Raw genomic sequence first — 135,000 nt, forward strand, 5'->3', positions numbered from 1 at the left:
CTCCAAGAAAAGGTAACATAAAGAATTTTTTTTTAAAAGTGTGGCAGCCATTTATTGACTTTTTAAAAAACAGTCTAAAACAAGGGTAAGTAAGTAAGTCTTTATTTATATAGCGCTTTCACAGACATTTTCTGTCCCCAGAGACGCTTTACAGATCATTATTCAGCATTATTCATTCACTCTACACCTGGTGATGGTAAACTACCATTGTAGCCACAGCTGCCCTGGGGCAGACTGACAGAATCCATTCCACTTGGCACCATCGGTCCCTCCGACCACCACCATCACTCACACACACCACTTTCATACTAGGCAATGTGGACGAAGTGTCTTGCCTAAGGACACAATGATTGAATTGATTGGATTTAACTGCCCTTGACTATCAACTGTTCTTGGACCTGGAGCATGTTTTGGGTTGATGGGGGAAACCGGAGCCCGGAGGAAACCCATCCAGACACGGGGAGAAACATGCAAACTCCACACAGAACTTGTCTTGCAAATAGGAATAAGTCAATTTTTGTTGTAAAATCCTGCACTCGGCTCCACTTTTCTCATGTTGGACATTTTTCTGATGAGGGTGTCACGGTCAACAGTCAAAACGATCGTCCTTTAAGAGCGTTTGGAAAGAGACAAGTCTTCATTTGTGCTGCTCTGGTGGGAGGGGCCACGTACAGAGACGCTGGAGACGCTGCTGCGATAAACACCACAGAAAATTAACAAGATTTTAATAGAAAATATAATTCAAATATTTCAGTATTCAAAACTATCGCTTAGTTGTTGATCTTGAGTTGAGTGCACCGTTGTCGCCTTGCCTTTTTTTTTTTGCCTTTTCTTGCCTTTTCTGTGTCCCGGACTGGATTTACGAACAAACAAACCGTCTTTAGAACCAAGAGTCATTCAGCGAACTGTGAACCGAACTGTCCTAACTCCTGGAAACGTCACTGTCACGATGAACTAATTTACGGAAAATGTATAAATAAACTGCACACTTTTGATACACGTGAATTACGCATCTGTTCATCAACAACGGAACTTTGTGGTTTTTGTATTGACGGGTCCTGGGCCAACTCCCATGTGGTGTTGTTGGTTCATTTTCACTATTAGGTTTTATGTTAATGTAAATGTAAATTATTGGTTCAGACAGTGGTTACTACAAGACATCACGGCGGAAGCACTCGGACATGCCACACGTCGTTATGCCAAATTCAACTCATTTATATGAATATGTGTCTGTATTTCATTTGGACAGTCGTATTCTGCTCAAATAGGCTCCGACTAAAGGATATAAAAGGAATATAAAGATATTTGACTATTATACTTTTTTATAAATGTCAGTTGCTTGTCCTTTTTATTTTGTCTTATCTGGTGGTCTGTCTGTGTTCTGTTGTTCTTATATGTTCTTTTAAATGAAACTATATTGAATAAAGATGATATTTACAAAAAAAAAAAAGATATAAAGGATGAAGGACATAATCGACAGGACATTTTAGCCATCGAATAATGCTCCCAATTACCATTATTCACTCATTTAGATGAATCTGGGCAGAGTTCATTTCCACAGGCCCAGATCTTCTATCAAAAAACACTCCTACTATAGAAGAGAAAGAAATGACTGGAAACACTCAAGTCTTTATATTAAATAGCGCCAAAAAACAGTAATGATAAAATCAAATATTAAATCGAAACTATTCAATCATCTAACAAAGGTTTTTTTAGATGCAAATCTAACACACACACACACACACACACACACACACACACACACACACACACACACACACACACACACACACACACACACACACACACACACACACACACACACACACGTCGCTGCTGAACTGGTCCAAACAGACGATAAAACCAAAACACTTTTAAAATGTCACTTGTTACTCCACTTCTGCCTCGGGAGCTCAAATAGACGGTTAAGCCATTTCGACAGGACACCCGGGTCAAAACCAGGACAGAACCTGGACTAAACCAAGACTAAACCAGGACTAAACCAAGACTAAACCAGACTAAACCAAGAACTAAACCAGACTAAACTAAACCAGACTAAACTAAACCAAGACTAAACCAAGGACTAAACCAGGACTAAACCAGACTAAACCAAGAAACTAAACCAAGACTAAACCAGGACTAAACCAGGACTAAACCAGAACTAAACCAGGACTAAACCAAGAACTAAACCAGAACTAAACTAGGACTAAACCAAGACTAAACCAAGAACTAAACCAGAACTAAACCAGGACTAAACCAAGACTAAACCAGGACTAAACCAAGAACTAAAACAGAACTAAATCTAAACCAGGTGTAAACCAGGACTAAACCGGAACTAAATGAGGACTAAATCGGAACTAAACCAGGACTAAACCAGGACTAAACCAAGACTAAACCGGGGCTAAACCAGGACTAAACCAAGACTAAACCGGGGCTAAACCAGGACTAAACCGGGGCTAAACCAGGACTAAACCAGAACTAAACCAAAACTAAACCAAGAACTAAACCAGGACTAAACCAGAAATAAATGAGGACTAAATCGGAACTAAACCAGGACTAAATAAGAACTAAACCAGGACTAAATGAGGACTAACCCAGAACTAAATAAGGACTAAACCGTAACTAAACCAGCACTAGACCAAGACTAAACCAGGACTAAACCAGAACTAAACCAGGACTAAACCAAGAACTAAACCAGAACTAAATGAGGACTAACCCAGAACTAAACCAGGACTAAACCAGAACTAAACCAGGACTAAACCAAGAACTAAAACAGAAGTAAAACTAAACCAGGTGTAAACCAGGACTAAACCAGAACTAAACCAGGACTAAACCAAGAACTAAACCAGAACTAAATGAGGACTAACCCAGAACTAAACCAGGACTAAACCAGAACTAAACCAGGACTAAACCAAGAACTAAAACAGAAGTAAAACTAAACCAGGTGTAAACCAGGACTAAACCAGAACTAAATGAGGACTAAATCGGAACTAAACCAGGACTAAACCAGGACTAAACCAAGACTAAACCAAGACTAAACCAGGGCTAAACCAGGACTAAACCAAGACTAAACCTCAGTGGTTGGTGGTTTGAACCTGCATACAGCCTTAGGCAAGACACTTCAGCATGAATAACGTTCCTCTGAGTTTATTCAAATGTATTTGTGTGTTAATATTAGTTTTCTTTATGACTGATCAAACTGTCAACTGAGGATGAACAGTTTTCACAGTATGACTCAAAAAGTCTCCTTCTCGGGAATCACCACGACAGTGAGTTCATTTATTGAAGGAGTTTCGATTTGACTGAAGTGAAACTGGCCATCTCCCAAACACCCTCATCCTGAACCCCACCCAGATCAGCACAATGTCAGAGCGTTTACTAAACCACACTTGGTCAGTTCAAAAAAGTTCAAATAAAGCTCTACTCACACAGAAAGTAAGTTCAGTAAAAGTACTCCTTTAAAGTTTTAAGTATCTGTACAGTTTATTTAGTCTTATATGACACAACATTGACTCCAGGAAGCTATAAACCATGTTATAATGCTGTTACCTAACTTTAAAAACATTGTAAAAGTATAATTCCTCGTGATGGTCCAGGGACTGCAGCTGTGTTGATGGGACATTAGATCAGTCTGCTGCTAATAACCAAACAGAAGTGGTTTGCCTTGTCTTGAAAGGAGCTACTGACCCATATACTGACCCATATACTGACTTAATCAACCAACAGTTAGCTGGTGTGATTAATTCATTGATTAATTAACTGATTAATGATTATTTTATTTATGTATTTATTTTCCCCCTTAAAATTCGTATGTTTATTGTTATGTTGTTCTATCCACTTTTCATTATTGTCTATTTAACACCAAAAATATTTAAAAAATAAAGTAAAAAATAATAAGCACTTCCTGTATCACCACATGATGACATCACAAGGTGGAACAGAGTGTTTTCAGTTTGAGAGAAGAACTCAGCCTAAATGTGCAGGTTTGTGTGTTAAAAATGTGTGAGTGAAACAAAACACAACTGCAGGTGCGTTTGTGATGTGGAAACGTTAGAACATAGATCAGAAAATGGCTCCTTAAAAATGAATCTGAAAGCTTCGAGTAGTTTTTTCAACTAAAACATAGTTCATAGTTCCTGGCTGGACATGGGCAGAAGATTGGACATGCATATGGGTAATTCCATAACCGTTACCTAGCAACCACAGTGTTTACAAGCCAAAAGTTCCAGGTCTACTTACTGGAAAAGATGTGGTGTTTACGAGAAGAGAGAGAGGAGAGAAGAGGGATACAGCACGACTAAATAAATGACTATAAATAAATCATTAGCACTAAGTAAACTCAGAGAGTGTGCCGTCTCTGATGGACGCCGCGTTATTTATCTAGGCACTTTTCAGTCAATCGATCAATCAAACTTTATTTATACAACACTTTTCATACAAAACATGCAACACAAAGCACTTTTGCCTGCAGTGTTCCACCACATGGCATTAAACTTATGTATTTGTGGTTATGTTACTTTTAGAATAGTAGTTTGATGATGAAATTTTTAATTGATTTGTGGTCTATTCATCTATTTTTAATCAGTAGTTCTATTCATACCGACCTGCTCAGGGACTGCAGCTGTACATGAATATTATTATTATTATTATTATTATTATTATTAAAGCATTAGTCTTATACCATACCAACTTAATTTATAAAGCACTTTACAAACTTTACAGTTGGCCAAAGTGCTGTACACAAACACAGGACAATGACAATCGCAGTAGAAGAAAATATACAGTACAAACACAATACAGCGACTAAAAACATAGTAAAATCCTCAACAAGAAATGTTCATGTCACTTGTTAAAAGTGAAAAAAGGTTCATTTTTGGGAGTGATTTAAAAACAGGTCCAGACTCGGCCTCATCTAACCTCTAACGGCGACTGGTTCCACAGCCGTGGGGCAGCAACAGAAAACACACGGTCCCCACGAAGTTTACGTTTAGTTTTTGGGACGGCGACTTGGAGCTGATCTGCTGACCTGAGAGTGCGAGAGGAGGCGTGAGGCTGGATCATGTCAGTGAGGCAGGAGGGCGTTAGGCCATGAAAACACTTAAAAGTAAATAAAATTATTTTAAAATCGACTCTAAAAGACACTGTGAGCCAATGGAGAGAAGCTAAAATAGGTGAGACGCTCTCATGTTTCCGAGTTCCAGTTAAAAGTCGAGCCTCTGAGTTTTGGACTCGTTGCAAACAGCAAAGTGCATTTTGGCTGACGACAACATAAAGTGCATTACAATAATCCAATCTCGTCATCACAAATGCATGTATGACAGTTTCGAAGTTTTGTGTTGACAAAATGGGTTTAATTTTGACCAGTTGTCTTAGCTGGAAAAAAACTAGATTTTACAACAGCACTAATTTGTTGATCAAGTTTTAGATCTGGGTCCATTTTGACACCTACTGTTTATAGTAAACACTAACACTTTCCACACGCTCAAAGTCACTTTACAATCCAGTGCCTTCTCCATTCACTCCTCACTCTGTCCACACGCCATTAAAACTCAGCAACACATTCACACTAATCAATGTGGGTGAAGTGTCTTGCCCAGGGACACAACATTTTTTGCCACTACTGCCCCACTGTGACTCCTGGTGTCCCGTCTGCTCTCCATCCAACCCTGTCAAATCTAACAAGTAGACCTTACTTGAAAAAATCTAGGACAGGGTGCCCACACTTTTTCAGTTGTTTCTAAAATGACCAAGTCTAAATGATTTCCCTTCTCCAAAGCCAAACACTTAAACACACTTCACACTCCTTACACCCCTTTTTTTGGACCCTCACCCACAGTTTGAGAACCCCTTCTTTAAGAAAACTTCCACTGGCACTTTACACAAACCAGTGAAGAAAGTGAAGTTAGTGGGTAGGATTTTTAAATTAACTACATTCTCTTACTGGTTTTGTGGTGGGATTTAGTCTCTGCACATTTACCAAACACACGTAATAAAAAATACAGACGCATTTGTGCACTGTCATTAGGCAAACTGCAATCACATGTCGCGGTAGCTCTGATCTGTGCTGTACGTCTGCGCTGTACGTCTGTGCTGTACGTCTGTGCTGTACGTCTGTGCTGTACGTCTGTGCTGTACGTCTGCGCTGTACGGTCTGTGCTGTACGTCTGTGCTGTACGTCTGTGCTGTAGGTCTGTGCTGTACGTCTGTGCTGTACGTCTGTGCTGTAGGTCTGTGCTGTACGTCTGTGCTGTAGGTCTGTGCTTGTACGTCTGTGCTGTACGTCTGTGCTTGTACGTCTGTGCTGTACGTCTGTGCTGTACGTCTGTGCCGTACGTCTGTGCGTCTGTGCCGTACGTCTGTGCCGTAGGTCTGTGCTGTAGGTCTGTGCTGTAGGTCTGTGCTGTGCTGTAGGCCTACTTTGTGCCAACACTGTAACATAAATTTAGATTAGTTTTTGCTTCACATTTCGTCTTGCATTGAGCCGATGTGCGCTGTACGCAGGGAGGAGCGAGAGCGGGAAAAGGTGAGGAGCGGTGCGCTGACGTGAGGCGGACGGACAGGTAGGATGTTTTAAAAAAGTTTAACCTGCCCTGCGATACACGCTCAAGCTGCAGCTAGGGGAGCGTGTGGTGACGTGTCATGCAGTGTCTGTGGGCTCCAGACGAGCGCACAGGCTGCAGAGAGATGCCCCACGCTCCCGCACACCAGGACAAGTTTATTGCTGAAGGCAGCGCTCTTAATGAAATATGAGATGAGTGTCAGACCTTGATTCAAAGACAAGACCAAGTCCAAATGCGGTCGAGTCCAAGATGATTCTAAGACAGTAAAAACAAACAAACAAACAAACAAACAAACAAACAAACAAACAAACAAAAAACAGTCTTGAGGGTGATCTCAAGACCAAGACTTGTTAGCGGGGCTGATGTATTGGGCAACCCTGATCTAGGAAACTGATTGCCTTGAAAAATCTGACTGAATCTAAAGGTTAAGCTTAAGTAATTCCACAGTGCAGTGTTCAGTAAATTCCTCTTTCATCTAACGAGGCTCAGCAAGTGAAGTGAAGTTCAGTTTTGATTCGTAGAACTCATAGAAAAGGAAACCCAACAGTGTGATGGGTGAGTGGTTTTGTTTGTTTGTTCGTTCACGGTGACTCTGGGCTTTGTTCAGTTGTGTGTAGGGAGGGTGCTGTCTGGGACCAGCGGATTGTCGGCGTGTTCGCACTGACTCAGTTCAGTCGTGTCTAGAAGTGGCGCATTGCACACGCTTTTTCGGTTCGTTCCTCTGTTCCGTTCCTCGTCGGCGTGGAGCGATGAATGTGTCTGTGGGTGTTTGTCGCTGTGCGGTCGCTGTCTGCTCTGTGTGTGTTTGTGGCTTTGTAGTTTACTGAAGTCGTGCTGGGACACTCGAGTGGATTCGTGTATAGGGCGCTCTGGATTTTTTGATGGAGTTGGAGGCTTAAGAACGCGTCTAATATCCCGGAAAATACAGTAATCAGTCAGTTCCCCAAATCTGAAATATGTAGTAACCTTTACTTTAAGAGTAAGTTAATCTTCTTGTAAAACATGGAAACTGATCACCTTGAATTGAGTAAGTAAATGTTACTTCTATACACAAGTTAGAGTAAAAACAGGTTCTATTTTACAATAATGTAATTTAAATCTGTGTCTAGTAAGGATATGAATATTTATTAGTCTTTGAAAAAAGCAAACTGCTTGTCTTTAAAAAGAACCTAAGAAGTTAAAGTATATAAGAAGACATAATGAACATCATTGGCCTGCTTTGTTCAGTTTAAGTTCAAACACATCGTAACATGTGTAACAATAAAACTAACAAAACTCAGTCATTCCATGTCAACTCAAACAAGGCCCACGCACTTAGAGCTCAAAAATACTGAAGAAACAAAACAGGAGAACGGGTGGAATTAAACACAGACTGGATGATCAGAGGGAGGATATAGAGTCACTCTGGAAGGATCAGGGAATGAGTAGCGGCTGTAGGAAAAAAAGCAATTGGAGGAGCGGAACAGACTGGGAAATGGAGCTGGACTCTCGGCAAAAACACGTCACTGTTGAAGTTACTCGTCTTATTCAAGTTGATCTTACTAGTTCAGACTGCAGGGTTCAATTCCGATTTTTTTGTGAACTCCGATGTTTTTGCGAGGTCGTTCACATTTCCAATTAAATGTGACTTGTATGTGACTCCAGTGTGAACCTTAAAAACGGCCCAAAAGTGTCCCGCATGTGACACTGGAGACACGACAACGAGGTTTTTGGCCGTGGTGTTTTGTGGGAACGTGTGGATGTGGAGACGGAGCCAAGAGTGGTGAGTGGTGATGTGCTTCACTTCAGTGACACGGAGTTCATTAACAGTTTTCGCCTACTTCAGCGCAGAATAGTGACGTTTGTGTCTTGTTGATAACGTGTAGGTGGATGAATGCGCTTTGACCGTTCACACTGAAGTCACATGTCAAAAGATCAGATATGTATCAGCTTAAGGAGCACATACCCAAGTGGCCTGAGTTGCATTTTAAAAAATCAGATCTGTCATTAAAAGATCAGATACAGGTCACTTAGGGGCCAAAAAATCGGATTCGGGTCACTTCAGGCTGCAGTGTGAACGTAGTCTAATAGTCTTTTTTCACCCTCAAAGCAACTGTTACTTTACCACAATCATTAAGATCCACAAATTCGTAGTTGCGAGTAAAGTAAACGAGCTGAAGGTATATTCAAGTACAGAGGCAATTTCACACCTTCTTATATTTTCAGTTGGGTGTTTGGTGGGACAGTACTTGTGGTGAATATTCAGTTTCAGTTTCACGCGTAAAATACAGAGTGAGAAACTCCAGGAAGCCTACCTCTTCTACAGTGGAGTACGGGCGCATAGCGGATGCAATATAAATCCCAATTGTTTTTTTTTTTTTTTTTTTTTACTCTATTAGTGTTCGTGTCTATTGGTTGATTAAATACGGCAGGGAGAAGTAACTGGACACTTTTTTTGGTCTTGTTCCAGTGATAGGGACGTCTGGGTGATGCCATCGGATATGTGTTAGTATAGGCGAGTTTCAGCTGACGTCATTGTTATTAAAAGCCCGCGTTGCATGCTGGGAAATATTTTGGTCGGAGGCAAGAAACACGGTAGCGTCAAACACAGTGCGTAACCTCGCGTATTTATCCATGATAATGGTAAATTCATGCTGCATTATCGGATGCACAAATAGAAGCACGGAAGAAGGACAATGTCTTTTTCGTATTCTGAGTGAAAAGAACCACTAACGGTGAATTAAACGACTTTCAAACATCCGCAGAGCAAACGTAGAAGATCCTAACAAACCGTGGACTCCAACAAGTTCAACAACACATCGAGACTCTTGGAGGTTTTCATCTTTTCTGCTGTGAATGGCCCAGGAGTTTCTACCAAGTCATTGTGGATATCGCCCAAGTGAATATTTGTCCAGGTAGTTGGTGATTCTGACCAGAAATTTGGTTTGTTCCACCTTTTGTCGGGGTTAAAAAGGGTGATTTGTCGTCCGTCGATGCTTATGACCAATTTCTGGTCAAATGGTCTTGGGTCCTCTGCCGTTAGAGTGGATAAATAACCGGGATCAATACCCTTTACGTGCTTTCTCGCTCCGTCCGTCATGTTGAATTAGTGTTTCTTACCGCCCACCAAAATAATTCCCAGCATGCAACGCGCGCTTTTGTCAACAATGAAACTCGCCTATAATTGAAGTGTTTCCGCTCACATCGCCAACAACTGTCGAACAACGGCGACAGACCGCCTTCGTCTTTTCGACCACCCGCTCACCGTCGCTGTTATAAGTCACAGGGAACCCGAAGTTCTCCCGCACCATTGACTTAAATAATGCAGGTGGGTCTTCTAACTCCTTTGTGCCGCCACTCGCCATTCTCAAAGTTAGCTCACTCGCAACCAGAGAGCCTCAAAACAAGCTACCAAGCAGAGGTTGTACTGGAAGGCGGAGTTCGAAAAAGCTAGACCAGTCAAGGTTTTCAGATGCAAATGGGTAAATGAAGGAACTCTCACGCGACACAACAGTTCCACGTTTGTTTCTGCATCTTTTTTAATCAAACTTTATTTTGTACGTGTGTATTCTACGTGAAAATGCTCGTACTGATATGAATACGCGTACCGTGCCACCCCTACAAAACACACAGCATTTACGCTCAACGAAGGACTTTTTTACCATTTGAATCATAACATAAGTTAAATTATAACCTTCACCAAATGATGAATCTAAAAAGAAAAATCTTAAATATAATGATGTTCAAGAAATCAAACATGCCATGTGACATTCCATGTGTCGTTCTTGAGGAGTGAACGTTTCCTGAAAAGAAGAAACCGGAAACTTGGTCACTACAGCATTTGGTTATCAAATGTCGGCCACAGAGAGCAGAGCGGATCTTTGTTAACCTTTCGCATACTGTTTGTTTCGGTCTGCTTCTGCTGTTTCTTTTCTGCTTTATGTGAATGTGCAGAGTTTCACCAGGCCACAACTCCGGTCCTTTGGCTCGACCTCAAACAGAAGCATGACTGTGCAGATGTGTCATGTTTAGGACACCAACTGTAACTGACTGCTACTACATTTTAGAAGAAGGTGGAGTATGCAGCATGAGGCTGGCTGTGTACGTGAAATGGTCATTTAAATGCATAATCCACTCCACTTTATTTCTATAGCACATTTTATAAATTAAACTCTTTCCAAAGTTCCAAAAATCCAATGAGAATATAACACGAAGCTCTTTGTAACTCCACTAGTCCTGATTAAGACAATAAAACGAGTCACATTAAATAACAACAAAATACAATTAAACAAAAAGGTAAAAAACTAAAGTAAACCAAAGACCCAGAGGAGCACACAACTCACACAGTGTTAAAAGCCAGAGAGTAAAAAACCCTCAGACTGATAATAATCTGGGCATTAAAGACAAATGGGAAAAGGAAAGAGATATTATAATATCAGAGGAAAACTGGGAAGAATCGTTTAAAGATGGACATAGCGTAAGTTTAAACAGAAATCTAAAATGCAATATTTTATTGTTCCAACAAATGTGACAAAATGCAGTGCAGAATCTGATGAGTCCTGGACACAGGAGATTCCACACACACGTCATCAGACACGATGATGTATGTGTAAAGAAAAACTACATTTGGATTTACAGCTGTGTTATTGAGTATTATAGCAAAAATTGTCTCCTAAAATTAGAAAAAAAAATTCTAATATGAAGTACAATAGAAAACAAAATATATAGAACTGTATCCTGGATAAAACCACTACCTCATGGGAAAGAAGAACAAAATAAATAAATAAATAAATAAAAATTGATGTGAAAGTGTTAAGGATGTGACGGAAAATGGAAAGAGTAACATAAGACTGCCAACTGAAAAAGAAGACATTAGAAGAGTTATTATTATTATTATTATTATTATTATTATTATTAGTTAAAGAGTTTTTCAAACTTTGTATAGATGATTCTTTATCTTATTTTATCAAAAGGTCTTCTCATTGACTGTTACCTTCCCCGAGGACAGTCCTCCATACACCTCAGCAGCTGGCACACACACACACACACACACACACACACACACACACACACACACACACACACACACACACACACACACACACACACACACACACACTATACACACACACGCACACACACACACACACACACACACACACACACACACACACACACACACACACACACACACATACACACACACACACACACACACACTATACACACACACACACCGCCCCTTTATTCTTGTAACTTGTGTGATTTAATAAATACATGACGTTGGACGCTGGTTCTTCTTCTTCTTCTTCTTATTATTATTACTTTATTATTTATTTATTTTGATAAGGGGTCACTAATTAATGGGGGGAGGAAATAAAAAAGAGGTAAAATATAAATATCATCTAAAATATAAAAATGTTAATGCTTTAGAACTGAAATGGAAATGTGGGTGTACATGTGCATGTGTGTGTGTGTGTGTGTGTATAGTGTGTGTGTGCGTGTGTGTGTGTGTGTGTGCGTGTGTGTGTGTGTGTGTGTGTGTGTGTGTGTGTGTGTGTGTGTGTGTGTGTGTGTGTGTGTGCGTGTGTGTGTGTGTGTGTGTGTGTGTGTGTGTGTGTGTGTGTGTGTGTGTGTGCCAGCTGCTGAGGTGTATGGAGGACTGTCCTTAGGGAAGATAACAGTTAACGAGAAGACCTTTTGATAAAATAAGACAAAGAATCATCTGTACAAAGTTTGAAAAAACTCTTTTTTGTGTCCACATACATATGCACGGAGGCGTATGTATGTATTTATATGTATATGCACATATATGTATGAGCGTGGACATATGTATATACATGCGTAATATATATATGGTTGGTATACTGATTGTGCATTAGTACTTTAAATACATACTGGTTGTGTATTAGTACTTTAAATACATACTGGTTGTGTATTAGTACTTCAAATACATACTGGTTGTGTATTAGTACTTTAAATACATACTGGTTGTGTATTAGTACTTTAGATCTAGTGGCAATTTTGTCACACAAGGTCTGGTCCCATCCCTAAAATGGGCTCACCTCCAAAATGAACACAATATTTACATTTTCACAATAAAATAACTTCTTGGAGGATTTTATGAGCAAAACAGATGCAGTTTTGAAGATCCACTTGCTGTTATAAAGTTCGATCTGCCTCAACCAATAAATAATACATGTAAATTGAGCGTTCACAGTCAGCTGCTTTGTTCTGCTCACAAGTATTTTGGTCTAAAAACAACATTTCAGACACATTTTTATGTGTTTTGAGTCATTACGAATGGCTTATAAAAAATGAAAGAAAAACTGAAATTTTAGTTTTACTTTTGATATGTTTTCTACAAATATAATGCTGTTTGCTGTTCGACTATTTCAAGTCTAAGGAGGGACAAAAAAGATATAAACAGATGAACATCCCTTAATAGAAAGTGTTTATTTCTGAACTACTATTTGTAAACTGATGTTCCTGATCAGGCTGCTTCAGCTTTTCAAATGTACTAGTTAAATGTAGTCAAAATGTTTCACATTTGCCTTTTAAATGTCTATTCTTTTTTTATTAAAATAAGCTGACCACTGGAACGTAAATTGTTGTTTTGTAGATCGAACCTTAAAGGGATAGTTCAGGATTTTTTACATGAATCTGTATGTCATCCCCGTCATCAGTGTTGTGCATCCACACCGACTTACCCCCGAAAGCGTCCGGTGAGCCGAGATACAGGCCCGTTTTGGTGCTGAGGAAAGTAGTTCGGCAAGTTGTGTGGGGACTGTTTACTAAAGCGTTTTTCTTCTCAAAGCAATATGTGTTCAAAAGAGTGATACATTTGCATCACAAAACCATCGTCGCCTAAAAAGTCAGATCTCATAATCGCTTGGCGCTATTTTCTCTCCGTATGTACCACTGCGTGCGGCCGCCAGGTGACAGCTGCGCACGAATCCATCACTTTCTTCAGTTGTTCGGCAGTGTTTACATGTGCAGACCGCCGCCACGCGAGAGAGCTAACGAGAGAACTAGAGCCAGAAGTATATGAGCTTGTATAAGATACATATGAATATATCTAAAAAATGGTGCAAACTCTTGATTATCCAGGCTGTAACAACAAAAATCTGGCTGAATCTCCACGCACATTTCACCGTTTTCCTGTAACGGACTTTGCGCTGAGGAAACTTTGACTTCTTGCCTTTGGCTTCAATGCAGAAACTAAACCAGGTAAGAACGAAGAAGTGCCGCTATGTTTACAAGAGAACAGGTTCAAGAATCAGCTGTAACTCAGTGTCATGTCACCAGTGAAACTTCTGCAAAACGTAACTTTATAAGTCGACTGTTATTACTATTGTAAATGTCTCGTACACTGTTGGCAGCAGCGACGTGGACGTGTGGATGAAGTCCATGCTTCAGTCACAGTGGAGGCTCTATGTTCACTGTATACAAGTTTATAAATGACGTGATGGTGATTGTCGCTCACTCGGTCTCTCACGGCTCCAGCTTCAACTTGTACCACTTCTCTGTCTCTCTTCTCTCTCTGCTCGTTCTAACTCCATCTGGTGAAATTCGGCATCAGTATATTCGGGTTCATAAAGATCTCCCCTTGGCTTTGTGGTAAAGGCAAAGTCTTTATTGTCGGTGTCATAATCAGACATGTTGTCGCTAACATTCTGAGCAGTAAACACAGTGAACCAGGCTCATATACTTCTGGCTCTAGCTCTCTCGTTAGCTCTCTCGTTAGCTCTCGTTAGCTCTCGTTAGCTCTCTCGTTAGCTCTCTCGCGTGGCGGCGTCTGCGCATGTAAACACTGCCAAACAACTGAAGAAAGTGATGGATCCGTGCACGGCTGTCACCTGGCGGCCGCGCACAGTGGTACGTACGGAGAGAAAATAGCGCCAAGCGATTATGAGATCTGACTTTTTTGGCGACGATGGTTTTGTGATGCAAATGTATCACTCTTTTGAACACATATTGCTTTGAGAAGAAAAACGCTTTAGTAAACAGTCCCCACACAACTTGCCGAACTACTCACCAAAACCGGTCACGATCTCGGCTCACCGGACGCTTTCGGGGGTATGTCGGTGTGGATGCACAACACTGATGACGGGGATGACATACAGATTTATGTCAAAAATCCTGAACTATCCCTTTAATATTCCAAATGATTTGATGCTTTTTCAGAATTAGAAGCTTCTATCTGCAGAAGAGCACTTCCCACAGCGCCCACTTTCACAAATGTCACTTCTGTGATTTTCTCAGTTTATTTATTTATTTAAAAATAGGAACAAAACACATTAATGAACATATACATGATATGTAAATATGTTATCAGATTATAGCCCAAGGCTAATTTCCATCTGCTGCCCCTGGACAGGTTGATGGAATCATAAAACAAATACACACAGTAAAAACAACACACCCAGACAGACAATACAATCATACAAATAGACAAACATAAAGAGCTGGTCAGTCACAAGAGCACAGACACAGGTCAGCTAAAGGACGTTAGATTATTTGATCAGAATTGCACACTGCCCTGTTTAGTTAAGGTGTCAGTGTAGAGGTATTGCACACAGCCCACTGCTAAAATTATTATAATATAAAGTGCTTTTCTAGAATGTATTGCACGTGCCCTCAAAGATAAAATTCTTTAATATATTGCATGTTGCCCGTAAGTAAAATATTTAAATACTTAATAGTTTATTGCACTTTGCCCATTGCACATTGTGAACTATATTAAATGATCACACTCCTGTGTCGACCTGAGCCACGTCTTTAAATGGCCTTTAAAAGTCGTGAAGCTGGGGGAGTCTCTAACTGTGGGCGGTCGACTGTTCCACACAACACTGCTCTTATATGAAAACAGATTTGAACTGAAAGAGGTTTTTCTATCAGGCACCTCACAGTCTCCTCTGGCTGTGGCCCTGGAGGAGTGAGACGTAACAGTTGACCTGTATGTAATATAATCACTTGAGTGGGTTTGGAGCTAAACCATGTAAAGTCTTATACATGAAACAGGCATTTCTACATGTAATACAATTCTGAAAGCTCAATTGATTGTATTTGGAGAGAACATTGCAGCTGTGGTAAGTAAAGGGTTTCTTGTCCAATATTTTCAAAGCTTTTTTGTAGAGGGATTCTGTTGGCTTAAGAGTTGTAACACCTGACAAAGACCAAACTGGTTTTACAATGAGAAAAAATCATCCAGTGTAAAAACATCATTGCAGCTTCATTAGTTAATGACCTGCGTATTTGATTGAAATTGTATAGATTGTATTTTACTCTTCTGGACACCGTTTTAACATGGTTTTTGAATGTTAATATTGAAGTTTAGATCAGACCTGGTCTTGGTCCAGCTCCTGGACCACATATGGATCTTTGGTTAACTCTGAGCGGCTCGTTTAAGCCAAACTGGAATTACAAAATAAACACATTTTATCATTTCACCTCATGCGTGCACTAAAGCTGTAATGCTTTTATTGTAGAGGTGTGTTTTTTAAATGACTTTTTCACTGCTTTGTCAGAACATAAACTCTTCCCAGTCTGAGCAGCTCGTTTAAACATTTGCTATTTATAAAGAAATGCAATTAATATTCAGCAGAACTGAGTTAAGCATTTTGGCCTCCACAATATTTTCTCATGTGGCCTCATGGAAAAAATTCGCCCACCCCTGGTTTAGACTCTCCTGAAGTTGCCGTTTATGCCTATGCATTTAACAAGTGTAAACTCTCTTTTATTTGTGCTGTGTTGTGGCCAACACTTTAAACCTAAATATCTCAGAAGTACATGAGAAAGAACCTTCTCATTCTAAGACTGTCTGCTGTTATTCTTTCAAATATTTTCCATGACCGTTCTTTTTAAAAATGAAAATCTCTGACACACATCATGACTTTACATTTAGTAAACAGTAAATATACTTGTACTTATATACTTGAAATATCCAAAAAGTCAATCCCCAACACACAGAAAGGTCAAAGGTTAAGTCAATGTAAACAAAAAGGCAAAGCAGGTCAGGTCGCAGGCAGTTATTCAGAGTCATGTGAGTGGAAACGCTGCAGCAGGAGGCACCAGGCCAACCACAACACGACCAAACACCACACCAAACATCGCCATGACAACACATCTCCGCCCCCTCACCACCAGACTTCTCAAGAATATTACATATAAGTACTGCACAGCGCTGTCTTCTTATGAGCTCTTGTATAAAGCTGAGGTTTTATATTTTTATTACTTATTTTTCTGTTTTATTTTTGACTTGTACACTTCACATTTGTCTCTTGCTCTTTTTTTTTTTTTTTTTTAGAATTTATTTTATTATTTATTTATTATTTTATTTTATTTATTGTTATTTATATTTTTTACTTTTTTTTTATTTATTTATTTTTTTTTACTTACTTTACTACTTTATTATATTATATTGTGATGTGTGAGCTGCTGTGTCCAAATAATTTCCATTGTGGATCATTAAAATTTGTCTAAATCTAACTCTAAGTCTAAGTGCAAAGTGGTCCAAAAAAAAAAAAAAAAATAATAATAATAATATTAAACTCAGTGTTACTTGAAGGACAAAACATGAAATAAAGCACAAAATCTGGTGTTTTCAAAGGACAAATACAAAAATGAGATCATGTGAGACTGTCATGCAAATCTTTTGTCATTTTACACGCACTCACGGGAGGAAGAGGAACCACAACGTCTACAACTGTTTTCTTTTGTAAGAGAACTGCTGGTTAAATATTAGACAAGATTGAAGATATTATTCAAATAGGAGTAAAAGTTTACGAGATCAGTTCAACAAACACACGTCTTCTGTGATACAAGCACACGGCCGTATTTGGAAATCTCAAGCTTTTTTTGTAATTAAACTAGCGTCCAGTGGGTGTAGTCACATGTCCCGGCAGGTCAGCTCAGATCATCGACTTGTTCTTCTCTGTGAGGAGAAGAGGAGCCCTGATATTTACATCTTCATCCATGTGGAATCAGCTGTGCAGGTACGACACGGATGTTTATTTCTAGGTTCTATATTTTGACTCTTGTGAGCTTCACCACACCTCCTCAAAAACACACGTGGACTTGGGTTTTGTTGTTTCATTCACACGTGCTAGAGTAAAGCTTTATTATTACTCCGACTGCATCTCCAAAGCTCTAAACTCTCTGTTCCACTTTGTGATGTCATGAAGCAGCAGATAAACTGCGTACGACACTATTTTCTGTGTTTTTCACTTCATTTCATTCACACATGTTTAACACACAAACCCTGTGTATTTATTTTTATTTCTCTCAAACAGAAAAACAAACTGTTCCACCTCGTGATGTCATGCTGTAACTGGTGTTTTTCAGATTCTTGAATGTGATGATACACGACGATGAACGATTTTGTTAAAGTTTCTGAACTTGGGAAAATTGTATATGCTGATGATACATTATCAGCTACAACCTCCTTGCCTGACACTGGCTCCACTGCATTGGGGATGGAAAAAGACTGAAGAAAAATGGTGCACAGTTTGGTCAACACTTCCTCCAACTGCTGCATGCTGTCGGGAATTGACCAACTGCTGCATGCAAGAAAAACTGTCAAGGAAGATGCAAGTGCTGTAAGTCGGGGCTTTGTTGTACAACACTTTGCAGTTGTGTATGAGATCAGTGGCAACTCGGTTTAGAGAAAGTGTTTGAGTCAATCACCTTCAGCTCTGTGGAACTACTACTACAACTATTACTAGTACTACTACTACTACAACTACTACTACTGTTACTACTACTACTACTACTACTATTACTACTACTACTACTACTACTACTACTACTACAACTACTACTACTGTTACTACTACTACTACCACTACTACTACTACCACTACTATTACTACTACTACTATTACTACTACTACCACTACTACCACCACTACTACTACTACTACTACTACTGCAACTACTACTATTACCACTACTAGTACTAATACTGCTACTACTACTGCTACTACTACTACTACTACTACTACTACTACTACTACTACTACTACTACTACTACTACTACTACTACTACTACTACTACTACTACTACTACTACTACTACTACTACTACTACTACTACTACTACTACTACTACTACTACTACTACTACCACTACTACTACTACCACTACTATTACTACTACTACTACCACTACTACCACTACTACTACTACTACTACTACTACAAGTACTACTACTGCAACTACTACTATTACCACTACTAGTACTAATACTGCTACTACTACTGCTACTACTACTACTACTACTACTACTACTACTACTACTACTACTACTACTACTACTACTACTACTACTACTACTACTACTACTACTACTACTACTACTACTACTACTACTACTACTACTACTACTACTACTACTACTACTACTACTACTACTACTACTACTACTGCTACTACATTTGTGTTTGTTGGTTTTAATCTACTGTTGAGTTTAAGTTATCGGCTCTACTGCTACTTCTGCTTCTACTCGCACTACTACAGTTTATTTGTACATGTTACAGACACAACAGTAACAAAGGGGCTGCACAGAGACCAGAACAAGAAAGTAACAAAAGAGGATTATTGTTCAAATATGATGGTACAAGTCGTAAAACAATAAAATCAGTGTAAAATCTCATAAAAATAAAAGCACAGACAGAGGATCACACAACTCCGGCGTTTTAGTAGATCTTAAAGCTCCTGTATTACGCAATATGAACTCTTGTGAGCTTTTAAGTCTTGTTCTAATATTACCTCATCAAAAACAAACATGCTGTTGTGTTTTGTTTCATTCACATGTTTGCACAATCCTTTACTATTACTCTGTCTACATCTCTATTCAAGAATATACTTTTCAAGTTTACAGCTCCTTTACCTTTAGTTCAGTAGAGCTCAGCAATATCCACATGATTCTAGTGAAAGTTTGTGCAGTTTAAAAACAGAGAGGAGCACTTAATGTATTATCCCATGACATCACAAGGTGGAACAAAACGTTTATTTATTTATTTATTTTTTTCAGTTTGGGAGAAGAACTCAGCCTAAATCTGCAGGATTTGTGTGTTAAACATGTGAATGAAACAAAACACAACAACAACAACAATAACTACTAGCACTACTATTACTACTACTACTACTAGCACTACTACTACAACAACCACAACAACTACTCCTATTAATACTACTACTATTACTACTACTACTACTACTACTACTAGCACAACTATTACAACAACCACAACAACTACTACTATTAATACTACTACTACTAGCACAACTACTACAACAACCACAACAACTACTACTATTAATACTACTACTATTACTACTACTACTACTAGCACAACTACTACAACAACCACAACAACTACTACTATTAATACTACTACTATTACTACTACTACTACTAGCACTACTACTACAACAACCACAACAACTACTACTATTAATACTACTACTACTACTACTACTACTACTAGCACAACTACTACAACAACCACAACAACTACTACTATTAATACTACTACTACTAGCACTACTACTACAACAACCACAACAACTACTACTACTATTACTACTACTACTACTAGCACTACTACTACAACAACCACAACAACTACTGCAACTACTATTACTACTACTACTACTACTAGCACTACTACTACAACAACCACAACAACTACTACTATTAATACTACTACTATTACTACTACTACTACTAGCACAACTACTACAACAACCACAACAACTACTACTATTAATACTACTACTACTACTACTACTACTACTAGCACAACTATTACAACAACCACAACAAAACTACTACTATAATACTACTACTACTAGCACAACTACTACAACAACCACAACAACTACTACTATTAATACTACTACTATTACTACTACTACTACTAGCACAACTACTACAGCCACCACAACAACTACTACTATTAATACTACTACTATTACTACTACTACTACTAGCACTACTACTACAACAACCACAACAACTACTACTATTAATACTACTACTATTACTACTACTACTAGCACAACTACTACAACAACCACAACAACTACTACTATTAATACTACTACTACTAGCACAACTACTACTATTAATACTACTACTATTACTATTACTACTACTACTACTAGCACAACTACTACAACAACCACAACAACTACTCCTATTAATACTACTACTATACTACTACTACTAAGCACAACTACTTCAACAACAACTACTGCTACTACTATTACTACTACTACTCCTACTAGTACAATTATTACAACAACAACAAGTACTACTACTACTACTACTACTACTACTACTACTACTACTACCACTACTACTACTACATGATACATTTGTGCTTGTTGGTTTGAATCTACTCTTGGTCTTAAGTTATAGGCTCTACTGCTACTTCTGCTACTACTACTACAATTTATACACTATCCCATATTCATCCTGGAGTTGTCCGTTGTGGTACTTACAATAATACTAATACTTATATAAGCATTTTAGTACATGTGGGCGATACAGCGATCCGTCTGATTTGACTAGGTTTGCATGAGTTTAATATCAGTCGATCAGAGGGGAGGGGGCGGGGCTACAGGTGAAGCGGAACGAGACTCAAACATCATGGAAACATGGAACAACAAACAAGTCTATAAAAGCACGAGGCTGGTCCGACCGGTTCACAACAAACAATGATTCTGTCCCAATACACTCTGAATCAAATCAGATAGGCCATGGTCATTAAATATAGGCTCACAATAACGAGGAAGAGGTAGTCTGCCAGCTGCTTGTTTTCGTGGAGATAAGCGTTTGTGTTCGATGTTCCGCAGTGTGACATTCAACTGATATTTTGCCGTGGATGCAAGCGACACGCACCACAAAAGTACCTTGCAATCGTGAAAAGAAGTTTTTTATCATAGTAGTTAGTAATTAGTGCATGATATAAGCGATTCCTGGCTCTCCTCCCGACCTGGATTCTAACCCAGGTGTGACCCGCTGCTCCTGAAACGTGTCAGTAAACCCCACAAGTTACGCGTCCGATCTGTGGAGAGGCCACGTGTTTCTGCTGCTGAAAAAAATACCTTAAAAAACATGGATTCTGACTGAGTGAGCTCGCCCCTCCGCAGATCTGACCTGCAGCTTAGCCTGGGGACATCAACCGGTTGTTTCCATGGAGATAGATAAGTTTAATGCTATACTGTGAGAATACTTTGAATACTTTGTTACAGAATGCTGAATACCTGCATTAAAAGACACACAATTTCTGATCTCTGTTATGATGTAGTTTCTATAATGTAGTAATTATTATTATTATACCACACTTATATAATTATTAGTAGTATTATTGTAAGTACTATAACCGACAAATCCTGGACAAACACTGGATAGTGTATAAATTAGTAGTTTGTAGTAAAATAGTAGTGGTAGTAGTAGCAGAAGTAGTAGTAGAGCCTATAACTTAAGACCAACAGTAGATTCAAACCAACAAGCACAACTTTATCATGTAGTAGTACTAGTAGTACCAGTAGTACTAGTAGTACCAGTAGTACCAGTAGTAGTAGTAGTAGTAGTAGTAGTAGTTGTTGTTGTTGTAGTATTATGTAGTTTTAGTATTTGTATTCGTATTAGCAGTATTAGTGGTAGTAGTAGCAGTAGTTGTAGTACTAGTAGTAGTAGTAGTAGTAGTAGTAGTAGTAGTAGCAGAAGTAGCAGCAGAATTAGCAGTTGTAGTAATGGAAGAAGTACTAGTTATAGTAGTAGTATTAGTGGTAGTAGTAGCAGTAGTTGTAGTACTAGTAGTAGTAGTACTAGTAGAAGTTTTAGCAGTAGTAGTAGTTGTAGTGGTGGTAGTAGTAGTAGTAGTAGTAGTTGTGGTAGTAGTAGTAGTACTAGTATTATTAGTGGTAGTACTAGTACTAGTAGTACTAGTAGTAGTACTAGTAGTAGTAGTACTAGTAGTAGTGCTCCACTGTGTTTTGAAACTCCATTCACCTTCACTAAATCGTCTGGATCATTTCAGTCCTGAAATCGCTGATCTCTACTGAACTGGAAAGGAGCTGATGAAAACTACCACTTCATGACATCATCAGGTGGAACAGAGCATTTTGAGCTTTGGAGATGTAGACAGACTAATAATGCAGAGTTACTCACACACGTGTGAATGAAACAAAACTCAACTCCAGCTCTGTTTCTGAGGAGGAAACAACATTCTTGCAGAGTCAATTTTGCGTAACTTAGACCTTTAACGCTCCACTGTGGGTCATTTGAAACAACACAGTGACATTTCCAAGAAGACAAAATCATCAACATGAAAGTTACATAATGCTCCTTTAGTACTGACTTACATCCCCATATTATGATTATGATATAAGCTGGTGTTTTTGCAGACACTTGTGCTTGTAAACTCTGCAGAATGTCACATGTGCACACACCTTCTCATCTTTCAGCTCAAAATAACAGGCGGTAGTTGCGAGTGTCACCGCGTGGGCCTATTTCATAACTTATGCAACTATAATAAAACTAACCGCTGACTCACGAGCTCCGAGCGGCGCGAACGTGACCGCGCAATCTGTTTGACCTATTTTATTTAATCACGTGATTTACAGGAATCTCCGGAGGCAGCGGAGTGGAGTGCGCCGGTCTGAGCAGCGGGGGGCGCTGTTGGACGGAGACACGGGGTTTACTAGAAACACAGCAGTGACAGGAAACACGGGGAGGGAGGGAAGAAGGATGAAGGATGAATGAAAACAAGCTCATACATGAATAAATAAATACATGATGGTAATAATAATAATAAAATCAAATAAATAGGCCTATGCACATTATAAATAAGAGCTGCATAGACATGTACATGGAGCTTATCTAATTTAATTTAACAACTACAACAACTACAAGTACAAGTACTAATACTACTACTTCAACTACTACTACTACTACTACTACTACTACTACTACTACTACTACTACTACTACTACTACTACTACTACTACTACTACTACTACTACTACTACTACTACTACTACTACTACTACTACTACTACTACTACTACTACTACTACTACTACTACTACTACTACTACTACTACTACTACTACTACTACTACTACTACTACTACTACTACTACTACTACTACTACTACTACTACTACTACTACTACTACTACTACTACTACTACTACTACTACTACTACTACTACTACTACTACTACTACTACTACTACTACTACTACTACTACTACTACTACTACTACTACTACTACTACTACTACTACTACTACTACTACTACTACTACTACTACTACTACTACTACTACTACTACTACTACTACTACTACTACTACTACTACTACTACTACTACTACTACTACTACTACTACTACTACGACTACGTACTACTACTACTACTACTACTACTACTACTACTACTACTACTACTACTACTACTACTACTACTACTACTACTACTACTACTACTACTACTACTCTGTGATACTGTGATACTACAGTACTCTGTGTGGGAAATACTGAGGAGAGGCAAGTTGGATAAATAAATAGAAGTTAATAAATGAGTAAATAAACAAAGGTAATACTAATGAAATCAAATACATAGGCCTATACACTTTATAAATCAGAGTTACGTATACATGTACATGGAGCTTATTTGATCCCGGGCCCATTATCTGTTTTGTTTTTCACAGTATGGCATGAAACTTCTCCATCTCCACGGAGACAAGCAGGTGGAACGATCAGGTGAGATCACGGGTCAGATCTGTAGAGAGGCAAGCCCCGCTCACGGTTACAATTCAACAACAACACAACAAAACAACAAAACAAACAAACAACAGCTGTATTTGAATGACACATGCGATGCCAAGTGTGGAACATTATCTCCACGGAGACTAGCAGGTCACAGATCCTCCACTAGGAAAGTGACCTGGTGTTGCTTTAATGTGACCCAGGATATGGATTTGGAAATATATTAAATACCTTACATTACTGGCCACTCTCTATTATCTTATTATATTATTATGATAAATACCAAGCTCATTCCATGGTACACTACTTCCTCATCTTTTCAAATAATAGCATCAATGTACTAATTATTCTCATTGTGTGTGTGTGGGTGTGTGTGTGTGTGTGTGTGTGTGTGCGTCCACCAAGTATTCAAAGTACTGAGGAAACAGCAGCCGCGTGTTCACAAGTGAGACACTGCAGGTGCACAAGTCTTCACTTTAGAGGTGTTAGTTTGACACTTCTACTGTAGTTTACTCACATAAATGTAAAAGGGAAAAAAAAAAAAAGATTTAAAGTTTTCATGCTGAATCGTGTGACCAGAACAAGAAAACAACAAAAAAGAACTACAAATGTGATGGTACGAGTTCTAAAACAATAAAATGTATGTCAAATCTCATAAAAGTAAAACCACAGACACAGAGGACCACACAACTCAAAGCTCATAGAAATAAAGCATTTTTTGGTGTTTCTAAATAAAAACGTCAAATTTTTTGTTAAAACTTGAATAAACTAAATATCAAAAATATTCTTCAACACGTCCCATATACAGATGTGAGTTGATTAAATTGAATATTAAAACATGTTTCGGTGGAGAAAGGATCATTTTGTTTCACCTTTTGTCTTTACAGCATTTGTTAAGTACTTGAATTATTAACTGGTGTGGTTGCAGTAATTATAGTACTACTAATAAAAGATAAAAATAGTACGGTTTTATTATCGGCTGACTAATATTAACAGTTCCAGTTGTGACTGATTATATAAACCAGTGTGTGTCGAAATATTGGCATTATCTCACTTATTTCACGTTCACAAAATGGACTGTGGGCTTTCAATCAGGTTGGAATATTGTTACCTAATCAAAAACAGATCTAGCAACTCCAGGAATGTTTGTGATGAGGAAACTACATTTATTGTCCTCTCTAAATGTCGTAGTTTAGTCATATTTCCTGTGAGTGGGGGTGAGGTGCTGTGTACAGTGTGTGGGTTGAAAATATGGACATAAGCAGTGCGTGGTCTTCTTCCGGACCCCGACTCCTCCTCAGATCTCAGCCCGGATCACTGCAGATGATCTGAATACCTGAACACGCTCCACCTTAATGTGTGTTTAAAATAAGCCTGTACATGCAGGGAAAGAACAACAGTCAAGCACCAGCCAAAACATGAAAGATTGCATTGACAGCGTTCTTCTTTCATAACAGAATGCTTCATGTTTGTTTGTTTTTCAGTTTTGAATGAGAAAAGCACGAGGAAGTTAAGCTTATGAAAATATGTTGTGCGATTGTGCAGTGTGCAGCGGCGAGTGCAGGCGCAGGTCGCTATAACAAACATGTTTTGTTCAAACCACATCGAAGAGCTCAGGCTCATTCACCGTGGACCTTACATCCTGTTTCAAATATATGTGAAGAACTAGTGATTATGTAAAGCACTGGGTGAGAGGTTGAGAGGTTTGTCAATTCAATTCAAGTTCAAATTCAATTCAACTTCAGCTTCAACTTCAATTTCAACTTCAAATTCAAATTCAATTAAAATTCAAATCAACTTCAATTCAAATTCAACTTCAACTTCAAATTCAATTCACCTTCAATTTAATTTTAACTTAAATTCAAATTCAATTCAACTTCAGTTCAACTTCAATTCAAATTCAATTCAACTTCAGTTCAAATTCAACTTCAACTTCAGTTCAGCTTCAGTTCAACTTCAACTTCAATTCAAATTCAATTCAACTTCTGTTCAAATCAGTTTAATTTAAGGTATTTTTTGCTTTATTTAACTTATCATTTCATTAAATGTATTTTACAGGAATATAGGAGGGTGGGAGCTCATTTGACATACTGGGTCATGGGAGGTCATCTGACCCAATGAACGCCGTCTGACAAACAGCAAAACAAAACATAAATAAGTAAATAAATAAATAAATTAAAATAAATAAATACATAAAAAAAAATAATGGATTAGTCTAAATCTCTTATTTAAACATTGTTATGAATTCATGTGAAGTGTTCCATTAGAGCTCAACATGCATTGCTTGACCTGAAGCGCTCGGGTTAAACGACAGTCTGAGGCAGAGCGACCATGGGGCACTGGAGACATCTAGTGGTCACAACAAAAATTACATGTAAACTGACGCAGCTATTGATCCAGGACTAACTAGAGACAGTGTTGGGAAGGTGACTTTTAAAATGTAATCCCCTACAGATTACAGATTACATACCTCAAAATGTAGTTTGTAACGTAATCCATTAAATTACTTAAAATGAGTAATGTAATCTGAATACTTTGGATTACTTGATTTGCTGTAGAGAAGCAAAGATGAGGAAATCATAACATAAGAAGTTTTGTCTGCTAAAAGAAAATAAAAAGCCCAGACTTTACTTAACCGTATTAAAAATATTATTGATAGAAGACGAGGAGACACGTCCACACAGCATGATTTAGTCCTGGTTTAATCCTGGTTTAGTCCTGGTTTAGACCTGGTTTAGATCTAGTTTAGATCTGGTTTGAGACCTGGTTTAATCCTAGTTTAGATCTAGTTTAGACCTGGTTTAGTTCTGGTTTAGTCCTAGTTTAGACCTGGTTTAGTTCTGGTTTAGTCCTGGTTTAGATCTGGTTTAGATCTAGTTTAGACCTGGTTTAGATCTAGTTTAGACCAGGTTTAGTTCTGGTTTAGACCTGGTTTAGATCTAGTTTAGACCTGGGGATTTAGCCCGAAATGTGAAAACAGGAAAATACCACCATGTAATCCATTCATTTCAACAAAGTAACTGTAATCCAATTACCACTCACTGAAACAGTAACTGTAACTGAATACAGTTACTCATAATTTGTACTCTGATTACGTAACTCCAGTACTGTACATGTAATCTGTTACTCCCCAACACTAACTAAGAGTAAACCAAGAGTAACCAGGACTAAAGCAGGGACAAGTGGTATAAAAAAAATAAAAGATTACATTTTGCCTGCGCCCATTTAAAAAGTATGAGAGGATGGGAGGGCATCTGACACACACACAGAGTAATATATTTTAGTGCCTGGGAATATTTTGATCAATGTGAAACCTTTAACTATTTTAAGCATGTTTTTAGCACTGCTGAAATGTGTTAAAGGACCCATGAGACACTATTTTTTGATCTGTGTTATAATGTAGTTTCCTCATTGCAAAAAGACCTGGAGTTGTGTTTCGTTTCATTCACGTTAAACTCACAAACTCTGCACATTTAGGCTGAGTTCTTCTCTTGGAAAAAAACACTCTGTTCCATCTTGTGATGTCATGTGGCAATAGAGGAAGTTCTCCACCTGTGTTTTTAAACTCCATACACTTTCAATAGAAATATTTGGATCGTTTCAGCTCTTGAATTGCCAAACTCTACTAAACTGAATTTAAAAGGAGCTGTTCACTTTAACACTACGACTTCATGACATCACAAGGTGGAACAGAGCATTTTGAGCTTTGGAGATGTAGACAGACTAATAATAATGAGTTACACAAACACAACTCCAGGTCTGTTTTTGAGGAGGTAACAACTTCATAACATGATTTAAAGCTCACGAGAGTCTATTTTGTGTAATAAAGGACCTTTAAGATACTGTTCTGCTTAAAACATGGCCTGATCTTCAACCATTCCAGTTCCAGTTTTATGGTTTTGAACAATCAATCAGCTCCTCCGTTATAACTCAGCATGTTTAGCTGTCGGACAAACCACGTGACGACATCAAAGTCTGTCTGACACTAAGCGTTCCCCTGTCAACAGAATGTTCATATGAAGCTTTATGGTGACATCTTGTGGCTAAAATCAGTGTTTGGGTTGTTGTTAATTCTAGACTGCAAACAATAAAAAAGTTGTCTTGAATGAAAGAGTCTGGTTTATTCTGCAGTTGTGTGCACATTTACAAAGCTGTCTCTGTTCCCGTCTCGCCCTGACCTAAAGCAGAGTGATACACTGGAAAAAAACTAAACAAAAACAATATCTAGGTAAGTTAAAATGACTTATTAAGATCATTTTTCTGTATTTGAGTTGCTTAAACTTGACAAGTAAAATTGTCTACCAATAGAATAAGTGTCTTTTCCTTATAATAAGAAACAAAATCAACTGTTACTTGAATTAAGTGCAAAAAAAAAGTTGCAGTTTTTCTTATTTTAAGTGAAGCGAGATGTACTTTCATAGTTTTAAGTACAAAAGTCTTATTCCACTGGCAGATCATTTGACTTGTCAAGTGAAATTGACTCATGATGAAACTTAACATTTTAACTTCACTAGATTTTGTTTGTTATTTTACTTTGACGTCTACATTTACGTTTATATAATTATGTCTTATTTCACACGTGTCTCTTGCTCTTTTAGAATTTGTTATTACCATTTATACTTTTTATTCTTTGTTATTATTGTAAATATTATTCTGTGATGTGTGAGCTACTGTGTCCAAATAAATCCCCTTATATCCTAATTACATTTTAGTTAATATGTCTGATTTACTTACACTTGTTCTTTTTGTTTTTTTGAGGACCCTTGGAAGAGACCACCATGACTCAACAACGGGGGGAGCACTATTTAGTTCGTTTTATTAAGTTACTTTGTTTAGTTTGGTTTAAGATCACTTTATTATCACTTATTATTTTCTGTATTATTATTATTATTGGCCTTTTTGTTACTTTGATTAAGTTAGTAGATGAGTTAATTATTTAGTGTAATTCCTCCCTCTTAAGTATTTAAACTCCCCTGTTCCTTTGTCTGGTTGGGTTCGTTTTGTTCTGTTCAGTTTGATTTGAGTTTCCCCAGTTGGGTCCGGCTTTTTTTTTTTTTTTTTTTTGTTAATAATTTGCCTAATTTGAGTCTTTGTTAAATTATATCTTTTTTGACTTTGACTTATTAACTTTGACTTATTTTTATAGCTTGTCTTTGCCTTTCTGTTTGGTCCACTACATGGATCAATAAAGTTTGTCTAAATCTAAGGATGATAAACCTGCAAAAAGGCCTAATCCACCTCGAGTGAAAATAGAAATGAAACTGAGTCAACAATCAGAAATAAACAAGTCGAAACCAGTTTTAGACCGATACAAGTGACACTTGCACCCACAACAAAAACAACTCGAATACAAACTAGTGTGGAACAGGCCATAGACCACAACCCCAAAGATCATGACCGAAAGAGTTTAAGCTGAAGTAAAAGTACTTCTAACGCCAAACCCTGTTAAACAATGACAGAATTCCAAGTGTATGAACAAGTTTACATTTACAATTTCACTTACGATTTACTGTAAATATAAAAGACAAAATATAAATTAAAACAAACTAAATTTAATGCATCATTCATTCATTTCAGAGCTCTAGATCTTTCACAACACTTTATACCCATTTTGTAAAGGCTTCTACAGTGTGAGACTTTCTTTTTAAATCATCACTCAGGTTATTCCACACACTAGTCCCTCAAACACAAATACACTTTTTTCTTAGTCCTTACCTTCATTTTTTTAAAAAGATACCTGTTCCTCTAAACCAGGAGTGTCAAACTCATTTTGTTCCGGGGGTCGTATCCAACCGACTTTGATCCCAAAGGGGCCGGATCAGAAAACTCATGTCATATAAACCCCAAAAATAACAACAAGTTCAAATATTTGTGCAGAGAAACGCAAATCTATTACAGAAATCTTTTTTAATTGATGAACTCTTTCTTTTACAAAATATTATAATATTATGAACAACCTGAAACTTTAAGAAAAATACAATTTTCAACACAATGTTTTAACATGATGTTTGCAAACAGGAGTAAGTAAATTTTTGTTGTAAAATCCTGCACTCGGCTCCACTTTTCTCATGTTGGACATTTTTCTGATGAGGGTGTCACGGTCAACAGTCAAAACGATCGTCCTTTAAGAGCGTTTGGAAAGAGACAAGTCTTCATTTGTGCTGCTATACTCTGATGTAGGTTTATGACAGATTTATAGCGGAAAATGATTTGGGGAATGACAGGAGTGATACATGCTCTGGTGACTTCAAGACCAGAGTGAGCTCCGTAAGATTACACGACAGAAGCGCTATACACATCAAAGTAATTCAGAAGTAAACCAGACACAAAGTTAACAACAAAAAACCATAAGGAGACGCTCTAAACACAAAAACATTAAAGAGCACTGTGGCATTCCAGGCTCGGGGAAAGGTAACGGGGTGAAATAATATCCCTTTTTCTCATTTGTCTAAGTCAAAAAAGGTGATGGAAGATTCAAAACACTTTCACTTTACTAACGCCTTCAGACGGTCTACATGTTTTAGTCATCACAGGGAGAGTATGCAAATCCCACACCAAAAAACCCAAAGACACTGACCACGCTCCAGCACGTACAACACAACGGATCTTTACATTTTACACTGAGAAAAGTTAAATCTTGTTGCATTAAAATGACCTGAATTAAGAAAATGTCGTCTTGATTTGGGTCCAGTGAAACGATCTGCCGACAGAACAAGCCTTTTGGACTTAAAATAGGAAAGTATCTTGTTACTTTAAAGGCAAGGACGACAACAACGCTTTAGAAAATGTATTTACTTACAGAATACAGAATACCCAAATTCAAGTGTTTTTTTTTTTTTTTACTTATTCTGGTGCATGGGCCAATCACAGTCATGTATTCTGAGTACTTTTATACTGAGTTGCATTATATTATAGTGAAAACAACAACAACAACAACAACAACAACAGAAACAACAACAACAACAGAAACAACAACAACAACAGCAACAACAACAACAACAACAACAACAACAACAGCAACAACAACAACAACAACAGCAAACAGAAACAACAACAACAACAACAGAACAACAAACAACAAAACAACAACAACAACAGCAACAACAGCAACAGAAACAACAACAACAGCAACAGAAACAACAACAACAACAACAACAACAGCAACAGCAACAGCAACAACAGCAACAGAAACAACAACAACAACAGCAACAGAAACAACAACAACAGCAACAACAACAACAGAAACAACAACAACAACAGCAACAAAACAACAACAACAACAACAACAACAACAGCAACAACAGCAACAACAACAGCAGCAGCAGCAGCAGCAACAACAGCAGCAACAACAACAACAACAACAACAGCAACAACAACAACAGCAACAGCAGCAACAACAGCAACAACAGCAACAACAACAACAACAACAGCAACAGAAACAACAACAACAACAACAACAACAACAACAAAAACAACAACACAACAACAACAACACAACAGAAACAACAACAACAACAACAAACACAACAACAACAACAACAACAACAACAACAACAACAACAACATATGTAATCAGGCCCGTCAACAGAAATTTGGGGGCCCTGGGCAATAATACTCACATGGGCCCCCTTTAATATAAATTAATAAAAAAAAAAAAAGTCAAATTCTGGGCCCTTAAAACCCCGGGGCCCACGTCTTTTGTCTTCCCCCGTCTGCTGCCCTACATATAATTACAAACCGCTTGATTTTTGTTGTTTTGTATTTATTTATGTCCAACTAGAGACAAACAATCACATCTGCAAGAGCTGTGTTCTCTATTTTTTTCTATTAACCAAAATCACACGATGAAGTACGATCATGTATTCATTTTAAATTACTTTTTAAATACAGGTACTACTTATTTTGGGCTCAGTTACTTCCCAGGATTGTTCATTTTACGTATCAGTCTCTTCGAATCTCTTCAAATCAAGCATTAAGAAAGATGATTAACTTGATTTAAAGAGATTCAAATCAAGTTATTCATCTTTCTTAATGTGTGTAATCTGATCTAACCTAAATATGACTTTTTACAGTGTGTGTATTTACAAACCAAACAAATCATCGTCAGGTTTTCCACCAGAATTGGCCACGTTGGGAAAAATGTAGTAAATTGTTCTCAAATAAGAGTACTGCAACTTGAAACAATATTACGGTACGCAAATAGAAGTACAAAATCCGTGTCTCAAAAGTAAAAATAAAGTACTACTCCTGTAAAAGTAAGTGTAAGAGTAACTGTGTGGAAGTAGCATCTGATTTAGTATAAAACTTTTACTCGCAACTTAAAATACTACACTCAAGTACAGGAAAAACGCATCATTAAATGTCTCACAACTATGTCCTTTCACTTTTGTTACGGTCAAATGTTGTCGTGCACGAGGATCTTCTGACAATACTCCTTATTTAGTCCTGTTTTAGTCCTGGTTTAGTCCTAATTTAGTCCTTTTAAATGTCTTCAGTCTTGTTTGGTTTAGACATTTAAGACATTTAATCCTATACCTGGTTTCATCCTGGTTTCGTCCTAGTTTAGACCTGGTTTAGACCTGGTTTAGACCTGATTTAATCCTGATTTGGAGTTGTAGTTTAAGTCCTGATTTAGTCCTTCAGTTTTGTTCAGTCTTGGTTCAGTTAGTCCTGATAAAAAAACTTTGATCATAGCTGGTTTGGACATAAATCAGTCCTGCTTTAAATCTTTGTCTTGGTTTAGTCCTGATTTAGTCCTGATTTGATTGGTTCAGGCCTGGTTTAGCCTTGGTTGGTTCTGGTTTAGTCCTGGTTAGATTGGTTCAGACCTGGTTTTGTAATTGCTTTAGACGTGTTTACTTTCACTATCGCCAGACTCCATCATCTCTCAGATTTCCTCGTGTGAAAAAAGTCCCAAAAGCAAAAAATCAGTTTACAGAGAGTACACAGAACCAGCCTTACCTTTGTCAAAGAGTTAAAATCCAAATCTTTGTGAGTAATTCTGCTGGAGTTGTAGAGTGTCCATGTTCAGCTGGTGAACTGCTGCTGCTGCTGGAACGACTCAAGCACATGCTGTACTTTCACTTTTACTTACTTTGAAAATAGACCAATGAACGCAGACAAGAAACGAAACGAAAGATGAACCAGGTCTAAACCAGGACTAAACCAGGTCTAAACCAGGACTAAACCAGGACTAAACCAGGTCTAAACCAGGACTAAACCAGGACTAAACCAGGACTAGACACAGACAAAACAAGGTTTGAGCTGACAAGACTAATCAAGACTAAACCAGGACTAAACCAGCACTAGACGCAGATTAAACCAGGAATAAACCAGGACTAAACCCAGAGAAATCCAGGCTTGAGCTGACAGGACTAACCAAGACTAAATCTGGACTAAACTAGGACTAAACCAAGACTAAATCAGGACTAAACCAGGACTAAACCAAGAATAAACTAGGACTAAACCAAGAATAAACTAGGACTAAACCAAGACTAAATCAGGACTAAACCAGGACTAAACCAAGACTAAATCAGGAGTAAACCTAGACAAAATGAGATTTGAGCTGACAAGACTAATCCAGACTAAACCAGAACTAAACCAAGAATAAACTAGGACTAAACCAAGACTAAATCAGGACTAAACCAGGACTAAACCCCAACTAAATCAGGACTAAACCCAAAGAAATCCAGGCTTGATCTGACAGGACTAACCAAGACTAAAGCTGGACTAAACCTTGACTGAACCAAGACTAAATCAGGACTAATCCAGGACTAAACCAAGACTACGTCAGGGCTAAACCCAGACAAAACAAGGCTTGAACTGACAGCACTAACCAAGACTAAACCAGGACTAAACCCAACAGAACCAAACTTCAGCTGGCAGGACTAAACCAAAACTAAACCGAGACTAAGCCAGAACTAAACCAAGACTAACCTGGATTGAACCAGAACTAAACCAGGTCTAGACCAAATCAGAACTTGAGTTCACTTTTCACTCTTTCATTCCTCAGCATAAATAATGACATAATTACACAAGCGCTCTTGTCTGTAAAAATAAATAAATAAATCATCAGTTGATATAGGCCATTACTGATACATAATGCACATAAAATAATAATATAATAATGCACAATATTATGACATCATTTTATTGATAGATAAAAATAACTTACATTAAACACATTAAAAATATGAATATACAGCAGAAGTGATTGTATGATACAAAAACATGTGTAACAGCAGAGCTACAGTTTGGTCTGTTTCTCCTCAGACGCACTCAGGTCATAAGACTCTTTTTCCTCCACACTCTTTTCCTTCTTCACTCGTCTCCTGTTTAAATAAATCAAATATTAATCATACGTAATGACAAAACTCATATTCAGTTCTTAAAAGGTGCACAGAGTCACTTTTCAGGCTTGTCTCCGTGGAGATGTTCCACAGTAAAGCATTAAAAGTGTGCATGACAGGTTTTTATGTTTGACTTGAGATGTAATGTTCAAAATGCAAAGACAATTTATGTGTAAGGATGTTTTTTTTTTTTTTTCCGACACTTTTAACATTTGACAAAATAACAACAAAATAAAGGTGTCGTTTGATGAAGTGCCCATATTAAACTATTCTGATCTGTTTTTGATTCTCATCACACACAGACCTGGAGTTGTGTTTTGTTTCATTTACACATTTTATTTAACCTTTATTTAACTTTATTTAACCAAAATAGTCCTTCTGAGATGAAGAATCTCTTTCAGGGGAGGCCTGGCCTCCCTATTGTACATGTTTTTAGTGGTGGGCATCCAGAAGAAACCTACACAGGCACAGAGAGAAGATGCAAACTCCGCACAGAAAAGCTCCACGCCGCCACAGAATCAAACCCAAAGTTCAAATTTCAAAGTTTCAAAGTGTGGGTGTGGGTGTGGGTGAGTGCGGTTGCAGAGAGGGGAGTGGTGCACCAGTGAGCTTCCTGACTGTGTTCACTCTGTGGAGCTGCAGGGTTCTCCTGTTGTGGTCAGTGCAGCTTCCGTCCCACACAGTAATGCATCTGAAAGAATGCTTTTAGTGTTTCTCTGTAGAATGTGCTGTGGTCTCTCTGAAAGACGACAACAGTCTCCTTAGTCTTGCTGACATTCAGCTGGAGGTTGTTGTCTCTGCACCACGTCGTCAGAAGGTCGACTTCTTTCATGTAGTGGGTCTCGTCGCCCTTGGTGATGAGACTAGAGATGTGTCGTCCACCAACTTCACCCAAGACCTCACCCACCGCTGTTGTGAGCTGAGAGTCTCACCACTTTACCACCGTGCTGCTCTAATACATGTTAACACACAAACCCTACATATTTAGTTTTTCTCTGAAAGTTCTCTGTTCACTGCAGAGCAGTTTGGGCTTTGGGGATGTAGAGGATTACTCCAACATGTGAATGAAACAAAACACTGGGCACATTTTTGAGGAAATAACTACTGACATGACTTAAGTTCACAAAAGTCCATTTTGTGTAATATAACTTTTTGTCTAATTGTACATTGTTGTTTAAGAAATATTAATTATAAAATTTACAAATAAATAAATAAATAAATAAAATTAAATAAATAAATACATAAATAAATATATTTTTTTTTGTAAAACAAATCAGTCCTCTAAACTGTCATATGCACTTTATAACTTAACCATCGTCATGGAGACAAGAAGTGGCTTTCCCCCCACAGTAAAAGTTACACAGTGCACCTTTAAACAGTGAACAGAATATAAATCACCTGCATATTGGCTGCATTTCTTCGATGGTTTCAGGTAAACTCCGGCCAAAAGATTCTGGTAAAATGAGACTCAGCAAAGCTCCGGTGAGAGCGAGACAGCCCATGATGATGTAAGGAAGAGCTTTGTAGAAGCGTCCTGAACACAACACACACAAACAACACACAAACAACACAACACAAACACACACACAACACACACAACAAACACACACACAACACACAACAACACAACACACACACACACAAACAACACACAAACACACACAAACACACAAACAACACACACAACACAACACAAACAACACACACAAACACACACAAACAACACACACAAACAACACACACAACACACACAAACACACACAAACAACACACACAAACAACACACACAAACAACACACACAAACACAACACACACAAACAACACACACAACAACACACACAAACAACACACACAAACAACACACAAACAACACACACAAACAACACACAAACACACACACAAACACAACACAAACACAACACAAACACAACACACACACAACAACACACACAAACAACACACACAAACAACACACAAACAACACACAAACAACACACAACACAAACACACACAAACAACACACACAAACAACACACAAACAACACACACAAACAACACACACAACACACACAACAACACACACAACACACACACACAACACACACAACAACACACACAACACAACACACACACAAACAACACACACAAACAACACACACAAACAACACACACAAACAACACACACAAACAACACACAAACAACACACACAACAACACACAAACACAACACACACAAACAACACACACAAACACAACACACACAAACAACACACACAAACAACACACACAAATAAAACACACAAATAAAACACACAAACACACACAAATAAAACACATTCAGGTCAGTTATATTAGTTATTAATCATTAGTCATAAGTTATATTTCTTCTCAATAAAACTACATAAAAAACAGCCTCATCAGAATGACTGATAATGACAGAAACAGTGTCTCAAATTACATTTGTGTCAACTAAAACTGCTAATAATTTGGTTGAATAATAAAAACACAAATAAAATATACAAAAGGAAAGGAACCCCTGTTCAACCCACATCAGAACTACAATTTATATTTTTAATGTAAGAAAACATATTTAAAATTTGCATTTTATTAAATAAAACTTGACTACAACTAAGATCATTTCAGTCAAAATACTAAAAAAATAAATTACAAATGTGATCCAAAATGAATACTGGTATCAGAGTGATGCAAAATTAGGACCTTTGGCAGATTAACAATTCATCTTCAGTCCTGGAAATGGCATCATGAAACATACATAAACAGCCCAACAGGGTCAAATGGTCAATGGCCACATTTTATACAAGACTTTTCCACTTTCAAGATTTTCAAAGCACTTTGCATCAAGGAACCACCAGTGTACACAGACACAATGACACAATGACAGCATTCATCTGTGGGAGCTGGAATTGCACCACCAACCTGTGGGTCAGTGGATGTGAGCATCTGTTTATGTTGAGAGAAGAACATCACAACAGACCACTTTGCTTTGATATCCACAACTCAAGAGGAGGTCATTTGACTTACTAGTTTATATTTTACACTTTGTACATGTGTTTCCAAACACACTTCTAGTCTCTTTTCCACTGGCACATTCTCTTGGAGCTGGTTTGTTTAGTGCAGAGCTCTGCTTCTTAAGACACTGACGTAACCAAAACATAAATAATATTTACTTTATACTTCAAATATCTTCTAAATGGTATCTGAATCTTTCTCTTGATCATAAGGCTGATTCCAGAGTTGTGTGTCTCTGAGACGAAGTTGATGTAAACATTAAACTACTGCTGGTTTATTCTCATCTTTTTCTGCATTGATTTCACTTCTCAACACCTCTGCACTGTGTTTTTGTGTCTCTTTATGTCATTTGTTGGGTTTAATAGTTTTAGTTACATTATACACTGCAAATGCATCGTTTTTCTTGGTGTTGTGCATGGATACATTTCAGCTCAATATGTAAGTGACATCACTGGAAACACGGAACTACGGCCAAACCCCCTGGAAGGTAATGCCTCCTGCTTTATTTGTTTTTCAGAACAATAACTACAATCACAAAATCACAATATAAACTGTAGTGTCTTGAGTGGCAGCTCAGTGTTTATGTAGATCATGTAGATCTGTGCAGTCAAAGTTTAACTCTGACTTTTATTACCCTTGATCCTGTCAATGATCCACACATGTGAGCGAGGGCACAGGGCTCTGCACTGCTGAACACGCACTAATGCTCAGAGTGCTTATCACAGCGTTTCACATTCTAATTATTACTTGGTTTGGTGGGATAGTGCCTATGCTAGCACAGTTGTACATTATTTAAGCGGTACTTTCTGGAAAAAAAAAAAAAAAGCATTTGAAGAAAAGTATAAAAAGTAGCAGTGACCCTCTGGAGCTGTATGTATTATGCATGTTTGAGTAATCATAATCCTGTATTCAGTACATCATTGCTCTGTTCTAGCAGTTTTTACCACTTGAATAAGTAGGATTTGGCACTGGGCACCTCAGTTTTCTAACACCAACGTAAGGATTCGTGTTTGTTTTATGAAGTTGATTTAGATGAATTTTGTGATACTATAAAGCAGACCCAAGCACAGGATGTGTTCTGTAAAGATGTTTTAGTGAAGTGCGTCGTGTAACCTGCCTCCGCTCTGTCACTCACCCAGGTAGATGATGAAGGGTGAGATGATGGTGCCCACACGTGCTGCCATGGAGCAGCAGCCCATGGCCGTGTTCCGGATTACTGTGGGGAAGAGCTCCGAGGAGACGGCGTACACGATACAGAACGCCGCCGTGATGCCAAACTTCCCCAACATTTCCAGCACCACACCGATGGCAGGGAGGTCTACAGCAGGCACAGATCAGAATGAGAGAGGATCAGGCCATGGTGAACAAGGTGCAGCTGGACAATTAGCCCATAGACCTTTTCACAACGACTGGAAGTGCCTCGCTGTAGGGTAAACATCCAGTTAATGCTTTTCTATGGCAAAATATCTGTAGAAATGTCTGGCATATTTTACACCAGCTTCACAAATCTGCCCCATCACCAAATCTTCAACCAACAAGGTCCACAAAGGATAAACATTCTAAGATGAAGAATTTATCCACAACAATTAAGGTAAGAAAGACGAAACAAACAACTGAACTCGTTATGGTCTTGAATAAAACACAAGTAACTTATTAACTCAGACTGATTCTACAATTAAAATTAAAAATCAATTTCATGATGTAGATATGAACATAGACAAAGAGATTTATGCAGTTTGAATGAGAGACATGTAATCTGTGAACATCTCAAGCATTCAAACTGTACAACTGTACAACTGTTACTTATTACTTCTGTTTTATTCATGGCCATAATATTAGTTTTGTTCAGTGTGTTACTAATATATCATCTTTGTTCTCCTTTAAGCTTTCATCTTTCTTCCCTTGATAGTTGTGGATAAATTCTTCATGTTAGAATGTTTATCCTTTGTGGACCTTGTTGGTTGAAGATTTGGTGATGGGGCAGATTTATGAAGACATTTTTCCATAGGGCCCAGTCAAGCAGAAGTAAACAACAAGGCCAAAAATTCAAGTTAATGCATCTGATATAAAAATGTATTGAACAGATACATATGTACTCTAGTTTATGAAACTGTTGACCTTTTTTCTGTACCATTTTTGGTTCTAAAGTTCCATATGTTTTAAACAGACAGTTTTTTTTCTTTGAGAAAACATGCCTAAAGCTCAGAAGAATTAGTATTATAATAATAACAATTATTATTATTATTATTATATTATTATTATTATTATTTTGGCACAAATTTGGCAATCTTGTGCCGAATTGTCATTTTGTATACACAAAGGCTCACAGCATCAAAACCCTTTGTCCTAGAGATCTGAAATTCTACACAGTTGTTGCCAACAACTTGAACAATGAGTGTAGTGAGTCACAAATGCCTAGTATGAAGTATGACCAAGCTAAGGCCTTTATTTTTTTCTATTTTTTTTTTCGAAGCAAAAAAATAATTTTTTTTTTTTCAATTTTAATTGACTGTACTGTAGGTTAGGCAGCACTCACAGTCTTCATGTACATATCTACAGAAACTAGAAGGCCTAAGCTTTAAAATGGTGCCTCACACAAGCATGTGGGTTCTAAGGTTTTCTTTTAATAAGCTATGGCATTTGGGCATGTCTTACCATTGTGCACACACCAAAATGAGGCGGGTGGCAACAGGTTAAAATGATAAAAATTTGCTTGGAAGGACTGACATATTTTACAGAAATAATTTCCTTTCATTTTGAAGTAATATTAAAGTATTTGGAAGAAAAAAGTGACAAATGATGTAAAATCCTGCACCTTCTACTTGTTTGCACAATTTTCCCTCCGTTACTTTTCCCTCTGTTACCATGACCTTTCTTAATAAAAAATCTCATGAGTCAAAAAGTCAGAGGTTTTTCATCCTAATCTTGTACCATATGGTAGAAAACTATATGAAGCAAATATTCAAACCAGTTTGTTAAGGATATGTAAGTGAGAACCAAGAGTTATCACTGTTTGGATTTATTGCCCAAAAAGTGCTGCATATTTCATTCCCTCTGTTACCGACATGAGTTTTAAAAATTTTTTGTCAACAACTTGAAAGAATATCACAGGTTTAACTTGACCCTGTTGGAGTGTAACTCTTTCCTACATTCTGATACTTTACTTATTTCAATAGTTCCTCTAGTTTCTGAATAAGAGACATTTGAATGTCAAAAATCTGCCCCTGTTTCCCTCCGTTACCACTTGACCAGACACCATAGAAAATCATTAACTGAAAGTCCCGCAAACCTACAGCGAGGCACTTTCGGCCGTTGTGAAAAAGGTCTACTGGACCGGTTTTTCATTGATGGAGGAGACACACTGAGACTCTGTGACCTCACTGTGAGGTGATGTAAACACTGCTCTACTAAGTGGACAGGGCGAAGGGAATGTGCACTTACTAACAAAACAAAAGACTGAAGTGCTTCTCTACACAGAGACTTAAAGGTCCTCTGATGGTGTATCGTGGTTCTGTCTGCTCTCTTATTTCTGTATGTTCAGTGCTGGATGGTGACCGTATGGGCTTATGTAGTGATGTGTTTTCTTTGTGTTCAAGTAAATAATATTACAGATTATTTTCTGATCTCTGTTAAATTGTAGTTTCTCATCAAAAACATATCTGGAGTTGTGTTTTGTTTCATTTACACATGTTTAACAAACAAACCCTGCAGATTTAGATTGAGTTTTTCTCTCAAACTGAAAACACTTCCACCTTGTGATGTCATGTAGTAATACAGGAAGTGTTCTACTGTGTTTTTAAACTCCATACAACTTCACTGGAATCACTTGGATAATTTCAGCTCAGATTTGCTAATCTCTTCTTGAAAATAGCCGCTTCATGACATCACAGGGTGGAGCAGAGCATTTTGAGCTTTGGAGATGTAGACAGACTAATAATAAAGTGTTACTCAAACATGTGTGAATGAAACAAAACCTAACTCCAGGTGGTGTTTTTGAGGAGGGAACAATTATAATACAGTTTAGAGCTCACAAGAGTCAAGTGTATAATAAGGTTTTCATGAGTACAGTACCGTACCGAATGGAATAAGGTGAACACACAGGATCATGACTCCCCCGGTGAGCAGCGTGGACGACTGGCAGAAGCGTCGTGCCACGAACTTAAGCAGGATCAGAGCGATGATGTAAGCCGGTACTTCAGTCACCGCCGAGAGGAAGCAGTTTAGGTACGGGTCGCCATGGAGATTGGACGTGTTCAGGAGCAGAGCGTAGTAACTCAGTGTGATGATGACCCTGGAGAGAGAGGATCCAAATGTCCACGTGTAGGAACTGTGTTGGACTTACTCTGTAGTTCACTCTATAGGCCTAATCAGTGTCTCAAACAAATGGGTTAATCATTATTTACTCTCATTTCAAACCTGCTTTAGCTTCAGTCTAGTCCAGTTATAAAGAGCTTTTTACAACTGTAAGCTTTTCTGCTGTTGTCCTGACTCAACAATTCATTATTAATTCCAGTACTTATTTTGACCCCAAGAGCTACCCCTCTTCCTTCTCAAAATGCATGATATATAGGTCTTTTACAGACGCTATAGGCTACTTCATGTAATAAAATGTATAGCTCTTTTTTTTTTTTTTTTTTTTTTTTTTAATGTATTTTGAAATAGAGGATTAGACTAAAATGAAACTGGGACTCACCATAAAGCGCTGCACAGTAAAGTAGTAAAAAATAAGTTGCAGTCTTGGAAAATAGCGATGATGTTGTATTTCTTGTCTTTTTTAGCCAATGTTTCTTCCACCTGAAATAAAGACAGAGACAGTTTCAGTGTGAGCCCGGTTTGGGCTGTGTCAGGTGTGCACCTGCACAACATCCTGTCACCTCCTGCTGTTGTGTATGTAACAGGTAAACAGGTACAGTGTATAGAATTGCCTGGTGCTTTTCGATGATGTACGTCATAGATGTTCTGTTTCCTACTTTGCCTTGGTGTTCTGTACCAGGCCCATGTCCTTTAGACCAAGTGTGACAGGTTTACTGCTGGATTGTATATCTGTACATATGTCTGTATCACACATAGGGCTGTGCTCTTGCTCTCTGTCACAGGTTCATAAATGGAGGGACATGTTTGTCTCTTGTCCTCCAGTATTTGGGCCTGTCTCTCAGTACAGTTCTGTTTATGTGTGAAACTTCAGTAAAACAAACACTAACAGAGAGTGTCAGCTGAAAGCATCATAGTGACAACATTTAAAGCTGCAGTGAGTGTGAGTGTGAGTGTGTGTGTGTGTGTGTGTGTGTGTGTGTGTGTGTGTGTGGGGGGGGGGGGGGGGGGGGTGTGGGTTTGTGTGATCTGACCTCAACTTTGGTGAACAGGGGCGATGGAACTTCCACATTATTGCATTTTGCTGCTTCTCTCAGAATGGCCTCTGCCTCCTCCACTCTGCCCTGAGACAGCAGCCAGCGAGGAGACTCAGGGAGCAGCCTGCACACACACACACCAGCACACGCATCATACATGTGTTCATACACACACACCACACACCAGCACACACACATTGTGATATATACATGTGTTTATACACTGTTTAAACAAGGTATTTTGCTATTATGTCAGTGTGCAGCTTTGTTGTAATGATGTTTGCAGACCGTGTATGGAGCTATTTCAGATAAAAATTGCCATTTCAAATGTCCAGACTATAACATATGGATCCAATAAAAAAGGATCCAAGGAGAGAATTCCATTGTGCACTCCTCCTCCAGCTCCTCTCCACCGCAGCAGCAGAACCATCAGTCTCCTCAGCCTCTTCATTTCCTCCTCATATAGTGGAAACCTTTTATCATGGAGCAGGAACCTGGGAAAATGCTGTGTGACTTTTTTAAACAGCACAAAAGGTGATTTTAAACCATGAAAGTTTCTAAATGATACACTTGAACACAATGAAGTAGGTCACAGATAATAACTGCTCTTATCAGCAAATCTCAAAGGCTGCAAGTTTTCAAGTACCGTCATTTCCTCCACAACAAAATCTCCTGTCTTCTTCAGCATAAAAACTGATAACCCTGACAGGACGACCGTAAGGGAACCTGACATAATGACATCTGAGAATGGAAGGGCATCTGACACACAGGGAGGATGCTCTTACCACCACAGCGGGACATAGATGATTGAGCTGGCTGCCATTGAGATGAGTAAAGTCCTCCAGTCCCTGAGGAAGTACGCCACAGCGGGCATGGCCATGTACCCTATGGCCGAGGGCATGAAGACGCCCAGAGAACAGAACGTCACACGGGCCTTTGGGCTCAGAGTCTCTGTACCTGAGAACAGAGGGAATAAATGCATTTAAATCATTATACTTCCAAATCAGTATTTTAAAGACCCACTGTGTAACCTATTAGCTAAAAATAGACTATTTTCTTCATTCCTCATGTTGGATATTTTATTGTTTTATTATCAGAACTATAGACTCTATACTGTATATTAGGGTGAGCAGACATCCCTATTTACCCAGGACAGTCCCAGTTTTGAGCCCTGTGTCTCCTGTCCCAACAGATTTATCCAAAACCAGTGATTTGTCCCAGTTTTATACAAGAAATCTCCCAGGTGTCCCTATTTTTGACCAATCTGATCCCTGCCATCAGTAAATAGAGGCATACCTTGTGATTTCTTTAGGTAAAATACAGAAAAGCATCTTAAAAATGACCAAAACACAAAGAAAATGTGACTATACTGACTCTCATGTCATGAATGATCTTTGCAGATCAATTTTCCTTAATTACGCACTCGTTCCACAATTTGATACCAACTAGAGTCCTGCACCCGTGGTCCTGACACAAAACAGTGTGGCGTGGGTCACATTTTGAAATTTCATTGCGGGACCGGGCGGAAGCAGCACTGCACAATGTGGGAGCAGGCTGGTGGGATGATAAACTGCAGTCTCGTAAACTAAGTATGAGTGTAAAGTAAAATATACAAATGATGAATGTATGCCTATCATACATTATTTCTGCTGGATGTTTGATTTGGCATTAATAAAGCAGCCGAAACATGTACAAGGTAAATACACTTTACTGTACTATCGTTAAAAAGAAGCCAAGAAGTTAAAGCACATAAGAAGACAAAATGAACATCTGTGGTTTAGCCTCGCTCCTGATTGGCTCTTTGGTGACTATGACAATAGAGCTCAGAATTCCAAATAAGGAACTTGGCTCTAAATTTACCCCTGTCTGCCAGCTTCAACGAGCTTCATGTGAATGAGTGACGTCACACTCCCTTAGTCTACTTCTTTACACAGTCTATTGAATAATAAAGACTCAGTCAAGTAAAAACTATGAAAATGCTCAAATCAGCCACAATGTGAATCTAATTACTCTACTTTAGTGCCCCGGACATTCCTGCTACATTCACAGTTACAAACACACACAAAAAGGAAATAGTACCTAACACAAATGCAATGATGTAGTTGGAGAATCCTCCGCCTCCAGCGAAGAAGAAGATGAAGGTGAAGATCTCCCAGTTTGGAGAGAAGATCTGAGCGGCCACAGACACAGTCTGAAGGACCATCATGAGGAACAGCGCCGGCTTCCTCCCCCACCTGCAACAGCCACTGGCTTACATCTGGTCTTTCTAAAGTGTGATTTGATTCACCCTAAACTATGTTAGCAATCATGGCTAGTGGGACGTCCAGCTTGGATCATGGTTGTTTTAAATAGTACAGAGTATTTTTTCACCAAATGCTTTTGTGTCACCTGTCTGAGATCTGGCCCGAGAGGAAGGCCCCCACCAGGACGCCTACATAGTGGATGGAGGTGGTGAGGGGCATTTTGTAGGCTTTGTCACACACCAGGTCCCACTGCAAAAGCAAACACAAGTGTGGAGTTTACAAAATGAAAACATGTCGAACGTGAAGCTAGTTCACCTAACCAGTGACGTGAGTGACTTTCACACAAGGAGCCTTGAGCTTGATATTCATAGACACACATCGGTCGTGTCATACCCACCAGTGTCAGTTCCTCGCACTGTGTGGTGTGTTTTATAAAACAAAAGAAATAAAATCCTTCAGTGGGCCTCAGACTTTAGGCTCACAAAAAAATGTTCATGTTCTTGGTTTGCCTGAATTATTCCACACTGCAGCATCAAACATCTGATCTGATCTATACCCACATGAGCAGGTGTTAAAGAAGCAGGCTGTCTATTCTCAAATGGGCTGCTCATGTTTTGATGCAGCTAAAAAAAAGCTCAGAGGGTGGAGGGGGCTGGTGGGGTGTATCAGTTTATAGTTTGCAGATACCCGACTGCTCTGTCCTTGTATAGCTCCAGAAATAACAGTATTTAAAGGTGCACTGTGTAACTTTTCTGGTGCAGGGGCAGTAATCCGCTGGTCTCTATAGAGATGTTATTGCTCCACCTTAAATATTCAAGTGCCGTGACAAAAAATCTCTCCATGAAAACCAGCAGGTGTTGCAACCACATACGAGAAGATAAAGTTTATTGTCCCAAAAACACAGTTACACTCATCACACTGCAGTCAGACAAGAGTCAGACTCATCACAAGATACACGTGTGTCCATTATGAATGTCCACTGTCCACTTGTCCACTGTCCACTAAGTGTCCAAGTTATTGCACCAGCCCTATTGCACAACTAATGATTGCACTGTTGAATATAATTACACAGTACAAGTGACATCTGTGGAGAGGTGAGCTGCTCACAGTAACAGGCTAATTCCACTGTACACAGCTCCTCTGTGCCTCACCATCCTTCAGCTAGATTACAGATCAGGTCTGTGTTCTCCTCCTCTGGGGTCCGGTCAGATCAAGCTCCACATCAGAACACCCCACACAAGAAGGAAACAGCATCCAGACTCCACACAGACTTTATTTCTCCTCATACACCTGTTTCATTTATGACTCTACAAGTAGATGTTTCGATGAACAGACTGAGTACTTCATGTCACTGAAACAGCACCATGTGAAATCTTTTATTGAACCTCCTCAGATAACAGTTTATTCCTTTATCACCTTCAGGGTGACAAAATATAAACTGCTGTGATATGAGCTGATACAGTAGTTATGCTTTAGAGTAAATCATTATTTTGGTCTTAAATGAGGACTCTCATTTGACAGGTGCATGCTCCTGTCGAGGAGCTCCTCAAGAGGAAACGGAAACATCCCACGAGCCAGAGGGCGCTCTAGAGCAACGGGCATGAAATGGAATAGGCCTGCAAGAATGCATGTTTTACAATGTATTTATTTCTTTAACCTTAAAGTGCTTGACTCCTCAAAGCACCAGCAGAGGTGGAGTCTTTGAGCCCTCTGTTGGCCAGTGTGGTGCTTTGCATCCCGAGAAATCAAGAGTGAGTACATTTTTTTTGGTGATTTCCTGATTAGCCCGTTTGTAACTATAACACATGGGTTCTAACTACAGCAGGATATAGTTCTTGAAAGGTGCTGAGATGATCATTCTTTTATGGGAGTTAAATGTGTGAGTGTTTTTAAAATAGAAATAGGCTTAATATAGGCTGTTCTATTTAATAGATTCATATTGGCAGTGTTACCTCTGTTACTATGGTGGACTGGTAGATCTCTCTGCTGTAGCTCCATCCATCCTGACAGTTCTCCAGTGGCACTACACTCACGTTCACGTCCACGTCCGGCTGCAGGTTCCTCTCAGAGTAACTCTGAACCATCGTCAGGTTTAGTCTGGAGCACGAGCTGCGCTGGGTGACTCCATTCACACTTTCCATTGGCACAGTTACGTTCCTCCAGGCTTCACTGATATTATAAGAGTCTGGGACATAGCACTGATGAGGCGGCGTGTCTCCCACAAATACGATGTAAATCCCAATGAATCCATTTGGGAGGATGCTAGCTGCAAGAGCCAGAAACACTCTGCGCTGGAACGGCCCCCAGGAGCCAAGAAAAGATGTGATAGTGTCGTAATCCCGCACCGTGGAGCTCTCCATGTTTGAAACGTATATTAAAAACACAGCTCGGGGTGAGTGAGTTGTTTTGGTCTGTCATGATAAGATGAACTTTCCACCACTGTGTGTCTTTATAACCTCCACAGTGCACCTCCTCCAGCCTCGTTCACTCACCCGTCATTGGCTGATTTTATACAAGGATTACGTAAATGAAACATTCACTATGGAATTTTGTCATTTTGAAAGAGTAAAAAATGGTCATGTCATCTTTATTTCATTATAACACCAGAAAAGAGATCAACCACAAGTGCAAAGTGCAAATTGAACGACAGATGAAGTTAATTATTTTCTCTACTTGAGAGAAAGAGTGACAAAGTTCAATTTGGTGTAAGTAATATTCTCAGAAGCCATAATACAGTTATATAATCTAGCATAAAAACAAGGAACCCTTCACTGTAGGGTTCCACGTAACGAAAATATGGAATATTATCACATCGTCAAGCTGTTCATGGAAAAAGGAACATTTTCTCAAACCTCAATCAGTTATGAAATAAAAGATAAAGTTCTTTGTGCAAATCTGCTTCACATTTCAAGTCTGAATCAAAGCCCTGTACATTTTTGTGACGCTTGTCTCCCTTCAGTGGGCACTCAAAGCTCTTAACTCACCACTCACATGCTTTCATACACCGGTGTAGTGATTGTGGGTCTGGGATTCGAACCACCAACTTTTGGATCAGTTGCCTGGGATTCAGAGTACACACTACTTCAATACTTTCTTAATATGTGAGTCTGGTCACTGGTGAATCTTCCACAGTTCAGATGGGTGTGAGTGACAGGTGGATTAGCCAGTGAGGGAAACAAATATGACTGTTTATGAGGAAAGAAAAAAAAAAAAAAAAAGCACAAAAAAATCGAGGATTTCTGTAGAATCAATGATTGAACCATCATTAAGTGAAGTACCACTGCTGGTGTGTGCCACCCATGACATTACTTGTATCTGTCATTTGTTACCATTGTTAGTGTGCTTATGTTGTACTACTGAGCTGTAACAGTTACTCATTGTCTGCACTTGTAAATAGTTCTAATGTAAAATGTCTTTGTTGAAAACAAAAAAAAAAAACAAAAAAAAATTGTGTTAGATTAGAAGTGTGGGGATGGGATTAAATACGTTTTATTCTTCCCACTCCTTTTTGGGCAAGTTTTTTGTAGTTTTTATTTCTTATTATATATATCTTCACTAATGTTATATGTTCCATTGTATAAGAATGTAAATCTTTACTTGTCCAAAATAAATACATAAATAATTTAAATAAAAGTGAAGCTCTATATTGTTCATCTGAGATGAGAGAAATGTCATTTTGTTTGTAAATGATGATGACCAATATGCTTCTTTGTTTCACATGTGTCACTAAAATAAACTCATCTGATTGGATGGTCATGTTTGGTTCTGGCTCAACGTGTGACGGAGCGAGTGGACCAGAGTTATATATATATATATCTGTATAAACAGTGCAGACAGACAAAGCAATCAGATCAGACAAACACTCTGAACTGAGACACTACAGCTCACTATTGGGCTGACATGTCTAATTTTAGATCACGTTTGGCTCTTATTTAGGCCTATGCAGTGTGGGGTGAAATCTGGTGCTATACTAGAACGCCAACTATCTTAGATGGGAAACAACTTGGCGGGAAACATCTGAGAGGCACTGAATATGTTTCCAAAGCCCTCTCAGGCCTGGTCAGAGCAATAACATGTACAGTCACGCTAAAGACAGACGTGACAGCAGAGAGAGTGAGGCCACTTCACACAAGAACACACATAGTGTCTTTCACACCGTAGGCCTGTTGTGTTCAGATAAACACACTTCTGGATGGAAATGAAACATTTTCCATGTGTAAAGAAAAGCCCCTCAGACCCTGGTCAAAACAACACCACTGCCACTATAGTGATGCTAATGAGGCTGTGGCTGTGACGCAGAAGCACCACGGGGCTGGAGTAAAGCCCTGTGCCCCAACAACACACAGCACAAGTATACAGCCAGGGAAAATCTGATCACTCATTAATCAGAACAGATTTTTGGTGTGTGTTTAAATGCACCAAAGAAATCTGAGCATCAAAAACACTGGTGACGTGTTAATCACACAGACAATAACCTACAATGAATTGAAAAACATTTTACATCATTAGCATTTCTCATTCATTTTGGTCTTTACCACATTAGTTTGCTTTTTTTTTTTGCATTTGTCGAAACCTGTGCAGGTGTAAACATAAGTATATATATAAATAACTCCTGACTATAGAGGGACAGATAATACTCCCTACAACTGTACAACAACTTACCCTTATGTAACAGATAATACTCCCTACAACTGTACAACAACTCACACTTATATAACAGATAATACTCCCTACAACTGTACAACAACTCACCCTTATGGAACAGATAATACTCCCTACAACTGTACAACAACTCACACTTATCATATCATTGTTTTTTTCCTGTGAACTCTTGTATAAAGCTGTTATTTTATTACTTATCTATTTTATTTTGACTTATACATTTATTTATTTATTTAATATACTTATATCTTATTTGACACGTGTCTCTTTCTCTCTTTTGCTACTTATTTAGAATGTATTATTACCATTTATATTTTTACTCTTTGTTATTATATTATATTGTTATGTGTGAGTTCCTGTGTCCAAATGATTTCTCTTGTGGATCAATAAAGTTTGTCTAAGTGAAAGAAGCTCGGGTCCTTACTGAAACTAGGAAGTACGAGCACATAAGTCCTGGTCTCAGGTCTCTGCACTGACTCCTGTGGCTCAGAGACTTTAAAGTGTCTCTGTTTGTACAAGTCTCTCCATGGGCCGAGCACCAAAGTCCATCTGTGACATGTTAGTGTCATATGAACATCTCACACTCTGAGGAGCTCAGGGACCACCTCCTGCTGGTGCCCAGAGTCACGACTAAACAAGGGGAGTCAGAGTTTCAGGTTCATGCAGCTAAAACCTGGAACAGTCTGAACATGTGAGACAGACTCTTCTGTGACGCTGTTTAAATCCAGACTCTAAACATTTCTGTTTAACTGTGCAAATAACTGAAAGGTTTTCATTCCGCACTCTTCTCTCCAATTTATGTCTCTCTTTTTTAATTTTAATCTTCATGATTATTTATGTTTTGATTTGTTTTTATTATGATTTTAATGTATTTCTTATTCTGTAAAGCATTTTGAATTACTTTGTGTGGGAATTGTGCTGTACAAATAAACTTGCCTTGCCTTGCCTAAGTCCAGATATAGATATACTCCAAATATACTCCAAATATACTCCAGATATACTCCAAATATACTCCAGATATAATCCAAATTTGCTGCTTTAACTGCTAGCCTCATGAAATTAATTTGACTGGAGCCACATGTGGTGGATGACCTCACACTCCCTCAGTTCAGTTCTTTAATCTATGGGTGTGAACAATCATAACAAATTTGATTACTCACATCAGCTGTGAGTGTTTACATTTCAATAATCTGATTACTCCTGAAATCAGATCAATATTAGATTTCGGTGAGTTTCTCCATTATCCTTTACCCCACATTTCTTCTTCAAATACCATGCAGTAACTGAATAAAACAAACTAAAAACAGTCAAAATTATGAACAGGTATTTTCTAACTACACAAATTGCAACATTAGTTATTTTTGTGAAGTACAGAAGGTACTAGTACTGTACAGTTTGTTATTACTATTGTAGAGTCTTCATCATGAAATCAAGTAACTGTAACCTACTACTTGTCAATATGTACTTGTCAGAATAATTCTATTATCCCATATTTGCTAAATACTTGTGTGATATTCTTTGCCTATGAGTTAACCATTTATGTACTACAATTCTTTGATTTATAATGTACCAATCACTTGTATGAAAATGAATAACCTCTGTGTGTTTGACAACTGTGTGCAGTGTCCTATCGCTCTAGTGAACCTCCAGATGATTCCTCACATGAAGCCAACTCCCACTGTCACACATGAAGAGTTATGATGGTGTCTGACCTAAGGCACCTCCTGTTTGTTAATCATGTTTTATGTGTTTGGACTATGCATAGCTTCATCAGTTTCTTATTATGTCTTTGCTGGTTTCCCCTTCCCCTTGAGAATTATCATTCTGTAACTAGGGCCTCCTAATGAAATAAAAAGAGGAGAGCGGCCTTGAGTCATCAGAACGTGTGGAGACTGTTGGTTTTGATGCCCACTCTCTGCCCGTTCTCCTCATGAGTAAAACTGAATTAATCTCTTGTCTTTCTTCTTGTTTTTAATGTTTAGATAAACCTAACAGTACTGTATCTCTCTAAATGATGAAAAATTAGATCTGCTGATATGATATTTAAGAATTTTAAACTATTCTCTTCTTAGAATGACGAAACGTTCTCAAGTGATTGGAGATAACAGGTAGCTGAATCCTGTGGTGAAAGAAAAAAGACTCTTTTATTTGAGTGATGCTACTGTGCACGCTCCCTGTTTAGTTTCACCTAAAAATTCCTTCCTTATGTTTTCAGACAGACTTTGGATGTACGTTATCAACCTTATTCTCATCATCGTCGACCTTTAAAGCGTGTACATCTGAAGTTGTACAGCCAGAGTTGTGATTTGCAGTGTAAAATACATAACATTTACTGGGGTCATTTCCCAGTTTTTCTTCATAAAGATATCACATCTAACGTGAGTGCCTTATCTGACTGTAAAAGAGATAGGACACAACACAAGGCTGAGTTTCTTGTGTGTCCCTGAGTCAGTTTAATCAGTGAAAACAAACATACAGAGCAATAATCTTCAACTTTTTGTGTCCAGTGAGCTGCTTTACACAATGAAAATGCCAGAGAGCTACTCATTTTAGCAGTGGCAAGAAACTGAGTCAGAATAAGAGTCAAGCCTTAGATATTGTACAGTTAGATGCTTCTAAAACCTAAAATAATTATCCATTTATTAGAGCACAAAGCTCAAAATAAAACATTCACAAGTGTGATTACCATATTTTTCGGACTATAAGTCGCACTTTTTTCATGGTTTGGGTGTTTGCTGCGACATAGTGACGTATACTCCGGTGCAACTTATGTATAAAAAAATTCACACTTGACAGTCATGAGAGGCTCTAGTCTTGTGTGTGAGGATCTGCTGCTGCTGTTCCTCCTGCACCACTGTCACTTCACTCTACTGCACATGTCTCCTGCAGAAAGAGCCTCTGTTCTGTCTGTATCATGTCAGTCGATCGCACCGTTACTTCTGCACCACTGAACAATTTAACCTTTAAACAAACTTATAAAGACGACTGAGAAGACTGAACACAAATGCCCCCAAAAACAAAATCAGATTTTGCAGATTACAAACTGCAAGTCGTGAAATCTGCAGCAGAAAACGATAATCGAGCAGCAGAAAGAAAGTTTGGAGTGAGAGAGAAACTTGTGACACCGGGAGGATGCACCATGAAACTTTCCTGAAGTCACTGGATGGATGGACAAAGTCTGGACTTCAGTGACACCGAAACCATCCTGTCGGGATTCAGAAAGACCCGAATAATTCTAACTGGAACTGATACTGAGTCTGACGACAGCGACACAGAAGAGGAAGCGGCGCTCTGTTTACCTCCGGAGGTCGAGGCCGAGTTGTTCAGAAGTGACACCGAGGATGAAGAATTGAATGGATTTAGTGATTTGGAGTGAGATGGAGAGTTTGTTAAACTTGTTCTGTTCTGTTGTTTATGTTATAGTTTATCTGAAGAACTGTTCATATGTGACGTTAACAGTCTGTTGTTCTCTCTTCTATTGTTATTACTACAACTTCACTTTCAACATGAAATGACTGTTCCTGGTTTCTGATTTTATATAAAAAAAAAAAAATCCACAAAAAGTGTGATTTATAGTCCAGTGTTACCTATGTTTTTTCATCTTCATTACACATTTTTTGGCCTTTGAAAATTATACTCCAGAGTGACTTATTGTAGACTTATAACTGGTGAGCTACTGGTAACTCCTGAGCTGCAGGTGGGAGGCCCCTGGTGTGGAGAAATAACAAGGACAGTGATGTCTCTTGTTGGCATTTGAGATTTTTCTAAATAGAATCAGAGGAGTGATTGAACTAGATTCAAGTTTTAAGTGCGGGAAGGTTTATAAGGTTGTGTCTCAGTGTGAAGACCATATGAACACCATAACACAAGACTGAGCCTTACATTTATTGTAACCACAATGTAAAGAAATATTATGTAAATGATAATAAAGTTTATCTAAATAAAGTTTGTCACAGAAAAAAACAAAACAAACAAACAAACAAACAAAACAAAAAAACTCTTAAAAGAATATTAAAGATGCTTTATGTCATTTATCTTTTCTGGTCCTCCACCTGCTTGTCTCCATGGATATGTTATTGTGTAGAATGTTACACACTATTAAGACAACTTGTTTATCTCCATGGAGACGAGCATGTGACACAACCAGACCAAACTGCAAGAATGCACATTTTTGTTCTTTCTGAATGAACAGGTTGACTCCTGTAGGTACAAAACAAGTGACCATGGACCTGTCAATCACCTGTCCACTGAAGAAAAACTCCTTCTTTGTTGGACAGGCTGTAAAAAGAGCTTCTCTCATTTTCTCCATACATAATCTGTAGTAAATCTATCTATATCCTAATACAAAATGCAGGATTTGGCTCAGTGCAGAGATACACTTCCATTTGTGCCATTTTCGACACACTTTCCTTTCTTTGGTCGACTGCAAAAACTGAAAAACAACAAAACAAAAACACAACATATTAAAGACAGAAACATCCCATAAGATGAGTGGTTCAATAGGTTGTGTACAGAACTGATGTATATTGAATAATGGAGCTGGAGGACAGGCCAGAATTCAGTGATAAAATTGACTTTTCCAATCGTCCAGATGTTTTGATCTGCTTTTTTGTTTAAAGGTGCATTGTGTAACTTTTCTGGTGGAGGCTCCATCAAATGCTTTTCTCCATGGAAATGTTATTGCTTTGTCTGGAATGTTTCACAGTATGGCATTAAACCTTTCTATCTTCATGGAGACCAAACCAAGCCAAGTTACAGGTCAGATCTGTGAAGAGGCGACCCTATGGGGTTATTTGTACATGTGTTTTGACATCCACAAATCCAAATTTAATATTTGTAAGTTGTATTTTGGTCTTTACAAATAGATATGTATTTGTAAATATATAATTTTTCAATTGGGGAAAAAAAAAATGTATTTGTGGACTTATTTTTAAGACACTCCACAATCCACAAACACAGAGAGATGCACAAATAGTTGATTCACATGCACAGGTCACAGAGGAAATCTGTGGATTTGTGTAATTGGTGATCCACAAATGCAAATCACATTTTACAAACTGAATTTTCAATTGTACAAGTTTTTTTTTTTTTTTTGCAAATGGACCCGGTCAAGCAGAAGTAAACAACAAGGCCAAAAATTCAAGTTAATGCATCTGATATAAAAATGTATTGAACAGATACATATGTACTCTAGTTTATGAAACTGTTGACCTTTTTTCTGTACCATTTTTGGTTCTAAAGTTCCATACGTTTTAAACAGACCATGTATGAAACATGGAACAAAAATTATTTCCCAAATTTCAAAGACCTGCAAATCATGTAAATAAATGGATGTATTTCATCATATCTTGTGTTATTCCATCTTTGAACTGTTGATGAAGGGACATGATTTAAAAAAAAAAAAAAGTATTTTAAATAAATATTAAAAATTAGCTTGGAAGGACTGACATATTTTATAGAAATAGTTTCCTTTCATTTTGAAGTAATATTAAAGTATTGGGAAGAAAAAAGCGACAAATGATGTAAAATCCTGCACCTTCTACTTGTTTGTACAATTTTCCCTCCGTTACTTTTCCCTCCGTTACCATGAACTTTCTTAATAAAAAATCTCATGAGTCAAAAAGTAAGAGGTTTTTCAACCTAATCTTGTTCCATATGGTAGAAAACTATATGAAGCAAATATTCAAACCAGTTTGTTAAGGATATGTAAGTGAGAACCAAGAGTTATCACTGTTTGGATTTATTGCCCAAAAAGTGCTGCATATTTCATTCCCTCTGTTACCGACATGAGTTTTTAAATTTTTTTCAACAACTTGAAAGAATATCACAGGTTTAACTTGACCCTGTTGGAGTGTAACTCTTTCCTACATTCTGATACTTTACTTATTTCAATAGTTCCTCTAGTTTCTGAATAAGAGACATTTGAATGTAAAAAATCTGCTCCTGTTTCCCTCCGTTACCACTTGACCGGACCCAGATGAAAAAAGATATATGTACAAATACACATCTATTGGTAAAGACCAACAATAACAGACCACAATTTGGATTTGTGGATCAAAACACATGTACAAACCAATGACTATTTGTAGATCATCCTCTGTGCATTTCTGAATATTCATGAGACAAAAGTGACCCCATCCAACCCACAACTCACAGTCAGAATGTCTATTTTTCTTGGAGTTTTTGAGCTACAAAACCACCAATAATTGAATACATGTAAAGTAGAGCTAGTTAATGTCACACTGTGGAACACACCAGACAGAGCAGTGACATCTCGAGCAGGTGGCAAATCTTCCACCATTAAAGTTGTACAGTCCACCTTTAATATCTCTTTACTGGGCCTACTGGTGTTTTTTTCACTATAATCTCACAAAATTGGATCTTATTCCTCCAAAGAAATGTGAATTCAAACACAATGAATCGCGACAGAGGAGCCTACCCTTTACACTGCTGCATTTGGTCGATGGTTTCAGGCAGATCTTTGTTCAGAGTCTCTGGGAGGAAGAAGTTGACCACACAGGAGGTCATGGTCAGACTGCCCATCACGACGTAGGGCAGGACCTTATTGTAAGATCCTGGAAAGTGAAAAGAATATATGGAATTTCATTTTTCATTTGAGGTCAAGGGCAGGACACCTCATCCATCACATGTCTATTGGAGTCGATCAGTGATTCCAAACCTGTGGACCAGACTGGGACAATAAACAGTATAGAGAAGTGGACTAAATGAACGTGACGCCACCTGTAGAGTTCAGCTCCAGCCAAATGAAGCTAATCGAGACGAGTTCAGATGTTTCAGAGGGTGTGACTGACAAGTGGATTAACTGCTCACAGAGACACTGTGGCTCATTTGTATCAAAAACAGACATGGCTGAAGATGGCTTGCAGTTAGCAGCCGAAACATGTCAACAAGGTAAATACACTTTACTGCATTGTCTTTAAAAAGAACCTAAGAAGTTAACAGACATGGCTGTTTACACATTAAAAAGAAGAAAAATGTACATAGAAGACTCAGAAACACGTGCTACAAATGAACATCAACAACCTCAATGAATCATCGACAATTCAGACAGAGGTTTTTCACGCTCAATCGTCTGATTGAAGACCCTTCTGGATTCTAAGAGAATGTGTTGCTCAGTTAAACCATGTACAGCAGCTCTGTTTAAAATGTGGTTGTGGGCGTTGTGAGCTGTTTAGTCCCACTCTAAAGTTACGGACAGTGTGGTTGGACTGTGCTACAGACCGAGGTAGATGACGTATGGCGCGGTGATGCTGCCCACTCTGGCGGCGGAGGAGCACAGGCCCATGCCCACGTTCCGGATCACTGTGGGGTAAAGCTCGGCTGTGTAAATGTAAACGATCCCAAACGCCATGGTGAAGCCAAACTTCCCCGTCATCTCCAGCGCCAGGGCCACAGACTGCAGCGCTGAGGAGGACAAACAACATCACTTGTGCACATGTGGAACTGCACATGACAGCTTTCAATGTTTTATTAATACTTCATTTGGTAGCACCTGTGGCAAATATTTATCACAATTTAACATGACTCATGCAGCAATTTCCTTTTTTTTTGTGTGTGTGATGAATTCTCAAAAGGAAACCCTTTATGTCATCATTACACAACATTCTGTCCAAAATGCAGGCACAGATAGGCTCTGTGCACAACAGCACACAGCTACATCAGGTCAGAGAGACGATTAGTGGCACCTTTTCCCCTGTAATGGAATGTAGTGACAGACAGCTGCTGGTGGACATCACCAACACCAAGTGAAATACTTTACAAATCAGGAGAGAAATTCACTGAATAACACGTGTTTGCAAAGGTAGGCTAGGTCTTTGTGTCTCAATGCTAATGCTAACTTTAATTTACGATGACCAGACGTCCCTGTTTACCCGAGACAGTCCCAGTTTTGAGCCCTATGTCCACTATTTCAGCTGATTTATACAAAATAACACAGGGCTCACAATTGGGACTGTCCCAGTTAAATAAGGAGGTCAGGTCACCCTAGTATTCATGCACCCTCAGCTCCCTGTCACTGCCTCACCTGTCATGGCCTTCCTTTACAGAGGGAACTGTGTTATGAAATTGTTACAATTTATTTGAATTTGTCAAATATTTTTTGCTGTTTAAATTAGATGAATGAATTAGTTTGGCCCTTGGTAGTATATATACTCTATGTTATGTATGTATATTATATATGTTACAGTTAGGGAACATCTGCGACCATGTGAGTGACTGAATTCCATGAAAAGTGTCATTAATTTCTATACTGAGTAACTGCTCGAGGTCAGGGCCTGTATTGTGGTTATGCATTAAAACCAGTTTGAGTCAGGACGCTCCACATGTGAGTTTATCACTTTACACAAGTTAAGCTGAGGACGCACACAATTATTGGCCTGATTTTCCCCTGAGCCAATGAAAAGTACTCCAAATATGAAACACTATCACTGTATAAGGAGGTAAAACAATGTAAGCACCACACAGGGGGTGTGTAGGGGGTCATGGGAAATAGGGACTTTGGAGCAGTGTTTTCTTGAATGCAGGAGAATAAAGATTACTCAAGCATGCAGGAATGATTCTAAATAGAACCCTGAGTGGGTACATGGGGAGGAGAAACAATAACATGGTGATTTTGTCTCCTATAACGTCTCTCCACACTCACTCTCTGGTATGACCTGGATGAGCAGCAGGACTCCGCCTCCGATGAGCAGGAACACGGACAGGAGGGGGCGCCGTGGGCACTTTTTCAGCAGCCATGTTGAAACAACGTATGCAGGAAGTTCAGACGTGGCCGACAGGAAGCAGTTCATGAAGGGGTCACCGCTCAGGTTTGATGTGTTTAGGGACAAGCCAAAGTATCCGATGTTTATGGCCATCCTGAGAAGACAATGACAAGATTAGATCACAATTCACTGATAGAATCTGCTGCTTAAATGTTTAAATACACATGTTTTGAGCATGCATAGACTGCTGCCCCCAACCCGGCCCCGGACAAGTGGAAGAAAATGGATGGATGGATGTTTTGACCTGGAGAATATAATACAAATGTAAAAATGTCTTGTATTTGTATTGGGCCTCTGTAACTGTCACCACTCACTCACTGCACTGGCAAGTGCAGTGAGTGAGTGGCAGGCAAAGAGTGATAGACAGAGAAACAGAGAGAGAAACAGAGAGACCCTCTGTTTGCCTGATGAAGGCCTAGTGCTAAAATGTATGTCCTAATAAATCTTACATTTTGCAAGTAAGACGATGAGATGTGTGGGATTTTTCTCTGTGTTCTTGGGCTGCTTCCTCTCTTACAGTGCACCCGTCTCAAGTAACTGATGTGTGAAGTTCTCATTATTTTACTTCTACGATAAAATTGCAAAAAAAAAAGTATATTTTTTGAAAACTTGCTTTAGAGACATGGAGGTGATAGGCAAGTGAAGATATTGGCCATTCCAGCTTGTCAAAAGCCTGATCTGGTCAGATCTCTGAAGCTCAGAGGCCGGGCCTGGTCAGGACTTGGATGGGTGACCACTGGAAACATCAGGTGCAAAAACTGTTGTTGTGTCCTTAGGCAAGACACTTCATCTACATTGCCCTGTGAAATTGGTGTGTGTGTGTGTGTGAGTGTGTGTGTGTGTGAGTGGTGGTCTGAGGGGCTGATAGCGCAGATTGGCAGCCTCACTTCCGTCAGTCTGCCCGAGGGCAGCTGTGGCTGCAGTACTTCACCACCACAGAGTGTGGAGTGAATGAATAATGCTCTGTGAAGCATGAAAAGCGCTGTATAAAACTGATCCATCATGTCCATCAATATATATATATATATATATATATATATATATATATATATATATATATATATATATATATATATATATATATATATATACATAGGGAAGTGATTTCAGTCTCAGTCTGCAGGGTTTGTGTGTTAAACATGTGTGAAAGAACAAAACACAACTCCAGGTCTGTTTGTGACGAGGAAATCATTAAAACAGAGATTAGAAAATAATGTAATATGGGCCCTTTTAAATAGACAGTTAACAGGGTCAAAAAAGTAGTCTGATACACTGGCCTAAAATAACTCCATTGATTTCATTCATGATGTGGATCTTCGTAAAGTGAAAAGGGCCTCACCACAGCACCAGGCACATGAGGGTGATGCAGCGGATGTTCCTGGACCTCAGCACGTCCACAATGGTGTATTTCTTTGCATCAGAGAGAATCTGAAAGAGAACAGAGGAGAACGGGATGACACCTGACATATATGGATATAGTGGGATGGGAGGGCATCTGACACACTCACCTCTACCTCTTTAAAGATGATTCCAGGCGCTTGTACCTTGTTCTTTTGAGCTGCGTCTCTCACGATGTCCTCGGCTTCGTCCCTTCGTCCCTGAGTGAGGAGCCAGCGCGGAGACTCGGGGATCAACCTGTCAGTCAACACTGCAGCAGTGAGCACACACCTCAGGCTCTTTGAGCTTTTTTCATTACTCGCTGATCTAGATGATGTGATTGATTGTAGAATACTTCTTTGAGAATTACACCTAAAATATATTTTAATTTTAAATTCTATAAAGATGACTTTGACTGTGGACATTCACATTCAAAATCTGATTAATTTTCATCTTTTGGAGAAATAAAATTCTTTAAATGACACGTAAAAAGCCAGATCATCTCATTTCTTTCCGATCATGGACACTCTGATCAGTCACATCAGACACGCCATTTAAACCGTAAAGGAGCAGAAATCCGATTCTTTTCAGATGTTGGTGTGCATGTGAACAAGGCCTCTGTCCCCAAATATGAGGTTCAAAACAAATACAGCTTTTACTTGTAACAGTTTTAATGCTGATTATTCTGAATTACAAAAACATTGGACATGTTGGCTGCATTGTTATGTAATAATTTCTCAAAAAGATTATCCAATCAGAAAGGAGGGGTTTGTCAGTTTCGATGGTGAAATCCTGTTGGTTTAAACCTTAAGTAACTGACCTGAATGGTCTCTACCTAAACCCAGCAGTATACAAGTATGCTGACAATATACTGAGAACAAACTTGATGTGTCTGTAGCTGCAGGTTAAGGTTATCTGCAGCTCTGACAACCCACTGGTTCAGTTATGAGTGTTATGAGTTATGTATGAAGTATGAAGTTATGAGTGTGAAGTATTTTGTAAGAATGCAGGATATAGAGTTCCTTTCACAGTACAGTGTCTTTCATGGTTTGTTTCAAAACAGAGTTAACCTATCCTACATGTGAATGTTCTTACCACCACAAAGGGAAGTAGATGATTGATGTAGTAGCTAACACAGCCAGCAGAGGTCTCCACTCTCTGATGGCGAAGGCGATCCAGGGCAGGGTCATGTAGCCGATACAGTAAAACAAGAAGGCCCCCAGAGTGGTGAAAATGACCCGCATGGTTTTACTCAGCAGCTCGGTGCCTGAGAGCAAACAAACTCTGTTCACTCTGTTCATGTGCACAGTTCAACATGTGCACTATTGGACATTCATAGTTGAGCGTATTTACCGAGTACAAAAGCTGAGATGTAGAGTGAGATCTGTGACGCTCCCACGAAAAGGAACATGAGGCAGAACATCCTCCAGGAGTGAGAGAAGGACTGGAGCAGCACAGACACACACTGAGCTGCCAGCGACACGAAGACCACCTTCTTTCTGCCAAATCTACAAACAAAACACACACACAGGAATTTAACATGACAGGGGAGAAGTCTGTCCAGGTCACTTCACACACTCTGACAAATTATTATAAAGACAAATGGGTCTGGAGCTATATCTAGTCTACGATTCCAGAGGGTGTGACTGACACACGGATTAACCAATCAGAGAGACACATGCTCTGGTCCGGTAATTTTAGGTTTAAACCAAGTGAATTTCAGCACTGAAACTCACAACCCAAATGAGAGACTTGAGAACCAACACACAACTTGACCATTATGTCCAATGTCCAAAGAATAAACCAGCACTCAGGGTTCCCACAGTCATGGAAATCCTGGAAACATCATGGAAATTGAAAATGTAATTTTCCAGACCTGAAAAAGTCATGGAATTTTATAAATTCAATGGAAGTTTTTGGAAAAAATCATGGAATTTTAGTATCTCTGTCACGCAACTAAAGTGTTCAGTTAAGTTCTTATTACTAATACTAGAATAGTAATGATTATTTCTGAAAGTCTGCACCTTTTGTTTTGTTTCATATTTGGTTCTAAAAGTCTGATCAGTTCTACACATGTAGGTGCAGTAAAGTCAAGGAAAATTCACTTTAGGTCATGAAAAAGTCATGGAAAAGTTTTGAAATGTTGGCAGTGAAAGAGTGGGAAACCTGACTATTGTTTCCAGTAAAAGCTTTATCTGATATGAACATATGAACATGTTTATTTCATATCTGGGGACTTACAGTTTCTTTAAACGACACCCACAGGCCTATTGTGAAAGCAGTGTCCTGTTGTGTTGTACAAGAAGGCAATAAAATCAGCTTGATAAAAGGAAATGTCCATTGCGTGTCTTTGTACTGACCCCCCACAGAGGACTGACCTCGAGGTTGGACCTCACAGTGGTTTGTGCAGCTGCACACAGCACATGAACAGGACTGTGAGCAGCTGCATGAGGCTGTGTCCAGGGCCCCTGCACTCTGCAGGACGGACACACGTGCACAGGCTGGACTGAACAGTGAGCAGGTTAAAGGGGACATCTTCTGCTTAATCAATGACTCATATTTTAACCTGCTCGAATGTTTCCTCATCAGAGGCAGTGTTCGTTAAAGCGCTTAACCTAACCAGCCAGTCCCTTTTACATTCTGTTTGAATCTAGTACAGACTGGAACTGGACCACAGAGCGTGAGAAACCTCTGTCCAAATTTGAGACGCTGCAACCGTCTCCCCAAAATATTTGTAACATTTAGAACTAAATATTTAACTTTAACTTAACTTTTACCTGAGATAAATAAGAGCTTGGTGCTGTAATTGTTTATTTAAAATCAACTTTGTTTCTCAGCCCTTTATGTCGTTTCTCCTTTTTTTTTTTTTTTTTTTTTACATAAACCATCATATCTGTTTCTCTGCATCTCTCTGATTGGTTAATCCATCTGTCAATCACACTCTTTGGAATCAGGGAGACAGGACACAGCTCCAGACCCACTCATCTCTGTAAAGTTTTGCCAAAGTGTGTGTTTCCGACTGGACAGGTAATAAATCCCCACAATGCAACGCTTCAGCCAAAAAGTAGACTACAGTATCATTTTTTTGCACTGAAAAACGTGTCCTCACTGTGAGTGAGCTTGCATCTCCACAAACCTGGCCTGGCGTACGGCCTCTTTTTGGTTGTTTTCAGAGAAATGTTGTTCCTTTGGCTCTACAGTACAACATAAAACATATCTATCTCCATGAATAATGTTCTGAAGTGTGGTTTTAACTTTTTGTTTCCGTGGAATCATGCAGGTGACGAGCCACCTCCAGAAAGTTACAGTTTTGCTTTAAGAGGCCTTTTCTGTCAGCAGAGGGCGCAAAAGCTTAAAACAAGCACCTAGGAGACTATTGTTTTGTGTTTTTGGTTTTTCTGGTCTGTTTCTAATGTTGTTTCCTCATCACAGACATTCCTGAAGTTGTTTTGTTGTTTCATTCACACACGTTTAACACACAAACCCTGCACATTTAGAGTTCTTCTCTCAAACAGTTCCATCCTGTGATGTCATTTTACAGGAAGTGCTCTACTGTGTTTTTAAACTCCACACTAGAATCATTTGGAGCATTTCAGACATGGAACTAAAGGTCAAAGCAGCTGTTAACTGAAAACTACTGTATCGCTTCATGACATCACAAGATGGAACAGAGCATTTGTAGTTTTGGAGATGTAGACATGATAATGCAGGATTATTCAAACATGTGTGAATGAAACGAGTCAATTTTGTGTAATACAAAACCGTTCGTACCACAATACCACATTCTGTTCATACCACAATTTTCATGATCATAAATATGTTTTCGTGAATTGGAAATGTGCTTAAGTGGACTTGAAACTTGTGCCACTTCTCGTCACTAGATGGCGGTATTGAACATGAGTTAATATGTAATCCTACTATTTGTGGATCAGAAATGTGACGACGAGGATTTTATAATTAGGTCATTCACTTTCACCTACAAATCTAATCGTGTCAAATTATTTTTTGAGCATTCTCAGCCCTATATTACAAAAAACTCGACTCTTGTGAGCTTTAAGTCATGTTATAATGTTGAGTTTTGTTTTATTCACACATGTTTCATCATAACCCTTTAGTCTTATTCTGTCTGCATCACCGAAACCCAAAATGCTCTGTTCCACCTTGTGATGTCATGTAGTGGTGTTTTTCTAGTCCACAGCTCTTTTCATCTTTAGTTCAATAGACAGTGTTTGCTGTTTGAGAGAAGAACTCAGTGTAAATGTGCAGGGTTTGTGTGTTAAACATGTGAATGAAACAAAACTCATCTCCAGGTGTGTTTGTGATGAGGAAACATTAGAATGTGTCATGTGGGCCTTTAAAGCCTAAAGTCGTGCACCTGTCTGACAGCTGTCCTGAGATGAGGGAGCCGAGCAGGTATCCCACAAACAGAGACGAGGAGGCGAAGGGGACTTTCCACTGGTCATCACAAACAAGGTCCCACTGGAAAAACAAAACAAAACAAAACAGCAAGCATTGGTTCAAATCATCTTTATCAGGGGTGTCAAACTCATTTTGTTCCGGGGGCTGTATCCAACCGACTTTGATCCCAAAGGGGCCGGATCAGAAAACTCATGTCATATAAACCCCGAAAAATAACAATAAGTTCAAATATTTGTGCAGAGAAACACAAATCTATTACAGAAATATTTTTTAATTGATGAACTCTTTCTTTTACAAAATATTATAATATTATGAACAACCTGAAACTTCAAAAAAAAATACAATTTCAACACAATGTTTTAACATGAACTTGTATGTAAACAGGAATAAGTCAGTTTTTCTTGTAAAATCCTGCACTCGGCTCTACTTTTTTCATGTTGGACATTTTTCTGATGAGGGTGTCACGGTCAACAGTCAAAACGATCGTCCTTTAAGAGCGTTTGGAAAGAGACAAGTCTTCATTTGTGCTGCTCTGGTGGGAGGGGCCACGTACAGAGGTGCTGGAGACGCTGCTGTGATAAACACCACAGAAAATTAACAAGATTTTAATAGAAAATATAATTTAAATATTTTAGCAGAAAATCAGCCGAGAGACAGATTAAAGGTCTTGGAGGGCCGGATCTGGCCCCTGGGCCGTATGTTTGACACCTGTGATCTATATAATTACACATATTATGTAATCATAAAGTAATCAAAGTCAGAGTGATTTTACTATTGTAATATATTGTGTGAAATATAGTTATATAATTGTCTTCATTATTTACAACATAAAACTAACAAAAACATTATTAGATATTATCAGCCTACACAGCAAAAACTGAAGAGTTAAAATTGCAGGGTAACATATTTCAGAATTGTTTATTTTAACTATCTGAGAGTTAAATGGGGGTTTGAGTTGGAGTTATTTGTCAGAGTTGATATGGTTGAAGTTCAACTTCCCTTAGTGTTAATTTGGCTCCTCCCACCACCACTTCAAACTCACAACACACGAGACAAGACCAGTTTGAACCAGTTTTGAACATAATTTCATTTCGGCATTAAAGTGTAAAAATAAAACACCTCTGTGTGTTTAGATAAATCAGAATAACTCTACAAAGTGTTATCTGTTTACTTTCAAAATGTTAATATAACTCTTGACTTCAGGGTTAAACAGGGTTAAACTTTGCTCCAGTGTTGCAGTACTTAATTAACATTTCCAAAAATGTTAAATTAACTCTCGAACAGATTGGACTCATTCAAACTAGGGCTGGTATAATTAAGAAGTTGCCGATACGATACATTCCTTGATACCCAGGCCACGATACGATACATATCTCGATACAGTGCACTTCCAGTTTGATACGATATATTTCAAATTGATTCGATATGGTTCAATACGAAACAAAGGCTAAATCATGGTTGTGATACTTACAGTCTTTGTTAAACCACTTCTTGTGCAAAATTCATATGAAACACAAATATTTTAATCATTAAAACAGTGAAAATGTCAAATGTGTTGTGTAAAAGAGTTTCTTTCCTCTGAATAAGCAACAAAACTGTAGCTGTAAAAAAAATAATTTAGTAAAGTATACGAAAATATATTCTTCGATACAGCAGCGCACGATATCCATACTGTATCATCACATTAAACGATACGATAGATCGATATTTCAATATTTTTGCACAGCCCAAATATAAACCCTGAGAAAATCTTAAACTTGATTTTGTGAGAGTCAATTTTAACACTCCACTTTCTGCTGTTTACTATTTTCAGTATTATTCACATTGTATCACCCAGGCCCGTGACAACCTGCACCACGTAACTTTCCTGGCAGAGTGTACGTTGCCTTCCTGTCGCCATGGAGATATAATCGCCCTTTGCTTGGAATGTTCCACAATAAACAAACCACAACTCCAGGTCTGTTTTTGAGGAGGTAGCGACATTAAAACACGTCTAAAAGCTCACAATATAGGACCTAAAAATTGGATCGAAAAGTATGAATAAAAGCAAACACAAAAACCTATGTGCATTTCTCATTTTCAGTCTTACTTTTATGCAACAAAAATACTCTAACAATTCATTAGTCAACAAAATGAACACTGCTAATAGACCTGTCATGATAATTCCTATATAAACATTAGAATAGAAAACACACATACCTCTGTCACTATATTGGACTGGTAGATTTCTTTGCTGTAAGTCCATCCGTCTAAGCAAGGCTCCTGGCTCAGAGTGGTCAGATTTACATCTTTTCCAGGAACTAAACCATTTTCCGACAAGTTTCTCACGATTCCTAAACTATACCGGCTACACTGACTCTCTACAATCTGTCCGTCTACTAATTTGGCAGGAATAATGGCACTTCTCCACTCCTCCGTCAGGTTCACATCAGGGATCAGGCAGCGGTGTTTGGGAGTGGACCCTATAAACACCATGTACAGTCCGTTGAAGCCGGTGGAGATGAAGACGGTGTTCAAAAGAAAGAACGTAGTCCAGAAATAGGGTCCGGTCTGTCCCAAAAAGGCAGTGTCCTCGTCAAAGTCCGACATAATTCCAGTCCTGGGCAGATGTGAAAGCGTGCAGCCCGGAGACGGTTTGGGACAATGGAGGAGGCAGGGGGCAGGCTGCAGGGCCCCTGTTAGTGGGATGGTGTCAGACTGAGTTACAGTGAAATGACTACAAGAAGTTTTAAAAAAAAATAAATAAAAATATAAATATAAGTTTAATAATATGAAAGATTATCATGTCTATATGACTAATTCTCTATTGGATAACACTGAGATGGGGCAGGAACAATTTAAATGTACAATAGTTCATTTGCAGATGTGCTGTGGTTTGATAAATACAGTGGAATAAAACATTGTTACTGTAATCTAGTACTACGGTACCGTTTTACAACTACTATTACTACAACAAATGAAACAAAAACTTACCAAGTGCAAAAACAAGCAGAGTAAAATTAAGATACAATGTCAAATTAAAGCTCAATGATTCAATAAAAAATAATAAGAATTATAATTTTAAAATCCTATTTGCATAGTCGACAGTCCAAACGTGCACCATTGTCTAAAGTTAAAATTCATCTGGTAAAAATGCTCACAGTTCTCCAGCTAAAGTAAATTAAGAGAAGCCCTCAGTGCATGAAGCTGAAAGTGTTTTTCCTCCACGACATTCTTCACGTTTAAACAGTCCAAGGACGAGCACGTGGGGCTCAAATGTTGCTAAGTAGCATTAGGGCTCCAGCTAAACATTTTAACCACTTAAACTGCACCACACATGAGACTGTTTAGGAGCCGTCTGTGCATAGTAATAGACAATCCTCTCACACTCTTCTCTGACTCTCTCCTCGGCTCACCTGACTCTCTCTCTACTCCATCTGACCCTCTCCTCTACTCCATCTGACCCTCTCCTCTACTCCCTCTGACCCTCTCCTCTACTCCATCTGACCCTCTCTCTACTCCATCTGACTCCATCTGACCCTCTTCTGGAGGACTTGAGAGCCTAAACCATTTCCAGCTTTGAGTCCTGGGTCTTCAAATGTGAGTCTGTAGACTGTAGCCAGACTGTGGTACATGCTCCACTAGTGCTTGGTCCTTCTGGTGGATGCTGGTCGTTTGCAGTTTCATTGGGTAAGTTTTGAACTAACAAATGAATGATGGAACTTGTGGAGACACAAGTCCAGGGCTTGAGTACTACATCTGTGCATTCTTCTGTCCATACCACCTCAGTCACACATGCGTCTATCACAATAAGTGTGCTTTCATTATTTAAAGACTAGTGATCAGTCTTTGCAAAAATCTGGACAGCAAACCTCAAACTCCTAATTATAGTCTTTAATCAAAGAACTCAAATGTTTTAAATCTATTGGCAAATCAGCAGATTTTGGTCCATGTCCACCTCCAGCTGCTTTTGATCCTTTGAGTTCCTAAGTTGTTTTTCCAGCTTGTGCTGCAATTTATTTTTAGTTGCATTTTTCAACTCAAAAAAATAATTTGCTCAAGTTCCCGAGGACATGAACGCAGCATAAAGTTCATAGAGTTTCACTAGAGAGCAAATTGGCAAAGATGCAAATGAACTTTGTAGCAGTAATAGTTTTGAGCCTCATTTGAACTGCTCCTCATTGGGCAGCACCTGAGCTCATGGTCATAAAATTTCGAAATATATTTGTAAATAGTTAAAGACATGTTTGACTTTTTGAACCTGTCGTAAACGTGTGTGGCTGAGATGTGCTTGTTGTTTTATGGGCATCGTGTTTCATTGGCTTTGACCTGCAGTTTATTCACATTATATCTGAACAGTTTTCTTAGGAAGATCTAATTATGACTGAACATAGAAAGTAAAATAGAAGTGAATGTCAGGGTGTAGGCAAATGGCTGCAGAGGCCTTAGGAGACATTATAGAACAATGCAGCTCTGTTAAAGGAGAGTGGACCTTGGACCACACTTGAGCCGTATAACCACACTGTTAGTTATTAGAATGCACTGGTGTCACTCTCAGATGGAGCAGGATTCTGTATCCATTATAAACATGATGTTTTCACACATAACACTACCAAGAATTACTGTAAGTCATCCCTGAGTCCCTTTAGAGGAACGACATTTTCTTTCATCCTACACACACTGATGCCGTGTATCCCAGATATCCAAGCACTAATTCGTATTTTTAAACTATCCAAATGATTTTAGTGAAGGTGTATGGAGTTTAAAAACACAGTGGATTGCCAAATGAGAAGAGCTCAGCCTAAATGTGCAGGGTTCGTGTGTTAAACATATGTGAATGAAACAAAACACAACTGCAGGTCTGTTTGTGATGAGGAAACTACCTCATAACACAGACGATTAAATAGTGTCATATGGGCCCCTGATGAAGGATTTCTGACGGTCGTGTGAAATGTGATTCTCTGGTTCTTCACCTGAGAACCAGATCACACTTTAACATATGTGAAGAAAACTAACAGCAAAGGGGCCACTGAATTTGAACTCCTATCAACCTTTGCTTTCATTAGCACGTAAGATCTGCCCCAGAAGCCCTCCTGACGGCTCTGGAGCACAGGGCTGAGGATCCCGGTCCAGTGTTGAACCTGAACATTTATTTGAGTGATTTTAGAGTTAGTCCATTAACATAATAGTATTTGATCTGTAATGTAGGTGTCGTGGAAATTATTTAATCAATTTCTGATCCTTGTGAGTTATGGAACAGAAAGCAGTTTTATTCTTTGTTGCAACAGATCCCTCCCTGGGTCCTGAGCAAGTCTCTCTGAGTGTCCCCACTCTTCCTCCCAATCCCCAGAGCCTCCGAGGTTGCAGTATTTAGACGACAATGACAAAACGTCAAACATTACAATGTGAAAAGGTCGGTCACATCATGGTAAGGTGTGACCGGGCAGCCCTTGATGACGATCACGAGTTGGTTTGGACTCGGGATGAACATGTGGAGTTTAAACAAGGTTAATACAAGGTGAGGCTCATTTCAAGAGAGAGTTGTTTGGTCTGATTGTATCTGTAAATACTCTTGACGAAACTGAGGAGATTAACAAACAAGATGGAACAAAAAGGTGTTACATTTTACATCTAGAAAGTATAAACCAAAATTATTCTAAACCCAGTATTTTATTTTCAATTACAGTATGAACAGACACTTGGGGCTTCAGACGGCTGCATGAGGAGACTACATTTACATTTCAGAGCCAGAGTTTTATTGTCACTTATTGTCATAAAAGTGAAGAAAAAAATGTGGATAGCCCTTTGCTTGTCCTTTGATTTTACGGTTTAATCTGCACAAATAATCTACTCCAATGACCTGACCAGACACAGCTCTGAGGATCCACTGCAATCTCTGGCGCCCCGCAAGTTGTCCCCGCCCCCAGTTTGACAACCACTGCTTTGAAACTCACTTCCAGACATATAGGCTATTTTTTTGTGTGTGTATGTGTGTGTGTCGACAAATAGCATCTTATTTCACTCGTGGTTTGGTCAGTCTGCATGGCGTTGTTGGGTTGAATCGTGTTTCAGGTCTGGTTTCAACGCTATAAATAAATGCAGCGTGATATTGTGGCCGCAGGTTCGCGTGATAATCATGATCCAATCCTCAAATCTGCGTTGTGTCATAAATGTAAATTCCATGCGAACAGCCCTATCACTCAGTAACTATACTGTGCACTCTGAAGACACGAGTGGGAGGGATTATTGTCGCTTTCAAAAGTCAGCTTTGGAAATGTTCCCTGTAGTCCCCTAGCTGCCCTCGTCTGTGCGTAAAACCGTGCGCGCTTCCGACCATGACAGACTACGACTACGACAAATCCACCGCGTTTTTGGGCGAATGGGGCTCGTACCAGTGGCGCCTCCTCATCCTCCTCTCCTTGACCATCGTCCCGAACGGCTTTACCGGACTGTCCATCGTGTTCCTAGCGGACACCCCGAGCCACCGCTGCCACATCCCCGCCGAGGCGAACCTGAGCGCGGCGTGGATGAACAGCAGCATCCCGTTGGAGGTGGAGCAGAGCAGGGACAGCGACGCAGCGGTGCCGAGTCGGTGCGCTCGGTACAAGCTGCGAGTGCTTCGGGAGTTTTCGGAGAGGGGACTGGAGCCCGAAGACGTGAACGTGTCGCGCGTGGAGACTGAGCCGTGTTTGGACGGGTGGGAGTATGACACCAGCGTCTACACGTCCACGATCATAACAGAGGTGAGTGGGGGACTAGTGGAACATGGACCGAGCTATTCTCATGCTTGTCACGTTGCTTTTTTGGTGGTGAATATCTGTAGATACTAGGGGTGTAACATACCCAAGTCTCACGATACGATATCATCACGGTATGAACCTCACAGTACGATATTTATTGAGATATCATAGAAAGCTCACGATTAGGGATGTAACAATATCCAAATCTCTCTGTACGATATTTTCACACTATACATCCCATGATATGATATTTTCACGATACAGTGGTCCCTCGTTTATCACAGATTACATTCTAAAAACAACCCGCGATAGTTGAAATACGTGAAGTAGTCAACTTTATATTTTACAATTATTATATCTGTTTTAAGTCTGTAAAACCCCTCAGCACACACTTCATACACTTTTCTCAGACAGGACAGGTGCAACCATTTTTGCATTCTTCTTAAAAAAAATATTGCTGCTGTCGTCCTGATGTTATTTTCCTCCTTCTTTACGCAACCGAAAATTAATTTATTCTGTAATGGAGCCCTACAGCGCAGAGTCCTGCATGGGTCCATTTTTGGAGACCCGCACCGGCGCAGTACAGGACCTCACCTGCCCGCACCTAACCTAGGACTGATTCCAGGACTGAAGAGGAGGATTAAACCAGGACTGAACTAGGACTAAACCAGAACTGAAACAGGACTCACTGTCGGGACAGGCTCAGAGGTGACTGCAAGAGAAGGGATCCACACAGAGTGCCGCACCTCACAGTAAGTGTGGCAATTGCGCTGCACTTCAGAATCACACTGCTAGCGATCAAACATTTATGTAAATTTGGCAAATTGAACACATTCTGTACTGTACAGGAGACACGGCACGGAGGAGATTGATTGACAATGGTCTACAGACCCTTAGCCAATCAGGACGCAGGGAGAGAAACACAATACGCACTCATACTCTGTAAAAAAAAAAAGCATGCAAAATTGCACTAAAAAAATCTGCGAAACAGCGAGGCCACAAAAGGTGAACCACGATGTAGTGAGGGATGACTGTATACATCTCACGGTATAGTTATTGCAATATTTTGTGGAGGCTAACAGAAATATTAATATGCTACTTTTCCCTCTTAAAATGCCTTGACAAACCTTAATCCAAAGAACTAAGACTTAAAAGTGCTTAGAACTTAGAATTTCTTCTTGTAGTCTACACTGAAATGGAGCAAAGGTTCATGGTCTATGTCAGGGGTGTCCAAACTTTTTTCATCAAGGGCCACATATCTAAACACAGACGAAGCAGAGGGCGACAGACTGGTGCTCAGTACAGGGAATAATTGAAATGTGTGCATGTTTAACACGTTAGAATGAGCCATCAGTCTTTAATCAGGCTAAGATCCTTAAAATATAAAATAAAAGATCCTAAATATTAAATATTAGCTTTATCAAGGTAGATTTTCCCAAAAAAAAACTTGCAGTAAAAGAATATTTTTTAATTGATGCAAGGTAATTTGGGCCAATTCACCTGGAAGCCTGAGGGCCAAGAAAAAATTGCCTGAGGGCCGCATTTGGCCCCCGGCCCATAGTTTGGACATGCCTGGTCTATGTAGTTCCCTCTGTCTTTTTTATCTATTGTTGCACCATAACTCTTCATTTAAGCAAAAAGACTTGTAATTCGATATGTTGTGATGGTCCACGATATTATTGTGAAAACTTTGACGATACGGTATCACAATATTTTGGTTATTGTTACATCCCTAGTAGATATGGTAAAATATTGTATTGTTTATTTAGTATAGTGCACATTAATGAGCATTACTGTAGCTTAAATGTGCCAGTTTGGGCTGCAAAACTCTTTTTCAACTGGAGACCCTGGACCCAGCAACACACAAATCCTAGAAGACTCAAAACAATTATTGGTAACTAACAGGGATGTAACAATAACCTAAATATCGTGATATCATATCGTCAGAGGTCTCACAATAATATCGTGGACCATCACGGTATATCGAATTACAAGACTCTTCACTTAAATGTAGAGTTATGGTGCAGCAATGGCTAAACAAAACAGCGGGAACTACATAGACCATGATTCTTTGCTCCTTTTCAGTGCAGGCTAACTGTTCTAAGCACTTTTAAATCATAGTTCTTTGGGTTAAGTCGAAAAAGCAGCATATTCACAGTTTTGTTAGCCTCCATAAAATATCGTAATAAATATCGTATTGTGAGATGCATATCGTGAAACTATCCTACAGAGAGATTTGGGTATCGTTACATCCCTCGTAACCAACTGTTTTTGAATGGGCTGGTCATGATATCTTCTCATTTTCTCATATTATTTTCTGATCTAAACTTATAATATAGTTTCCTCATCACAAACAGACCTGCAGTTGTGTTTTGTTTCACATGTTTAACACACAAACTGCACATTTAGGCTGAGTTCTTCTCTCAAACTGAAAATACAGGAAGTGCTCCAGTGTGTGTTTTTGAAACTCCACACACCTTCACTAGAATCATTTGGATAATTTCAGCCCTGGAATTTCCAATATCTTCAAAACTAAAAGTCAAAGGTAGTTGTTAACTTGAAAACTACCATTTCATGACATCACAATGTGGAACAGGGCATTTGGAGCTGCGGAGATGTGGACGGACTTAATAAGGATTACTCAAACATGTGTGAATGAAACAAAACAACATTCTAACACGGCTTAAAGCTCACAAGAGTCGATTTTGTGTAGTATAGTGCCTTTAAGCATTCAAAATACATCACGGGGCTGCATGATATTAGAAGTAACTGCACTGTAAAATCTAAGTAGACCTTGAAAAAAACTAGGAAACTGATTTCCTTGAAAAATCTGACTAAAGTGAAGTGTGAATCTAAAGCTGAGTTTACAAGTAACTCCTCAGTGTAGTGTGCCGTAAATTCCTCTTTCATTTAACTAGGCACAGCAAGTGAAGTGAACTTTAGTTTTCATTTATAGAACTCATGTTGTGAAGCTGAGCCAACGAATAAGTGGCATTCCTCAAATCTGAAATATGTAGTAACATTTACTTTAAGAGTAAGTTCATCTTCTGCTAAAAACATGGAAACTGATTGCCTTGAATTGAACAAGTTAATGTTAGTTCTATACACATGTTAGAGTAAAAACAGGTTCTTTTCTACTGTAAGCGCCATTTCATAAGATTACATATTTCAATATAATTAACAATTCATAAAGATTCATGTGCATTTTTTGTTTAAAAAGCAATTTAATATGTTTAAGTGCATGATTTATGTTTGACTCAAAAGAAAGAAAAAGTGATACATGATTTGAACATTGGGGGCGCACTAGTGCCTATCTGTTGTATTCTCATGGAATTACATGTGAAGAAATGTTTTTCTTGAACTTGTTGACAATAAAGAAACAGATGGCTGGAGCAACACGGTCGTTTTACCGTGCTGCAACGACATCAGGTTGTAAACGCGTAAGACAGGCTCATTAGTCATCTTTCTTTATGAAGAGGTTAAATTAGTAATAAGGAGAAAACGAGTCAAAGATTAGCCTCTACATCTACAATAAAGTCATTTAGATCTGCACCAGGTAGGATTTGTGTATTTATTAGTCTTTGAAAAAAACATAGCAAAGGTTTTGTTCAGCTTAAGTTCAAACACATCATAACATTTGTAATAAAATAATAAAATAATAAAGCTCGGTCATTCCATGTCAACTCAACCAAGGCCCCTGAACTTAGAGCTCAAAAAATACCGGAAGAAACAAAACAGGAGAACAGGTTGAATCGAGCACAGATTGAATGAACAGCAGAAGGATATAGAGACCGAGACTAAGTTTATATGATGACGGTCTGAACAGAAGACACAAAAGTGGTGTTGCGTCTTCACTTTTTGTTCTGTGCTTAGATGAGTGTTTTTGGGAGGAAATCTGTGCGCATACGGTGACGCAAAAGTGTGTAGAATTGGATTGTGTATGCATGCCAGACGGCTCGGTGATGACGCTAGGTGGTGATGTATGAGACATAAACACGCACGCGACGTGAGCAGATCTGACCAAAGTTTTGCGTCTTTTGCAGTGTAGATGGAAACGCTGCGCCAGAGTGTATTTAACTTTTCTACTCTGGAGGCTGGTTTCATATTTTTGCATTTTAAAGCCCCAAAAACAGTCACCGTCTGAACGAAAGGCACTTCCAATAAAATATTTTGTAGTTTTTACCCGCAAGTGTTCTTGTGTAAACAGGCCCTGAATGAACAGCAGGAGGATATAGAGTCGCTCTGGGAGGATCAGGGAATGAGTGGCGACTGTAAGAAAAACAGGGAGGAAGCAAAAGGAGGAGACAGAACAGACTGGAAATGGAGCTGGACTCTTGGCAATAACATGTCACTGTTGAAGTTACTAAGGTCAAGTTGACCTCAGTGTAATTGATAAGTGTAAAGGAAATTAAATTTAGAAACAACATTTGGTCTTGTAACTGAAACTCATTAAGTTGAGAAAGACCCTTCAGTGAGTGTGTATACATGCACATGAGTAACCCGGTTATTAGCCATATCCCGGTTATGTCAGTATTCAAGTTACTGTGTTTACATGCGCACTGAGAAACCTGGACACTCATATTCGCGTGTACATGATCAAATGGAGTATCCCGGTTTCTTGACATAATCTTACAAATGCGCAGGCGCAAAAATTAACTTAAATCAATTTCATAAACCAGGAAAAATACAAACCGTGAGCTCCTTTAGCATAAGAAGCTAAGGAGCTACGAGATCTCCCACAATCCACTGTGCAGATTCTTCATTAAAATCTTCTGCATAAATAAACTCAACTTTACAACATATAAACCATAAACACTATAGACACATCAGCCCGTTTGATCAGATAATTCAGCTCTGATCACATTTGTTTACGTTTTACAGAAACGAAACTTAAGACCGTTTGGCTAATTAGCATAAACTGCTAGCGGCGATAAGAACAACTCGCTCCTTGCGCCGCTGATGTGATCAGTTTTTTTTTTTTTGGACTAAATGACACGACTCAGTGGATTATGTGTGTTATTTCTGTGACAGAAGAGGCGCTAATGATGGTGAGTCTGTTCTGTGCATATAGAGTATAGGAGATAGTTCATGTTTTAGCTTTTCAGCGTCACACGAGTGCAGGTCGTACGAGTGTCAGATTTGTACGTATGCAAATTAACCCTAATGTTAGATTTTACAGTGTGTAATGCAAGTGTGGAGCATTGTGTTAGTAGCCAAACTATTTGTCACAATGAACATTGAACTTGAGCCTGGTAAATACAATAGCATTTGTGTTCAAAGGTACTTTGATAATAAGTTGGTATAGAACATTAACCTTCTGATCTGTGGGCAGTTTCCCATACACCGGGCCACTGCTGCCTGTCCTAAAAGAGGTCACAGTCTGGTTCTGTTTGTCCTGGAAAACCAAATGAAATGAAAATGGTGCTGAGTTTGTGGTCTGAATTTTATTTTCTGTTCTGTAGCCACAGCCAAGTGTCCCGCTGTCTCTCAAGTATTCCAGGTTTAGAGATACAGATCAATGTAGAAAAGTGTATTGGAGCACGTATGGCTTCAGGATATGATGAGGGGGAATGGAAGGAGCAGCAGCCAGAGCGGTTATGAACATCTCCTAATGTTTCTTCACTCTTGTATCTGTTGGCAACGAGTACCAACAATCAAAACCCAATGGAACTCAATGGATCTCAAAGCTCAGTGGATCCCTCTGTCAGACTTGTTCAAAAGTCTTATAGTTTGGTTCAGATGATATCAGGCCAGTTCTGCTCTACTTTTCTGTGCTTTAAATTTATTTATTATAAAATTCAGTAGTTTAGCAGTACAGTGTGAAAAGTTTGGTTGTTTTCTTTCAATTTCAAATAAGACTAGCACATATAATTAAATGATTAGTAAAACAGAACTGCCTTGGATCCAGAATAAAGGTGTGCAAAAAAATATCTAAATATCGATATATCAGATTGTTTAATGTGCCGATACAAGATTGATATTGTGGGTTACGATATATCACCAAGAGTATTTTTTTGTATATTTTACTAAATTATTTTGTTACAGCACTACAGTTTTGTCTTGTTTAGAGGAAGGAAACTCATTTATGCGACACATTTGATATTTTCACTGTTTTGATGAGTAAAATTGGCGTTTTCATGTGAACTTTCCAGTTACTTGAGCCAAAAGCTGCTTCACATTATCCCCTAACATATAATATTAGTATCATCAGCAAAAGTACAAATTTCATTAGCTTAGATATTTTACATATGTCATTAATGTACATTATGAATAATGTTGGCCCCAATAGGGAACCTTGAGGTACCCCACACGTTATGTCCCTAAACCCTGATTTGTGTTGATCAATGTGCACAACTTGTCATCTGTACCCCAAGTAGCTTTATAACCATTTTCTTTGAATGTCATAGTTTTCCAGTTTATTTATTAAAATATAATGATCAGTCGTGTCAAAATCCTTTTAAAGATCAATAAAAAATCACAATTATAAACTGTATTTTTTCATTACCATTTAAAATTTCCTCCATTAAATCAATAAAAGCAAGTGATGTAAATCTATTTGGTCAGTTAACAATAGGTGCTTCACAATAAAACTACAAAAAAACACAAAATTGCAAATATGTGTAAAAGGTTTGGTTATTTCCTCTGCTACAACAGTCCTCATGTCTATGTCATTAATGTCCCGTGAAGTTTTATTCTTACATTTTTTAATAATATCCAAAACCTCCTTTTCATCACAATTAGAGTGAGAAACATTTGGATTCACTTCTATTAGGTTTCTGAGAGGCTCCTCGTCTATTGGACTTTTTTTTAGCCAGTTCCGGTCCAACATTAACAAAAAAAAAATAACTCTTTTCTACTTTCTCTCTTTATACCAGTTCTTTTGTTTTTGTTCTTTTTGCATGCGTTTAATTGCCTTTTTGTGATCCATGGAGCTTTTGTGTCATATTTACCCTACATTTTCTAATGGGACAATTCTTATCATAAAGGGAAAGAAATATGTCTAGGAAGGAGTTGTAAGCTGTGTTTACATCTTCATAAATAGATTCTCAGTGATGAGTTGCAAAATCCTGCTTCAGAGCCATTATTGATTGTTCTGTTCTAACCCTCCGGTAACAGACATCTTTAGTTTTACATTTACATACACATACAAGACTGGTAAATGATCACTGGTGTGGTTTAGTATTAAACCAATTATGTTACTGTCCAGAATATTAAAGAATATGTTATATATGAAGGTAGCACTGTGTAGTGTCTGTTGTTCTAGTTGGTCTTGTAATTAGTGGATACAAGTCCATGGTGTGAACATTGTATTGATAAAATCCTCCATAAATGTATGTTTTTTGGCATTTAATACATCAATATTATAGCCTCCATATATTATAACATCTTTGGTAGTTTTATTATTAAATAACTTTTCCATCCACTTGCTAAATAATCCATGTCATGTCCTGTTGGCCTGTAAACACATCTTACAATTATGTTTTTCTGTTTTTGCAGTGTAATTTCTACAGTTTTACATTCAAAAACTTCATCCACCACCAGAGACACTTTCTACAACACAATAGCTGATGTTTCTATCAATATATAAAGCCACACTCCCTCTTTTCATAACACTTCATATTAAACTCAGAACCTTTATCCCCATTTATCCGTGTGTCTGAGATTGCACTTATGTTAAAGGGTGATTTGATTTGATTCATCTTTAATGCATTCACAATTGGAGTATAAACTGCTATTAAAATGAACTAGAGGTAATTTTTGGTCCAGTATAATCTGTTTATTAAATGTGACGTCTGTGAAATATAAAGTATTATTGTGTGTACCCTGAGGAGTGTTATTATCTGGATCAATTTCATTCATGTTAGTTTGGGCTTTGTACTCATTATGATCTGTGTAATTCACCTGTAGTTCTAGGTTCTGAAAGTTTGTGCTCAAGTCTTCATCGTCAGATAGAGAGGAGTTTTCACTAACTGTAACATAACTGTACAAAATTAAACACCTCAGATTTCTGCAGAAACAATGAGTGATTCTAAACTCTGTTCATATGAGGTGAGAGAAATGTGATTTTATTTGTGAATCACAGGTGACCAATGAGCTCCTTCGTTTCAATTATTAAATTAGTTTCAACTATTCAATTATTTACAATTGTTTTGGACTGGCTTGAGATTCGGCAGAGTGTGGGGACCAGACTGATACTGATCTGTATAAAAATTAGGGCTGGGCATCATTAAGAAGCTGCCGTTACGATACATCCCTCAGTACATAGGCCACGATACGATACTTATCTCGATACAGTGCACTTTCGATTCAATACAATATATTTCAAATCAATTCGATACGGTTCAATAAATAAATAAAATGATAAAATAAATAAAAGCTAAATCATGACTGTGATACTAAGTCTTTCTTAAACAACATCTTGTGCAAAAGTTCATATGAAACAAACATTGTAATCATCAAAACTGTGAAAATGTCAAATGTGTCACATAAATGAGTTTCGTTCCTCTGAACAAACAACAAAACTGTAGCTGTAACAAAATAATTGAGCAAAATATACCAAAAAATAGTGTTGGCGATAAATCAGTTCAGCAGCCCACGGTATCAATACTGTATCATCACATTAAACAAAATACGATATATATCGCTATTTTTATATTTTTGCACATCTGTAATAAAAATATAGATAAAAATTTGGAAGGCTTGGTACTACTAAATGTAGGTTAAATGAGCTGGGAGGTTCAAGTTCAAGATAAGACTCGGTTATCAGGTCGAGACTGATACAGTATCTTTATGTTTCTCAGCGTGGACGCGTGGGTTGTGCATGCTCTGGCAGTGAAGCTAAGTTTCAAAACAGTGAAGACTGCACTGTGATTACAGAACTCTCTGGCTGTACCAGGATGATGGGATTAATGTGACTAATCAGATTAAAGTTTTTAGCAAAAACATCTCAACTTTAAATGAATTCCAGCATTCAGTGGCAAGTTTAGTTCAGTTCAACCCAGTTTTCAAAAAGACCAGTTGGGTCGTCCAGTTATAAGGTGAAAGAAATAAGCCTGTTACCGTTACTACACTATTACAGGCCTGTTATTCGTTTATTCAACTGATGTTTATGCATTTTGTGGTTGTTTTTCAGTGGGACTTGGTGTGTGATGACAGCTGGAAAAACCCTCTGACCACCTCTATTCACTACTGCGGAGTTCTGGCAGGATCTTTCATTTCAGGACAACTCGCTGACCGGTAATCAGCACGACTTCAGTTAAACTCCAAACCTCCAGTCTTCATGTCATAGCATCCAGTAAACAGAACTCAGATGTAGTGAAGTGTGAATCAACATTTGGTTTCAGTCCAAATGCACAAACAGAGAAGATAATAGTTATGAATGTAGCTATAGGCTCAAAAATAGACACTTTTAACTCACCCACTCCTCCTGTGGGTCAGCCTCTGCCCGAGCTAGTGACACACAGTAAAGAGTGACCTTTCAAGAGCAGGAGATGACTACTTATTAAACGTGCAAACATGAAAAACACTATATAGTGACATGGTGTGTAAATGTTAATGTGTGAGCAGTTAATACACCATAGAAGTAAAATACTCTCTCTTTAAACTATGGCTGTGTTTTGTTTTGCAGGTTTGGGAGAAAAGTGGTGATGTTCGCGTCCATCGCGATTACAAACGTCTTCTGTTTTCTGCAGATCTTCTCTCCGTCATGGCCTGTGTTCTGTGCCTTGTACTTTGTGATTGGCATGGGCAAAATCTCCTCTTATGTGACTGCGTTTGTGCTAGGTAACCCAGTGTTTCACTGTCAATATTCAACTCATGCTGGACAAGTTTTAAGTGGAGCAATCATTATTTACATCTTAACTATATGGAGAAGGAAGAAACCTGTTACTCAATAGCTTATAGTCTCTTTTCTCTTGTACATAACTTCACATACCATAAAATACCAAATAAGAGCCGGGGCATTTATTTGTTTCAGTCACTTAACAGACCAGGCATTTATTTGAGACCAGGCGATCAATTCCTTTTTCACAAAAATCTTGCTCAGCAAAACTGGGAAAATATAGTACTCAAATTCTTTTAACCAGTATGACTATAATTTACAGTTTTTTACGTCACTTCTCGGAGGAAGCGTCGCCGTTATATGATGGTGTGGAGACTACTTTGACGACCTTATCGGACAAAACTCCTAAAAACTGCTTCCATTTCCTGCCTGCTGTGTTGCTCCATCTTTCTTTTTTACGTCACTTTGAAATAGTGATTTCACAGCACGTCATCTGTTCCTCCACTTTTTCAGTGAAGCTGAGGCTGATCGGACGCAGCGCAGAGAATAGAGCCTCTCCATTCAGTCACAGAACCAGTCTGGTGTCGGCAGGACTGACCTAAAGTCAAACTGCTCCTGTCACTGTAAACATCAGACTCTCTGTGGTGTCGCTGCACTAATCATCAGATCTTGGTTAAATAAAGCACAATAAACGGGAAACGGGAGTTTGAGCAGTTCCTCGGCAGCAGCCACAACCACTGCTGGACTAGACTGCATTAAACTCAGCGTTTATTTGGAACCGACTGTTATTTATCAAAATATACACCTGGCACCAGTTAATTGAAACCCGGCTATTATTTGGTATTTTACGGTAGGTATTTGTCCGGTGTCGAAACAAACAAGGCGGCTAATGTGAGTTTGAAAAAAAATTAGGAAAACAGGACAGAGAAAGAGACACAGACTTGTCCCAAATCAACTGACGCTTTCATCATCATCATCATCATCATCATCATAACAATGGTAAATGGTCACATTTTACTATAGAGCTTTTCCACCTTCAAGTCACTCAAAGCGCTTTACAACAAGGAACCACTCACCCATTCACACACACATTCACACACCAGTGTACGCAGACACTGTGGGCAAGGTGGGTTAAGTGTCTTGCCCAAGGACACAACGACAGCATTCATCTGTGGGAGCTGGAATCACACCAGCCAGCCTGTGGGTGAGTGGATCTGACCGCTCAAACTGCGATGTTTTATGTCGAGAGCTGGATTCGAATCGCCAACCTTCAGATCAGTGGGCGAATGCTCCACCAACTGAGCTACTGCCGCTCATAATGCATTCATTTTATACAGCACTTTTCTACATTCTCAAAGCCACTTTACAATTCTATGCATTATTAATTTAATCCACAAATATACACATACACAAACACACAACGTTCATAGTGGGCAAAGTAGGTGAAGTGTCTTGCCTAGGACATAACTACAGGTCCACTGTGATCCCTCTGCTCTAACCACTGAGCCACTGTCCCAAAACATGGTCTGTTTATAGTTAAAGTGAGAGCTGTTTATTTTTGTCAGTCTTGTTGTATCAGTTTCATCGAGCGTGTTGTGTGCAGGCATGGAGGTCCTGAGCCCCCGTGTGCGCACCGCCTACTCCACGGCGGGCGTGTGTCTGTTCTTTGCCGCTGGGTACATGCTCATGCCACTGGCGGCGTTCTTCCTCAGAGACTGGAAGAGCCTGCTCCTGGGGCTGACCCTGCCGAGCCTCGCCCTGGTCCCGCTCTGGTGGTAGGTAGGTCGGCTGTGCGTCCAGTGTTGTCATAATAAAATGTGTAACTTGTTTATAGTGAGGAAGAAGCTTGATGACGCTTGGCACCAAAGTGACACTGGTGTTAAGGTGAAGTTCAGTGTGTCCTTTGCACTTGACCCTTCAGTGACATCGTTTCATATTGCTTTCCTAAATCACTTTTGCCACTTAGCCATGTAGACTTCCTAAAGAGTAACTGCAACTTTTACTCAAGTAAGAATACCGTTACTTCAATAAAAAAATATTCCTCAATTAAGAGTAAAAGTATGCTGCCAGAAATACCTGAGTACCATATTTTTCGGAGTGTAAGTCGTACTTTTTTTTTCTTGGTTTTGGCGTTTCCTCTAACTTATACTCTGGTGCGGCGTATATATTAAAATGTTCACACTGACAGCTTCGAGAGGTTCTTAGTCTTGTGTGTGAGTATCTGCTGCTCCTGTTCCTCCTGCACCACTGTCACTTCACTCTACTGCACATGTCTCCTGCAGAAAGAGCCTCTGTTCTGTCTGTATCATGTCAGTCGATCGCACCATTACTTCTGCACCACTGAACAGTTTAACATTTAAATAAACTTGTAAAGACGACTGAGAAGACTGAACACAAATGCCCGAAAAAGAAAATCATTTTGCAGATTACAAACTGCAAGTGGCAAAATATGCAGCAGAAAACGATGATCGAGCAGCAGAAAGAAACTTTGGAGTGAGCATCCTGGAAGTCATTAGATGGATGGACAAAGTCTGGACTTCAGTGACACCGAAACCTGTTGGGATTCAGAAAGACCGGAATAATTCTAACTGGAACTGATGCTGAGTCTGACGACAGCGACACAGAAGAGGAAGCGGCGCTCTCTTTACCTCCGGAGGTCGAGGCCGAGTTGTTCAGAAGTGACAATGAGGATGAAGAATTGAATGGATTTAGTGATTTGGAGTGAGATGGAGAGTTTGGTAAAACTTGTTCTGTTCTGTTGTTTATGTTATAGTTTATCTGAAGAACTGTTCATATGTGACGTTAACAGTCTGTTGTTCTCTCTTCTATTGTTACTACTAGAACTTGACTTTCAACGTGAAATGCCAGTTCCTGGTGTCTAATTTTATAAAATAAGTTTCCCCCAAAAAGTGCAACTTATAGTTCGGCGTGACTTGTATATGTTTTTTTCTTCTTCATTACACATTTTTTGGCTGGTGCGACTTATACTCCTGAGCGGCTTATAGTCAGAAACATACAGTACACTGGGCAGGACTACCTGGAGGGTTTGACCTATTGTACATGTTTTGTCTTGATGAGGGAAACCAGAGTGCGCAGAGGAAACAGCACACCCACCCAGACACAGGGAGAACATGCAAAGTCCACACAGAAGCATACCTCGCCACCATGCTTAAACTCTCAACATTTTTACACCAAGTACCACTTTGTTTCATACAGTATTTAGCTTCTCTGTAACCCTGTAACTTTTCTGATGAATTATCTTCTTGTCACACTACTTTTGATATACGATCACAATATGGCGTTAAAGGGCTCATATTTCTGTATATTCTGATCTATGTTATAATTTTTCCTCAGCCCAAACAGACCTGTAGCTGTGATCATGTAATACAGGAAGTGCTCCACTTTGTCCAAATAATTTCCCTCGTTGATCAATAAAGTTTGTCTATAGCCCTATTCTCTCAGGATTAGTCTGACCTGTGGACCGTTGGTGATTTGTAATAATTGCGGGCAATGCCTGAGATCTTAATCCTTGGTGAATGCACCATGTCTGTAATTTGTAAAGTAAAAAATCTGCCGCAAATGACCTAATATATTTCGTCAAACACAGACACAGGTGATGACACTAGTCCCGCGTGACTCTGTATCTCAGCGTTTGTTGTTGTTATTGTGCACCTTTTCTATCACTTTCTTTTCTTTCCAAGCTCTTTTCTCTTTCAATCTCAGCCATTGTCAGTAAAATAGAGGAATTTACAGACTTTGCTTATCCTGTACGTGTGAATGAAACAAAACACAACTCCAGGTCTTTTTTTTGAAGAGGTAACAGCATTCTGACATGGCTTAAAGCTCACAGGAGTTATTTTTGAGTCCGTGTGTCTCAATCTGCAAAAACTGATCGAATAAATCTATATTTGATTGCAGGTACATCCCAGAGTCTCCTCGCTGGTTACTGTCTCAAGGAAGAACCGAAGAGGCCGAACTCGTGATAAAGAATGCAGCAAAAATAAACAAAAAGGACATTCCAGAAATCATCTTTAAATCTCTGCAGGTGAGCTTCCATTTGTTTCTAACAGAATTCGTAGTGCAATAGTCTTGTATAGGGCCATTTTCTAAGTTTTCATGTTAGTAGATGGATGTCAGTACTGAATACAACTAAAATAATCACTGAAATTTTCATTACATTATAAGTGGAGTTGATTTTCTTTGACAACAGACAAGGTGCAGTATGTAATGTCAATGTACAAGTGAAGATCTTGCCCAGAGTCTTTGTATGGTGCATTCAGAACAATAAAACCTAAAGTGTTCAATGAATACATAATAACACCTACGACCTAACTCCCATTGTTGCTCAGCTGTGTTGAAGTACAGATAAGAAGTGTAATAAAATACCTCGACTTCACCTAAGTGTAGAGTTCTGCACCTGATGGGTACCCGCAAGTAGTTGCTGAAAGGGAGGGGAGGGTTTACGGGCGGGTATGCGGGCGGGTAGTGAATACACATGGGCGGGTCAGGACTAAACCAGGATCATACCAGGACTACAGCAGGACTAAGCCTGGTCCAAACCATAACTAATCTTGGTCTTGAGAGAGAGAGAGAACCCGAGCCTGCAGAGAAGGGTGTCCGCAAATTACAATCGGGTCACGGCTGCACTTAGCTCCATGGGAGGTAGAGCTCTGTGCCGGTACTTTCGCCTGTGGTCACCCGACGGTCTACACGGGCGTATCTCCAGGTCTGTCCCAGCAGCCAGTCCTGGTTCAGTCCTGGGTTAGTCCTGGGTTAGTCATGGTTTAGTCCTGGTTCAGTATGCATGGATTACTATTCTATGCACACGAATATTTCTGAAAGCTTTTTTACTCCATACTATTGCCATTTAGCGTCACGTAGTTTGTTGAGATGTGCATCGAAAAAAAAAGTGTTTCCATTTGAATGCTTTTAATTTGTGTGTGATTTATCGTGGGCATGGGCTTTGATATAATCACAGGTTAACGGGCAGGTGTGGTCCTGTACTGCGCAGGTGCGAGCAGGTGCTGATAGGTGCGGGTCTCCAAAAATGGACCAGTGCAGGACTCTGACCTAAGTTGGTAAAAAGTCATTTTCAAAGGGCCTCTTAACCTTCAATCCTAGTTCCTATATGTTTGTGAGTTTCTACTAAAGTGTTGCATTTAATAGTTACAATTCAGCTGAGTTCTTCTGAAGTTCCTGGACATGTTTAAAGGTCCTGGGGAGCTTTAAGCCATGTTACAATATTATTACCTCCTCAACATACCTAGAGCTGAGTTTTGTTTCATTCACGTTTCCTTAATCCTATATTTTTAGTGTGTCTACATCTCTAACGCTCAAAATGTCCACCTTATGATGCCATGAAGCTGTAGTTTTCAAGGTAATAGCTAAATCCTACTTAGACCGCTGAGAGTTGCAGGTCCGGAGAAAGTAAGTGATGCGCTGTCTTGTCTCTGGCGTCTAAGTAATCAAATCCAGTCTTAATATAAAAATAGTCTTTATTACTTGTTAATTGGCCAAAAAATTAATTACTGTGTAAAAAGATCTAAAATCGTACAAAGATGCCAAGCATGGCGGTGAATAAACTGTGTGCTTCACCAGATTGCAACACCTGTGGAGCACAGGAGAGGTCCTCCCTAATGTAGCCTACCACACGGCGCCCTCTACAGGTGACGCACACACAAGACGCATGGCTGCAACAGCTATCTTTTATTCGGGAGAGATTGGCAGTTCCAAGGGTGAAAATTTCCAAATAAATTTCTAGTAAAGCTGTAGGGAGTTGAAAACACAGTGGAGCACTTCCTGTATTACCACAGGACATCACAAGGTGGAACAGGAGAGATGAACTCAGCCTAAATCTGCAGGGTTTGTGTGTTAAACATGTGTGAATGAGACAAAACACAACTCCCGGTCTGTCTGTGATGAGGAAACATTGTAACATAGATCATAAAACATCACAATATGTGCCTTTTCCTCTGTGTTTGTTTTGCTGTTGCCCTTTAGGCCGGACCGCTGTCAGAGAAGAAGAACACGTCCTATAACATCTGTGCCCTGCTGCGCTGGGGCTCCCTCCGCTGGCTGTCTCTCACGCTCTGGATCATCTGGTCTGTCCCTGCACTTTTACACTCAAAGACCCTGGTCAATGAAAACAAAACTTGCCCTACAGCTGCAGGCTTCAGCACAGTCACAACATGATCACTTTAGTAATGTATCTGAGTTTTTAAAGGTGTCACTGCTCTGGTGGAGGGCCTACCTGCTTGTCTTCATTGAAATTATTTTTAAAGATTCTTAAAAAGTCCTCAAAACTGTGAAAAACAGAACTAGTTCATTCCAATCATATTCCTCTCTTACTTATACGTTCCTAACTTAGTTGATCACCACAATGAGTTTACACATTTTTCATAACTTTAAGATCAATTGCTGTTTTTGGGGGTTGTTTTGCTTATACTCAAATCCTGGGTCAACAGACTGGGTCACAGTTGAGTCATTTCTGGGTCAAATTCTCTCAAACGGCCCAGCAAAATGGGTCAAATACAGACTCTTCAACTGTCCATGGCAGCCAATATGGACAATTGAGTTCATTTCACTGCTAAAGTCATAATTTGCTGCTGTTTATAGTGTTTTAAATGCAGTTATTTATTTAAAATGTTTACATAGCACTGTGGTGGTCATTATAAGCATTAAACCCATTTATTTGGCAGAAATAACCCTGCAGACTAGTTAAATATTACCTAGAAACTAGCAGGCAAACGGTGCTGCACTTAAACACCCTGTCCCCCTTTTTTTGGACCCTCACCCACAGTTTGAGAACCCACTTCCACTGGCACTTCAAAGTGAATCAAGTGTTTTTTTTTTCAAGTTCATAACATTTACAGTTATATTCTCTTCCTGGCTTTGCTGTGGTATTTAAAGGCTCTGCACTTTTACCGGCCATAATGAAATATGATCGCGCTCGCCGAGTGTCAGACAAGACTGACATAAGACCAAGACTGGAAAAAAGCGGTCTTGAGCCCAGTCTCGAGACCAAGACCGGTTTCAAGTACTACGACACTAGTAGAAACCCAAAAGTTATGCTAAAATAATAAACCAAATGGCTGGGTATTTTCGAGACATTAAAAGTCTTTATAATCAGAAGCAGACGGCACACAGTGGACATATTTTAACCCCAAGAGTTTCTTACGTTTGTACTGGGGCAAGGCGAGGTTTGCGCAGATACATGGAAGAAATCAGGTACAGAGGATTTAAACATGTCAAGATAATCAAGTGACGCCCGCAGGCCAAGTTACGGGTCAGATCTGTGGAGAGATGAACCCACTCACGCTAAGAACGCATGGTTTGAAGATATACAGGATGTGAGTAATTGAACACCTGTATATGAGTAAATGTAAGACAAAGCAATGATGATATCTTGATGGAGACAAGCAGGTGGTGGACCCTTCACCAGACATGTTACATAGTGCACCTTTAACTTGAGGGTAGTCTTGGTTAAATCGAGTCCTAATATAAACACATCTATCTTGCTAAATATACCATGTGACGACATCAGTCCCTCATCAGAAACATGCCTGAAGAGGTTTTAAATGTCATCAATGCATGTTTGAGTCATCTTGCGATCTCTTATTCAAACCCTCCTTAGTGTCAGCGTTACAGTTCTGTCCACCGCTCAGCTCACCCGCGCTCCCCATGCTTCGGCACAACAATTTTCCATAATTAAACAAAAACAGGATATAAAACAATACACGGCAACTTGTGCGCGCTGATTGTGTTGTGTTGTCACTCTGGAGGGTCAGCGAACGAAACTGCAACATGTTTTCGTCACATAGCAAATGATAAAGGGTAACATGGTGATCTAAATATGTTATGTGTTAGCAATTAATACCCCTCTCCACAGACCCGACCTGTAACTCTGGTGAAGACTGATTTGGGATTCATGTTAAAAAGCCAGTCGAGATTTAGTCTTCTTCCAAAATCAGATATTTTAAACGGAGGTACGTGGAAAGAAAACCACAGTTAAAACGAGAAACACGGTGAAATTCATCAAAACATGTTCAGTTCTTGTTTGAAGAATATTTCCAATGCGGGGGGTATGTTCTCGTGACCTCTGCAGCGTGCACCAAACAAAGAGCTGTCAGACGCTGTGAACATCAGAATGTGTTTTTCCTGTAAAGCTCCGGTCCCCATTGTCATCTGCACCACAAACAGAACCCATAATGAGAGAACAGGAATGACCTCCTGCAGGTTCATTGACTGTCTCTGCCTTCCATTTGCACCTTTGACAACTGTAAGAAGAGATGACAGTAAAAAGGGCCCATATTGCACTTATTTTTCTTATCTCTGGTGTGAAAGTGCATCTTCAGACACATACCAGGAGCTGTTTCACACATGTTGAACATAAACCCTGCATATTTAGAGTTCTTCTCTCTTCTCTGTTCCAGGAAGTTCTCCGCTGTGTTTTTAACTCCATACACCTTTACTAGAGTTATTTAGGTCATTTCAGCCCTGGAATTGCCACTGAATAAGAGATAAAAGTAGCTGGTAACTTGATAACTACCAAACTACTGTTTGAATGAAACAAAACACAACTCCAGGTCTGTTTTTGATGAGGTAACAACATTCTAATGACTTAATTAAAGCTCATAAGAGTCAGTTTATGTAACACCTTTATTACCTTTAAACTTTGCAATATCAGCACAATAATAGTTGAGTACTGTATTTTTCTGACTTTAAGTCGCTCTGAAGTATAAAAAATGCATAATGAAGAAGAAAAAAAAAACATATATAAATCACACCAGACTATAAGTCACACTTTTTGGAGGAAATTTATTTTATAAAATCAGAGACCTGGAACAGACATATCCTGTTGAAAGTCAAGTTGTAGTAATAACAATAGAAGAGAGAACAACAGACTGTTAACGTCACATATGAACAGTTCTTCAGATAAACTATAACATAAACAACAGAACAGAAGAAAGAAGGAGAAGTTTATCAAACTCTCCATCTAAACAGAGCGCTGCTTCCTCTTCTGTGTCGCTGTCGTCAGACTCAGCATCAGTTCCAGTTAGAATTATTCGGGTCTTTCTGAATCCCGACAGGATGGTTTCAGTGTCACTGAAGTCCAGACTTTGTCCATCCATCCAGTGACTTCAGGAAAGTTTCATGGTGCATCCTCCCGGTGTCACAAGTTTCTCTCTCACTCCAAACTTTCTTTCTGCTGCTCGATTATCGTTTTCGGCTTCAGACTTCACAACTTGTAGTTTGTAATCTATAAATCTATAAAATATGATTTTGTTTTTGGGGGCATTTGTGTTCAGTCTTCTCAGTCGTCTTTATAAGTTTGTTTAAATGTTAAATTGTTCCGTGGTGCAGAAGTAACGGTGCGATCGACTGACATGATCCAGACAGAACAGAGGCTCTTTCTGCAGGAGACATGTGCAGTAGAGTGAAGTGACAGTGGTGCAGGAGGAACAGCAGCAGCAGATACTCACACACAAGACTAGAGCTTTCTAATATTAAATTACCTGTAGTCTTGATTTACTTCTATTACTAGTTATGATGTTTTTTTGTTTTTTTTTCTAAATCACAGTTATACATATACAGTTATACAGTTATACAATAAAATAAAATAAAATAAAATGCATCACTTCATCACTGTTCTTTTTTTTTCTCTTTTTTTCTTTTGAGTGGTCAAAAGTCTAAAACACATGGATGATAATAGAGTATGCTGCATCAAAACAAGTGTATGCATATTAAAAGCCCATCTAATTAGAAATAATCTGTAAGTGCACATTCGCATGCCAGTCTCTGAAAGCTGTGAAAAGCAAATGTAAATTCATTGCGATGACTAAATGAACTCTGACATTTTTCACGTTTTAAAAGCAAATAAAAAGACAACGACAAAAAAATCAAGTACACACTTTAACAGTAGATTTTTTCTGTCCCCATCGCCATGAAATCTTCTAACTCTATAGAATTTTGTGATGTCACCCATCCAGAGGCCTGCGATAAGAGAAGATCTTTAACATTCAAACTGTATTTTGTTTTGCAGGAACAGCGTGACCATTGCCTACTTTGCTCTTTCTCTGAACACCTCCAATCTCCATGGAGACGTGTATTTTAACTGCTTCCTGTCCGCGCTGGTGGAAGTCCCGGCCTACGTCCTCTCTTGGGTCATGTTTCGCTGGTGTCCTCGGCGTCTCTGTCTCTCCTCGTCTCTGGTGATGTGCGGAGGCTTCCTGCTGCTCATTCCCTTCATACCTCAAAGTAGGATTTATTCATATTAAAACATTATATACTTTTTTTTTGTGTTTTTTTTGTTTGTTTTTGATTTGTTGACAAGTGTAATGATTGCCTGAGATCTAAAATGCACAACTCTTCAATACTTTACCGAGATGTGAGTCTGGTCACTGGTGAATCTCCCTGAGTTCAGAGTTCAGAGTGTGATTGACATGTGGATAAGCCAATCAGGGACACCCATGGTCCGTCCATATCAGAGAAAATTATCACAGGGGCTGAAAAACATGATGGATTTCTACAGAATCAATGAGTGAAGCACTAACCTTTGATCATCTGAGGAGAGAGAAATGTGATTTTATGTGTAAATGATGGTGACCAGTGAGCTCCTTCGTTTCACATGCGTCACCAAAAAACACAAATCTGACTAGATGAGCGTGTTTGTTCAGGCTTGAGAGGCATCTGTAAAAACATATAGAGAGAGATGAGGGTGGATTTGCCTGGGACGTGAAACAAATAACAAATAACTCATCCTCACCGAGAAAAAGTAGCCACAATAAACACTGACCTCCAAAGATAATTGTCCAATGAGATTCATTTGGTCTTGCTATATTTTATGGGTAACACTTTATAATAACTACATCTTATTTAGCCTTAATAAAGCATGAATAAAGACTTAATTAATAATGATTCATGCCTAGTAAATGTTTAATAAAGGATGATTAGTCTTCACTTTAGAAAAGCTCTCAAAAAGACTTAACTAACAGCTGCCTGAATTATCATTGCATTACATTATTAGTAAATCATTCTCTCATAGCTTACTAATGATTAATAAATGCTCAAATGGTTAGTCCATGAGTAATTAAATATGAAATAATTATGAGTAACTATTTACAGCACAGGCAAATTAAGTGCAAGTGCTAATTAAGGTAGTAATTAAGTAGTTACTAAGCGTGAATCATTATTAATTAAGTCTTTGTTCATTATTAATTAAGCCTTTGTTCATGCTTTATTAAGGAGAAATAAGGTGTAGTTATTATAAAGTGTTACCGATTGTTATTAGGTTCTTTTTTCAGACCAAGAGTTTTGTTTTCATACCTGACAGTTTGTTCTGTTCACTAGGCGTCTTCCTCAGAGTCACGTGATGTTGCTGTGACGTGTCTGGTCAGTTGATTTAAACAGGTTTTGTCTCTGTCTTCCTACCGGTGGAGGCAGGACGACAGCGCCACCTGCAGTCCCACTTCCTCAGGACAGAATCCCAGGTGTGTGAGAGTAAAAAAGCCCCTCGTCCCGGTTTATCGTCCCGTGGGCACGTTGCTGTATTTTGATTGCCTCTTTAATCCAGTGCCGATGTTTGTTTTTATCTGTCCCAGTGATGTTTGCTCCATCCCAGTCTATAGTGTGATTCTCTCTTTTACAATGGTCAGAAACGGCCGATTTGAGTTGTTCCTGTTCTGCTTTGTGTTTTGTTGTTCGTGTACAGGCCTTCGCTGTTTCCTTCTCGCATTCTGTTCCGTGTTCCTTTTTTTGTGTACTGAACTCCCTCCCTGTTTCCCCGATGTGTGTTTTATTGCAGGACATGCAGGTATTTCGTATATGACGTTACATTTATGCTCCGGTTCTATTTTATCTTTCGGGTGGACGAGTAATTGTCTGAGTTTTCTGTACGGTTTCACTGGTGGTGAAACTGTCAGGTATGAAACAAAACTCTTGGTCTGAAAAAAGAACCTAATAACATAATACATCCAAAGATAATTGTTCCATCTGTCAAATATTGAACAAAAGCCAGGATAGTATTCATCATGACAGGCCCGCTCACGTCTCCTCTAATGTGCTGTTTCTCTCGTAGACCTCACGGCCCTCGCCACCGCCCTGGAGATGCTGGGTAAATTTGGGGCGACCGCAGCCTTCACCATCGTCTACGCCTACACCGCCGAACTGTACCCCACCGTCCTGAGGAACACCGCAGTGGCCACCTGCTCCATGGCGGCGCGACTCGGCAGCATCATCGCACCGTACTTCATTTATTTAAGTAAGAAATGAAGAGACTAAACACCGAACTTCACTCACAAACACATTTCAAATAGAGCTGCCACTTGGGGGATTAACAGGTGTCCACACTTCAAACTGTGATAAGGTGAAAAGCTGCAGTCAGGGCAGTCTTTTGTGATGTCACCAACTACCAGTATATAGGCCTTCAGCACATAGCCCTTCTCAGTTTACTTTTTTGAGCAGAAAGCTGCACATTTACCTAGTTTGCTCTAGAAAAAGCTTGTAAAAACAGTAGATACTGGTTAATGGTTAAATAAAGGTAAATAAATACAAATATTAAAACACCATGTGCACAGTTAAAGGGCCTATTTATGCTTTATACTGTTAAAATGTTTCCTCATTAAAAACATACCTGACACGTGTTTACACAAAAACCCTGCATATATGGCCAAGTTCTTCTCTCAAACAGAAAACACTCTGTTCCACTTTGTGATGTCGTAACATAACACAGGAAGTGCTCCACTGTATTTTTAGACGTGCACCTTGATGCGTTTACCGAGTTTCATTAATAGTGAGGATGTTGCCGAAACTTGCATCGCGCTCACGTAAAAATAAACCCCTCAAGTTGTCCGCCTCTTGGGGAACTCATTTTGGTCCCTGAAATCAAACTCTCTTTCCTGATAGAGTATCTACAGTGAACCGGTTCTCATAGCATTTTTTAAGGGCTCCTGGACTTACCCAGATGGTCCGGTCTCTCTCTTCCAGGTCCGTTCTGGCGTTGATAAGTCAAAAGTAACTCTTCAGGATCACAGATTCACTTATCACACCTTCCAGTTCACCTGGTTCAGAGACTCTGGTCACAGTGAGATGAGTACACTAAAAGTACCTCCTAAATGTGGCTCATTGACTATTGCACAAGGGGGGGGGACCTCTGTATAGTTATACATTCATAATGTACTAAGAATTAAGGTTTACAGTTTTACAGTTTAGAATGCAATCTCCAAATTCAGAGCAGAGGGTTAAGTTACTAAGTTTTATCCAAGGCCATCAGAGTAACGAGAGGCCCCAGTCACCTCTCTTGGATCAAAAGTCATGTTTTTGGAGTCTATTCCCCTTGTTAAAGAGGAATCCAAACATCAACTTTGAATGACGGAGGTCTGTGTTATTGGAGCCCCTGTCGAGACGAGACAGGGGCTAATCTTAAACAAATCAAAGCATTGGGGGGGGGGGGGGGTCTTCTTTTATCGTGTTTGGAGTCCTGCTCTGCTGACGTTTCTTCATCAGACATAATATTACATGTTTTCGTCTCTGTTTGCTCGTGCCGGACTTTCCAACTTAGTCTTCACATCAAACCACGCGCTGCCCACGACGTCCTCCTTAATGCTTTAACGGTTTTCTTTTCAAGTTTCCATTGTGTGACCCATCATAAACAGACAGTATCAGTCGTAACGGTCTTTTACAACTGTGATGATATGACCTGTACGCAAACATCAGGTATTCATACAACACACGTGCAGACACTGCTATATGACATGTATGCAAACACAAAGGACGTGGTCATACATGTCATGTAGCAGTGTCTGCACGTGTGTTGTATGAATACCTGATGTTTGCATACAGGTCATATCAGCACAGTTGTAAAAGACCTTTACGACTGATACTGTCTGTTTATGATGAGTCACATAATGGAAACTTGAAAAGAAAACCGTTAAAGCATTAAGGAGGACGTGCAGACATTGCTATATGACATGTATGCAAACACAAGGGATGTTACAATATAATAATAATAATAATAATAATAATAATAATAATAATAGTAAATAACCTATAGTATAATTTGTCTTGTTAAAATCTCTTGTGACTTTTTATGATTATTTTTATATTGCACCATTTTCTGTTGTTCACCATTAACTTACATGTTTATGTTTAGCGCTTTTATTTTGAAGGGTTTATCTTCGTCTAATTACCTTGACAACGAGAAGGGAAAAACGTTACGGAGCAAATGTGTACACATATATTTTGGTATTTTTCTAAGTTTTTGTTTAGCTTTCCCTCTGAAGAGACACAAAGGTATGTTATTGATGTAAATATTTCTTTGAATAATTTTGTGTCTCTAGTTTTTTATTATTGTTGATTGATGTTGTCTAGATTAATGTAAATATTAATCAAACTTGCATTGACTTTTGTGAATGCGTATTTATACATTGTATTTTGTATTCCTTTTAGCTCTTACGGCGGATTGAAGGATTTATTGCCATTAAATCTAAAAATCGCCAGTTCAAGTGTCAGTTTTCATTCAGAGGGATAAGCTACAATAATAATATATGAAACATGTGGTCATACATATATGGCAAACTTAGGCTGCGTTCAGACTGCAGCCTGAAGTGACACAAATCCAATTTTTTGGCTTCTATGTTCCTGTATCTGATCTTTTAATGACAGTCTGAATGACACAGATCCAATTTTTTCAAATGTGACTCAGGACACTTGGATATGTGCTCCTGAAACTGATACATATCTGATCTTTTGACATGTGACTTCAGTGTGAACGGCCAGAGTGCATTAATTCGACCTACACGTTATCAACAAGACACAAACGTCACTATTCTGCGCTGAAGTCGGTGAAAATTGTTAATGAACTCCATGTCACTGAAGTGAAGCACATCTCCACTCACCACTCTTGGCTCCGTCTCCACATCCACACGTTCCTTTCAACAGACTGAACCACAAAACACCACGACCAAAAACCTCGTCCTTCTCCTTCTCAATCTCCTCCTTAAAACAAGTAAGTTGTTCATGTTCTGGCTCCGGTACGAGAGGAACTTTAAAATCTCCAGGTGCTCGATGCTGCGTCCATGTTTGGGCAACTTCTGTAAACACAGAGACGCTCACTGCGGTTGACGTCGTCGTGTCTCCAGTGTCACATGTGGGACACTTTCGGGCTGTTTACTGTTCACACTGGAGTCACATACAAGTCACATTTAATTGGAAATGTGAACAACCTCGACAAAACATCGGATTTCACAAAAAAAATCGGAATTGAGCGTTAGGCCCTGCAGTCTGAACGTAGCTTTAGATTACATATACACATACATATAAGAGTGTAATATATGAACATGAGCACTTGAGATAAGCATCAAAAATGTGTGAGTTCCACCAGAAGGCCGCCTTCACAACAACCTTCACTAGAATCATTTGGATCATTCCAATCCTATAACTGTCAGTCTCTACTGGACTAAAGGTAAAAGGAGCTGTTCACTTGAAAACTACCACTTCATGACATCACAACATGGAACAGAGTGAAACTAGACTTTTGCATTATATGAAAGGAAGTCATGTTAACTGCTTCTATAAAATATTTTAACATGATTACTGTTTATTCACAAGAAAACATTTGATTTTTCCTTGGAATAAAAAAAAAAAAAAAAAAAAAGTTGTTGATATGTAAGAGACACCTGGTCTCCTGGTGAAATAGGGGTTACTGGGTGAAAAGGTCGGGTTAGGTAACGTTTTATGCTCCTCTGTTTCCTCAGTCAGCTCCTCTGTTGGCTCCCTCTAGGGTTTAAGTGAGTGAATTACACTTCAGGAATAAAGGCGGTCGGGACGTCATGTAAATACAGCCTTTATTTAGGACTAGCACAAAGTCTAGTGGCACATATTGTCTTAAAATCTACGACTACATTCACCGCCTCCTTCCGCTGCTTTTGTGTCATGCTCTGCCCTCCCCACTCTCTCCGTCTCTCTCTGTCTCTCTGTCTCTCTCTGTCTCTGAAAGATTGAATTTCTTATGCATTTCTACCTATTCTATCTTGAGACATTTCTTTCTGGATTAATAATCAATCAATCTCCCTCCCTTTCTCATTCTCTCTTTAGCTCCCCCCATCTTTCTGTTGCTCTCTCTGCCCTCTTCTGTCTTTGTCTCTGTGTCTCTCTCCCCTGTGAAAGCCTGAGTTTGTCGTTTCTTTCCACAGGGAGCTTGTGGGTGTCGTTGCCGTACATGCTGATGGGGGCCCTCACTGTTGTGACTGGAGTCATGAGTCTGCTGCTGCCGGAGAGCCACGGCCTTCCTCTGCCCGAGACCGTGGGCCAGATGCAGCCTTTCCCCGGGTACGACGCGCACCACACGGACACGTTAGGCACAATTTGAAGGCCCATTTTGAGAGTGAAGTGAAAGCACGGCAACTGACTTTCTGCTCTTTTTATTGTAATAATATTTTAAAACAGTGGCTCTCAAATTTTTCAGTTTTCCGAGTACCATCGGATCTAAAGCAGGTCCATAACACGACTATTCCAGATCCAGAGATGGAAGAAATACTGACAAATTGTAATTAAGTGAAAGTATCTTTACTTTGATTAATTCCTACTCAAGTAAAAGCAAAAGTAACCATCTAAAAATCTACTCGTGTAAATGTTTAAAAAAAAAAAAGTACTTGATTTAAAATGTAATTTGTGTAAAAGTTACTGAGTTACTTTGAGTTATTTGATGTAAAAAAGGATGACGAGTTGTTTTTGTCAACTTTTAGGTGATACAGTACAAACTCTGTACATTTTAAAGACAACTTCGTTCACTAATACTGACTATTTTAACACTGCATTTGCATTATTATGTTATTACTATTTTGCGTTTAAACACAAATATCTGTCCGAGGTTTGGCCAAGGGTTTGTTTCAATATTGTCCATCACGACCTCGATCTGTGGCTCAAACCAGCATCATCCAAGTTGATCCGAGATAAAGTGACAGTTCTGCACAGTAATTGTACACTCTCTAGTGAAAATGCCGCATGCACAACCTGCACAATTTACTTTCATTTATTTATTTATTTATTTGTTTGTTTATTTATTCTCTGTCAATCTGATTTTCCTCAGTAACAAGGGCAGGTTCCAACGTAATGCAATAAAATACTTGGGTCAAAATGTACTCGGGTAAAACTAAAATGACCTATTTCAAAAACTATTTAAAAAATTACAAACTACTCACAAAAACTGCTCAGTTATAGTAATGTGAGTAAATGTAATTCGTTACTTTTCCACCCTTGTCCAGATCTAATCCCGGTCTAAACGTGGACTCCATCATTTCCATTTGTAGCTCTAAACAAGAAATGATCCAAAGGAAGACAAAAAGTTATAAAAGTATCATCCTTGTGCTCAGTGTTTATCATAGTCTTAAAAAAATACAGGAAGAGTAGCACTGATGACACACAGAAAACTCCATCCAAAAAGCAGAGAGAATTTATATATAAAGAAAGCATTTTTTCTGACATTTAACAATATAAAGCTGTTGTCATTTATTTATTAGTCCACCCATAACTGTTGTGTAATTTACGGTTGCTAAGTAACATGAAATTACCTGTATGTCACAACTGCCGCCAGCCCCGATGCACGTTTATCACATTTATCACAATTAAAACCCCAAGGAGAAAAAATGCTCACGTGCAAAAGCAGCGATTAAAAACAAATGTAGCAGACTGTTTTAACGTTTTGTGTAGCATCAGTTTAGAAAAGAAAGCCTCAGAGTCTTCCAAGTCCGTAGCACTAAATAAATACATACATAGTTAGTTAATTAGTTAAAAAAATATAAATAGTGGGCTGAATTTTGATTGATATGTAAGCCTGAAGGTGAAAAATCAAAATCAAATTAGCGTTCATTCAGTGACAACACACAACATTGTTCTAGTTTCTTCTTTTCTAGTTTATTTTTAGAGGTTGAAGTCAAAAACGGTTCATCCCAAAGCTCGCATCAGTTTAATGCATGATAACCTGCCTTGTTTTTTCTTCAGATTCTACGTCATTTGACCTGATAAAACATGGTGTAATTGTTGAATGTAATTAAATGTGGATTGACCGTTTCCTTTCCTCTTCAGCTGCTGTGTGAACAAGCCTTATGAACCTACGGGCGACAAAGAAGAAGAGGAACCAATAGAAACAAAGTCTTCGATATAATTTGATGAAGCCCATATCCAAAATCAAATACAGTAAATATACACTCCATCTTTTTGTCCAATAATGCCAAAGGTGCAACTGAAGTAAAAGACTGGACTGTTTTGAGCCATGGTCAGGGACAATTCTAAGGCTCTGATAAACGTTAAATGTATAATAATTAATAGGCTAATTATTATATGATTAATGAAAAACTAAATAATAACGTGTGCGTTAATATTTAGTTTGTACTATACAATCAAAGCATTTTTACTGCACATCGTTTTATATCCTCATGTTTACTGTTTCATACTAGTTCAAGTGAATAAAATGTTTTCTCTGGGGTGAGCATATTCTTGATGAAAACCATGGAATAAAAATGACATGTTTATTATGTTTATTGCTGGGTTTCAGATTCCAGAGAGATACTTTATTGATCCTGAGGGAAATTCAAGTTTTGTTGCAGCGACATATCCACTCAGTGTCCTTTGTGTCTGAGGTCAGTTTGACAGGAGGACTGGTCAGGGAGGCTCAGCAGATCCTGTGGAAGAGACAAAAGTGTCCCTCCTCAGCGTCACAGCAGAGTCCAGTGTTCCACAGTTTCAGTTGGTGACAAAAAGGTCCATTTCCTCATAGGATTTCCCCTGAAGGTCTTGTGCGACATTTGCTGCCACAAATGATGTAAAAAACCCGTAGCCACTCAAATGTCCATAGCTCTTTAACTGACTCCATAGCTGGCCTCATGCATTGTCACCATGGATATAGGAAAGAAAAACAGCTCATTTCACACTTGTGTCCTTTAGACTACACATGCTGCACTTCTCAGTTGGTTAAAATCCCATGATATGATGTTAAAAATGTTATACAGTGAATTCTAGAGTTTAATCATAAATGAAAATATCAGGTTCAACATTTATGAATTTACCTGTTGGATATTTTATGGTAAAGTACAACGTAATCAAAAGACAAATCTGTGCCTTTCCCTCATTTGGGAGTATGACATCATCACGTACCTAAAACGTGTAACCACCAATCAACGGTCAATAGCTGAAGGGAAGCGCTCACACATGCGCAGTTGTGCTTCAGGTTGGTCTGTGTTTTCACCTACGTCCGCAAACACCGAATATAAGAAGCAGCACAAAATTTTACCTGAATTTAAAAATCGAAAATGAGCGGCCGCGGCAAAGGAGGCAAAGGACTCGGAAAAGGGGGCGCCAAGCGTCACCGTAAGGTTCTCCGTGACAACATCCAAGGCATCACCAAACCCGCTATCCGCCGTCTGGCTCGCCGCGGCGGTGTGAAGCGTATCTCCGGTCTGATCTACGAGGAGACTCGCGGTGTGCTCAAGGTTTTCCTGGAGAATGTGATTCGTGACGCCGTCACTTACACCGAGCACGCCAAGAGGAAGACTGTGACCGCCATGGACGTGGTGTACGCCCTGAAGAGACAGGGCCGCACTCTGTACGGCTTCGGAGGTTAAACTCACAGCACCGACCTCAACTAAACCAACGGCTCTTTTAAGAGCCACGCACCACACGGAAGAGTAACTTCTTATAATTGTTTAAATCTCTGGCTAAAGAATGTGACATTAAATTAGTTAACGCTCATCTCCACCTATGCTCTGTAAAATGTTAATTAAATGTGTACAAAGGTTCACACGGTGTAATATGTGCAGAAAACAATCTAACACTTCGGTTTTCCTGATGTTAATGTTGATCCTTTGAGACTAATGTTGAGTTTCAGAATACCACTAATATGCAGTTACTGAAAATTCATGCCATCTTTAATCATAAAATACTGACTTGAATCAAAGTAGCACTAATGACACACAGAAAATTCCATCCCGAAAGCAGAGACAATTTATATACGAAGAAAGCATTTTTTCTGACATTTAACAAAATACTGATTTGAATGGAACGTGTCTGGCATTCTCTTAAATTAAACCTCAGATGGCTCCTAGGTAAATAGTCAAAGTGCAGCCACATCAAGCAACAGAAAATATAGGCAATTAGGCAACAGTTACTTCAAATTAAGTGCAATTTCAACAATGGGGACTTCTTCACATATTGTCTGGGTGAGGCACTTTATGAAGAGGCATCACAAATTGTTTCTCCAGTCCTGCAAAAAAACAACAAAAAACTGAAAAGGGGTGTCTAGAGCAGCCATCAGAATTCTACACGATCACGCAGCCCAAGTGCCTTCAGACAAGAGGAGTGTCTCTGAGCTTACCACAGTTAATGACTGAGTGTAGGGTGAAGGAAGGTGTTTCAACATTTGCATAGCACAAACCATCAAACCATGGTTCTGAATTGTGAAGCCTCGGCCTGTAAGGATTAAATCTCCTGGTAAAGATGATTCAAGAAGCCACTGTGTTCTGTAATAAAGTGTTATCTGCCCACACCAGCCCTTTGACATGAAGGAGATCACAACTTTTGGAGTAATGCTTATGAGGTATTTCATTGTGCTGTGGGATTTATTTTGAGTGTACATTTGTGCCCTTACATTTAAATATTGAGTCTTATCCACACATATCTGTAAATAGTCTATGATTGACATACAATGTTTGAAAGATTTTCTGAAACACACAGGCAGGTTTGAACATACTCTCTGCGGCCAAAACACACATACTAGTACCAAAATGTATAACATTAATGACATTTGTCAAAACACTGGGAATAGTAGAAGTATGAATACCGAATAGATACAAAAATGAAATTGATAAATAATCTCAGAGTGTCATGTGTGTAATGTAATAGCAGCTGTTGAAAACATGTCAAGTGTGCAGTGTCTTTGAGAGCTGGCTCAACCAGATCAAATCTCACCGTAAACACTTGATAACTGTGTAGTCTTGTAAGTGTCTTTAGCATGTCTTTATTTAAAAAGAGATGTGAGTTTAACTTCTCTTTCAGTTCATATAGTTCACTCTGAAGGAGCTGACACTCACACTGAAGTGATTCTATGTGCTTTCTAGTCAGATCAGTATGGGTCCATCCCAGATCCATGATCCATCCTTAACTGACCCGGTCATCTCTGCTGAGACATTGAGGAGAGCTCTGGTGGCTTCATAAGTTTGGAAATTTCTCAGGGCACACCTTTCGGCAGAGAAGATGGTGTGAACAAAAAGTGATGGCACATCATAGGTGACAGAGGGCCCCTACTATTCTGTCCTGAAAAAAAAAAAAAATAGAAACAAGATATACAAGACATATCAATCTAATCAAAGCAGCCAGTGCTTCCAACATAGGTACGTGCACATCAATAGAAAACCTATTTCTTCTGTGTTCTGTCTTGTACTAATGATTTCACCTCGAGTGAACAATCACTCACATTCACATAAACCTATGAGACAGGGGTGTGCTACTTGTATTGGATATTGTATTCGTGAGTAAGCAATGATGTTCTCCTGAGTTCAATTTACAAAAAGGCATCATATTCAAGGCAAGTACCCCAGGTTTATACAAATCATTATTAATGCCAATAATTGATACTCATGTTTTTTTGTTTTTGTTTTTTTATGTTAAAATGACCTCTTGTATATAATTATGATATACTGTATTTATATTACGATATTTGTTTTTTACTTAATTTACATTTATGTCTTATTGATACCAATCTTTTGCCATGTTTTTTTTTACTACGTATTTAGAAGTGTATTACCATTTTTTCTATATATTTTTTACTCAGAGTTATTGTAATATGATATGATATGTGAGCTTCTGTGTCCAAGTAAATTACCTTGTGGATCAATAAAGTTTGTCTAAGTTGAAGTCTAATGTCATTAGCATTATAACAGACTCTGCAAAGAGACAATTACTACAGTGTGCTGCCGCATTCGGGCCAAAGGGGGCGGTAGTAAGAAAGAAACAAGAAAACAGAGGGATATATAAACTCGACCAATCAGATGTGAGGATCCGCACAACTGTTTTACATGAGGCGGGTATTAATAGAGCGAGCAGGCGGCCGTACAGACATTCGTTCGCCTGTTTGCAGAAGAACACATCATGCCTGATCCAGCAAAGACCGCGCCCAAGAAGGGCTCCAAGAAAGCCGTGACTAAGACCGCCGGCAAAGGCGGCAAGAAGAAGAGAAAGACCAGGAAGGAGAGCTACGCCATCTACGTGTACAAGGTGCTCAAGCAGGTCCACCCAGACACCGGCATCTCCTCCAAGGCCATGAGCATCATGAACTCCTTTGTCAACGACATCTTCGAGAGGATCGGCGGAGAAGCCTCCCGCCTGGCGCTCTACAACAAGCGCTCCACCATCACCTCCAGGGAGATCCAGACCGCCGTGCGCCTCCTGCTGCCCGGAGAGCTGGCCAAGCACGCCGTGTCCGAGGGCACAAAGGCCGTCACCAAGTACACCAGCTCCAAGTAAACCACCTTCTCACATCCCAAAACAACGGTCCTTCTCAGGGCCACCCACATCTCTAAAAGAGCAGTTTCTGTTATGCGTCAATCAATTTGAACTCCCTCACTGCGTGAGCCCTTCACCAGAGCTTTCCTGTTGCACAAAGCTAGCGCAAAACATGTAACCAGCTGTACCAGCTGTGTAAAGTGTTAAACTGGTAAAGTAAGTCTGTCTTTAATTATGACACTTTAACACTTAGGTTCTGGTTCTCATCGCTTTTGTTTCCTCAATTCCTGTGAGACTAACTGCTGCTTTTAACAAATAAAAGGCTAAAACGGGTCTTTATCGTGAATTAAATCAGTCTCTAAAACTGTATATAGGCGAAGATATTTACTGTTGGATTAGATATATCGTATATTTTAACACGATGCGCTTCATTGTTTTAATTTTTGTTTCTGCTGGAAAACCACCATTGAGCGGAAGCCCGGTGGCCGATGCCTATTGGTGAAAAAACAGCCCCGCCCTGAGACCGTTTTCTCCTACGTCCGCAAAGTCTCCATTAAAAACAGCGGAGGCGCGCAGCGTGACAGGCAGTTTTCACCGTCTACGAGAAAGCAGCGAAAATGAGCGGCCGGTAAAGGAGGCAAAGGACTCGGAAAAGGGGGCGCTAAGCGTCACCGTAAGGTTCTCCGTGACAACATCCAGGGCATCACCAAGCCCGCTATCCGCCGTCTGGCTCGCCGCGGCGGTGTGAAGCGTATCTCCGGTCTGATCTACGAGGAGACTCGCGGTGTGCTCAAGGTTTTCCTGGAGAACGTGATTCGTGACGCCGTCACTTACACCGAACACGCCAAGAGGAAGACTGTGACCGCCATGGACGTGGTGTACGCCCTGAAGAGACAGGGCCGCACTCTGTACGGCTTCGGAGGTTAAACTCACAGCACCGACCTCAACTAAACCAACGGCTCTTTTAAGAGCCACGCACTTCTTAAAAAAAAAGGCAAATTTTCTCTGCGGAGTAACTATCACAGGGTTCACCCTTCACACATTTTGGTTTAATTTATATTTACACTGTAATTATATTTAGAGCTCGCAGCTGATGGAGTGTAGCTAGTGCTATTTTTGAGCTCACATCTGAAGTATTCTTTGTGGTTTTGGCGGCAGTGATGTGCATAAGAAAATACAGTATAGCATATAGTGGAAATGAAAAGGTTTTAGAATAACTTTAGAGACATCAGTACCAGTGCAGACTGAATTAAGGCTTCTAGTCAGTTATTTTATTTAGATTATGAGGATTTGTCTGGGACAAGTTAGTGAGTGAAATATTTGAAGATGTGGTATTTATTGGTATTTTTATGTAGAGTTTAATCTGTCTTTATATTTTACATTGTCTCCTGTCTTAACAGAGGTGGGGACCTGCGAGTCGTGACATGGACTCAAGTCAGACTTGAGTGACTGTTTTTAGGACTTGAGACTTGACTTGATAAAACGGACTAAGACTTGGGACTCGATTTGGACTTGAAGGTCAGTGACTTGGGACTTGACGCAGACTTGATGTTTTTAGAAAATACTTTTCTCTTTACAGTTGATAAATGCAGTAATTATTTTTACTAGAACATGTTCCTCCGACTTCTCTGTTTGTTACTCTGGTTGTAACTTAAGTATCATGGTATCATCAAATGTAATATACAGCAGGAGTTTAACATTTTTAAATCATGGGACCTGACTTTTTCTGAACCGGGGGGGCTATCTCATATTAAATGTTATTAAATATTTGTAAATAAATAAACTTTAGACAAGCTACAATTGATATTTCATGAAATACTGCAGCAGTTATGGGAAAAAAAGTTGAATTTCCTGGATTTTTTGAAATAGTTAACAAATTCAGAACAGATACATTTGTTTTAAATATATATATATATATACACACACAATATTATAATTTGGAATTGAGAGTATGTACAAATTCACTGTGCAAGTTTATATATATATTAAATAAAAAAAAAAAAAAAAGCAAGCTTATGTAATAGTGTTATTCATGGAAGTTTGACCCTCCGGGCCTGTAGGTGGCTCTTAAAAGAGCCGTTGTGTAGGTTCAGTCAAGAACTTAAGCCCTCTCTCCCCGGATGCGGCGGGCCAGCTGGATGTCTTTGGGCATGATGGTGACTCTCTTGGCATGGATGGCGCACAGATTGGTGTCCTCAAACAGACCCACCAGGTAGGCCTCGCTGGCCTCCTGCAGAGCCATAACGGCGGAGCTCTGGAAGCGCAGGTCGGTCTTGAAGTCCTGGGCGATCTCCCTCACCAGACGCTGGAAGGGCAGTTTGCGGATGAGCAGTTCAGTGGACTTCTGGTAACGGCGGATCTCCCTCAAAGCCACAGTTCCGGGCCTGTAGCGGTGAGGCTTCTTGACGCCGCCAGTAGCCGGAGCGCTTTTACGAGCTGCTTTTGTAGCAAGTTGCTTCCTGGGAGCCTTTCCTCCGGTAGATTTACGCGCGGTCTGCTTGGTTCTGGCCATGTTTTCAGCTCGATGTGTTCACTCTGAGACTAAGTGAGCGGGAAACGGAGGCAGAGGCTTTTTATACAAACCAGGGCGAAGCTGATTGGCTACGCGGGGCTCGCGCTCTGAATTCAAACTTTGACCACGCCTTTGTCTCGCGCGCTCTTTCATGAACGAGTTATTAGAAATGATGACATTTGTCTTTGAAATGGTAACAGCTCCTTTGGTCCCCAAGTGTAATGACAAAACTATCTCCATTTCAACTTCTCATTCTCTCTCCCTCTCTCTCTATATATATATACATTATATATATATAGATAGATATATATAATTTTATTAATATATATATATATATATATAAATGAATGTATTACAATTCTCATTCGTTTCAACTTTCATATCAAAGTGTTTGATAAAATATAAACGCCTACAACAGGAGCTGCAGCACTTCCTACTGCCTTCATTTAATAATATGAATTTCTGAAGTTTCTCAATGCACTGATGAAATTGTTTTTAATTATACTTCTTATGGCTTGTGATATTTTAACAGAACTAATGGCGCAGGATGGGGCTCCCAAATAAAATACAATACGTCATGTAATATCCTAAATAATGTGATCGTGCACATAGTGAGAGAGATGAGCTCTTCAGAGGGAGTGGTGGCTCTTAAAAGAGCCTTTTTGTGGTGGGAGTCTCTGAGACTTTACTTCTTGGCCTTTTTGGGAGCGGCCTTCTTCGCGGGGGCCTTCTTGGGGGTCTTCTTCACCGCCTTAGGCTTCTTGGGCGCCGCTTTCTTGGGGCTCTTTGCGGGCTTCTTGGCTGCTGCTTTTTTAGGCGCTGCCTTCTTTGCCGCTTTCTTGGCTGGGGACTTGGGCTTCTTGGCTGCGGGCTTCTTGACGGCAGCCTTCTTCTTGGGGCTGGCTGCTTTCTTTACCGCAGGCTTCTTCGGTTTTGCAGCGGCCTTCTTCTTCACGATCTTGGGTTTGGCCTCCTTCTTGGCCAGTTTGAAAGAGCCGGAGGCGCCCGTGCCCTTGGTCTGGCTCACAGCGCCGGAGGTCACCAGCTTCTTAAGGGCGGTGTTGATGCGCTTGTTGGCCTTGGTCACATCCACGCCCTTTGCGGCCAGAGCTTTCTTCAGGGCGGCCACGGAGACGCCTTTGCGCTCCTTGGACGCAGCGATCTCGCCGGTGATGAGCTTCTGGAGGCTGGGGCCCTCGTTCTTGGCTGCGGCCTTCTTCCTTGGGGCCTTGGGTTTGGCCGCGGCGGGGGCCTGTGTAGGAGCGGTCTCTGTCATGTTTCTAGAATCAGGTGAGATGCGAGTGCAGCAGGGCGCGCGCGCGCTCGACTTATAACACACATGAGAACCGTAGAGACTCAACCCCCTCTGCCGACCGGCCGAGGCTCCGCTCTGTGTTTTCTCTTCACACTTTAAACTTCAAAACACACAAATACGACATGTTTTAGATGAGCTTCTTTAGATCAGCCTTTAGTTCAGACTTATATATTTTAATTTAAAACAGCCACATTCGCACAAAGTCCTGCGTTTAAAATTACAAGCCATCAAACCCTGCCCGTGCGCATACAAGAGAGACACTCTGCTTCGACTTTTTCCAACATTTAGCCTTAAATCGGACAAATCTTTGAAAGATAATTAACAATTTGTGTTTAGATCATATAAAGAGACGTCAAACATTAAACCTACAGATTAAACTCGCGTTGTGGCGTCAGAGTTTAGTTGTAATTCACCGAGTTCGTGGCAGTAGTAAACACAAGTGCGGAGGCGCCTTTCTGTCAGTTTGCACTCCAGCACTGCTGACTCTTCATGTCCATGTATGTGGGACACTCTAATTATATTAACCTCACACTTGCACATTATTGCAATTTTTAGTTGTTTTGACAAACTTTCTGTTTTAGAAGTAAATTGTAGTCTGATTTATTGAAAGTTATTTTGAAACTGAATGCATTTTGTTTACTCATGTCACCAGGAGTATTTGATAATCAGAGCAATGTCGTGCTGTCCACACACCCCAAAAGTCAGATCATTATTAGATTATGTGATTTCTGTCATTAACAGATTTTTTTGTTTTCATGTAAAATGTCTCAGATTCTGTTTTTGCTTTGCAGATGCCACAGACTCATCTCTCTTGGGTGCATTCATTGAACTACTGACCCTTTATCACCTTATTTCACTGCTGAAGTCTTGTATTTTTATATGTTTCCTGTGTTACATAAAATCATTTGCCTCTTTGCCCAACACACATAATTATTAATGATTAAATTAAATACATACTTCAAGTCACACCTTCAATACAACAGGTTTCAAATATATTTACATTTGTATTTTGTACAGGATGTATTTGAATTACTGAATGAAATAGAGTGGATATTTTCTGTGTCTGTGGTTCCTCCTGCTGTGTGAGAAGAGTCTAAGCGTAGCTACAGTGGTTCGTCAGAAAAAAAAAGACTTCACTCTCCATACTGATGTTCATGAGTCAACATTTATTCTCCAACTTTCACAATCTCAATACCGTGAAAACTTAAAAGACAGAGAAGATCTGCTCGGCTCGTATGCATTAGTGTACTTCCAAATGAATACAGAATAAAATATTTATAATCAGCAGCAGTATTTTCTTTTTGTTTGATGTCTTTTCTCTGCACTTTAGTCTGTACTTCTATCTGTCCTCACTTAAACAGATACTCGTTCTCTCTCTGTTTAACTTCCAGAGCAGTACAAGCGGTCACATTACTTTGCAAATACATAAAATAATGACAACAGAGTTTAACACAGTTTGGTAAGTTACCTCTCCTAATTTGAACAAATATTAGAACAAATAATTTTTGGTCTTTCATCAACTTTTCTGTAACCATAGAAAAAAATAGGCTGGTATTAACAAATAACATGCACTACATTAATCCTTTTGTAACAACAATATAAAAACAAATAACTAAAGCTCTAAGCTCAGTGATATGTAATAATGCTTTTCTTTGAGTTTAGGAATAACTTATGAACAAACTGTAGAACTGTGGATGGAACTACAGTAATCACTGCTTTGTGCCCTCAATATTTTAAGTACATGGTGAGACGAGGACAGTAATGAGTAATGTAGCTGTGCATTATTTTAAAACGCTCCCGAGTCAGTTGCGATGAGCCATCTAAAGTCTATTTTATGATTTCATGGAACATCACCTACAAAATTATGCTCAATACTTTATTTGTTAGCCAATTACTTTAAATTATGTGCTAAAAATGTCAGCCCGTTTACTAATAAGCTAAAGGAATTCTTGTAGAATTTAACTTACAGCTTTAGTATCAACGTGTCACTAAAATTAACTCATGAAAAAAAACACCAACTACAGAAGCACAATATATTCGTGGTTTGGTAATTCGGAAGCTTTGCTTTAAAGTTGGTGCGTGGCTCTTAAAAGAGCCGTTGGTTTAGTTGGGGTCGGTGCTGTGAGTTTAACCTCCGAAGCCGTACAGAGTGCGGCCCTGTCTCTTCAGGGCGTACACCACGTCCATGGCGGTCACAGTCTTCCTCTTGGCGTGCTCGGTGTAAGTGACGGCGTCACGAATCACGTTCTCCAGGAAAACCTTGAGCACACCGCGGGTCTCCTTCGTAGATCAGACCGGAGATACGCTTCACACCGCCGCGGCGAGCCAGACGGCGGATAGCGGGCTTGGTGATGCCCTGGATGTTATCACGAAGAACCTTACGGTGACGCTTGGCGCCCCCTTTTCCGAGTCCTTTGCCTCCTTTTCCGCGGCCGCTCATTTTCGCTGCTTTCTCGTAGACGGTGAAAACTGCCTGTCGTGCCGCGCGCCTCCGCTGTTTTTATGAAGCTTTTGCGGACGTAGGAGAAAACGGTCTTGGGGCGGGGCCGGGCCGGTTTTCAACAATAGGCACGTGCTAGGGGGCTTCATCCCAGCGGTGGTTTTCCAGCAGGAACAAAAATTAAAACAATGAAGCGCATTGTGTTAAAATATACGATATATCTAATCCAACAGTAAATATCTTAATCATCTATATACGTATAGACCCCTCATCAGTTTTAGAGACCGATTTAGTTCACGAAAAAGACCAGTTTCAGCTTTAAATTCTCCCCTTTTAATTCTGTTTTAATTTTATTTTAAGCACTGTGGACCCAGCAGTTACTTGACAGGAAAATAAATGGTTCTTTTGATTAAGTTGATGTATTGAACACAATGTTCAGACCAGACTTACATGCAATATATTTTACATCTTACACAGGTTTAATACAGTTAAGTCAATCTCGTGTGTTTCGCGCTGGCATTGTTCAGTGTAACAGGAAAAGGTCTGGTGAAGGGCTCACACAGTGAGGAAGTTCAATTGATTGACGCTTAACAGAAACGGCTCTTTTAGAGAAGTGGGTGGCCCTGAGAAGGACCGTTGTTTTGGGATGTGAGAAGGCGCAGTTTACTTGGAGCTGGTGTACTTGGTGACGGCCTTTGTGCCCTCGGACACGGCGTGCTTGGCCAGCTCTCCGGGCAGCAGGAGGCGCACGGCGGTCTGGATCTCCCTGGAGGTGATGGTGGAGCGCTTGTTGTAATGCGCCAGTCGGGAGGCTTCTCCTGCCGATCCTCTCGAAGATGTCGTTGACAAAGGAGTTCATGATGCTCATGGCCTTGGAGGAGATGCCGGTGTCGGGGTGGACCTGCTTGAGCACCTTGTACACGTAGATGGCGTAGCTCTCCTTCCTGGTCTTTCTCTTCTTCTTGCCGCCTTTGCCGGCGGTCTTGGTCACGGCTTTCTTGGAGCCCTTCTTGGGCGCGGTCTTCGCTGGATCAGGCATGACGTGTTCTTCTGCAAACAGGTGAACGAATGTCTGTATAGCTGCCCCCTACTCGCTCTATTAATACCCACCTCATGTAAAACAGTTGCGCCGATCCTCACATCTGATTGGTCGATTGCCGTTCCTCTCTTTTTTTTTTCATTTTGTTTCTTTTCTCATTGTCGCCCCCTTTGGCCCGAACGTGGCAATACACATTAATAATAACAGTTCTCTTGTTCCATTCAGTTGACATACTAGAACGTGTAGAAGCTATTACAAGAAAATTGTTCTGTTCAGTAGCGTTAAAAATATAATGGCTTCCAAAATGACGGGCAAAACTCACTGGATTAAATGAGGTGTGTGATTATCAGAGGTGGGAACTCAGAGTCACACTTGACCAACTGAACATGTCTCTCCTCACTTTTCTATTTGTGACCAAGGCACAGTTGAGTAGGACTATTTTAGTTTACTGAACATACATTACATACATTGCATTTTGTAATTTGGAATAAATACTACACTCAACTTTTACTAAGGTCAGAGACTTGGTCCAGGATGTTAATTAGAGAGTGAAGTAAATATGTGTCAGATAGAACAGTCATTTATCAGACTGTGTCCGACTGGGGTCTCACAGTCTCTGGATGAAAACCTGGCTCACACAGGTTTTCACTAGTCTTTCAGAAGACTTTTACATTGTGTTACTAGCGCCTCTGTGTCTCTTTATAAAATATAGTTCTGTGTGTGTTCAGTTTTGTCCTTTGTGTCTTTGGTCTGTGGACTGTGAGAGTGTTCGGTGTTTATGTACACAGATATCACTCCTGCAGAAAGAGGTACAGCTGTAACCTGTGTTTAAAAAGCTGATCTGTTAAAGGTAGGGTTCTGTTAAAGGTGTTCTGTAGTTTGGATCTGAAAGTAATGCTTGAAAATTGATTCAAGTTTGTGCCAACATGAACTGAGTTTTACCTCCTGAGTATTTGCTCTCAGGGGCCACACAGAATGCAGCCTCACACTGGGGTTCACAGATGTATTTTGGACTGGAAAAGCTTTGTGTTTTTGTCTAAACCTGTCTGTATTGCGTACTGTAAAATATAAATGTCCACATTACCAAGAGCAAAGTCGATTTTGAATTCTACCATACTGTTTGACCCAAACTCTGTCTCTTTCAGTAGAAACTCAAAGTCCTTTAGCACATGAGACACAACTGTAGTGTTGATAAAACAAGCTGAAGTCACTGATCATGTGTGTTTGTGAATGAGAGCTGCGCAAAGTGTTCTGAGATAGAGCCTGAAAACTGTTCAGACACAATCAAAATGAAGTGTCATTTCAAATTTCCTTAAAATTAAAAATAAATTAGTTAAAATCATATGTGACACGCTCCTGTATTGAAAATGTACAGAGCAAAACAGCTCACATACAATCCTAAATTGAATTCTTATGTAAGACTGATACAAACAGCTCATTGTCACGTGTTTGTGGAAGAATCATGGATCTATAGAAGGGTCAGTCCATATGAAACCTGCCGTTTTTGAGGAATCTCCTCGATGAGCCGTCTCAGATTTGACTGGAAAAAAAAAAAAAAAATTAAAAATCTAAAATTACCAAATGAAAGAATCTAAAATTTTAGCTCAATCCCTTCAGTCGTTCCTGAGTTATGGCCCGTTGAAATTTTGGGGCCATGCTCACTTTTTGAGAGACCATATCTTTGTGAAAAATAGAGCTAGGAAGCTGAAAATTTATATTATTGTAGATTTTAAAAAAATATGTATTGTAGATTAGATGTTGTAGATGTAGGTCATAGATTGTAAATCTGTTGTCAAATATTCTTTATTAAGGGAGGTGCTGTGGGCCCTCAAAAATCTCACATTTGGTTGCCACTCTTTTTTTTTTTTTTCAGTATTTGAGGTCCAAGATTTACTCCAGGCAGATATTTACAAACTAACTGTTGAACCTGAATATTTGAGAGAATGACCATTACTGACAGCAATCTCACACTAGTTTGAGTTTTCATGTGGATGGTGTAGAGTCCTAATTGATTAAACTGTTTTACCAGAGAAACTTTGGCACATTCTGATTAGTTTGGCATATTCTTCATTTGATTATCAAGTGTCTTTTCATTTTGTCCAGTTCACTGCTTCTATTTGATTGTGGTTCAGGAAGCTTAGAAGCTTTTTACATTGCAGATCAACTCAAAATATTTATGTATCACGGATATGTCAGAAAGCAAAGTGAACAGAGCACTAAACTGTACATGTCTCCCTCTGCTGGTGCTTGAAGGTTAGGTCAGGCCAGGTTGCTTTATTTGTACCCGTAGGTAAATTTGCTTTGCAGATTTGAGAGGCAGGTTCCACATTTCACATTTCACATTTCATTCATCCACAAAACACACATAAAATCACAATTACAAAATAAAGTGTTACAGATGCTCCAGTGCAGAATGGTTTGTTCCATAAACAACCAATTCAAATCATCCATCATGCTTGGCTAAAATCACAATAAATATTAAATATGTTAAAAACACACAATCTTAGATAAATAAATTAAAATGTATTCATAAGTACGACAGCAGACGGAATGAAGCTCCTTTTAAAACGATTCGTTCTAGATCTTGGGACTAAAAACCTCTGACCAGAGAGAAGCAGCTGAAACTCTGAGTTTAGTGGATGTTGCACGTCTCTTAAAATACTCTGGGACTTTCTCTGTAAGTGTCTCGAGTCCAGAGAGTCCAGCGGCTCTGAGGATGAACAATCACCAAACTCGCCCATTTAACTGATTCAGGGAGTTCTTGTTTTTAGCAGAAATGACCCAAACCACGAGACCAATGAAAACGTTAAAACTGATTCCAGAAATGTTTTATAAAACAGTGTCATCATGGTTCTGCCTACACGGTAAAAGGAAAACAATGAGTTCCAGGATATTTATGAGTCCACACACTCAACTGACGGCCCCTTTATCTCTGTGACATCACACTGAGGCGCTGAAGTTCACTGTGAGTGCTTAGAAACTGTGTTCCAGGAGGCACTGATAACACGGACCATAGGAAGCAGATGGACGCTCACTTGCGCCGCCTGGCTGACAGAATGGAGACGGGCACGGGGGACTGTGCTCTGCCAGTCTGAAGAGGGACTTTATCATGATGAGATTGGAGGCCCGGGGGCAGATCAAACTCACTGAGGGTGCATCAGGGTGTCAAAGGTGTGCAAAGGCAACACTCTTCAGCTAAGTGTCATTCATTTACACTTTTAAAATGCCCCTTTTGTACCCCAGACCAAGACCTGACAGACTGCACCTCCTGTACCGGTCTGTTCCACTCCTATGGAAATGATGTTTTTGTCATTGTTCATTTCTGAGAGTCAAAGTGCAGGACGACTCACACAGTGTCCTTCCACCGCAGCAGTAAAGTGTGTGCCGAGAGCCCGTCCGCACTGTGGCTCTGATAGCAGAATATGATTATGGAGGAGATTTGGGTGATAAACGGCTCGGCGGGAGCAGGAGAGGGAGGCCAAACCGGGACAGATCCAAAGCGCGGATACAATGAGGAAATGAGTGTGTCTTTAGTGGCCACATTTATCCAGGTAATGTGGACACAAATGGACCTAAAGAGCAGACGGGACGGCCATGGACAAGAAGAAAGGAGACACAGGACAGAGGACGGACGGGGGGAGAGTGAAAAATAACATTCTGTGGGTTGATTGAACATTTTTATCCCAGACACAGTGAACCAGAGCAAAGTGTGTGACAGGAAATGTCTTCAGTTATAGTTTATGTTTTAGTCTTGGTTTAAAGTGTACATGACACGTTAGACCAGGGGTGGGCAAACTTTTTCACTTGTGGACCACAAAGGTTCTAAAATTTGACGGAAGAGCCGCGGCAGCGACCGGAGTTTTGCAGGAGTCACGCGGTTCGGAGGGGCGGAGTCAAGGCGCCGCTTTAACTACAAAGTGCTACGGGAAACACTGGAAGATAGATCGCTCTATGGGGGCGGTACCTTGGGACGGTTGTCATGGTGATTCCCACCAGGTGGGCGTGGGTCACGTGGGCACAGATGCACGTTGGGTTCTTTAAAAATGGCGCTCACCTGCCTGACAGGTAAGGGACCTGTCACCTGATGACGTGGCACCGGGAGCCGAGCCAACTCGTTTTGTTTGTCGACAGTTTTACTAAAGTCCTTCTTGATGTCACTTCAAACGCTGCTTTATGCCAGAGGAAGCTCCTCTCACGGCAGCGCAACGTTTTTAACAACAAAGAAAGAAAAGGCGGTGTGGAGCCATCGGGTCAGGACCCGCGCAATTCAGGAAACACGCGCCAAAACTGCAGCAGGACCCGGATCACCATCAGCGCGACAAACAGCACGAAGGAGTCCAGGTGAGTCTTATGAGTGCAGGTAAGTCTTGTTTGTGGATACGGAATCATTATTGTAATAATAAATAAAATGTGTTGGTTTGTAAATGTTGGGTGAATGAAACTGCTGCTGGTGCATATTTACTCCGCGCTCTGATTCAATGTGCAAAGTCGATTGAAATGAATAAAGCGACTATGAGATGAGTTTCAAATCATAATGATGCTTTTGTTGAAAGGACATTTATTTCACTCTGTGTCTGTGTTTTAAGTGATGGTTCACTGAAAAAGGTGGATTATAAAAGGAAACATGAAGGTGCAGCCTTGTGTCCTGAAACTGTCTGGTAAAAGGAAACCTTACAAAAAGGCCTTTTTTGAAAACAAATGCAAAAGGTTTTGTCAGTAAAATGAAGGAAATTCTGCCACAAACGAAACTCATGAAACAAAAGCAAAACGTGTCTCCAATAAAATCTTTCTGTATTTTGATGTGTGAAAATGTCATTTATCAAAAAGAGTGAAACTGTGGGGGGAAAAATGTGTTTTTCAAACATAACAAATTGCAATGAAAAGGTTTAAACATGTGCACCAAGCTTAGGTCAATGAACTGGAACACAGTGACTCAGAATTCTATGAAATGAATGGTACATTTGTGGGAATGAAATGATCACTTCCCAAACATGAATGATGTAAGGATGGTACAGGACCTGCCATAAAATACTCAAATATACAAATTTAAACAAGTGCAATGCAAAAAGTGGAAATGTGTCATCAAAGGTTTGAACGGGGATGAAAACGTACTTGGAAAATAAAAATCTCATGTATCCTGGAAATGTAAAACCGTACGCAAATGCATCCAACTGTACAAAGGTCATGATGTAACCCTCAAATCCTAAAACCTTTATTCTTTACCTTGCGTCGTCTCAAAACAAGATCTGAATACTGAGGATTTTAATGGTTCAGATTTGGGCCTAAACTGGTCCAAATGTGTCATATTCTAAACACTTTTATGAAGACTGTGTGGTCTTCTATGGGTTGATTTGGTCTAAATGTGGACTAGATTTTAATGTTTAATTTCCACGTGGTTTTGGGTCCTTGTATTGTGTTTGTTGTGGGTTTGGGGTGGAAAAAAGGAAAACTGTGATGCATTCAGAGCACCTTGCTGGAAAAGTTTACCTGAACTCTGTGTTTTGGGTTGAACGTCCGTCAGCTTTTCCCTCAAAGACCCAAAGGTGAATATAAAACTGTTTTGCAGAAATACACTAGTGTTTTGTCATTTTTTTTCTAACTTTTCCTTTGTGTTTGCAGGTTTGGGTGGTGTCCTCTAACTCTTCTGCAGGTCTCAGTTTATTATTATCATTGTTAATTAGTTCATAGTTAATCTGAGCTAAATATACTTCATGTCTTGCAACTGTGAGACATGAAAATCATCTGCGACAACTGTAGCAGATGTTAGTTTATTTTATTTGGAAAACAGCTAAAGCTAAAACATGTCTGCCACATGTTGCTGACTAACCCCGAAGTTTTCAGGTTTTAGGTTGGTGTCTAACCCTTTTACAGCAGCTCTGTGACATCTACTACTTCCATATAGGATAAAGAGTGAAAAATGAATCTTTGCCTCCATCTGAAGTTAAAAAGGACTCAAGAAGTTAGAAGAAGAATGGAAAATCTTATATGAGAGGCTCTGCTCCAAAATATGGAATAAATGAAAGAATTGATCCAGAGCACCTTGTTTGAAGAGTTTACCTAAACTCTATGTTTTTGGGTTGGGTTGGGTTGGGTTGGGTTGGGCTTCAGTCAGCTTTCCACCAAAGACCCAAAGGTGAATATATAATATTTTGCTGAAATACACTAGTATTTTGTCTTTTTCTAACTTTTCCTTTGTGTTTGCAGGTTTGGGTGGTGTCCTCTAACTCTGCTACAGGTATCACTTTATTATTATTATCATTGTTAATTAGTTCATAGTTAATCTAATCTAAATGTACTTCATGTCTTGCAACTGTGAGACATGAAAATCATCTGCAACAACTGTAGCAGATGTTAGTTTATTTGATTTTAAAACTGCTAAAGCTAAAATGTGATGACTGTCATGTTACTAACTCTTCAGTTTTCAGGTTGGAGAAACCCACATCTTTTTAAACCTGATCATTTGGAATAATCTTAAGGTACAGTATATTTTAGTAGGGACCTTTTTGAGGAAAATTCTTCATCAACAAAGTGCTGCTGGGGCAGCCTGTCAGGAGCAGTGAGCTGCTTCCATACACCTGTGCAGATTCTGCACACAAAGGAACCTTCTTGCTGTGAGTGAGTGCTCAGCCACTCATCTTGACTTGAGTTTTGGTCCAAGGGTTGAGACCCTTGTGTTCTGTCACTCTTTTGTGGTCGGAATGTAATAGTTTTGACCCTTTGACCTTGGGTTTGTGACCCACATAATCTTACAGGGATCTTTCCCGGCTGCAGGTTTCACTGGTTTTATTGGTCTGTTCATGCAGACTTTAACTGACGTAAGTGACTTTAAATCAGGTAGGTGACATTTCTGTGTGAATCATCATCTCAAAACAAGGTCTGAATATGCTGAGGATTTTATGTTACAGACTATAGTTTTGGGCCATAGTTAAACGTTGGCTCACTTTTCTGGAGACTGCTGGTCTCGGTTTTATCTGGTCTAAATGTGGAGTGGGCCAGATTAAATGTTTACATCAATTTCCACAGGTTGCATTTGGTCTCGGGCCCTTGTGTGTTTTTGGTGTGTGCCTCGACTGGTCTGAACATGGGCCAGATTTAAACAGGCTGGTAAAACATGTTACGGTTGGGTGAAACTGAAATTTCTTATTGTAAACTAACCCTTCAGCAGTTTCATTTGGTTTTAAAAAGGTCTGAAAACTGATTTGAGTGTGGGATTGTTTAAAGATGTGTTTTGTATTTGGTTTGGTCTGAACTGGTCTAAACGTGGGCCAGATTTGGACTGGTTTATAGAGTCTGATGGCTCTGGTCCTAACCCTTATTACACTGAACTGAAATACTAGTTGTTCTAATCCAACTCTTCCACAGGTTTGCACAGGGTCTGTTTATTTTAACCAGTTTGAAATACACTGACATTTCTGTTTAAACATTGTTTTAACTTTACAGGGTTAAAGTTTAAATCTCATTAATTTTGCCATTGTGATGTTGTAAAATTGTTTTGGTCTTGTCTTGTGAAATGACAGTTCTAACCCTAACTCTTCTGACTCTTCTCTTTGCAGATCTAAACTGTTTTACTAAACTTTTAAACTAGTCTTCACAGGTCCAGAGGCTGCTGCTGTTTACTGTGAGTATGTCTGCACGCACTTACTAACACACTAACTCTGTACGAACACGGGCGGTGGGTCTAATCCAGCCACAGGGGGCGCTGTGTGTGTCCCTCTGTGCCAGTCCCCAGCCTGGATAAATGGAGAGGGTTGCTTCGGCGTAAAACCTGCCTCTTTTAGCTCGATCTTAAAGTGTGTATGCCAGGTTTTTTTTAATTATTTTGACTTGGTTTGGTAGGATGGCAATTGTGGTGAATATTTATCATAGTTTTACATCAGTTTTGTGTCAGTTTCTGGACAAAAGTTGAAAAGAAAAGCACAAAAATCAAGGATGTAGTGGTTTTAAAAAGGAATGTGTTTATGTTAAAACTTTCAAATGCAGAGATAATTGAACTATTGCGTCATTTAGGCAAGTCTTGACCCTTTTTCAGTTTGGTTCCAAGGTAAAAGTGTTGAAATTGGCTTTGTATCTTCTGTCCGTGTTCAACCAGGAAATAAAACAAGTAGAACTCTTGATAAATATAATTACTAACATGCCATATGCACTTTAATATATCGACTGTCCCAATTTAAACCTGTCTTTTATCTTGCAGCTTTAATGAGTTATTATTTTAGGTTTGATTTAGTCAATCGTGACCAAAATGCCTCCTGCTGCTAGAATAAAAAATAAATCTGTAAATATTGTTGAATAAAATGTGTAATGTGTGTAGAATTTAGAAAAGGGGGGAAAACATCTCAAAATTATGAAATGTGGGGAAATCTGACAGCTCTGCTATACTTTTGACTTTTGACTGAGTTTTAGAGAGGAAAACCAAAGAACCAAGTCGCAGTGGCGCCATCTGCTGGAGAAGGAGGAATACAAGAACCAGACCTCCGGATTCACAATATTCCAACCCAGAACAAACAGAAATCAGGTTACAAAGTACATTGCATTATTTATTTATTTTTTACCCGTAAACTGTCCTTTTTGATGACCGTGACCACATTTGTGATTTATTGAAATTTCAGATAATTTTAAATTGCCTTTGATTTCACTTTTGAGTCTCAGTCCCTTATGTTTAAATAAGTTAAAAATGACAGAATGAAGGTTTTATTTACTAAATCCCACTTGATTGTTTTATGGGATCGGCTGTTTAATAGTTTTGTATTTTTTTTCTGAAGCATCATAAACCTGACCCAGACCCCGTTGCTATGGTAACCGGTAGCCTGTCTTATTTTCAGGTTTTTCTGTTGTGTCGTTTGTTAAATGTGTTGTGATATTCAGATAATAAATTGAATAATAATTAAATACATTGAATAAATGTCTGTGTCTTGTCCGCAGACGAGCCAAAAACGGAAAGACGTGAGGCGGAGAAGGAAGCGGAACTTTCACCCGAAGCACCGGAGACACAGGTACAAATACACACACAGGTACAAATAGTGTTGGGGAGTAATAGATTACATGTACCGCAGTTATGTAATCAGAGTACAACCTGGTGTTTTTCAACCACAAAATGGGTGCAACGTCTTAATTTTCATTTAAGTGGTCTTAAAAAAAGTCTTAAATTTGGGGTAGTAAAACCTGGGGATACCCTGCTACTGTTACTATAACTACTAGTACTTAATAGTACTTACCAGTACAGTACCGGTACTTTTGTGGACACTCAAATACTACTACTGCTATTTTGACCAATATCAAAGCTGCTCCTGATAATTACTATATTATACTATTATCAGTATTACTACCACTAGTGCTGTGCCCCGTCTTCTGCGACTTTCAGGATGCTCTCTGACAAAATTGGATAAAAATTGCAGTAATTACATCTAAAATAAGGTTTTAAATCATTTTCTCTGTTTCATTGTGAAGAGTGTGGTAAACTGTTCCCTGTGTCCAGACTGCAGACTCCAGAGCTCCTCACCAAATGTGTTTTTTATTTTACGGACCCCAGCCCTCTCCTCTAGTTATTATTAGGCCCGAGCGCCAGAGGCCTGCGAAGGGTCTATTAGTATCGCAAAGTGATGCTCCGAGTGGCCGAAAAAATGGAATGGCATGACGTGACTCGCCCGTAGTGACCAGGGACCCTCGCCATCACGTAGCGATGCGTCTGAGGTTTCCGAAAATGTATAGTTTGCCAAAAAAAAAAGCCGAACATTGTTCTCGCATCAGAATATTATTCTTTCTTCTTTCTTTCTTTCTTATCGGCCCGAGCCTGTAACGAAGTAACTGGTGAGGGCTATTGTTCTTCGCCGGTTTCTTACGCTCTTTTATTATTATTTTTCTTTGCAAATGATCGCGATTTTGACTCCCTGAACGTCGACGAAAAGTCCCCAAACCGGGTATCAGATCGACCGGTCCGCTGAAAATTTTTATAAAATGGGCATCGCGACAATGACCAAAGCCCCCCCACTCAACAGCGCTCCCTGGAAATTTCAAAATTCTGAAATGAATTGGAGGCTCAGACGCATATTTTGGCGTAGGGTGACGAAATTCGGAACAGTGATAGAACCGATTTCACTCAAATTGTAATCGTGGGTTCACACCCCGACCCTGAACAGATTGATGTAAGTAAATACAAAATACAAAAATGGCTGCAATAGCGCCCCCTAGAAAATTTGTATGTAAAAATAAGGTTTTATTTGTCACAGATATACAACATTTGGTACCCACATTTGTGACATGGTCTCGATTAAAAACCTCAATGATGCTCACTCCCAATTTACATTGTGTTGCCATGGCAACAAGCCAAAATTGTATCCTTGCCAATGGGACGTCCTTACACAAACATTGGTGTAGCCAAACCAAATTTGGTATCCAGATGCATCATGGCAATAACAACAAAAATGTATATTGTGACCACGCCCCTTTACAAACCGGAAGTCCGCCATCTTGGATTTTTTTTATTTATTTTTTTGCCAAATTTTGAAAATTGCAAAGTTAGATTAAGATTTTTAGGGCTAGGGTTGGGGCTATGGGTAGGATTATGATTAGGGTAAATTAAGTTTAGGCTTAAACCTTAAGTTTAGGGTCAATGTGAGGCACGGCGTTTGCGGGCCGCGGCGTAAGCACGCGCGAGGGCCGCTCATTGCCGCTTGTGGCTATATTTATTATTATTATTATTATTCAAGTTTGGCGGGCCGGATTAAAAAGATTAAATGGCCTCATATGGCCCCCGGGCCATAGTTTGCCCACCCTTGCGTTAGACTCGTTTCACTGGAGTGCTCTGTGTCTTCAGAGTCTTCACCTTTTTCTCATTCTCAGTTTATGTTCAGACCTCATGTGAAGATCAGAACCTCCAGAATTTCCTCCCTGAGCTGCAGAAGCTGCACTAGCACTGCATCCATTTATTGTTATTATTATTGTAACCCAAAACTTTAAATTGTTAAATGTTGTATCTGATGATAATGTCATAACCTAAAACTGTTTCATATCAGCCAGAAATCATTCTGAAAGTAATGATTCTATATCTGTTCAAAATATTAAGAAGTGTCTAAAGTAAACAGATACAGAGAAATAGTAGAGGCAAAAGAGAGGAAAAGACAAGAAAGAGAAATAAAAAGTATGTGACTTATCTCCCGCTGGACATTTATAGGCAAACACAGCAAATATGATTTTTGATTCTGTATTTATTTTGGTATGAAGAGCAGAGTGTTTTTCTCCTATTCTTTAGTTTTCACTTTGTTGAAGGAGTTGACGTGTGAAAGAGAATAAATATTGACACAGTCATGAACTTCTGTGTGGAGTGTGAAGTCCTTTTACTGAAGAAAACCAGGGGAGCTAAAAATGTGTGCAGATTTTTTAGTCCACCATGATTATTATTTATTATTTCATATGTTGGAATAATTCACACATCGGCCGCAAAACTGTGAAAGCAATAAAAGAAAGAACTATTATACGTTCATGTGCGTGTAAAATAAAGTGGTCTGTGTATTATAGATTTATCTGGCTAAATCTATGTCAGATTTCATCATCAACAACATTCTGAATATTATTTGAGTACAACTTTTGGCAGTTTATGTATTTATAAATCCCATCACCCAACAAAATTGGCAAAATGGGAACAGAACATGTTTGAGGCTCAGAGATGACTTTGGATTAACAGATCAATGGAACAACAGACAAGAGGAAAACAAAAGCTCCAAAAAGTCAGTTGTGCATAATATGTGCTCTTTGATATAAAACGCAGAGAAACATTTAGAGATTGAACCATGAATCCAGCTTCTTCACATTCTTCTTCACATACTTACTCATGTAAGCCACTGTTATAGGCACAAGTGCCCCTAACGTCCTCACTGATGAAAATAATAATAATAATAATAATAATAATAATGATAATATTGAGCTGTTTGCTCTTAAATAGTTTCTGAAAATAACAGGGTAACTGAGGTAACAGAGTATCATGCCTCTGACACTTAAAATGTGTCTTTATGTTTCCTTGTGGCATTGGCCAGTCCTACGACCAGTCAGCAACTGTGCCTCACATGGCACCACACGAGCTGTACCAGCACGGACCCAGGAAAATCCCAAAAAGTCAAAAACTGACTGTGCCTCCCCCTTATGACACTTTAATCATCCCCTATTTTAACTAAGAACTTAAACTGTAATAAATGTAGCAGTCCTGCACCACCAGCTACTCAACTCAATGAGTTAGAGCACAGCGCCACACAGTGGCTGGTGGTGGAAACACATAAAAGGCCCCAGAGTGCCTTTTACAATAATACAGTCCTTAAACTGAAGTGCTGTGATCATAAAACCTGCTGTGAGAGCCGGCCAAGCCCTTAGGCGGCGCTATACTCATATGAGCAGTATCCTGACCTCAGGCCACACTGTCTGCTCTGCTACAGTCTCCACCTCTGAATGCACTTTGACCAGTTTGTTCTGTGTGGTGAAAAGTGCTCCGGGGACAGCACTGTATCCAGAGCCTTAAATGTGGTGTGTGATTTGGAGGTGTGAGGCTGTCGAGAGTCTCCCACACACCACAGACTCTGCAGTGCTCTGAGGCTAGAACAGAGTCTGAGCTCATGTTTCCTGTCCTCAGACATCACGTCTGCTCTCAGCACATTTCATTTACATTTAACATGGGCAGAATCACAGCATTTAATAAAACTCACAAAAGCTTCAAACTCCGCCATGCTCCAGGGAGAGAGAGACACAGCTGAGACAGGAGCAGTGTCCACAGGCCGGCCTCTCAAAAGCAGAGCTGTGACGGCGCCCTGAATTTTTAAAGCACTGTTCACTCAGATAATGCTGCTCTGGGCTCTGATGACACAAGTGGGTTTGAACAAGCAAAACTCTTGAGTCATTCAGGCTCTGGACTGAGCTGCTGGGAAGAGAAACAAAGGCTTTAAGATGAACCACAATCAAAATCACTATTTGAAGGGATGCAATTTGCAAAGGCTGTCATTTTTTTTTTTTAAGTATCATCATTTCCTCTATAGACCTATTGTGCATACAAACTGTTAACCCTGTAGTTTAGATCTGTACAAACATGTTCTGAAATGTGATTCTTTAGGGCTGTGCTTAAAATTGAAAGATCGATGCACCACGATCTCTACTGAGGTCGATCTTCATGATAAGGTGCATTTGAATCGACAGGTCAGCAGCCGACCATGTGTCTGTAAGAGCGCGTGGTGCTACTCTCAGCCTCACTACACCTTCCAGACACACATATACCACCAAACACTGCACTGAAGACTGTGGTGGTGGTGGTGGTGTAGCAGTGATGTACAAACAGAACTACCCCGTCCCCTCCCCACTCCCTCTGTCCGTCCTTTGAACATCTGGCCTTTAAATTCACTGGTACTCATCTATCGTTCCAAACCAGAGCCTTTATTCTTTTCAGATTCTTGTGCATTCCTGACACAACTCTCTTCAATCTGTCCATCCATGCTCCTCCTTGTAGACTTCAACTTCAATTTAGACTCTGTGTCATCTACTACAATCACAGACTTCACAGAACCCTCCACATTACACAACACATACATTTCCCCACACATAACCGTGACCGGATTCTCGATCTCGTCTGACCATATTTCTATTGACAACCTCACCAGCACTGACCTCCCCGTATCTGACCACCTCGCCATAACTTTTACCAAAACTTGCATTCCCATTCCTGTCCGAAAGCAAAAACACACACTGCATTTCTGCAAACTAGGGCCTGATCTCCCTCCACACACACACGTACCTTCTGACTAAACTTTCCATCGCCCCTCTGACCAACGCCCAGTCCACATCAGAACACACTACAGACAACAACAACCTGTCCTCCTGTCTTGCCCCTGTAAAGCTAAAACTGCCTCTGGTTCATATCTAATCTCAGCGAAATAAAAACAAAAGGACGCCAACTGGAAAGACTCAAGAAAAGCGATCTCACCATCCACTTCCAACTCTACACAAACAAACTCTCTCACACGCCCACACCTCCTGCTACTTTCATCACCTGCCCTGCTGTTAACTGCTGTGCCTTGACCCAGTTCTCCTTGATCTCTTCCTCTGACCTGCTAGAGGACAGGAAAACCTCCACTTGTCCCCTCGATCCTGTCCCGTCCGCCTTCGTCAAAGCTGCCAGCCTGCTCTGCGCCCGCTCATCAGCTCAGACACTCCATCCTCCTCTCCAGCCTGCAGACCGCTTTCACCGTCACCGACACCGCCCCCTCTCCTGGTTCAACTCCTACCTCGCTGATAAGCATCGGTTTGTCTACTTCAACCACCGCAAGTTGCCGTCTGCTCACTCGCTCAAGGTGTGCCCCGACGTTCAGTTCTCGGACCTCTAGTCTTCACTCTACATCGGGGTGTCAAACTCATTTTGTTCCGGGGGCCGTATCCAACCTACTTTGATCCTAAAGGGGCCGGATCAGAAAACTCATGGCATATATATCCCAAAAACAGCAATAAGTGCAGAGAAATGCAAATCTATTACAGAAATCTTTCTTTTACAAAACATTATAATATTATGAAAAAAAATGCTATTTCAACACAATGTTTGAACATGAACTTGTATGCAAATAGGAATAAGTAAATTTTTCTTGGAAAATCCTGCACTCGGCTCCACTTTTCTCATGTTGGACATTTTTCTGATGAGGGTGTCACGGTCAACAGTCAAAACGATCGTCCTTTAAGAGCGTTTGGAAAGAGACAAGTCTTCATTTGTGCTGCTCTGGTGGGAGGGGCCACGCACAGAGGCACTGGAGACACTGCAATGTTAGGCGGAACAGAAAATTACTAATATTTTAATAGAAAATATGATTAAAATATTTTAGTAGAAAATCAGCCGAGGGCCAGATTAAATAGCCATTACCTCCTGCATCTCTGAAATAAAAATCTGGCTCCAATCATCATCGGCCAAAAAGCTGTCACCAAAACCTTACCCTCTCCATCGGCTCCTTGGGTCTTCCTCTTCCCAACAGCAAGCATGGGATCATAACTTTTCCTATTAAACATGTCACCAAAACTGCCTTTTATCACCTCCGAAACATCACTCACGTCTGCCCCCATCCCTCTCCTCTACCCTCTCCACAATTTGCTGAAACCCTCATTCACACTTTTTTAAAAACTTTTCTTTCACCTCCTGCTTCGACGACTGCAATAGCTGCTCCACAGTTCACCCTCCAAACTCTTCGAAAGACTCCAGTACATCCAGCACTCCGCCGCCCACCTCCTCACCTGAACACATCACCCTTGTCCTCAGAGATCTCCACTGGCTCCCCATCCCTCAGCGCATTCAATTCAAGCTCCTCACCATTGTGTACAAGTCCCTTCATAATCTGGCCCCCACCTACTGTACCTCTCTGAGCTCCTCCACCACCACACCCCCACCCATGGACGAAACACAAGACCTGGGGGGGGGGCAGGGGCCGCATCTCATTTCTCTTTCCTCACATTCTTCTCCTTGATTCTTCATCACGATCCTCCATTTTCGTTTTCCTGGAGAGAAATCAAGGAGAAGAAAGCGGGGAAAGAGAAGTGAGACGTGGCCAGCTCCTGCAGCTCCTGGAACTCCCTCGCCAAACACAACATCTTGACTCAGTTCTTCAAAAAAGCTCTGAAAACTCATCCGTTCAAATAAATAACTGCATGTCCTGTTTGTGTTTTTTTCATTTGTGTTTGTTTGTCTTGAGTGTCTTAAGGATCTGTCTTGATCTATGTGAAGTGTCTCTGAGTGTCATGAAAAGCGCTATACAAGTGTTATGTATTATATCTAAAACCTCTTCGTTTTTCTTTTTTTTTTTTCTGTTCAACATTATAACATGGCAGATGCAAAACGTTCGTCAGCTTAACTGGAGAAAAACGAAACAGAAACACAGAAACAAGAGAGAATGTCAACAGTTACCTCCAGATCACCTTCAAATCAGGCTAGAAATCTACTGATAATTCACAAAATCCAAAAAAAATCAAAGGAAGCGGAAGAGACGTACAGAATTTGTTTGTCTGCAGTAGATTAGACGACTGTTCGGGCCTTATTAAGCCAAAGATGTTCATTTTGTCTTCTTATGTGTTTTAACTTCTTGGGTTCTTTTTAAAGACAATGCAGTAAAGTGTATTTACCTTGTTGACATGTTTCGGCTGCTGCATCTTCAGAACTGTCACCGGTGTTGGTGGTGACGTGTCGTATATCAGTTGTTGTTACTTCCTGTGGGCGTGGTCAGACCTGATGGACCTGCAGGTGGCTCAGACTGACCACGCCTCCCGTCGCCCGGTGTCTCTGGAGGAGGGTGTCCCAGGTGTGTGAAAGGAGGAACGCTCCGTCATCACGGTTAATTCTGTCCGTGCCTCGTTTCCTGATTTCAATGACCTGAGCCCCGTCCCAATCCAGAATGTGGTTGTTCCTTTTACAGTGTCTGATATGGCGGCTTTTAGGTTTTCCTGTTCTGCTTTATCTTTTTGTGTTCTGGTGAGTCTCCCTGATGTTTCCTTTTTGCATTGTTCGGGCCTGTTCACTCTCAGGGCAGTTTTTTTAGCTCTGCGTCAGGCCCCAGTCAACTGAGAGCTGACGACCCGAACCACACGAGCTCCTGTGGCCCTAATGAGGCTCCAGGTGCATCGTGGGAATCCAAACGTCTGTGACAATAAACAGTCACATTAGGCTCATATACAGACATTTGTACTACCCCTGAGCTGATATGAGACGTTTTTAATCAGTTGTATTGATAATCTTTTTGGATGAGCCGATCACAGCTGTTGAGGTTGGCAGAAATTAAACTCTTAGTAACTTTACATGGCACAGCAAACACTGAGAGCTCTGATTGGCTTGGATTTGATGCAGAACTATAAACTAGACTTAGGACCGCTGCAGAACATCCAGAACACTACTGCTCAGGTCCCGACTCGAACCAGGAAGTACAAGTACATGTGTCCAGTCCTGAGCCAGTGCAGACTTTAAAGCAGCTCTGCTTGTGTGTCTCCATGAACGAGCAGCAAAGTAGATCTGGGACAACCTCCTGCTCTAGTCTTTCTACAGCCCTGGTTTAGTCCTGGTTTAGTCCTGGTTTAGTCCTGGTTCAGTTCTGGTTTAGTCCTGGTTTAGTCCTTGTAGTGACTATTTGTCAAAGAAAAGTAACAAACAAAAGCGGTGAGCAAACTCAGAACTAAACATAACTCAAATAATCACTTTTGGGCACCATGGGTTTGTGGTTTACGCAGTACAAATCAATGTCCATGACCAGAGATGATTTTCCAAGATTTATTTTCCAGTTTTTTGGTAAGCAACATGGAATACATGTTGAAGGCGACTCCTGCTGCCTCTCCTCGACTGGTAAAAAACCATAGGCCCAATCAAGTGCACTCTGGTCTGCGTGTACCACCCTCCTTTATCCCCTAGGTGACCCTAATTAAACCAAAAACAAAAAAGGTGCTAACGTAAATAATACCAACTTAGACTAAGAAATGAGCAAGAATAATATTAACATAGCAAAAATATATTATGCAAATTAACAACATTAAATTAGTAAGCTAATTAAACAAACAAAAAATAATAAACTAATTTTTGAATCAATAAAATAAGCAAATAACTCCTATAGTCCTGGTTTAGTCCTGGTTCAGTTCTGGTTTAGACCTAAATATGTAAATAACTTATAGTATAATTTGTCTTGGTTAAACATCTTGTGACGTTTTTAATTATTATTTTTTATATTGCACTATTTTCTCTTGTTAACCATTAACTTATGCGTTTATGTTTAGCACTTTTATTTGGAAGAGTTTCTTTTCATTTAATTACCTTGACAATGAGATCGGACAAACTTTATACTGGAGCAAATGTATACACATATATATTTTTTTATATATATTTTCTGTGTCTTTGTTTATCTTCCCCTTCTACTTATTTCTTTTGAATAACTTTGTGTCTCTAGTTTTTTATCGTTGTTACTTGATGTTGTCAAGATGAATGTAACTAATAATCAAACTTGCATTGAGTTTTGTGTATGTGTATTTACACTCTGTATTTTGTATTCCTTTTAGCTCTTACGGCATTTTGCAGGATTTATTGCCATTAAATCTAAAAATGGCCAGTTCAAGTGTGAGTTTTCATTGAGAGGGGTACACCTCAGTATCTGTTGTGCTATAAATGAACTTGTCTTTGCATTCTACCATTGAGATAAAGTAGATCTTTGTCTCATTAAACTCATGTTAATTTAAGTTCACACATTTGCTAATTTCTCATTTCTTCATAACCAATTAAAACCGCTAAATACAACTGTCCCGGGTTTGTTTAATTTAGTCTTTGTTTAGTTATAGTTTCACTTATATCATACAAACATTCCCCTACGTGTTTGTTCCTTCACATGGTCTGGAGACAAAAGTCCCTGATCAGTCATTTTTAAAGCCTCTGGGGGAGGTCACGGGCCGGACCATGTGGAGGGGAGGAGTGCTTTGAGCTCCTTTTCATTTCATTGTTTTTGTGTATTTGGTTTATATATTTCAGTGTTTATACCAGTGTCGTGGCCATACCAGCTCGTCAAAGCCTGATCCCGTCAGATCTCAGAAGCTCAGCAGGGCCGGGCCTGGTCAGGACTTGGATGGGAGACACTGGGAATTCCAGGAGCCACAGTGGGGCGCCAGTGGCAAAAAGCTGTTGTTGTGTCCTTAGGCAAGACACTTCACCCACATTGCCTAGTATGAAAGTGGTGTGTGTGTGTGTGTGTGAGTGATAGCGGTGGTCGGAGATTGGCAGCCTTGCTTCTGTCAGTCTGCCCCAGGACAGCTGTGGCTACAATAGTAGTTTACCATCACTGAGTGTTGAGTGAATATGAATGCAATGATTATAGATTATTTTAAACTGTTTGATTTAGAGGGACTTAGACTCCTGTAAAGTAAAGGGTTAGTTTTAGATGCAGCTAAAGCTCTGTCTACACCTGTGACCTGTAAAAGGAAGTTACTTACCTTAACTTACTTACCTGGGGGTTATAAAAAGCTATAAAAGCAGTCTAGGTTGTCTATCGGGAAGAACATATCAGTGGAGCCTGTTTTTTCCCCTTCTTCCTTAGTTTCTGTTTAGTACAATTGTTTTTTGTAAATGTCTGTTATTTTTTTGCCACACTTACCATGGTACAGTCTGAATACATTTTTGGTCTGCCGCCTACTCGAGACCACATTACCCAGTTCCCCACAAACCCCTCCAACCATTATCACACAAAATGGCTCCAAACTGAACCGAAACTAATGATTTTTATGTGACTCTTTTGGATCTGTTCATTTCAAAGAGCCATTTAAAAGACGGGCTATTTTTATACTGCCAATGTCAGAACTCATTTTATCTACAAACTAATCACAGAGAGAAATGACCGAGGCTCAGATCTGTTTTAAATGGTTCAGACTGAGAGTTTGTTTATGCTTTAACATTATTAATACCTAAATAAACAACACTACAATAATAACAATAAAAAAAAAAACTAACTGGTATTATGATCTCAATATATTTTTCTGTGCACACATCTCTCTTGTGTTGCCTGCTCTGCTTCTGTACTGATTCTTCTGGTTTGGTGTTAATCAGATAAAAATGCATGAAAAACTGTTCAAAAGAGCCACATCACATTACCAAATGACCAAAATAACATGGTTTAAGTCACTATAACCCTACAGCTAAGTGGTAACTATTAGGGATGGGCATGATTAGTCGATTAATCGATAATTGATCATTAAGAATTTCATCGATTATGTTAATTTTAATCGACAAACCGAATGTAGGTTGCTGTGTGTCCAAACAGGGGTCTGTACATGTGTTTCTCTGCATCAGAAGGAGCGAGACACAAACATTCGGTCAGTCTGCAACGTACTGAAGCACAAATGTGGATTTAACGATGACTTGTACAAGAAAATTCCACGCTTTCCTCTGCGTTCGGGACAAGTGGGCGGCCATGTGCACAAAGAAGCACATATGTTTCGGTGTCCAATGGGAAAAAGTTTTGCCAGGTGAGAGTCGCTCAATGTTGGATGACGAGGCCCCGCCCCCCTCCCCCCGTACGCTGTCCTGGTTTTGACAAACACAAATCTGGTCACACTAACCTGTATTCACCTGAGTCATGTCTTTTAATCCAACACAAGTTGAACCACATCAGCGACACAAGAGCTGGAGTTTTATCTTCACTTAGTTTATGCAAATTATTGATGTGGTTTTAAGTTTTGTTTCTGTGAGATTTGAACAAAACTGAATTAAACACATTATAATGTCAAACGGATTGATGTGGCTCTAGAGTCGTTACAGTTTATACGTCATAAAGTTGAATTTATTTATGCAGATTAGTAGTGCTGATAGTAATAATAATGATGATCATTTTAATATAAAAACGTTAATGATTAATCGATAATCGATCGTTAATTCTTCTGACGATCGATTAAGAAAATTTCATCGAATGCCTGTCCCTAGTAACTATAACGAAAAAGTTCCTATAACATGGAAACCTGAAACATGGGGATATTACGGTTTTGCGTGTACGTCACAAAAGCACGTGACCTGTTGTTTTTGCCGCCATATTGGAAGTCAAACTATCTATCTGGGCCAATGTGTAGTATTTGTGTGAGATAAAAGAAGAAGGACGCACTGTGCACTCTTCACTTTTGCCAGTACGGAATCTCTGAATCAATTTCCAGCGCCCGGGGTAGCTACGGTTCTGATTTTGACCCCCATTCTACTTCCCTGGAACAGATGTGATGTCTTGGTGATCAACAAAGATCTCACGCATCCCGCTACAAAATATTTATAAGCCTCTAACGCCTTGTAAATTATCAGTTCTTGGTTGGTGCAGGACGATGTTGAATGAATTAAGTGGTTGTAAATATCTGGAGTTTGGAGGCTGGGCACAGAGCGAGAGTTGATTAGACTGACAAAGCGGTTTGTCGGAATTAGACAGGGATCTATTCCACAACCCAACAGGGTGATTTCAGCCTTATATCTTTCTGATGACTTCTGATCTAACGAGCTGGCAATTTTGGACAGATTTATGTTGTTTGTGCTGTTTAAAATCGCCATGATTGTTTTGTAGTAACTGAATAACTCCTTCCAGATCCACCCCAACCTTGACCTCAAGTATGGCCGCCAAAACATTAAAGGGCCCATCTCATGCAAAATCAACTTTTCAGAGCTTTCTACCTTCTAAGAGTGATGTGTGGGCCTTGTGTATGTCGCCAAAGTGTTTTTTTTAGATTGATTTGGCGTTTTTTTAACAAATTGCAGTGTATTTCTGCCACCCTCCCACGTGACAATGTACTAAAGCTGCTACAACCATGATGCGGCAGATACACCTATGCATTTGATGTAGCAGAAAACGCTTCACACCCGCCCACCTCCCCCGCTCCACCGCCTCACTCTGCATCGGTCAACAGTTCCCACATGAACACCTAAACAAAAGCGACAGCATAAGCTCATTGTTCTACACTGCAGTGAACATGATATAATAAGTTGATCTACTAGTGTTTATTAATACTTTACCAGTCAGTAATGTTCAGCTGATGTGGACGCGGTGCTTGAGCTTCGTGCTCCTCAAAGTCCTCGTCCGATTCCTGGTCCAACACATGCAGATTAACGCATTGTATCTCCATGATGAATAAAAGTTTATTCCTGCCGCTGTCAGGGTCACGTCTGTCTCCCCCTCCCTCCCTGAGATGGCGGAGGAAGGGCGGCTCACTCGTCGCCTACGTCACGTTTGGAGGGCGGAGCCTGTGCTTTCTCAGGACGGGCGGGGGGAGGAGCAATAGTCGGACTTTCATAGTTCCTGGTCTGTGACTGTCTCCAAGAAATCAGTAAGAGTTCAGAACTATTGTGTAATGGATGTTCCAAAACCCAAATTGTGCAGAAGATACAACGTGAAAAGAATTATTTTGCATCAGATGGGCTCTTTAAGTCATGTGATTGCCACTTCACATGCAAATCCTTTTTTGCGTTCAGAGAGCTGACAGTACATATCCTATTAATACTGCACATGTCTATAACATGCTAATGGTGTATCATCATCATTCATGGTATTATCTGAAAGTGGCCCATTGTCATCCAAAAAACTAAGAAGAAACAAAAGACAGTCTTTGACATCTACAAAGACACGTACAGTTTTTATAGAGCTAGTCTATGTCTGTCACATAATCAGTAGTGATAAAACACTCGTGTTAAAAGAATCGATAATCAACAGGGATGTAACAACATCCAAAGCTCTACGTATGGTATTTTCACAATATGCGTCTCAAGGTACGATGTTTATTGCAATATTTTATAAAGGCTAAACTGGATATGCTACTTTTTCTTTTTAAAATGCATTGACAAGACTTTGGTTCTGTCATAATCTGAAGAATTAGGGTTAAAAAGTGCTTATTGACACGTATTTCTTCATAGTTGTAGTCTGCATTGAAACAGAGCAAAGGATCATGGTCTATGTAGTTCTCTCTAGGTTTTTTTTTAGCTATTGTTACACATAACTATTCATTTTGATATACTGTGATGGCCCTCCATATTATTGTGAGTGGAGATATGATATAACAATATTTTGGTTATCGTTACATCCCTAATAATCAGACACCAGTAATTATAACCCTAATATCAAAACTAAACACTCACTTGAGCAGGTATCAGGACAAGTATAAGAGCACATAGAGTATACGCCCATGGACCCACTGTGGAACACTAAGTCCACATGGGAATAAAAAAAGAACGACCATTTAATGTTGAAAATCACATTCATTGTCAAAAAACTAAATATTTTTATTGTTATTGTGGTATCGGTATTGAGTATTGAGTCTGTTCCAAAATAATATCGAAATCAAGTTTGAATTTTTTGTTTTGTAATGACACTATAAGATACTTCAGGTAAATATAGTACGTCTGACTCACACCTGTCACTCATGCACACACTACAAGTGTTTAGAGAAGTCGTCCAGCAGATGGAGCTGTTCTCCTTCTAATACACAAACAGAAACTACACACTAAACCAGAGGAAGGTAGTACTCAGTTCCATTTACTTTAGTAACTTTTAAAAGACATTGTACTTTTCTAGCAGTACTTTTTACTCCTACTTGACTAATATTTTTTACTGAAGTGACAGTACTCTTACTTGTGCTTCATCTTTCCACTGTGAGTTTAAAGTGACAAACGCTTTATGTGACAATATGAAATGATTTGAACATTTGTGTTTCTTGCAGCTCCTTCAGATCTTATTCACTTTGTTTAATTTTTGTGTCTGTCCTTTAAAAACACCAGATTTTGTGTGTTATTTAATGTTTTATTCTTCATGTCACATCACCCATCAAATTATAAATCAGATGTTATGTCCTGACACTCACTGTTCTCTTACTTGTAGTTTTCCCAAATACGTTTTTTCTCTTATACTTGAGTAATTTCTTGGATCACTACTTTGTTCTTTTACTTAAGTAATAATTATTTTTAAGTAATGTTCCACTTACATGAATGTAGTTGTTGGCTACTCTGCCCACCGCTGTAAATCACTCTTTTTTTCTTAAATTGCAGCACAGTGTTTTTGAACTCAGCTCTGGCAAAACATGATCAAATTATACCCAGACAAAAAAGTAGTGTAACAATGTCTCTGTCAGACACTATTTTGGGCATTTTATAATAGTGGTAATTTTGTGTCTTTTCTAGTTTAGGAGTTTACTCAGAGCTCTGCAAAATGTCTGAATATTACATTAAAGGGCCCATATTATGATTCAGATCAGAAAACTATTGATCCCAGAGGGCAATTCATTTGCAGCATTCTCAGAGCACTTCTCACAGTCTGTTGTCAGTCCGTTAAAGTCCACAAGTGGAACTCAATAGAAAAATATATATGTTACATTGCAAAACTTCAAAAAAAACCACTACCCTCAGAAATAAGCAATTTAACAGCAGTGGGCACAAAAGAATCTGAGAAGTGGTTTGGCTTTTGTACCGCAGTGGACTGAAGGCATCGTGATGAAGTCAGGAGCCAGGGGATGGAGGGGCTGAGCCAGGAGACACTCGGCTTTGTTCAACACTTGCTCCTCCCACAGAGAATGCAGCTCCCTCAGATGATTTCTGAGCAAGTTTTAACAACGTTCTGCAGTTCATTTCATCCTTCAAGGACAATAAAAAGTAAGCAGACTTTCAATAAAGGAACGATACAAGTTGC

The 135,000-nt window shown here is 39.5% G+C and overlaps 8 protein-coding genes, 1 long non-coding RNA gene and 1 pseudogene across 9 annotated transcripts in view; 3 read left to right on the forward strand and 7 right to left on the reverse strand.

Moving 5' to 3' along the window:
• The window catches only part of LOC129407432 (uncharacterized), a 60,947-nt gene extending 27,407 nt beyond the window's left edge, over window positions 1-33,540 (reverse strand). The window contains exon 1 of the long non-coding RNA XR_008631534.1: window positions 33,295-33,540. This is a non-coding gene — a long non-coding RNA (uncharacterized LOC129407432). The remainder of the gene's footprint in view (window positions 1-33,294) is intronic.
• Window positions 33,541-34,554: 1,014 nt separating this feature from the next.
• On the reverse strand, window positions 34,555-47,664 carry LOC110160289 (solute carrier family 22 member 4-like). The gene is made up of 10 exons (XM_020924919.2): window positions 47,257-47,664; window positions 45,450-45,553; window positions 45,141-45,295; window positions 43,847-44,018; window positions 43,059-43,185; window positions 42,407-42,507; window positions 41,790-42,004; window positions 38,849-39,031; window positions 36,081-36,216; window positions 34,555-34,664 (listed from the first exon to the last, which is right to left on the reverse strand). Exons 1-10 carry the CDS (start codon window positions 47,662-47,664, stop codon window positions 34,580-34,582), a joined length of 1,686 nt encoding a protein of 561 aa, XP_020780578.1. The 3' UTR covers window positions 34,555-34,579.
• Window positions 47,665-54,328: 6,664 nt separating this feature from the next.
• On the reverse strand, window positions 54,329-67,134 carry LOC110160288 (solute carrier family 22 member 4-like). The gene is made up of 10 exons (XM_055148280.1): window positions 66,745-67,134; window positions 64,502-64,605; window positions 61,480-61,634; window positions 61,222-61,393; window positions 60,252-60,384; window positions 60,089-60,177; window positions 58,629-58,843; window positions 57,209-57,391; window positions 56,406-56,541; window positions 54,329-54,398 (listed from the first exon to the last, which is right to left on the reverse strand). Exons 1-10 carry the CDS (start codon window positions 67,132-67,134, stop codon window positions 54,329-54,331), a joined length of 1,647 nt encoding a protein of 548 aa, XP_055004255.1.
• A 3,670-nt stretch (window positions 67,135-70,804) lies between these two features.
• On the forward strand, window positions 70,805-99,317 carry LOC110160287 (organic cation/carnitine transporter 2-like). The gene is made up of 10 exons (XM_020924917.2): window positions 70,805-71,267; window positions 80,398-80,501; window positions 80,893-81,047; window positions 82,649-82,820; window positions 84,964-85,090; window positions 87,046-87,146; window positions 91,088-91,302; window positions 93,122-93,304; window positions 97,236-97,371; window positions 99,127-99,317. The coding sequence occupies exons 1-10, from the start codon at window positions 70,860-70,862 to the stop codon at window positions 99,203-99,205; spliced, it is 1,680 nt and encodes a 559-aa protein (XP_020780576.2). The 5' UTR covers window positions 70,805-70,859; the 3' UTR covers window positions 99,206-99,317.
• A 1,003-nt stretch (window positions 99,318-100,320) lies between these two features.
• LOC110160298 (histone H4) lies at window positions 100,321-100,835 on the forward strand. Its single transcript, XM_020924927.2, has one exon. The coding sequence runs from the start codon at window positions 100,350-100,352 to the stop codon at window positions 100,659-100,661; it is 312 nt and encodes a 103-aa protein (XP_020780586.1). The 5' UTR covers window positions 100,321-100,349; the 3' UTR covers window positions 100,662-100,835.
• Window positions 100,836-103,164: 2,329 nt separating this feature from the next.
• LOC110160297 (histone H2B 1/2-like) lies at window positions 103,165-108,647 on the forward strand. The gene is made up of 2 exons (XM_020924926.2): window positions 103,165-103,553; window positions 108,155-108,647. The coding sequence occupies exons 1-2, from the start codon at window positions 103,183-103,185 to the stop codon at window positions 108,189-108,191; spliced, it is 408 nt and encodes a 135-aa protein (XP_020780585.2). The 5' UTR covers window positions 103,165-103,182; the 3' UTR covers window positions 108,192-108,647.
• Window positions 105,622-106,089, reverse strand: LOC110160295 (histone H3). Its single transcript, XM_055148434.1, has one exon. The coding sequence runs from the start codon at window positions 106,046-106,048 to the stop codon at window positions 105,638-105,640; it is 411 nt and encodes a 136-aa protein (XP_055004409.1). The 5' UTR covers window positions 106,049-106,089; the 3' UTR covers window positions 105,622-105,637.
• LOC110160299 (histone H1-like) lies at window positions 106,556-107,356 on the reverse strand. The gene has a single exon (XM_020924928.2). It carries the CDS (start codon window positions 107,322-107,324, stop codon window positions 106,734-106,736), a length of 591 nt encoding a protein of 196 aa, XP_020780587.1. The 5' UTR covers window positions 107,325-107,356; the 3' UTR covers window positions 106,556-106,733.
• Window positions 108,510-109,984, reverse strand: LOC129407431 (histone H4-like). The gene is given in 2 exon segments (XM_055148436.1): window positions 108,510-109,643; window positions 109,645-109,984. Coding segments are annotated over 2 exon segments (312 nt in total). The 5' UTR covers window positions 109,804-109,984; the 3' UTR covers window positions 108,510-109,490.
• A 142-nt stretch (window positions 109,985-110,126) lies between these two features.
• LOC110160296 (histone H2B 1/2-like) lies at window positions 110,127-110,863 on the reverse strand (annotated as a pseudogene).
• Between the last annotated feature and the right edge of the window lie 24,137 nt (window positions 110,864-135,000).

Source organism: Boleophthalmus pectinirostris, unplaced genomic scaffold, assembly GCF_026225935.1.
Source record: "Boleophthalmus pectinirostris isolate CB_2022bp ecotype Guang Dong unplaced genomic scaffold, ASM2622593v1 HiC_scaffold_12, whole genome shotgun sequence".
Lineage (NCBI taxonomy): Eukaryota > Metazoa > Chordata > Actinopteri > Gobiiformes > Gobiidae > Boleophthalmus > Boleophthalmus pectinirostris.

Bases quoted from the DNA above. Each gene is read 5' to 3' on its own strand.
- LOC110160287 (XM_020924917.2), top strand. From the start codon at position 70,860: ATGACAGACTACGACTACGACAAATCCACCGCGTTTTTGGGCGAATGG. The intron at 81,048-82,648 runs GTAACCCAGTGT...TGTTGTGTGCAG, and splicing joins TGTGACTGCGTTTGTGCTAG to GCATGGAGGTCCTGAGCCCC. The intron at 91,303-93,121 runs GTAGGATTTATT...TTTCTCTCGTAG, and splicing joins CATTCCCTTCATACCTCAAA to ACCTCACGGCCCTCGCCACC.
- LOC110160288 (XM_055148280.1), bottom strand. From the start codon at position 67,134: ATGTCGGACTTTGACGAGGACACTGCCTTTTTGGGACAGACCGGACCC. The intron at 57,392-58,628 runs GTGAGTGTGGAG...TGTCCTCCTCAG, and splicing joins CATCCAGGTCATACCAGAGA to CGCTGCAGTCTGTGGCCCTG. The intron at 54,399-56,405 runs GTAGGCTCCTCT...GTTGTTTTTCAG, and splicing joins CAAATGCAGCAGTGTAAAGG to TTTTTGCAGTCGACCAAAGA.
- LOC110160295 (XM_055148434.1), bottom strand. From the start codon at position 106,048: ATGGCCAGAACCAAGCAGACCGCGCGTAAATCTACCGGAGGAAAGGCT.
- LOC110160299 (XM_020924928.2), bottom strand. From the start codon at position 107,324: ATGACAGAGACCGCTCCTACACAGGCCCCCGCCGCGGCCAAACCCAAG.
- LOC110160289 (XM_020924919.2), bottom strand. From the start codon at position 47,664: ATGGAGAGCTCCACGGTGCGGGATTACGACACTATCACATCTTTTCTT. The intron at 45,296-45,449 runs GTGACACAAAAG...TGGCTGTTGCAG, and splicing joins TCGGGCCAGATCTCAGACAG to GTGGGGGAGGAAGCCGGCGC. The intron at 34,665-36,080 runs GTGATTTATATT...TTATTTAAACAG, and splicing joins GAAATGCAGCCAATATGCAG to GAGACGAGTGAAGAAGGAAA.
- LOC110160298 (XM_020924927.2), top strand. From the start codon at position 100,350: ATGAGCGGCCGCGGCAAAGGAGGCAAAGGACTCGGAAAAGGGGGCGCC.
- LOC110160297 (XM_020924926.2), top strand. From the start codon at position 103,183: ATGCCTGATCCAGCAAAGACCGCGCCCAAGAAGGGCTCCAAGAAAGCC. The intron at 103,554-108,154 runs GTAAACCACCTT...TTTGCTTTGCAG, and splicing joins ACCAAGTACACCAGCTCCAA to ATGCCACAGACTCATCTCTC.